Raw genomic sequence first — 115,556 nt, 5'->3', positions numbered from 1 at the left:
ACCCCCTTCTTTTAAATATGCATGCCGGTACTGAACTGTGGAAATTATCTGAGGAGGAAGTTATCTGGTTGTCTGAGATCAGATCAGGGCCAGCAGTGTTTGCCACATGAGGCACCACAGTGAAGAAGAATTCATTTCCACTGTTGCTTCACTCCCTGTGTGTGTGTGTGTGTGTGTGTGTGTGTGTGTGTGTGTGTGTGTGTGTGTGTGTGTGTGTGTGAATATGAAAGGATTATTGTTTAAATGGCAGGTTTCACCCCCCCTGATGTGGTTATTCCCCCACCTACAGTGTACACGTGTGCCATGTCATATCTAATAACAAAAATCTTGGGCTTCCTTAGGATAAAATATTATTAAATGGGGGTTGGTTGCATTATGTGTATCAATTTTGGGGTGCCCCTTATGTGGAAATGTTTAGGAGCCCTGAGTTAAAAGCCTGTTGTTTTGTGTTCCTGGTGCCCCCAGCTTCCAACAACAGGCCGGCTCCCTTGTTCCAACCTGTCTGAGAATACCTTGATTCACGTCAGTCACAGACACACCCCGAGGTGAATGCGTTTTTTTGCTCTTGTTCATTTACTCCCTCCCTATTTGTTGAGAGCTTCCGGAGGTGCAACAGCACTGGTGCTTGGCAACGTCTTGTTTTGGGACAGTGGGGTGGGGTAAGGTGACAGGATAAAGTGAGGTGGGCGGTGGAAAAGAGGTGGGGGACTCAGGTGGGGCAGAGGGCGAAGCAATGTCTACATCACAGAGGGAATTCATATCAATTTCAATGCCTTTTTTTCCAACTCTAAACTCTTGGTCATGTTACCAGCCCTCCTTTTTATGTACTTTATTGACTCTTGTTTAACTTTGTTTTGTGCTACACTGGCAAAATGGCAACAGGAAACAATAGATTAGGTGTATCATATTTCCCTCATCGTGTACAGACCTGCATTCTACTGTTACTGTCCATGAACTCCCTAAACACATGTTGGATTACAAACTGTGTTGTCTCCCCTGTCTCACAAGCATCCACCCACTTTTACAACCAAACCTTTTTAATTGATATTATTGTTTTATACCTATAAATAATAATTAAAATTGCACTACTACGTCTGCATTTCAGTTCTGTATTCAGAATCGTTGCTGCTGGGAAAAAAGCAGATTATTATAGTCACTGAATGGTGTTTTTGGTTCAGAAAGAAACATCAAATATGAGGTTGTGAAATGTGCCAGCCGTGCCACAACTTGCCAGTTCTTTTACACAGATGCCAGCTTTCAGCGCTATTGACTGCTGCACTCACGCATTACAAAAGGATGAAAGGAAATGTACCACTCATCATATCCTTCCAAAATCATTATTTACTCATATGTATCTGTACCTTCAGGGATGTCATCAGTGACCTGCTGAGAGAACGTTTCATAAGCACAGGACACCAAAAGAAGAGGGCAACTTTTCTTACACTTTCATTTTTAATATTTTCACAATGATTATAATTATATATGCAAGTGTTCAGTGCAGTATGTTACACACTGGATGTAATGGAATACACTAAAATTATTCACTGATTACCCTCATGCACTGATTATAAATAAATAAAGCATAAATAAATTCAGCTGAATCAATCTGCTAAATGAAACAAACGACTTTGGCCTGAGTTGATATGAAATGCTTTCAACTGCTGTCTGATTTTTCTCATTTCAAGAAGAAAATGGCTAATCTTATGTTACTGCATGTATTTATTTTGGCCACTTTTGATAGGGGCCCTTGACTTTTTATCAAATTGCACATAGATTTCTCTGCGCAGAAATGATTGAAAACTTTGTAATAGGCTCTAATTTGATTAATAATAAAACTGAAAACAGCATGACCGATAAAGAGGTTGTATCATCAGTGGTTGCACTTTTCAGGACAGGTGAGGGTTAAGAACATGTAAACATCTGCCTCGGCAGCACTGGGAGTCCAACTGTGGAGGAGGAGGAGGAGGGATGGAAACTTCCTTGTTGGCGTCCGATGAACTGGTCCAGGCAGTCTGTGGGGCTCACCTGCTGGAATGCACCCCATGACTCAACCTCTGTCAGCCACACGTCTCAACAAGCAGGCGCAACACAACAGGAAAAACACAGCTCACTCTCCAGTGTTGGTGCTGTTAGACTGAACACAGGGACATGTACCAACACAGAGGGAGCTGGTACAGGAATAAAACAATAGCCCCAGAGGGCTGGGAGGGTTTGGTAATGAGATTTCTAGTTTGTGCATTCACAGAACAACCCAGACAGGCTCAAATGAGAAAAAGGTGTACAAATAACCTCTTAACTACTCAGGACCCGTGGACACTGAGGTGCACAGGCACTTTGAGGACTGCAGAACCTGTTTTGCCACCACCACTTTTGCAGTGGCAACTGAAACTGCAATGATCTCCTCTGTAAAATAAAACTTTTATCTAAAATCTCATTTCTGTTTTCACCTTAACCACAAATGTCTTCTTTCTTATCACACTTTGCCATGTAAACACAGGAGTCACCCATTCAGGTGCTGTGGTGACTGACAGGTTAAATTCCTCCACTGGGTGCGTCTTCTCGTCAGCACTGACTAAATCAGAGTGGAGAGTGGAAGCCTTGACGCTGCCTTTATCAAAGTACCAATCACACCAAGAATGAAGACTTGAATATCCCGTTACTTTGTTGGTATTTTACAGTAGAAGTACTAGAGAGACAAGTATGTATGTGCATGTGTGTTTACTCAGAGTAAAAGTTACTGATTGCTATTTTAGAAAAAGAATAATGTTAGCTGTTAGCTCATTTACTTGGAACATTTGGAAATTACAAAATAAAGTGCACATGTAAATGTGTAGTAAAACCAGCCTGCTCCTTTGTTGTTAAAATGCACTGGCTGTGAGTAATGGATGTGATTTAAAATGTAGTCAAGCACAAAGCCTAAGTAAAATGGTGTCAAAGTAAAATTCTTGACACTTAACAAAGCAGACAAAACAAGCTGCTCAAGTGCAGTGACATGAGAAAATGTAATTAGTTACATCTTTGCTAAACTGGGATCTTGGAAAAATTGTGTGATCTTTCTTAAACAAGGGATGTCTGCTATTGGGTAATGCTAAAAGAATGAGAAAATCTTTGTTCACACAGAGGTGTCTGGACATGAACCTTCAATGTGATAAAGTTCAAGATGTTTCCTGTGCACAGACACTGATAAATACTGTCTGTAAATTATGATTGCAGGTACCTCTTTGAAATAATGCTGTATACACTATACAGCATCAAACTGTTTTTTTTTTTTTTTAAAACCTGGTCTTATGTAACAAAAACACCTTTTGAAAACACTGGAAATAAAGCTCTTTAATGAAAAATAATTCTATGAGCTATGCAGCTATACTGCATCACACTATTTACATCTAGAAAATATACACATATAGTGTTTACAAAACGACATCATAATCCCCTCTTGTGTCTTTGTAAGATTTTACCACTAAAAACATGAGGCAACAATGCAATATGAACAGCACAATCTTTCAAGCCTTAATAGTGGATAAATTCTGTAGAAGATGGTGTGTCAACTTCAAATAGGAAAATCAGAACGATACAAAGAGCTTAAGTGCAGTTTCAACTTGTGGACAAACTTAAAACCTTTTACAAAACACAAGAACAGGAACATTTTGAGGTGGAGCGATAAACAAAGAGGAGAAATACTACACTGAAAGACACTTGTTTGCTAAACCACTACAAATGATGGATGTTTGATGTAAAACTGACTCATGCGTTCAGTTCCATGGTACTCGAACCGAGGCATCTCTCATGGTGCCTCACACCAACTTGCTTTTTTGGTAAGGTTACAGAACTTCAACTGTAAACATAAAACTCTGGCCCAAACCAACACATTCCACCTTCATGATATAAGGTAGGCACGTTGAATGCTTATTTTAGTGGTCCTTTTCAGATGCTCTGACAGTGGATGTTATGATACAGCAATAGAAACATGGCAAGCTGCATTACAGTTCAGTCTCTGAGGACAAAATGTCTGTGAGGAAGTCTCTAGGGAAATGTCCTTGGATGGGACAGAGGAATCATCATCCGCATAAATAAATCCTTTCCTTTGCCTTCCTTGGTTTCTCATGAAGTCTTTGCCCTGCATCAGTATCAAGATATGGCCATGCTGTATGAAGGGGCAGGGGTTTGAGGGGTGTTTTTGCCTGCCAGCCTTAAAGTGCTCGCCTCCACCAGATTGCCAGTTGAGGTTGCCATGACCCGGTGTGAGTGATGGATAGTGGTGAAGCACTCGCGGCAACGCTTGCCCACCAGATAGAGGATCTCGAAAATGGACAGCAGGATGCAAATCAGGCTGGTGACCACCATGAAGATGGTGAAGATCCGTTTCTCTGTGGGCCGAGCAATGAAGCAGTCCACCGTGTTGGGACAGGGTTTCTGCTGGCACTTGATGAGGGTAGGGAAGTCATAGCCTTCATAGATGCGGAAGAGAAGGTAGACGAAGGTGGCATCCACAGCAATTTTGAAGACCAGGGTCAGGACGTAGGTCCACCACAGGCCTCCACGCTTTTTGCCCGTGTTCTTATAGAGACGCCGGCAGTTCTCACCGTATTTGAGGCGGTTTTTGCGTTCCCTGTCCTCCCTGTAGGCCACATGCATCACCACCAGGAAAGAGGGGCAAGTGACGAAGATGAGCTGCAGGGCCCACAGCCGGACGTGGGACACTGGGAAGAAGTGGTCGTAGCAGACGTTGTGGCATCCCGGCTGAGCTGTGTTGCACTTGAAGTCCTTCTGTTCATCACCCCATACTTTCTCAGCAGCCACCACAAACACCATCACCCTGAAGAGGAAAACAATGGAGAGCCACACACGGCCGAAGGCTGTCGAGTACTTGTTAACCCCACTGAGGAGGCCCTGGAGGAATGCCCAATTCATAGTGAGGGCGGCTCACAGTCTGTCTTCTCTTCTGGCTGACTGAACGCAGAGGAAGCTTGTTCCAGTTGAAATGACACAGAAAAACTTCAGGTATCGAACAGGCAGAGACAGGGAAGAAGCACAGCCAGACCTCAGGTATGGAAGAAGCACAAGACAAGAAAAAACAAATTACAGTTAGACCCTTAAGACCATGAAATCAGACATGTCTTTTCAAGAATCTTTAAAGGCGAAATAAATACATCAAAAACGGCATTACTGTGCCCAACACTTGTTAATCAAAGCATTATATTGTATTATTGATTAATTAATCAGTTTTATCGGTTACTATACGAAGATACAGTCGGACATTTCTAAACCGGGTCAGGCACTTCACTCTCTTCAACAATACAAAGCTCGTAGATTTGAATGCGTAATTACGCGTAGCCAAAAACACAGAAAGTTGGCGAAAAAAAAGTGTGTTCGAAAACAACGAGAAGTACACGTTGTAAAACATATTCACACCATATGTACAATTTAACTTCGATACTTACAATAAACGTTGTTGTTGCGGTTCCGTGTTGAAGCGGAGGAACGTGCTTTGGATGAACCCCACCGATGGGAATCTGGATAGATTACTCAAGAAGGCGGAGAGGAGGGGTGGAGCTGCCTCCTTGTTAAGTCTTCTCACACCGCAGTCAACCTGTTCAGGTGTGGCAGCACGACGTTGCAGTTACACAGCAACAAGTTGCTTCTCCGAAGTGCGTGGAGACCGTGAATGTCTGGGCGCACAAGCAGGGAGCAATAGAGAAAGGGGGTCTCACTCTCTGCGCCAAGGAGAGCCCTGAGCACATTTTCATTGGTTTAAGTGAATTGAAAAAAAAAAAAAAAAAAAAACCAACAAAAAACTTCACATTTGAGTTCATCAATACAGAGGATGGAATGGGAAAAAAGACCTGTATCAGTGCTCCCCCTTTTGGTTCAATTTAATTTTTCTATTTTATGGTGAAATATTATACCGTTTGGTTTGCAGTGTGTAGCCTGATCCTCAGTTAATCAATCTGAGATCTATGTGAATCTAGTTTTCTATATAATGTACATAGTAATAGAATATATTCTCTATGGATGTTTTGCATAAACATGAGGAAATTAAAAAGTGTTGCAAGTCAGCACCAACTTTTCTTTCCCAGTCTCTTAGGAAATTTATACATGCAGACAAAACACTTGCATCCAGTTATTCGCCCAAGCCACCTGTGCTTGCTACTAGTTATGAATTAATCAAAAAATTAATCAACAATCAACAAATTAATATTTTCCAAAACAATAAAGACTATGTATACTTTTAAATGGAGGGGGTATGCTACTTGCAGGCAATCATATCAGATCAATTTGACATTTAACTTAAAATACAACATTGAAGTACAGGACATAATACAAAATAACATGCAAAGAGGTTGTTCTGTATAAAAGTATTTATTGAAATATTTACATGGCAGAGGCTTGAATTAGAAAAGACCATGATGTGATAATCATCATTCTCACAGACATACAATGTATACAAAAACACACACAAGCACGCACACACAGAGACACACTTGATTTTCCATTCACACATATTCTCCACAGTCTGAGATGATCACTTTCTGTTTCGGCTTGCCGTCTTTTGTTCCCTGAGCCTGTAGAAACAAGACAGATTGAAAGAGAAGAAATATGTGGACTTTCCAAAAAAAACTGCTTAAATATTTTGACACAATTTGGTAATATAATACAAATTGGCCAGAGAATCAACTAAAATTCTACGATCTCTTCTCTCACCCCATTCTATATCTACCATCTGAGATATAGACCCTGGAATGCCACAGGATTATTCCTAAAATTATAATCCAGACAAGTTTCCTATATATTGCAATATTGCTTTTTATTGCACTGTTGAGAGGAGCACTGATCCCATTGTACTCTTTGCATCTTAAAATCACTACTGGCTACTTGCCAACTTTTTATTTTGACCATAAAAATCAGTGTAGCATTTACTTCTCACAGTTATCACTGATCAAGTTGAAAACAGTAGGGATATCTGATATTGTTCTCACATGGTCCACTTGAAGCGAAGAGCCGCAGATAAGATACAGTTTGTTCTCTAAATCATTATGATTGGCTACACAACTCAAAGTGAAACAGCAGAGAGCGCTTGATACGATCAGCAGGTGTTATAAATGGTATTTGCTTGTAAATAAAGACAATATTGCTAAATTAATTAATTATTCCAGCCGTTGTGCATCATGTAAGCCCTTACCTCCATAGCACGGACAACATCCATCCCTTCTATCAGCTCTCCAAACACCACATGTTTGCCGTCCAGCCAGTCTGTTTTGTCAGTTGTGATGAAGAACTGAGAGCCATTAGTGTTTGGCCCGGAGTTGGCCATGGACAGCTGCCCTGTGTGCGTGAGAGAGGTTTGGCCCGTCACCCACAGGATACACTTATCAACACAAACCATGAACCACACAACCCCCCCTTCACAGAACACACACTGTCGGACAGCCTCTCAGAAACGTCTCACCTGCAGCCGTGTGTTTGAGCACAAAGTTCTCGTCGTCAAACTTGCGGCCGTAGATCGACTTGCCACCGGTGCCGTTGTGGTTGGTGAAGTCACCTCCCTGGCACATGAACTGAGGGATGATGCGGTGGAAGCTGCTGCCCTTGAAGCCAAAGCCTTTTTCGTGTGTACACAAGCAGCGAAAGTTCTCTATAACAACATGTAAGAAAAAAAAAAAAAAACATTTGTGTCACTGAATGTCATCTGTTTTTATTTTCTGGGCATTTCTGCTTTGTTAGACAGACACAGTGGAGAGAGAGGGGATGACATGCAGCAAAGAGTCTGGCCAGATTCGCATCCAGGCCACTGTGTTTTTTCCTATTTTTAAAGTGAAGCACTACTATTTGTTCTCTCTGGTGCAATTTATTGCTGCCTCTATTTTTACCAGTTGGCTGAGCATAAATAATACTTTTTCCCCCAGCTATCTGCACAGACGGTATGTAGTGTTCTAATGATGCTTAAACCAATACGGGAAACAGCATATAGACCTGCTGTCATGGGAACGATGTCTGCCCGCAGGAGGAAGCGTAGCCGCCCAGCTGGCTTGTTGCCGATCTTGATATCCATGTAGACCTGGGGGTTAACTCGGCCCTTCTTGGCAGGGGGCTCGGCCTGAAAAAAATAGATTAATCATTCCTCATGGACCATCCTAAGGGAGTCTAAACAGGTTTTACTCTAAAATCAAACAAACAGCAAACACTGGAATGAGTCTCACCTCCTGTGCTGCTGTGTTGGGTGTTTCTCCAGCCGTCTCCATCGCCTCACTCTCCTCTGCGGTCTTCCCTGAGAACTTCTTCAGCCAGTCGTCATCCGACCATACTAAAGCAAAGACAGACTTACGGTCACTACCATGTTAATGAAACCAACAAAGACAAAACCATCTCTGCACAGGATTTTCTCAATCACCTGGTCGAGAAGAGCCCTCTTTGATTCTCATGGGTTTGGCAATGTTGACACGAATAGTTCGCCCAAAAAGCTCCGACTCATTCTGGTGGAGAAAAAGAGAAAACATGTAAAAATAATGTTAACAGTGCATTTTCTGTGAGCTCACTGCCACTGGGTCTTGGACACTGATATGAAAGTGCAGTAACAAGCATCCAGGCTGTGGCGAGCGACGTGACTGACTCACCATGTTATCAATAGCAGCAGCAGCATCCTGAGGAGCATAAAGCACAAAACAAAACAAAACAAAAAAAAAAACAATTTGAGTGAACTGAGAAACTCATCATAAAGGTCCCCAGAGGAACAATCAGTGTTTCAGTACCATAGCCAGGACTTACCTCTGCCAGCTCAAACTCAATGAAGGCAAACCCTCTGTGCTTTTCTGAGAAATTATAAATGAGACACATGAATGCAACTTTTAACATCTGGCTCCCTGATAGTGTGTCACATCACAGATACACAGACAAACAAACAAAAAAACACTTTGCCACAAAACCACTCACTGTACCTGTTTCATAGTCTAAGGGGATCTGGATGTCTGTGATGTCTCCAAAAGGAATAAAAGCCGCATGCAACACCTTCTCATCCACCTCCTCTGCCAGCCCACCTGTCAGAGACACAACATGGCAGCGATGGAGAATGAACCGACAAACACAAAGTCACTCTGACAGACAGAATTGATTATATCCACCGTGTTTCCAGTGAGAAATGACGACCAGAAACATTTTGATGCAAAGTAACCGAGGTGAGAGAGCTGCGTTTACGGATCACAATGTTGTCTGAAACCCACCTCCGGATTTTTACCTTATTTCCCACCAGGTGTCATTAAGGATTGGTGCCATTTTACCGTTATATAACAGCATAAAGCATCATATATCCTACTTCCACTTGCTAACATTCATTAAACAACTTGAAATATAGACATTGAGTTGACATTGAATTGAGTAAAATATACTATATTTTATAGTTTTCACTTAGGAGTTTACATTAATTCCGATCTGTTAAGCTAGCTAACTCGTTATCGCTTACCGGCTAACTTTCCCAGTTTCTTTATTTCCCCCTAACTTTTGTATTCTCCACTAGCCGTGGCGCAAACTTAGATTTAGCATTGGCTACTTTGGTTTAATCAAAGTGCTACTCTCCGTATATTTAAGAAGGCTAAAAGGAAAAACATTGCGTTTTAACACCGATTTCTGAACAATATTGGTAACTCACCAACATACAGCACTCGTTTGGTCGCCGCCATGTTGGATCTAACCCTTCAACTCTGACCCCGGCGGCTCGTCATTGGCGCGCTGCGAGCAGAGCCCGCCTCTCCACGGCACAGGGAGCTCTAGCGCCACCTGCCTTCGGGACGCCGCTCTGCAGTCACAGGCTCGGATCATTTTCACATTTTGTCCGCTCTTCTCTAGTGTGTTACAGTGACTGAGCATCTGCACCTACAGTCTTGCTCAATGACACCTCGGCGTTTTATTAGAAAACTGAGAAAACACATAGTGCATGAGAATCCTCTGCCCATTAAGTTGAGCTCATTACCTACATCTTAAATATGATACACAACACATTTTGTATATTGTTGTGTAAATGTAGCCTATGCAAATTTCTGACCCATATTCTTGAATTTCAACATTTCTTCTTTCTTTTTTTTTTTTTGTTAAATGAACTAATATGACAGAATCAGACTCAGAGTCAATTGCAGTTGCTCAAATTGTCAAGAGATTATAAGCAGTAGTCGAGTTGTAAAAAAAAAAAAAAAAAATCAGGGAGGATGGTCAATTTTTTTCACTTGATGAAAAGTGAGGATGGCAGTTTTACAAGGGGGATGATTATGAACGTTTTTATTTCAGTGGGGATGCCATCCACCCTCATCCCCCCTAAACTCGAGTACTGATTATAAGCATAAGTGAAATGATAAGAAATAGAAAAGAAATAAGTACAAAAATATGTGCATTAGAAATTTGTATTGAAAAAGTATGTGCATTATGTAGAAATATGTCAATAAATCCTACTTGTGCATTAATCCTAGTTGTAAAAAGTATGTGCATTATGTGTTTGTGCATCATTATAACTTTAAAAGTGATTTCCCTCCTACAACAGAAATGAAAACTGATAATGACATACAGTTGGTTAGCACATTATTTTTAAGATCAACACATACACACACACACACAGGGGAAACAATAATAATAATAATAATAATAATAATAATAATAAAAACATATAATCACAACTTTGATGTATCATCCCTTTATTGAGAATACCACACACCCATGATAACATAATGGGATGGAGGAATCCATCAGCTCAAAGCAAATCAAACAAAACTTTCAAACAAAGAAACAGAGCAATGCTCATTTTCCTTATAGAAAAAAAGGGTTCTGTCCTTAGCCACAAAATGAAGGGCCTTGACTCAAGAGAACACCCTCATTTGTATTTATTGCTTTTGGTATGCAGTTTAAAACTATTACAGAACTAGGAAAATTAAGTACTGTAATATATTATTTATTATTTTTTTTCAAATGTTCAAGTATGTTTTTAAAATTATATTTTCTCTTTTTTTGAGTTTTTGTTTTGTTCAGAGGACTCTGGTGGTTGGAGTCAGTATAGTGTCTCTCTCCCCGTTGCTGCTCAGTTGTCTGTGCTCTGAAATAACAAAAAAACATTTCATTAGTGCCGCTAGCCTCAGCGCAAGTAGTATAAACACATGATGCAATAACCACTACTATCTGTACATGAAGCAAGAACTCAGGGTCAGTACCGCTAGTGCAAGAGATTTAGGAGACATTGGAAAAACAGCACTGCAGTGATGTTAATAGACGGTCATACCAGTGTCATAAAGCACACCGTCTTCAGGATGTGGCAGCAGCAGCAGTAGTAGCAATGCCGCCCACTTTCTGGGTAGCATCTTTCTTTGCCTGATGGGCCTGTAGCACCGCAACAGCTTCCTCCACCTGTACAAAGAAAACATCAAACCTGAGTAAGTATATTGTAGCCTACAGTGTAATTAATTACAACAGACTGGCCATTTGCCTGTCTGTTGCCCAGCAGCAAACATGGCAAATCCATGCTGCATGTGACATCTGACAAATAAGCAGTAAAACACCATTATGATGACTCAGGAAGAGTAAGGCACCTTTGAGCGTAGAGACTCATGGGACTCCAGCATATGTAGCAGTTCAGAGTTGTCAATCTCCAGCAGCATGCCGGTGATTTTCCCTGCTAGGTTGGCATGCATGGCCTGAATCAGAGGGAAGAGTCGCTCCCCTATTTGTGTGTGGGAGAAGAATACAGAGAAAGACAGCACAAATGAATCAATCTAAGATAAACAGTCCAGACAGTCCACATTGCACAGTGAGCGTGGATCAAACCCACATCATAGCTGCAACATGTATGATTAAATACTTTTTTCGGAGTAGTGACATGTGTTGCTTACCTAGCATCTGCTTCTGCTCTTGAGGGGGAGCTGCAGCCAGCATGGAGGCTGTGAGAGGCTCCTGGCCCTGAACGTGCACGGCTGGTTGAGCCTGGAGCAGATGGATGCAGGAAACAGTTAGAAAGCTGAATAACAGGTTGAGTGCAGAAATTGCAGCCTGTCAGCTATACAGCTATACAAACAGCTACAAATGATAGTCTCATGGTTTTATTCATACCTGCTGTAAGGCAATAGGTTGCACCACCTGCGGGTTGGGGTTACGAACACCGGTGGCATATTTGTAAGGCGGCATGGCCCGGGGCGCAGGGACTCCCATGGAGGGACGGGGACCCATGGCCTGGCCAGCACCTAGCAACAGGGATTCGTGAAGAGTGAACCAAACAGGCATGGAATTAGAATCTATCTTGGCTCAAATGGGAGCCGAATGAAAACTGCCCAGACAATCTTGTGATTAGTGCATATCTACAATTATTATTAAGTGTGATCAGTGTTGGCTTCTTAGGCCTCCTTATCTTTAACTTTAGAAGTGTCAGTGTTTATATTTCTACGTATATGCCTGCATGTGCACATGGTAATAAAGCATCAGTGAGTTTTGAAATGACAAATAGAAGGGTTTATGAGAGGAAGTTGATGTCAGTGTTTCAGTATTAAGAGTCCACAGTTTGTTTTCTGAAGTGGTTCTCCAAGTGTAATGCCACCAAAATGTCGAAGCTGTCAGTAGGTCAATGATCCCTTTTGGTCAAGCGATATTAATAGTGGGTATACCTCGTGGGCCTTGGGAACTGGTGTTGGGAGTCATGTGTCTCAGGTTGGCCCGTGGACCTGGCTGACGTAACGAGTTGGGCATCCCTTGGAAGCCACCTTGGAAGTGGGAGAAGTGGTGATGACCACAGGGCATTTAACATATTTTCAATACTCTAACTGTGGCATTTACTGAGCAGCTTATATGAAAGTCAGTTGTACAATCATGTGCTCACCTTGACCTCTGCCGCCTTGCTGCTGCCAGCGGGGGTTAGGTCGCATCTGGGCCAGCTGATTGGGTGCATAGTAAGTAGTCCTATTCTGGGCCTGGTGGGAACCAACAAGTTCAAGGCATTATGCTGTGACACTACGATCATGCTCCAATATGCTCCTGAAGTGAATGCTCCAAATTTAGCTACTCATACAATACAATAGCAATTCAACCTATAGCCAATTGACATGAAAGCTTTTACATTTACTGTTTCAAACACTCTTTCATAGGGAAAATCATCTGACATAGAGAAGGGGATGTATTTAATATTACTAAAAACACTAACAATGATTTGTTTGGCACCAACAGAAAATCTAAGGAAAAAGACACCACAGTTCTGACTAAGCTGCTGGATTGACAACCAGTGCGGGAAGTGCAGCACAAAAACATCACCACTTGGCAGCAAAGGTATCACGATGGATTACCACTTTAGCACACAGAAACTTGGAAACTGTCATGGAAATAATATATCCGTGAGCTTTTGTGGCATTCCAAATTGAGGCAAAATACATTAACATACAGTGTCATGCCAAACTTTAGAGTCTCACACCTGTGGCACAGCTGGCATGAAGTAGCCGCTGGGGGGCTGGAACTGATTAATGATGGCGTTGGCTGGCATGGCCCTCATGCCTGCAATGCGCTGCATGTACTGATTGGTGAGGTGGGCCTTGCGCTCCTCTTTGCGCTGGGCAAGGGCCACGTACAGAGGTTTGGAGCCAACGATACGTCCGTTCATCTCAGTCACGGCCTTGGTGGCCTCCTCGGGGGAGGAGAAGCAGACAAAACCAAAGCCCTTGGAGCGACCCTCCTCCAGCATCACCTAAAATATAGACACCACATGAAATCTGGATGACTTCGGTCTCACAACAACACTATAGTGCATTGATGTCACGGCAGTGGGTATCATGCAATGCAGCCATCTGTCTGACTTCTCTAACCTTAGCACTTGTAATGGACCCAAATGGAGAGAACTCCTTTCGCAGCTTCTCATCATCTATAGTGTCATCCAGGTTCTTGATGTAAAGGTTAACACCCTGAAAGCAAAGCCAAAAGTATGATCCACACCATAAACAAGCACACTTTTCCAACTGTCTTGCATTCATTTTTTTTTCAGATAATTATACATTTAAATGTCAAAACTGAATGTGATTAATTGAATGTTTAACAACTGAATGAATGACCAATTGACAAATGTACTTCGTATATGTCTGACCCCCTGTATGCACTATGCTGGATTTACTGGGAGTGCTGGTACCACGTCTTTAATTTTGACCCTGAGACTCTGTAGATCATGTTTAGGTGTGTCCTCTTCTTCCTGTTCACCAAACAAACAAACAAATGACCAATGACTCATTAGTTTCCGCTGACCTGATAACGGCTGATCCTTTCCTGTTTCAGCAGCTCAAACTTCCTCTTCAGCTCTGCCTGGCGCTCCATCTTCTTCTGAGCGCGGCCCACAAACACAGTCTTGCCGTTGAGTTCAGTGCCATTCATGTCCTCTACTGCCTTTGAATGCAGTCATAATTATCAACAAGGACCCATGACAGAAACACACACTTGACAAATCCACGATACAATGACAGACCCTGCAAAGTACCTTATTGGCGTCCTCGTGTTTTTCATAACTAACGAATCCGAAGCCTCTAGATTTGCCGGTGGGGTCTGTCATCACTTTCACACTGAGTGTTTTACCTGTAGAGGGCAAAGGTCAAACAAGAGGACATACAATGAGTTGCAGCTTCTACAATCAGATATACATACACCAAGTTGATCTGACACATGAATCCAGTCACAGTTTACCATATTTGTCAAAGAGCTCCTTCAGGCGGTCGTCGTCCATATCATCCCCAAAGTTCTTGATGTAGACATTGGTGAACTCTTTGGCTTTGGCCCCCAGTTCAGCCTCCCGCTCCTTGCGAGACTTGAAACGACCCACAAATCTGGAGAAGGAGGGAGAGAGCAGCGAAACACACTCTTGTAAAACAGTCCTGACTGAGCCGGGGAAACAAACCAGGATCAATCTCTCTCTCGACTTCCTCTTTCAATCTAAAATAGTGGTTTTCCCAGCTTCCAGGTGCAGAAGGCTCCCATCGCAATGGCAAGAGGGAGACCTGGCCCACGCAAGAGCAGTAAGTAGGAGAGAGGAGGTCCCATTGCAAAAAAAAAAAAAAAGACAACATTCACCAGACACAATTCACAGCCACATCTCGTCATGTGACTTATACTGGGTTAAACAACAAAAAAAACTTAGAGGTGCTGTTGAAATCACCAGAAGCAGGCAAATAAGTGCACATGCTAGACACAGAACACAGCGACAACCATCATAATTCTTGGTCCAAGACTTGGTGAGGAGGTGGATGGAGAGGGATGGAGGGACAGAGGCTCGCAGAACAAAGGAAATCTGAGGAGGACCAAATGATCTTATATACCTTGCTATGAAGACCTCTCCCAATCCGCCATCCAGCATTGCATTCCTGCATTCGATCCATCACTAAAACACACAAGCGTGGTCATACACACGCATACACACACACAAACACACCAACACTGAGTCGAGAGGACTAGCAAGTGGACAAACGGACAAACAGAAAACGCATCTGGTAGGAAAGATAGGACGAGTTAGGAGGTGTGTTTAGTTTGTTATATCAGTTTAGAAGTTATCTTGATACTGGCCAAGGTGAGAAATCTGCTCGTTAGTTGTATTATTTACAGAAGAACTCACAAACCTACCACGCCACAACAATGTGAAAAAAAGACAACATAAAAATTCAGATCACTCAACACTTGTGTAGAACAGACAAACAAGAGGATATATCACTCTTTGTAGCAATCTGATCATACACAGACCATGCACTGTTACAGTCATTACCATCTTTCATTCTCCTTGGGTTACAGTTAAAATATTAGACTATAAAGTCAACTTTTAGAGAAACTAAAAAACTGGTGCCACTGGTGCCATAAAACCCTGTAAAAGTCATTTTAATCTCTAGCTTCAAAAGTCGCTCTGAAACTTGAGTCATTCCCTAAAAACGTCTGAGACAGTAACAACAACAAACTGAGACCCTGTTCTTCCCCACAGTCCTTGCTCTCCAAGAAGATCAGACACTCACACCTTGCGGTCATTGAGAAGCATGCCGTTCATCTTCTCAATGGCACGGTCAGCAGCATCCTGGGTCTCAAAGTGAACAAAGGCGTAGCCCTTGGAGCCATTTTCATCACACACCACCTAGACCAGAGGAGACATGTATGGCTCAACACATACTGGATTTAATAAAGGCAGTTCCTTCCTTTAATTTGTTAATTTAAACTATGTATGCACTGAGGACTGCAACTCCCCAAACATTTTGTAATACACCAAACTCGTGTCAAACCAGACATCAAACAATAAACACGGATGTCCTGAAAATAAAGATGATGTGAAGTTGATTGCTTCTTGCTTTTAACTCTTGGAAACCTTTGAGCCTATGTGTGGTCTTTTATTTTGAAAGGCTTTATCTAATCCTCTCAACACAAATCACTTAATTTCTTTTTATTTGTCATTTTTGGGGCATTTTTTAAAAGAAATATTTTACCAATTTCCACGTGTCTTTTTTTTTTTTTTTTAATTTTCCATTCTCCAATTTTCTAGTATTTGTTTTACTAATTTTGTTAAATCTTTTGGCAAATTGTCTTCTTACTGCTTACTGTCTGCTTACTAATGTGTTACTCATTTTTGGGTAATTTCTTGCTAATTTGCTCATTAAATTTTTTTGTCTTTGTCAAATCAAGTGACTTTGCCCAGGTCCTCAAAGGGTTAAAAAGTGCACTATGCAAAACAGAGGACTGGTTGACTCCTGAACGATCAACTGACAGAAACATGGACTAAGCACTTTATTTATCAGTGAGCCTGGCCAACGATGAGAACCATGCAGATGTAGCCAACATATTTCATGCCTCCTCCAGAGTTTTTATCAGTTGAACCCCAAGAGTCCTCACTGTAATGTAATTTGACGTAGTGTGTCTTTAATAAGCACTCCCAGCAGTGGTTCTAGTTCTTTCATGAGAACAATATAATGTCTCAGGACTTTAGGAGCAATGACTTTAGGAAGATAAGTGCTGTATATTATTCCCACCTGTTAAGAGATTTACAGTTTTTCATTGTATAATAAATCAAAAATGTGAGTAGCATCCAATAGCATATGAACACACCCCTGTGTGATGTTTAACACTTTTATACCTTGCAGGAGAGGATGTTGCCGAAGGCGGAGAAGGTGTCGTACAGGGCCTTGTTGTCGATGGACTTGTCCAGGTTCTTGATGAACACATTGCCCACTCCAGACTTTCTGAGGGAGGGGTCTCTTTGGGACCACATGATTCTGATTGGCTTCCCTTTCACCACATCAAAGTTCATGGTGTCCAGGGCTCTCTCCGCTGGTGGGGGAGGGAAAGAGAGGCCAGACGAAAGGGTAAGGGTGCTTGTTTACATGGAGTCAGGAGTGTAAAAACATGTCAGTTAGTAGCATGCTAACTACATACTCCAGCTCCTCTGTAGCCCATACATTCACTCCATGACATCATTCTTAATTCTCCCATGCCACTGATGGATAAATTAATAACACCATAGTGCAACAACATATCTATCTACGTATATATTATATTCAACAACAAAACCAACTAAAACACACAATCTCCTTGTAACAACATAACATGAGGCAACAATAAAGTGTCCCAAAAACAGTTTGTCCCATGCATGGAGAGCCCTGCTCCCAGGCCGTTATCAAGGCACGTGTAACACGGTGAATTACTGCAGCAGACCATGTGGCTGAGGAGCTACAGAGCAGCAGCTGGGACAGTCACTGTGGGGGCGGTTGCTTTGGACAAGCCGGGAGCACATGGCCCTCTCACTCAGACAGATAGGAGGAGCACTGCACTGCTGGGCCACATGCTGCCGGGACAGGTCCCACCTCAACAAGTCGAAGAATAGGCTGTGTGTGACAGAATGTAAATATAGACTAGCAAACGTTCAAATAAACAGGCCAAATCAACTGACAATGAGGCTCAGTTTGTACTCTCTCTCTCTATACTTTATATCTCTCATGTCGCCTCTGTCATGTCCATGTGGGCACACATGCCAGCTAGTGATTGTCCCTTTGTTCAGTCACTCCCACAGTACACACACACACACACACACACGCACACACACACACACACACACACACACACACACACACACACACATACACACACGCACACACTCACCCCGGGCTTTCCAGCTAAAAATGTCTGGTAAACAAAACGGAGCTGCCTTGCGTCTGCTGGCATCAGCAGTTTGGCCTGCAATTGTACTTCACAACCCGTGTGCTCAGAGAAGGTGTGTGATCATAGTCAAACATGTGGGCCTAATTCTGGAAGGTTCCCAGTGGGTTTCTTGATTTAAAAAAAGAACAAGTCCAGAGTCAGCTATGCAATAAAAAAGATAATGATTCACAAATTAAATGTCATACAAAACTCTTGCCTAATTTGAAAGGATACATACATACAACAAAATTTCACCGGTCAGTGAAGCAAAATGTAACTGATGGGCCAAAACTCGATTGATTGGAACTTGACAAGCCATGTTGCCTCTCCAGTTAACCGTTTGGGGGATTTAAAGTCTTAAAATGTTAAAAGTATTATGGTCAGGCAGAATTTGGACTGCCTACAAGAGGATCTAAATTTAGAGAGGGGTCCTGAGAGGTATGTGTTGGCATGGAGTGTGAGTTGAGCATTCTCTACCATTGATGGGGAGGAGACACATTCAACAAGAATGTTCATTTGAGTAACACCAGGTCTTGTGAATGTTTACACATGCAGCTGTGACATGATGAAATCTTACAGGGATAGTAACCAGTTTTAACTAATGGCATTCCCTGAATAAACTCCTCATATTGACCAGCTACAAGTCTGCTCCGTCACCTCGGTGAAAAATATACCTGAATGGCGTGATCAAGTATTTCACTACTGTATTTTGTGTTGTGGACGTGCTGTGTGTCTTAGTGGGCTGTTGCCCCACAGGCACGTGCTCGGGCTCCATTTAAACACCCACCAGCTACCATCCCCCATTATCTACACCTCCAAACTGCCAACAAATGGCGTCTCTTTAGTTTCCCACTTGTGGCTCCTCTTACATTCACTCAAGTGAACGATACCACCTTTCTGGACGCAAGCCAGTTGTAGCCTTGTCATTGCTACAGCTTTTGCAGCTTTTTCTAACTGGCTAGAGCACAGATAAGCTGTGACAGGTGTTTAACGTTGATACAGCGAGCCAAAAAGCCCACACTATGTCAACAGTTTCGAGGGCGTCCTCAGACAAGGCACCCGCAACACCCGCCATTATCGCTCAATGTTTTGATGCCATGGTCTCTAACTGGAAAGAGTTACAACAGTGGCATGGAAATAATTTGTCTGGAAGACCTATATTGCAGTTTGAAAACTCTGTAAATGGCCTCTTGATAAGGGGATTGAATTATCTGCATAACATATGTTGCACCTTTTAATCAAAGCAGCAGGAAACCATTAAGTCAGGCTCTGTCAACAGAGAAGTGAACTTGAGAATATGTAGTTGAACAGCAGCACCCAAATAAGCAGCACATGAAAAGATTAACAATAAACAAGCAGACAAGTAGTTGGGATTTTGCAGATAAACCAGCTTGTGGTATGAAAGGCTTGTTCAGCTCATCCTAAACGAGTGCAAAAATAAAACCGGGGTTAAATGGAAATAGAAACACAATCATGTCTTTGACATTATTTCATTGTTAGACTACACAGATGTGTGACATGTCAAGAACACAAATGCAGGAGTTATTGTTCAGCCGTGCCTGTCCCTTTTCCTGCTTTCAGTGAGTGAAGCAGCGGAGGGCAATGGGAATTAATTTCACTACAGAACTGTCCCTCTGTGGCCCTTTAAATAGGAGCAGAAATGGGTCATTTTGGGTAAGGGATGGAAGACCTGCAAAAGGAAGCATGTTCCTTTTGCCGAGAGACTTCGTCATGAGTGATGTGCTCAAAATGACTTTTCAGGAAACTTTAAGCCTCAGACATAGGCTACACCAAACTCTAGGAAGGTGAGAGCTTATATTCTAGCAATGCCATACACCGCAGCATGCAAGAACTGGGCCATTGCACTTCGGCTATGTGGGTCAAATGATTACTCTAACCAGTGTGGAAACTGCCGGCATTGGATGGATATTTCAAAAGTGAGCAATATCAAAATTATGATTCACTGTAAACTCATTATTGGTCCATTCCCTATTGTTTGCCTCATTCTGACTTTTATTATATGTAGGTTGTAATTACCCACAATCGGATTCCATACAGCTGATGCTAAAAGCATGTGACACTCACCATTTGAAGGATGCATAGGCTATTGGCATTTATCAAAAAACAGCTCCCATATGTGTCGAAAAGGTTGTTGAATGGACAGTGCAATGCGGACATCATTTTGAAACACTGCAAAACCTTTTGCCATGCAAATAGCAGAATGACATCCATGCATTGATGCGTGCAGGTAACATTGTGCTGATGGGCAATCGTGATCAACTGCAGAGTGATGATGACCAAATGTTGGGATGAATGTTTGATTTCTTACCGTCAGCGGGCTGTGAGAAGTTCACATAAGCATAACCAAGAGACCGTCGGGTGATCATATCTCGACATACTCGAATAGACAGCACCGGTCCAGCGGGGCTAAATTTCTCATACAGCATAGCCTCCGTGATATCGGGGTGCAGGTCGCCAACATAGAGAGAAGCCATTGGATAACTCCCCGTGGTCGCTGTGTTCATATCGCGGACTTCGCAAAGTAAATGAATGCAAATCTTCCCTCAAAAGCCAGAGAAATGTCGCTATTAGTGGAACTCCGGGCTCGAATCAGCGCGTTATTTCTCACCTAATGAAGAGACGCTCTATAGACTGAATGGCTCTCCGGTGTAAAGAAGTTTCCCAGCTTGATGAGTTAAAAAATGAAGTGACAAGCTTGAAAGGCAGGATATTTCGGCGTCTCCCGAAGTATTTCAGCCTCTAGACGCCAACTTCGGGTTAAGCCCGAGGCCTCCTGTTCCTATTATTTTTAAATTAAGATTTTGCTATTTTTTTTTTTTAAATGTTTGTATTTTTACTTAAATATTACGGTACTTGTTTTTATTTAGATTTTTATACGTTTTATATTTTTTATATATTTTTTTCTTAAGTTTTTCAAGAACAGTGAGTTAGACACTCACGGTTGTTTTGTGGCCGGGGAAAGAGACTGCGTGAGGAAAGCATGGGCACTTTATAGTGAGTGCGGTGCGGAGGAAATAGTGGCCAGGGTCAAACTTAGGATAGGGGGAAAAAAAAAAAAGAAAAAACACACTGAGCATGCGGTGTAAAAGGGAGAGCGCACACTGCACTGTCACAACTACAGAGCAGAGCTCCCCACAGCGACATCTGGGTGGGAAATACAGTAGGCAAGGGAGGGAGGGAGGGGGCGGCTCACATTAGAATAAACATTTTGCTGTGAGACCACACATTACAAAAATGCAGCCATGTAGTTTAATGAGTGTTTTCATTCAATTCAAACGCCACACTAGCCGACTGGCATATCAGGGTTGTGAAATGACTGATTTTTGGTTGGAGTGAAACCCTGCAGATTCTTGGTTGTCCGTGGCACATTGTTGCCTTTTGCTGCAATCAGATCCTTAGAAATAAATGTAGAAAATGAGGAACAAAACATAATTCAGTTTCTTTATTTAATTATGAAAGCAAGGCATCCAGTTGCATTACTCTGCTTTGTCCAGCCTCCTGAGGAAAGGGGGAGTAGAAATGAATAAGGTGTCATTATTCAAGTAGCCTAATGATATTTGTTCTAAAATACTGCAAATCTGTAAGATGTCTGATATGTTACAAAAAATTATACAAAGGAATTTCATCAATATTGAATGAAGATTGGGTACCTCAACAGATCAAGGAAGGTTGAGAGTAGTCCCCTCTGTCCAGTCATCTGTCTCCTAGAAACTTTATTTGTCCCAAATCTTCTCATAGCTTTTCCCTCTCGTGGCCTCATCACTTCTTCCTCATAAGTCAGTGTCTGCAATCCATCCACGCCTTTGGAAAACTGCAGCTTTGAGCGGATTGCCGGTTGGAAGTCAGCAGTTGTCTCTTCCTTGTACATCAGTGTTTGTGCTTGCCTTTGAGCCAGCTCGTCTCTCTCATGGCCGAAATCATCACTCCCATGCCGCTTCAAGTCACTGGTGTTTTCAGCTGGCACGGGGCCGTAGCTCTCTTGTGGAGCATCTGCGTGCAGCATCCGAGATCCTCTGCCCAGCTGTTTTCTCTGTGCTGATTCTGCAGCAGCTGGTTTTTCCAGATGTGGAGGGATCATCCATCCATCAACCAAAGATGGAACATTCATGAGCTGCATCTTGGTATCATGTTCTCCCTCATTTAAACCATCACCACCAATCTTATTCGTTGCAGTGCTGAGAATGAAGTCCTGCTCTGTGGCTGCAGGGTGCATCTCTGGGATGTCATTTGATAGTGTGTCACTCAGCTGTGACTGGCCTCTCAAATCACTATCTGAAGGAGAACCAGTGCTGTCATTACATCCTGCATCAGTGACCTTCACCTGTCCGAGCAGCCCCAGGGTCAGTCTGACCACTGGGTCCTGGCTCATGATCACTACACCTTGTGGGGCAGTGTACCAGGGGGCTTTAGAGGGGTCGTTACCTTGGAAAGAAGAACCAGAAACTATCCAGTCCTTTGGGGCTGCAGAGTCAGACTGCGAGATTGACTGGTTTTCAGTCTCTGTAGGATCGGGAGTGTCAGACTGCATGGAGTTGGCTACAGGGGTGCTGGAGGGGTCGACAATGACCAAGGGACCAGTGCCGACTATAGCCCTTGTATCTGAAAGGACAAGTCTGAGTCACTGCTGAAGCCAGACAGCATAACAGTTTCATGCCTAATTACAGAAGCAGGAAGAGATCCTGTTTTTCACTATTGTGGCAGTATTTGTACGACAAAAACAAGCACTGACCAATACGATTGTGCTTGCGTGAAGGTCCTTGACACCTTGAGCTACAGCATCTGCACACCTCTACGTTTCCACTCAGCTCCTCCCACCTGAAACATCAAGACAACCTCAGTAACCTATGAAAAAAAAGCCAAATATTTTCACATGGATTACTACCTTGACTGAATCTTGTTGTAGTTGCAGGATTTTGAACCCGAGGTGATGCCCTGGTCTGAGATAAGCACACTACAGTGGATGTAAACCTTCAAAAAAAGAAGGAGGATTCAGACACTTAAACTACAATGCAGATCCAGGTCAATGCAACCAGATACTCACCTCAGAAATTAGATGAGAAGTGTCTAGAAGAAAATTAATCGCACCCTCTCTCTCAGAGGCAACAAATTGTGTGAAAGTCTGAGATCCCACTGTGGCTGTACACCTGGCAGAAAACAATAGTATCTCTGGTGATTACATTCTAGACCTAAAAAATGAACATGATGGATGCTCCCTGTCCTGGCAGCTTACCCTTTATTCAGTATGACTGCATGCCTAGATCTAGTCTGAGGGTCAGGGGATGCAGAGACAAAGCAGGATTGGATGAAAAGCTGCTGGTCAGGAGCGGGCTTGGCAGTCACCTGCAGATAGACAATCTGGCCTCTTTGGTAGATGTTGGAGTCTGCTGTATGAGTCCAGGTTGCTGCAGGAAGATGAATATTCGATAAATAAAAATCAGCCCAAACAATTCAACCCAGCAGCGGTGCTTTGCCTTTTGTTAATACTCACGATTCATCGTCTTTATTTCAAAGCCGTCATTCTCAGGAAGTGTTGTTGACACAGGAAAGGTATGAGGGTCACTGCCTGACCTGAAAGACATTAGTTTTGCTCGGTGTTCCTTCTTGCATAGCTATTTGCAACTATATACAGGTTTTATAATAAAATGAAATTAACTCACCTCTTTAGGGTGCAGGAAATGGGTACTTTGAAAGGAGTTAGCCACCAGGTAAAGAGAGATTTTCTGGGATTGAAGTGGAGAGAGTTGGAGAATACCTCGAAGCCATTCTGCAGCTGTGGAACCAAGCGTAGTTTCAGAAACCCTGAGATATTCAATTTGTGGAAAGATGAGAGCCAGTGAAACATTTGGTTTAGTTAACTCACTCCAGAATTTGTTCCACATTGAGCAAAGTGGTAAGTAAAGACGAGCTGGTTTTCTAGGTCCCCGTTGCTGTAGCAGTCGTCACCAAACTGCACGTCCTCTCTATTCAGTGTGACACCGCTGAGTCTCTTGTCGACCAGCAAAGTTACCTGAGATCTGTTGCAAAACACCTGAATTCTGGGAGCTCTCAAGCGGGGACGTAATTCAGCGAGCATGTGAAAAGCAGGGGTCCTACTTCGCCATGAACTGAAGATGGTGTCAAAATTTCTTTCAATTGGGAACGGCAAGAGATTCTTTACATAATCCCGGGAAAACTTAACCTGTTCCTCTATTGTTGATTGAACAGGAATAAAAATTCCAACAACCAAGTACAGAAATATCCCTAACTTCCCCATAGCAAAGCTCCAAGCTGGCCTCCTAAACTTTTTAAACCCCTTCCCACATGCAAGCTTGTATTTAACAAGGTGCAGTGTCAGGCAGGACAGGTGGTGCCAATGAGCTGATGAAGATGATGATGCATTCAGGTCATATGGGATTCCCAGACATTTTAGTCATACCACAAATGCAGCCAGAGATACATATGAGTTTATGGTATACAATAAAACATCAAACATAAATGGAAAACACAGTGAACCTAAATGTCTAGTTGTGTCTTGCCATAGCATTTTAGGACCTGTGATCACAAAAAGGCAGTGATATCTGATTAAGATTGCTCATTTTGTATATTGTGTATAATTTCGTACACTTGTATACATTTCCTTGTTATGCCAAAAAGCACTGATGAGTGCCCCAGTGGTACTGGCCTCCTCAAAGCTTTGTTAAACAGGATTTTTAAGAGGGAGTCTTGTGTCTACCATCTTTCTTGTGTGCCTGAATGCAACATTAAATGCACATTCACTGCTATCAGTGGGCTTTAACTGTAGTGAAGGCGCATTTATTGCATTTGATTGTGTGAAATTTGATACAGGCCTATATAGAAGTTTATCTGATTGATTTATCAAGATAAGGATAAGGATGCTATCGAGAAATATGAATAATACTCCCATTATAACCTTATAATGCGTATTCTGAAGTGAATTTATTCTATTTGGTACCACTATATTATAATCCTGGCGACTTTTGTTGTTATATTTGCTTAAGTAAATGAAATGTCTGTGAAGCCACGGAGCCGTGGGCGGAGCCTGCACACAGGTAGCTGCCACAGGTGAGCGGCAGTGGAGGAAGAGAAGTGAACAAAGGCGGGTTGACAGAAACCTGTGAGAAATGAAGTTATTACAACTTCAGCATTAGTATGATCTAAGAGGAAACAAAGGCGACCATGGTAACTCTAGGTAAGTTACTGTTTTTTTTTGTCTTCTTCAACAGAAAGCAAAGCCAGATGAGAGGATATTCTGTGTGAGTTTGTTGCGAGCATATCTCTTAGGCGTGGTCAGCTCCGTCATGTCAGCGAGCCTGCGGAATTTACAGCGTGTGGCATACCGTGTAATGTCTTGGTGTGTGTTTTGAAACGCAGTGATAATTACTGTATATAAGCGAGGTTAATTTTGTCACATGACTTGGACAGCAGTTTTTTTCCCCATGGGGTTGGGCTGCTTTTATTTTAGTTTCAGTTTATTTGAAGGCAAAGTGGAGGGCTCCCCTGTGTGGTGAAGGCTGATGAATGCCACTCCGTTCTCAAAAGAGTATTAACTCAGACATACCTCAGGAGTGAAACTGTTTTACCTCATCATCATCCAAAATACAAGAGTTGTTTATGTTTTTGTGTACATTTTTCACTCCAAAACATTAGATTCAACACATGCATTTCAAAGTCTTCCATTATTAACTGTATAGGTTATGAGTCTTTGCATGATCCTGAGCGGGTCATCCTCCCTCAGCCTCATCCTTAACATCAGTAAACAAAGTGGTGTGCCCTCCTATTTGAAACTGCATTTTCCACCTTCAAGTAGCATGTTTAGTGATCAATAAGTTATTTCCAATAAATGTTGCCATAAGCGACTGGTATGGACTTAAGGGGAGTAAGAACATCACGTCATCTAAGAATAAAAACAACCTCCCCTTACAAAAAAAAAAGTATAGTAACTAAGTTTGATTAGGTGCTGATTGGGTGCTAAAGATAAATTTTAAGTCTCTATAAATATTAAAATATTATGCTGCTTTTTTGTGTCCAAACAGTGGCATTACATTACAATGTGTATCTGGACTGGAAATACTGGCCATGTTATGACCAAAAACATGGTGTGTGTGTGTGTGTGTGTGTGTGTTTTGCACAGCACCCTAATGTAAGCATGAGACAGCCAGCCAGCAGTATAGGTATCTTTACCTGACCCCCCAGGCCTTCATCCTGGTGAATGTTTGAACACCCCACCCAAAGCTTTGTCTTTTTTTTTTTGTTCAGGGCCCCGCCGCCTTCATGGGTGCTTCTGTTTGCCTCAGGTGAAGGAACAAAATGGAGGAACCAAATACCCTCGGCATCAAGGGTATTTCATTCCACCATTTTGAACCCCTCCCCTCCTCAGCTTCATGCTGTTAATAAAACAGTTATAGCTGCAGATTTTTTTGTGGTGTTCTTGTCAGGTGATTGGCGACTTCACCCATCTCTGCAGGGTCGGTGATGTTTGAGATTGCTTAATTTTCACATGTTGTCATGGTGTGCTACCCTGGCCCACATGCCTCTTGCTGTGCTGAGACTCCAACACATGATGTCAACGCTCACACAACCTGATTCTCCACTCTGTCAACTCACACTTTGCCTACAAAATGTAGACAAAGCCACAGTTTACATTTTACCTCACATTGAATAATCTGCAGTGTGTATTCCCCTCATCTTGCATGTCATATTGATTTTATCAACACAGCACTAATGCTCTTAATATCACTCTGAGAATATAGAAGCTGCACACATATTAAAGAAAGCATATTATAATGAGCTTATCTCTGCCCAAGGTAATTCAGGTTGAGTTAAGGCTTAGAACATCAAAATATTGATTGATTGATTGAAACCTTTATTTATTCTCGGAAGACAGTTGAGGTTTCCCTCTTTTACAATGCCGCCGAGATACACTTTAAAATACATCAACAACAAATAGGATATACCTCATACATTATAATGACAGGAAATACACATAATAAACAGAAGAAAGGGAAATACACATAATACACGTTAATAAATAAAATAGATTTTACTTTTAAATATCATCTGTCCACCTCTAGGATTATGCTGTGCCAACCTGAAGGACAACAAAGTCTTAATGAAGATTGGCTTGGCGTTGGTGCTGGTGGGCCATGTCAACTTTCTTCTTGGAGCACTGGTGCACGGTGCTGTGCTCAGGCACATCAATGTGCATGCTCAGGCCCGGGCCATGGTGTATGCCATCGCCAATGTCATTGCAATGGTTGCAGGCCTGCTGGTGAGTGATACATACTGACTCCTGCAGGCCAGAGCGAGCTATGCACTGGAGAGCTACAGCCTTTTATCTTGAATTTATGGTGAAATGAAACATAATTTGAGCATCAGTCAAAATATAATTTTGGTTTAGTAAAAAAATAATAACTTGATAGTGTCATAAAATTGATTTAGTGTCACTGAACTAGAAGAGGATAAATCAGGTTATTGAAGGCTCCTTGATCTAATTAGAGTGGAATGTCAAATCTGTAATCATAAAATTGTACTGTTCTATTTTTGTTCTTTAAATAGGACCTTTTTGAGAATTAACTTTACAGTAGTAATCTTTTATCAATGGGTTCTGTCCTATTTACTGAACATGTTACTTCTTGTGTCCTACAGGGAATTATTGGTGGAATAACAGCCATTGTCTTGTCAAAAAACAAGAAAAACAGGATCCTGGTAAATACTGTTCCCCTTCTCCTTGGCACAGTTTCTCCCAGCTCTTCCCAGGTCACTAATTAGTCCTGTGCTGGATCATGTTAGAGCTCGCTGTTTTGTTTTTAAGTGTGGCTGCTGGGTGTGTGGAGATAGGCCAGCTGTAAATACATTTATCTCATGGTATTTACACTCATATGAAAATACAGGCACTAAACATCCACTCAGATATGAGATGCCTGGCCAAATCACGTCTGCTCAATGGCCCTTTTTGCTTCACTTGATATTAATCAGGCAAAGCGTGTTACCATTTAATGAGTAAAAATGATTTCATTTTGCATAGCTATAGTGACTGGATTTCACTCAAAAGCTCTTATGAAGGCCCCTACACAAACAAGGTTGATTGCTCATGCTGTCTCTGTCATGCCACTGCTCTCCTTGCAGAAATGGGTTCTGCTAGTCTTCAGCTTCATGGCAGGTCTGCTGGCAACTGCCTCTGCCTTGGGCCTGATTGTGTCTATGGTGCAGGCTATTATTCACAGGGGACGGATCCTGCTGATGCACTGCAAGTTTCCTGATGCCACTGGCTTCTCCAGTGTCACAAACGAATGTCCCTTTGATCCCACCCGCGTCTACGTAAGTCAAAGATGCATACGTTACCAAGATCAGAAGCTTTTAAATGACATGCTAAATGAGAACAACTACTCACCGCCGCCTGTTGTCTCTCCCAGGGAACCACAGTCATACTCTGGGTGCCTCTCATCGTGGTGTCTGTGTTGGAGCTGGTGTTTTCCTTCCGCTGCTTTGCTGCCTGCACCTCATTCCTTTACCTGTGTCCATGCAGGAGGAGGAGAAGGCCTATCCATGCTAGGAGGGTGAGTTACCAGTGTTGAACATCAGCATACCTGCATGATTTTGTCACCATTTGTGTGTTTGTATGCACCCTGCACAATTTTTTGTCATGTTGTGATAGATATCTTTAATGAATCACATGACAAACACTGTCAGTTCAGCTACCCGTAAATTATTTTAGTGTCAAGACTGTTTTAGTGCTGAAACAATTAGTCAGTTAATCAATTTGTTGATAAATATATCAATCCTTTTTTAGTTTATCAAGTTAATATGCCAAAAATATAGCTAGTTACAGTGTTACAAATGTTAAGATTTGCTTGTTTTTCTTCATTTCATATAATTATAAAAAAAAATCAGTACTTTGGGGTTGTTTTGGCTGCTGGTCAGACAAAGGTAGTTATCAAATATTGCAAATTATTTTTCATTTTTTTAAAAATATTTTATTAAAAAATGACTAGTCAGTTTGAAAAAAGATTTTAAAAGATTAATTGACAATGAAAAGAATTGCCAGTTGCAGCCCTGCTGTTTCATATTACTCCTTGAGAAATGGAATTTAAAGCCGGCCAGTCAATGCAGCTCCTGATGGAGAGCAGTGAAACAATATGAGGATACAGCTCAGAGGTGGATGCTGGGGTGGCGACGGTGGGATTTATGTGCAGCAGCACTAACAGTGTCAGTAGGGCATACAGCAGCAGCAAATCAGCAATTGAGTTTCACAGCTTAAATAGACTGCCCTGTTTTCGATAGCAACATATGAAGTCAACTGATGAATCAGCTGGTCTGATCTAGCTTCTCAGGCTTCACTTTATCAACTAACTTTACTGTTCCAGGTGCGTATCCAGAGGCCAGATGAAACTCCATCATCTCCTCCCCCAGCACCAGCACCAGTGCCAGAGCCAGAGTCTGAGGCTGAGCCTGCAGAGCAGCACGAGCTGCTGGACTGTGATTCCCGAGTGGAGCAGAGTGACTGGCTCTGAACCAGAAAACCTAGAGATAGGTTGGAACCTGCTGAGCCTGAGCTGCAGTCATCAAATGCAGTGTTTTTTGCACTTGGATCTGTCAACTGCAGAATGGTGTGTTAGGTGTTAAAGTGGTTCTCCATGTTACAGTTTTAGTGTCTAATAGACATATTGTGAGACTTTGACCAGGTAAGGCAATGCCATTTGATTTCCCCTCCATAAAGAGGAATACTTTAAGTGATAATGCATCGCTGTTGATTTTTACAAATTATCAGCAGACTGGGTATATTTCCATTGTCTTAGAAATATACAGAACTCATTAACCTAAGCATGTCTTTAACACTTAGGGTTTTCACCCAAATAAGCTTGGTCCATCTGAAAAAAAGACTGTTACCTCTTGAGACAATATTCTTGATATCGAGACAATATTTTACGACAAAAGATCACAATGTTTTATATGTTTTTATTGGTGTTGAAAAGTGTGAAATTTCCAAGTACTCTTTTGGAACAAGTTTCCTCATGTTTGCGGAATAAAAATATATACAACAATAAATGAGTTCTGGCACTTTTATCGGCCTCCCATTTTACAATGTATACTATACAGTACATTGGACATTGAAGTCCCAAATGCAGTGAAATCTGAACCTCTCCAACAGTATCTGACATTCACCTGATATGACTCAGGAACATTTTCATGTATCACTAAAAGGCTAGATTCACAAAAAAAGCCACTCAAGATGGCATCATTTAGCAAAGAATGCATACAAAATTAGGACCCAAAATACAAGAATGTAATTTACATATGCTGTGGAAGAAGTACTCAGTTTTATACAACTCTCTGAACCACTGTAGCTTTAGCAAGCAAAACCAGCAACAAATTTATCTGAGAAGTGGGTCTACGGTACAAACATGCTTCAACTACATCCAAAGGCACAGGACAGAAGAGGGACTGAGAGACAAGAAAGTAGCCAAAATATCCATGATTTAAATAAATTAAATCCAAAAGATGTATAAAAAGCATACATGTACTAGGCGCTTTTTTTTTAAAGACTAAAGGACTGCTTGTCAAGGGGAAAGCAGGTTTCATAGCATAAAAAGATCCAGGACAAAAAGAGACAAAACACTAACAAGGCATACAAAAACAATACTTATAAAAACATTTAACTTAAGTCCATCAACAGCAATATTTAAAAGGCGTCCTTGAAAGATAAATAGATCCCCATCTTTTCTGGGGATCTATTTGGAGAAGGGTCTGTTGTAAAGGTAAAGTTCTTCATTTCCATTGCAGCAGCCTGGAAAGACGACTGGTGTGAAAAACAAAGGTGTTCAGATCCTTTCTGAATGGTTGCATTGGCATCATGAAGAGATCCAGACTTCAAGGTGTCTTGGACTCCTCCTTTGGCCTAAAGAATCCAGAGCAAGAAAATGATTAACACTCCCAATCAGCAACTTCCTTGACAACATGGTCATTAAGTGTGTGCAATGTTTGCTCACTTTGATGTGTCCATTTTCTCCTCCTCTGGCACCTTTTCTTCTTCCTTTACTTCTGCTAAAAAAATAGGCAAATCAAAAGCCATATTCCTGGTATTACAGATTATCTGAATTATATGAAATAAGTCTAAAACAAACAATTCATTAATACTTCTAATGAGCATTTTTTTTTTATCTTAAAGACTAACATGAATAAGGTGGAATAAGAGAAAAATAGACACCTTTATTTTCTCCCTCACCTTTCTTCTCTTTCTCTTCTCCCTCTTTCTCTCCTTCTGTTTTAGTTCGCTTGGCTTTCTTGTAGCTGGCCGTGTTTCTGCGGCCTCCCTCGCCCTCGTCTTCAGAGTCAGAGAACTCCTCCTCACACGCTATCCTTTTGTCATGAGCACGAACTGAAAAAGGAGACAGGACACAGATAAATTAAACATGGTACACAATTGGCTTGGAAGATGAGACTACAAGATGGTACAGATTTGATGTCAATATGAAAGAAAATTATGAATGCAGTAAGCGAGAATGGGTCTTACTGGAGATGCGTTTGTTTGGGTCCTCTTCCTCCTCATCTCCACTGTCTTCCTGTACAGCATCCTCTGGGATGGCCTGCATCTGAACCCCCGGGGCGTGGGGCAACATTCGCAGGTTCTCAAACAGACGCTGCCTAGAGAACAGAGTACATGTTGCATATACCAACTCCAGGAAATATAAGATTACAAACATGACTACAAAACCTGTATCCACTATATGACCAAACATCCAACTATTCATTCACTGGTTCTCGGAAACCAGGGACGAGCAATTTCATTTTTTTCACAGAAACCAAAATAGGGACATGAAATAGTCAAAACTACTTAAAAAGTAATTATTCTTCATCCACACCACGCATTAACATAAGAATCACTTTTAAAAAGGCAATAAATACATACATAAAAACTAACAAATTTTGAGTGTGAAGGGACAATCACTGATCCAGTTGCAGATTTATGTGATTCTGTTTAACAAGATTTTCCACTTACAATTGCACATCATGTAAAAATGAAGCACAAATACAAACATAGCCCTGTGTTTAACACTGTTCTTACGGCTGCGGGACACAGCTGGTCCATCTAGTTGTAAATAATGCAAAGATTTTATTCAAACATGCATGTTAGTGTGTGTTTGATGACCAATGTGGTTCCTCCTCTATTCACAATGGCAGTACATGGAATTTTTTTTTTTACAATGGGTCTGCCATAATCATTATGCAGAGAGTACAGACCAAAAAACAAAACAAAACAACAAAAAAAGAAAAACTCACTTGATCTTCTCCAGGTAGTCATTGGTATTCTGGTTGGTCATGTTGGAAGGGCTGATGTGCAGCTTGAAGTCTGGCCCAAAGTACTCAAAGTAGTCATTGTATGGGAGCTCTGAGTGAGGAACATTTATATGCCATCAATACACATTATTACCACTGCTCAGCTAACATGAAGTAATTTTATTGGTTGCACCAAGCTGTTAGTAATACTTAGGTGAAACAGCATATTCTCTTTCTCCTATATTCAACTTGTGACACTGATTTTACTGCCTGCAACCAGTAGCTTCCAAGTATTATCAGAAGACTTACATGGTTTAGTAAAGTCTAATGTAGAATATCAACTTGTTGCAATATAAATAATACTTGGGTGCCACATGGGTATCAGGACTCACCATTGGGGATGGAGGTGTCAAGGGCTACAGCTGTCTCGTATGTCCAGCAGCGAGCCACGTTACGGATTGTGTAACCTCCTCCACCCAGCATCAGCAGTGGCAGGTTGAAGCTCTTCATGTACTCCACACACTTAGCATGGCCTGGGCACACAACATGGGTGAAATGATTACTACTTAATGCTGGCATCAAGAGGCTCAAACCTTACTGAGTGGGCAATTAACATAAAACTACAAAAACATGCCTAAAAATGCAACATGTTAAGAACTCTGATTTCACATGACAACTTTATTCAAGATATAAACACAGATGTTTTTGTTTCCACCTACCTTTGATGGTGAGGTTAAAGCAGCCAAGCCTGTCTCCTGATAAAGAATCAGCTCCACACTGCAGAACCACTGCACTGGGCTGGTACATCTCCATCACCTTGGCCATGATCTACAAAGGCAAATACAGGGCACTATAATTTCTGGAAGGTGGTTAAAAGAGTAAAAAAGAATCTATGTTTAAAAAAAACAAACAAACAAAAAAGCATTATAAATACAGAATCCCGTGGGACTGAGAATTTTTCTGAAGAAATATTGTATGTATCCTGATTTCGGAAGATACACTTGTTTTTTTTTCTTTACAAAGAATGATACAGGAAACACTTCATGCTGCTGGTATGTATATTATTGAAGTGAAAAATTAATTAAAATTAATAACACACAGTTTGGAAAAAGAATTAGCGGTACAAAATAAAGGTGTAAAAATTAAATTGGGAAAAAAATAAAACAGCTATCAAAAATGCTTCTACCAAATATGAGAGATATAAACTAAAGAAGCATAACAGAGAGCAAGAAAAAATTATGGTATTACTCACAGGTTTGAATATGGCCTCATACGACTCATCATCAATCCCATCCCTCAGTGGGTAGTTCACAGCATAGTATTTACCCTTCCCAGCACCAATGTCCTGCAGAGGACAAGTCAAAAGTGAGCTTGAGGACTTGACACATAATGACTGTAACAACATGAGCTGTAAGTCTTAAAATAATTAAGTCTTACCCTCAGGTCTCCGGTGCCAGGGAAATACTCTCCATACTTATGGAAAGAGACAGTCATGACACGGTCTGTGGTGTAGAAGGCCTCCTCCACTCCGTCTCCATGATGGATGTCAATATCTATGTACAGCACTCTCTGGTGGTACCTGGAGGGAGGAGACAGATATGTAAAGTCCTGCCACTTGTGACCTGTGAAGGACATCTTACAGCAGATATTTACATGGCTGCAATAGTGCTTTTATACTCACTTCAGTAACTCTAAAATAGCAAGTACAATGTCGTTGACGTAGCAGAACCCTGAGGCCTCAGACTTCTTGGCATGATGCAGCCCTCCGGCCCAGTTGATAGCAATGTCGGTCTGCTGTTTGTTCAACTTCACAGCACCAGCTAGAAAAAAGTGAGGAGGACAGAAGAACCAGACTGGTTAGGGGTTGCTGGGGAAAGATGAGCACAGTGGCATGATTAGTATCAAACACAGCATGTGTAGGCAGAACATGAGAGAAAACTTACCAACAGAGCCCCCTGTTGAGAGCTGGCAGAACTCAAATAAACCGTCAAACACTGGACAATCCTCTCCCACATTAACTGTAGAGCAAAAGCAGAAAAAAGCACTCATAACATTGTTATGGTCCATAGTAAGAGATACAGAACCAGCTCAGTGAATGCAAAAACAACACCTTATCTACATGGATCACCCCTGTGACCAGACTTACATCTCTGCATCTGTTTGCTGTACTCTGACATGTTGTCCGGCCGGATGGAGCGCAGAAATTTGATGTAGTCATCACTGTGATACTTGGTCATCTCCTCTCCATTAGCTTTATGGGGACGCTGAAACAAAAGAGGATTAATTAGCCCCTGATCCACTGATTTGACTCACTAAGCAGCTTCATTCTTGCATTTCACATACATATATCTCCATCTTTCTGTAGAGTCCATAGTTGAGCAACAGGTTGTGTGTCATGCGGATTCGGTGAGGCTTCATTGGGTGACCCTGGCCGTAGTAATAATTCCCAACATCACCTGGAATGAGAACAGAAAAAGTTGTTTTCCTTCAAGGCCTGAACAATGGCAAACATAACGACTGCGGATTAATCATCCTAATTAGTCAACGGTGTGTGTGCATAACTAGATCATCTTCTGCATCAGTGAGAATGTGAATTCATCAACACTATTATGAGTAACACACAGATATGAACCCTGCAGCAAGGATTTCTCTCTCCCCCAGACGGTCATTTGAGGTTAACAACGTCATTCCGCCTTTAACGAAGTATCAGAAAGAGCTACGCTTGCAAACTGGAGCTTTGAATTAGAAACCACTTGCATTGCCGATAAATCGTTTCTAGACGCTTAACTATATAGTATCTGAGGCAGAAACCCTAATTTAACTGGGTTAACGCAGGCGTTGACGTTAATTGCGGTGACAATGAAGTAACGTTACTCGTATCCCCATTGTTAGCTCGCTAGCTAGTAACAGTTAACTAACTGAATTAAAGTATATGTATGTCTGCAACTTCACAAGCTGGAACACCACTTTCGGGGAAAACTGTGTTTCAGAGAAAATTACCACATATTACTGGGACATTAACGTTGTTACCCGGTGTCTGGACTTGGCGACACCGCGCCAGACCGGGATGAGAGCCGCTTGCAAGTCAAGCTAGCTAGGTTAGCTTAGCTTGTGTTAGCCGTGCAGCTTGATAGCCGGGCTAGCGAGTGGTAAAATAAACCGGAACCTTTGTTTAACCGCCGCGGCCAAGTTAACGGATCCGTGTGTTCGCTGTCCAAATTATGAACACATGAGCACTCACCATCATAGTAGTAGCAAACTTTTTTCTTTGTTCCTTGGGAAGTAAGCGCCATTTTAGTCTCTTTCTTGGCAGACTTGCCACCGCACACCGCTGGAGAGAACAGAGGCGGATAGTTTGTATCACGTCGAATCAATGGGGCGTAATGCGGCCAACTTTCAACAGGGGGCGCTGCAGCTCCGTTTTGTTATCCCGCCACAACCAGCGCCTCGCTGTAATGTTGCTCTGTTGAGGAAATAACTGAATGCATTGGTCGGATAAGCCACATTGAAAAAAAAATGCTTCATATATTTAACACACTGTTTATGAGTTATCACATAAAATGAACAAAAACTCAGTTGCCTATAATTTTATGTAAATGATGACCAGTATTTGAAACAGATGAGTGACAAAAATGTTTGGGATTTACTGCACTCTGTTGTCAACAGTACACAATGTTCAAGTTTTTTTTTTTTTTTTTTTGTCCATTTTTGTGTATTTTGCTTTGTAATCTGTAAACATTTGAAGGTGTTTGAATTATATTTTATGCAGAATGTGTTTGCTGAGTAAAGGGTAGTCCCTCAAAAGAAACATGCATCACATAAAAAAAAAAATATTGTTTTTAAAAAAAATCTTTATTCAAATGAATTACAAAAGTAAAACACAGCTGAAGCAGTTGGAAAGTATTTACATCTTAGTACTGAGTGCCAGGACAGCAACCAATCACACAGATAAAACAAATATAAATTTTCTGAGTACTGATTGAAACAATTGTCATTATCATGATGCAGCTTAGTATTCACTCTTTGGCCTACAGCGATCCAAATTCATGCTTCACATGTAAATGTTGAGATATGCCATTAGTCTGTGCTCTGTGGGGATCAAAAGACATGAGACTGGATCATATTTAAGAAGCCACACCAGAAAACCCGATGCTGAAGCAAAATACTATTATTTGGACAAAGTCACTCTGTACCCTGTTAGTTTGAATGCATTTACACTATGATGAATAACACAAAACCCAATGTCCACCATCACAGGCTGTCCCTTCTCTTGATATATGCATTTCTGCCTCAGCAGAGCTGCTCCTGGTACTGTGTCTCTGTGGACGTGATGAAATCCTCCAGGACATTTTTCAGATACTCAAAGGTCGGCCTGTCATCTGGGCCTTCCCTCCAGCAGTGATTCATAATACCGTAGAGCCCATCAGGGCAGTTTTCTGGTTTGGGCATCCTGTAGCCACGCTCCAGGTTCTGGATGACCTCTGGGTTGGACATACCTACATAACACAAGGGAAGAGAAATCTGACTTTTTTGTGTGTGTGAAACTGTGGACTAGTGGCTGATACAGTCTCACATTTTGGATAAGATGTTTTCAACAGAAGAAGAGCTGTTATTGATATTTGGAAGCAAAAAAAACAAAACAAAACAAAACAAAACAAAACTTTGGATAATGATATATTGGCTGATGTCTTATTACATAAAATGCACATTTGGAGATAAGAATCCTCAAATTTGGAAATCAACTAACTGTAATAAAATATGTAGGCTACTGGTGGCTTGGTATGTTATATTTGGATTCTAAATAATATTTTATTATAACAATGTTTTAAAATTATCTTAAGTACTTTTTACTGCAATATATACTGTCTTTTTTGCATATTGGTCAATATATACCAACACCGATATGCAATAAGCTCATTTCAGCTGATAATATATGACAGTTAATATATCAGTCTGCCTTTGTTATGTATTGTAGTAGAACTCAGGGTGTATAATACATTTGTTGACTGATGAGTATGTGAAAATGTGATGCTCAGTAAATAAAGTACATACCAGGATAAGGTATGCGGCCATATGTCACTATCTCTGTCAGGAGGATTCCAAAAGACCACACGTCAGACTTTATGGAGAAGGTGCCATAGTTGATGGCCTCAGGGGCGGTCCACTTGATGGGGAATTTCGCACCTATGAACAAAAGAGGACATTCCATTAAACGCCCCTAAATTTCCTAAAAAGGACATGAACACTTGGTGGAGCTACTGCAGTGAAAGGTCATCTCATGTTTGGGAGCATATACACCTGATTAGCATTTAGGAACAAGATTAAATCTTCTTTTGTAATTGTTTAAAAATGTATTTTTCATTTTTTTCCACTTATTTTTTTTCCACTTTTTTTTTTTTTTTTTTTTTTTTGCAGCTCCACCTAAAATATTCTATAGTAATACACAATAATAAAGATTAACTTGGCTTACATCCATACAACACATGGTTTTAAATTTCTTGTCACCAAATCATAGTAGACATTAGTCTCTGTTAAAGCATGAAAGCAGCTCTAAGTAAGTGACCATAGTTCTCTGCAAGCTCTTGTTACCCTCTCTGGCTGTGTATTCGTTGTCTTCAATGAGTCTTGCCAGTCCAAAGTCGGCAACCTTACAGACGAGCTCATGAGACACCAGGATGTTGGCAGCTCGCAGGTCCCGATGAATGTAATTTCTCTGTTCAATGAAGGCCATGCCATCGGCCACCTACAGGGGGCAGCACATCGTCATCAGAGTGGGCCATCCCTGTCCAGCCTTTGGGGTGTGTGTGTGTGTGTGTGTGTGTGTGTTGAAGAATGAGTGTGTGTCTTTCTGTCTGTGTGTGTCAGTGCTGAATGCCAACAGACGGAGGTAGAGAGATTCCCAAAACAGGGCGGCTCCCACTTCCCCAGGTCAGTTCCTTGCCCCTCACCTCTGTTCTCCACCCAGGTTACACAGCCCAGCCTCCTGACAGACAGCTTCTGTTTCCTGTCTCTAATATCTGTAGTCTCGTCATTTTACCCAGCAGCATATGCACGAAAATGAGTCCAGTGGAGGTGGATGTAACCAAATCACTATATGAGTAATTTCCTCATGAACATATATATGAACATATTTCCTCATAAAAAAAAAAAAAAAAAAATGAAATGATTGAGCTACAAAAATGATATTGCACCTCTCAGTTTCGGGGAAATCAAGGTGTTAGGTAACTCATGTACAGTAGCTGAAATGGGTACTATTTTACAATAAGATGACCTTTATCAAGTGTTTATGAATGATTATTAATTACATTGTAAGCACATTTTAAATGATCAATAAACAGGCAGGCTCACTATTTGGCAATCACTGGTGCAGTGCATCTTTTCTGTTAAATCTCATATCTTGCTCGGCTTAATTTACTTGACCTTGCCAAATAGCGAGCCTGCATCAATATATGAAAATCATGTTATAAATTGTTTATGATTGTTTATAAATTATTTATAAAGTGTTTACAGACTGATTAATAACCTAATTATAAACCATTAAACCCTTTATAAGGGTAGTGTTGTTATAAAGGGGTACCACATGTTAATGATTTCTGTGAAATTCCCCACATATCATGTAAAAATATAACTCCAAATATTTTAATGAGACTTTTGATGAGTTTGTCCCTAATACAGTTCGTCCAGAACATCTGACATAATGGCAAAGATGCATTGTCTTTGAGCTAAAAAACGGCTGGTCTTTTTTTTTTTTTTTTTTTTTTTTTTAATCAGTGAAATGTATGTACTTTGGAGATACAAGGCTTTCACCTGACAGCGATGACATGTAATTCATGTCACTATGTGTATCTGTCTGTCTGTATATGTATGTTGCCAGGTCAGTGGTGCATATTTCAGACTGAAGAAACCTGTCACATAGGTGTCATAGGCCTTGGGGCCACTGGCAGGAAGCTGAGATGTGGGGATGAACTTCAGGTCTTGTCTTTACCCTCTAGGCAGAGACGTCATTGTTTCTATTCTCTAAATTCCATCTGCTTGCTCTAGGGAGCATGGTAGGTGTCAAATGAAAACTTGGATACAGCTTTTTTGCCGGTAAAGATATCTAGTTTGTTTCCTTTAAGCAGCAAGTAAAATTTCAGATTTGTCTGATGTCATATGTACATGCAGCTCATGGCAGAGGACACAGGCACAAGGACGTCAACAGATTCTCCAGTGTTGTGGCATGAGTCATCACTCGGTTAAATGCTGCTGCAAATCACATGATGGTTAGACGTACGTGCTTACAGCCATTACCTTGAATGCAATCAGTGTACTGATCGTTGCTTGGAAACAGTCTCCAAAATTTGCACAGCGCAGCTCTGTGTAAGCTCTACGTCTTACGTGACAAGCTGTAGGACATCTTTGAGAATTTGTCCACCCTGACTTTTCCAAGTATGTTTGCCCTCACTGCACTTATTTCTTTAACAAAATTAGGTGTGGGCATAATGAAATAGTTATAATGATGCTATTAGATAAGTGAACTAAACCTGAACTTTCAATCTGTGTCAAACCTCATGTCAGCTTTGAAAACTGAATTATTTGTCATGAGTTAAATTGCAGATTTTGCAACATCACAAACTTTATTAGGCTGACATTACATTTTTGTCATGCTTCTCTACAAAGCACCTTACAGTGATGAAAAGATAAATGCAGAAGGATAAAGGGGAAATTCTTAATGTTACATTGTGTTCAGTGAAATCAAGAAATTTGTAGTGAGCTCAGGAATCTCATGGTGTTTGTCCACTCTTATGTATGGTGACACGGTTTTATTTGTGTCAATGTGTCTAGACCACTAAACCACACACACACACACACACACACACAGGCCTGTTCTTATTGCGAGATTAGTGCTGAGTGTAAGCCTCATTACAACGGTGGCTTGTTTTGTGGCTATAAGGATAATACAGAAAGAATGGAAAATCAAAGTGTAAATGAGAAAGGATTTGATCAAGAGTGAAAAGTGAAAAGTGAAAAGAGCAGAGAGAAAAGAGCACAGGCACAGCACTGAAAGAAAAAAAAAACAAACAGATGGCTTACCTGAGAGGACATTTCTATCAGGATGTTCATGGACAAACTGGCTCCCTCATTTGTCTTGAGAAAATCCACCAGGCTACCTGCAAGACATTACAGTGAAACGATTAGGAATATGATCAGCGATGATGATGTGAATACAAATATGGGTTAATGGCTAATGATCACTATAAGGCATCGGGACCAGCTATATGAACAAATCAATCATCTTTGTAGGAGAAAAAAAAATAAACATTAAAACAGCAGTGATCAAAAATGCTCAGGGTTGGTGTAAATGTTTTGACGCAACTGGCAAAAAATCATGGAATAAACAGGTAATTTGAGTGCTGAGTCCACATGGTTCTCACTGTGGCCTGCCTCAGAGGAATGCTTGCATTGTATTTGGTTTGCATGCACTGCAAGGTTATGCAACAAGATATGACTTTAAAAAATGCATCTTATCTAAGAAACATGCTTTGTCCAGAAGACTAATGACATTTTCCTTTGACAAAAACACCAAGATAGCCCTTGGACACAAATAGTGGAGCTGGACCAGAATAGCTGGACAAATCAGGGAACATAACATTGTGAGGAAGTGCAGGGAGCATCAGTCAAGTTGATGCACGCTCTCTGATGGCAGGCCACGGATCCTGAGTTTGTGTTGAGTTCGATCAGGACAGAACAATACCTCCATACTCCAGCCAGCCAAGTCAAACCAAAGGAAATACTTAAAGAGGAATGACTGTGCCAGGAAAGAGGAGGCATGTGCTCCTCTGCTTAAGTCCGGAAGGCCTCTTTTGAAGTCCGAGAGCCAAGGGAACAAGCTTTGTCAAGGTCACAAGAGGGAAACTGGGAAGACACGCCTGTTATTTTCTTCAATAATAAAAAAGGTCGACAAATTGAGAGGATGGGAACTCCAAGCCATCCTTTCTCCTGTCAACAGAGGCAACAATTGTGTCCTGTCCACACGTGGATCCCAGACAAAGGCACAGCCTCATGTAGAGCCACTGTTGGTGCTTTAAAGGCGTCTCATAGAGGACCATACAAAGGCACTCCATTCAGTTCAATAGTAAGGCTGTTGTTGCACCAGTGACTGCATCTTTCTATGTACTTTGTTGTTGCTTCTAGTGAAAAAGAATTACAAGACCACTACCTTTGTATGTTAAGGTGAAATAGCTATCAGTTCCTTTTTATACAAGTGGCATTTGGGTGTGATTAACACTTTTATGGGGCATAGATATTGAAATATGGGAATTGAAATTGTTTTCTGTTTTTCTGTCTCACTTCTCTGTTTGTGCCTGTGTACCATGCTCCCAATTTATTGCTCTGGCTAGTGATTTGCAAGCCTTTCACAAGCACTTTGTGTCCTTTGTTATGTGAAAATGGGAGGCAAAAGAGGAAGATCCAATGGCAACTGGCTGAGAAACCTGGCGTTGTTGAAGCTAGGTTTGGTGCTCCTCTATGTATTTGTGTGTATGTTTGCATATGTGTGTGCGAAACAGAGAAAAGAGGAGGGAGCCAGAGAGCATGCAAAAGAGTGTCTTTAATAGTATACATGAGTGTGTGGACTTGTGTGTGTGCTTGTGTGTGTCTTTGTCTGTGTGTGCAGACAAAGTGCAGACTCTGGAATGAAGCCATGCGTCATTAGGGGTCTAAGTGAACAATAAAGGGGTGAATCAGCCTCTCCTATTTTAACACCCTCTTCTCTAACCCACCAGAGGAGACTTCCCCTTGTTGAGTCAACATCAGAGACCTGTCTGGAGGGGAAAAAACAAGTGAAAGTTCACGCATGCTTGGAAAAAAAATCTAGTACTGAGCAGCGAATGCAGCAGGGAATGCAGGGGAGAAGCTGAAAATAGCCTATCAGACGGCAGGCCACTTCAGCGGAGCGACATGTTTTGAGAGGCTGGACTCCGGTGACTTGCTCCCAATTTTGGTTGGTTCACACGCTTGAGTTCATTTACACAATACAAAATAATCACAGGTAATGACATATAGTCCCATTCATGTTAAACAAATATCATATATCAGACATGCAAAAGGAAAGCAGATCTGGGTGTCAGATCAAAGGTTGTTGGGATAATATAGTGGATTGGAGAACTCATGTGAGGAGACAATGAGTCATGAAAGGGGTGGAACGTGAGGCAGGTAAACGGTCTAATCTTTTGTTTGGGCATGTGCTCCAGCTCCCAAACTCCGATAACAGGTCAACATGTTTGATCCTGAAAGATTATGACAATACACTGACTCTTAAAACAGTTTCTTCCTCTTTGCTTCGGGCACAGAAGTAACTTTGATGACGCTATCGTTGCTGTTCAGTCTAACAGGGCAGGAGATTAAGCAAGTCATGGATGCAGGCAGGCTCAGACATATTTTTACTGAATAAGCCGAACTGAAAGGAACAGCTATGGCTACAAATGGATTTCTTGATCATTTGTCTTCCCCTGTGCAAACATGAGTGAGCTTTCATTTCATGGAAACTCCCACGGGCCAGGTTTTCCTTTGTTCAGTCACACTCATGCTTTTGATGACATCTTTGATTGCTACTTAATGTGGGTTTATGGGCTGTAATGAATAATAAGTAAACTCAGTTCACTGGCCACACATTAATAACCGAAATACTGTAACATGCCAACCAGGGGCTGTGATTCATTTTTTTTTTTACCCACCATTCTCCATGTACTCGGTGACAATATAGATGGGCTCCTGGGTGACCACAGCGAAGAGGCGGACGAGGCGAGGATGCTGCAGGTTCTTCATCATGTTAGCCTCAGCCAGAAAAGCTTCTACTGACATCGTGCCCATTTTCAGATTCTTGATTGCCACCTTCCTGTCATTATTGTAGACACCTGGAAATATACATTTTTTACATCAGCATGGGCCAACAAGGGTCTGGTAATTTAAAGAAACAGTTCATCTAAAATGAAAAAAAAAAAAAAAAAAAAAAAAAAAAAAAGATTCTCCCACTTAGAAGTAATTCAGTCTATCCAGATAGTTTCTGTGTGATTTGGCAAGGTTTCCAGTCTGTCTCCCTCACCCCAGTACAATAGAGTTGGATGGGCATTATTTTGTGAAGCTCAAATTATCAAAAATTTCCATGTGGAGAAAACTCAACAGCAACAGCTCTTTCCAAAAACAATGACATGGATACCCGACATGAGCCGCAGCCTTTGGGGTTTTGTTAGGAACCATTTCCTGCCAAGGAGAGCCAGCAAACTGTGCGGGGTCAGGTGGTTTCAAGTAAACATCATCTTTTCTGAAGCACAAGCATTGTGCTACTCATAGGTGATGAGTAATGATCAAACACTGACTCGACTCTGAGTGTCATGCAAACAGGATCTCATTCCTGCTCTGGTACATGACCAGCCAGGTTTTTTGTTGCCCATGAAGCAGTGAGCATCTTACACCGTGCATGAACTACAGTAATGGTGGAAACCAACTTGATGTACCATTCAGAAACATTCCTCTTTTATCTACAGTGGAAATCATGCTCAAAGCAATGGTTATGACTTCTTTTCTATTCTAACACACATGAATAAACATTTCATGGCAAATGACAGTCACTCCCATCATGCGGGTGCATTCATGAGCCAATGTTTGAACGAGGACAGGGAAACAAACACAGTGCCAAGATCACATGCAAGAAGAAGTTGTAAATAGAAAGTGGCTGTGAAATGAAGACAAGTTCCTTGGCTGGCTATTCTTGGCTCTGATACAATGGTTTGTTTTCAGTGTTACATTGTGCTGCCAAATAGGGATGGAAAATAGAGGGGGAAATACCCCTCCGATTGAAAAATAAGGACACGCAGCATAGATTATTCCAGCTGATACTCTTGTGATCAAATCATTTGGGTTCTTGTTTAACATGTGAGTGCACAATCACAAGAGAGAGAACAGTGAGCATTGTTAAAGAGAACATTTAGAGACCCACCAAAAACGACAAAGTTATTTGAACGGTGCACTTTAAGTAGTCTGAGTGTTCTTGCGCAACAGGGCTGATACCTGACATCAAGCTCTTGCTAACCAGCTCAAACAAACCTATAATTAAGGCTGAACAGGGGGAAATCACGAACCGTGCCAAACTCTGGCCACAGCTTCAAACCCTGTAGGATCCATTTATAGGGAACTACTGACCTGAATATATACAGTCTTAGGCGGTAGATGTACATTTGATTATTATTATCTAATTATATTGATTGAGCATTGGCCAATTGTATTTTTGTGCAGCCCTGTTTAGATTTACTAGGAAGGCTTCTAATTGTTTATTGATGAATGTTTGGGATACATTTATGATTGGAACTTTAAGCGTTGCTTTTAGTTGTTTAGCTCTATATATGTTATTGGGGACTGTCTTGCAGTAAATTGATGTTTGGTATTTATATTGCATGTGGGGAAGTGATTGGTTGCAGATTTGCAATGCTCCCTACTTAGTATGGCTTTCTTTTGACACTTACTATTCACCTGATGAAGGTGAAATACTGAAATATCGCATAAAATGTATCACTGCAAGACAGTGACAATGTGCATGAGATTATTTGCAACTTGATCTACGTGTCCTTAACTAACGCGCCTGTCTCATGAAATAGATGGGTGGAGTGTTTTCCTGTTCAAACTCAATCAGGTGGTTATATATAGAGTATATGATATCTATCTATGCAAACTTGCATTTCTGACTATTACCTGGAAATAGCGCATTAAAGTGACGTCTTTAGTGACAGTAACCAAACAGTCTGCCCCTCTAATTCAAACTAAAATTCAAATTAAAAATCTGCGCTCTCTCTGTTTCCTCTCACCCATCCAGACTTCTCCAAACTGGCCGGCTCCAAGCCTGCGCTCCAGTTTTAGGGACTCGCGGGGAATCTCCCACTCATCCTGCCACCAGGGCTTCTGGGGCGCCCTCGACTGGCACGGCTTCACCAGCTTTGTGCACAGCCCGTCTGCATCACCTGGATGAGAGACGGACAAGGTAAAAAGGTCACTAAATCCAGTGGATGTTATCTATAGTCATCACTGATGCACTTTATTCATCTTGATTGTGAAACCCTCATGAGGCTGCACATACGTGAGTGATGCTGGACAAGCTCCTTGAGGGAGTTGAAGGAAATCTTAGCTGTGATGTAAAACCCTCCGTTGTCCATGTTGCGGATCCTGTAGTGCTTGATTGTTTCACCGGAGTTGTGGTCTAACTCTCTGACTGATAAGGAGTATGAGCCTGGGACACAGAGAAACAAGAAATGAGAGTGAGATTATGTGTAGCATTTTCACATCATCTTGGAGAACCACTGTAAACAGTGCCACTGGCCACCGACATCAGTCTCATGTGATTACAGCAGAGACGGGGCGGGCTCGAGTCACATGAATTGAATCGAGTTGGGCTGGAGTCAAGAGTTTGACAACTTGTGACTGTGATCGATAAATGTGGTCTCGACATGACCCTGACTTCATAACCTGAGACTTGACTTCTGAAACTTAACTTGAAAGGACTTGATGGTTTTATTAGATGATTGAATTCTCCTTTCAGATCAAAATTTCATTTCATATCTCTCAATCTCATATGAAAAGGTGGCTGCAGTCAGATTAGGTGCCTTTTTTGTGGGACTGACACATCCTGGCAACATATGGCTGTCTAGCAATGACTCAGTGTGCCCCAGGAAGTGGAAACGCTCAGCTACTACGTGTGTGAACATACTGTGAGCATACTGTTCACACACAGGGGTCACACTGCAAGAGATATCATGGAGGGAGCGATTCCAAATATAATAAGATAAGGACACAAAAAAGGGATACAACCACAACATCCAACCTTATTCACCAATACCAAAACGAGACAGAAAGGTAACTAACTTTACATTATAGTGAACTTATATATAGCCTCTGAATAATGCAAGCCTAAAATTTACTCCACCAATTTTTTAATATTACTGTAGCTGTGTCCTTTTTGGCATAATGCCTGTACATGGTGCCCGGAGGCTAATGTTGAACTGTTTATGTTATCTTTAATAAGTTAGCTCTGGGTTGGCCTGATTAAAGCACATCCTAAGTATTAAACGTTGTTACAAATCATTGTGAATCCACTGTGAATCCAACTGTATTAAATTTGAGGGCCATCCAGACATCTGCTGTTTGTTGTAATATTGATCTTAGCTATATGTCATATCAATCATTAAATAAATAAACTTTCCATAACAAACATAAATAAATTAGATGTAAATTAGAATTTAAATGGAGTCTGGCAACTAGACTTGCCCATAGCAATAACTCGACTTGCCTTGCTTGATGCCCAACACTGCACCTTGAGACTTTACTTGAGACTTAGACACTTAAGACCTAACCTGGGACATCCACATGCGTGTCTTGCTCCCATCTTTAGTTCTTGAATAAAAGAAAATGTAAAACCCACTTCTCTTCAGATTATACCAAAGCCTATCCCTGCCTAGTGCCAGTGAAAAGCAATGACAGTTTTTTTTTTCTCTCTCTGTAAAGTATTCAGTGGTGAGAAGTGGTGAATGAATCATTGCAAAAGACACACTCGTGTGACATCTCGTGTGATGCCCACAGTGATAACTGTTAAATTAGTTAACTTAGGTGCTGTAATATTCATACACAAAGATAATAGCATACGATTAGATAAAAATAAGAGCCAAGAGGTGATTTACTTATACCAGAGATAACAGGAGCAGGTGTACAGAGCAGAGATGGCCATATGAAGTAAACTTTAGAGAGAAATGTTAGATGCATTGTCAGAGGAGACCTATAAAGGCTGAAACCTCGGTATTTCTGAAGGAAAAAAAACAAAAATCTGAGAAATTTCAGAAAAAATGGACATGATAGCAAATTTGAGCAGTGAAAATACATTTCTTCCTGTCCCATCAACTAACTCACAACCCCTCAAAATTCTCTCACAACCCCCTGGTCCTGACCCTCAGTTTGAGAAACACTGTAATGGTAAAAAGATAATGAGTGGGGCAATAGGAATTGGTTATTAATTTTGGTATACTTCAGAGACTTTTTTGGCATAGAATTAGATTATTATTGTACATTATCCTCCTTATTTATGCTCCAGCCACCAACTATCTGTTCTCCAACCATGATACTTAAGCCTCCCTGAAATCAGTTTTTCTTGGGTGGGATGTCTGTCAAAGTATCTCAGTAAAAGTGATATTGATGTGTAAAAATGCCACACTTTACACCTCACAGCAGATGCAACATCAGTGCTAACGCTGACAGGTGCTGCTCCACATCCTGATGCAGTAGTCGTGCTGAGGGACGCAAAGCTCCTCATTAAATAGGAACCCTGACTGCGTGAAAGCAAGAGTAAAAGCACCGCAAAATTCACCTGGAGTTGTCTCGCTCTCTCGGATCAGGAAGGAGCCTTGCGTATTCCCAGGAGCCAGGAGGAGCCTTATGGCGTCATTTCTAGAAAGGTTCTTGAAGAACCACCTGCAGCTCAAACACATAAGATGCATCACACGCTAGCAAACCACATCCTTTCCATCAGGTACTTAGTATACATTATATGAGATGGTGTGGTTGCATGAAATGGTGTTCAGCGCAGGATCATTATGTTTCCGGTATGACATACGGCTCAGTCTCCATTGTGTTCATGGTGGCAACAAAGTTGTATGGGATGTATCCTCTCTGGCCCGTGATGAGAGACTCTGCCAGATACCACTCAGCGTCATCCCTAGTAGCCACAACAGACCATGAATGAGTTCATATATCCGGCCATTTCACTGAGTGACAAATGAGCACGCTTTTCATAAGCAGCCAGAATAAGCCATCACATTTGAGTGTCTCTTTGCAAATAAAATGCTTGGTGCCGGAAAAGAACCGCATTACGTTATAGCTGGGGTGTATTTGCATACCAGCCATCAAAAAACGAAAGCGACTAGGGAGAAAACTCGCACACTCACTAACGTTTACTCTCGTAATTTCATCGCATTACACAAGGCTTATCAAGCAAATGAAGCTTGTTAAATGATAGAATAATTCAGATCTTGCTTATTTAGCCCCATGCTAGTCAAGACACAGCTGAAGTTTGTATGGCCAACAAAATGAGTCAACCCCTGTTGCTCCATCTCACCACTTATGTGGGTACAAAACGCTTGAATTATAGCGTACAAGCTGTTTGGAGATATTTGTCATTTTATGCATTTTTGGAGGCTGTAATAAAGTGGCTGCATTTACGGTAATACTTCAAGTGAAATCTGAGATGGATCTTTAGGGGCTGACTAGCGGCGTATTTGATACTCCCGCCAACCTCAACAGAGTTTGGTCTAACGTGACGGTGAGTAAATAATCACTGAATAATCGATTTTGGGGTGAACTGTTCCTTTAATAATGAGCACCATATGCTCAGTGCCAGCTCTTACTTGTTGATTATCTTAAGCTTGTCTCCCTTCTCAAAGCCCAGGTCATCCTTGTGGGTGGGTTCATAGCTGTATATGGCCAACACAAGGTTGTCTGCAAGAGAGACATTGGGGGTGTTACAAAGAATAGCATTGAATAGAATAGAATAGAATAGAATAGAATAGAATAGAATAGAATCTACAACAAGATTGAACTTCATTTCAACAAAGCTATGGGGTTGAAATGCATTTAGTATCGTTTTGTTTTGTTTTGGCTTTTTTTTTTTTTTTTCTTTTGTTTTTTTTTTTTTTTTACACCCAGATATAACTTGGCTTTTTGAATTTATTTATTCATTTATTTATTTACATATTTATTTATCGGCAGGAGAGTGACAGTAGACATAGAAAGGAAATGCCATGCAGCAAGGGGCCCGAGCCGAAATCGAATCCGGGCTGCTGCAGTAACAGTTATGCGGTACGTGCTCTACAAAATGAGCAGAAAAAAAGGTTTTAAAACAGACTTTCGTGTGCCTCGAATCAATTTTTTAGCCTGATTTTTTACCCCAAAGATCACTCAATCCTACAGTCTTCAAAATAAGGTGAAAACACACATGCACCTACACCCACAGAGGAAAAAATAACTTGAGAATAACTCACCTGGTAATGGAGATGTAGGAGGTGAATGTTGTGATGGGTATGGGATCAGCTGATCTGTGTACTGGTGAGAAAGAGAGCCAAGATTTGATTAGATTCCTGTTTTGACTTTAGCCTTTTAATATCTGTGAGAAAGGAAGGAGGCAAAGGTTATAACGGTTCATTTGCAAACGCTAGCTGGTAGATCATCGGCGGTTTTCGTTTTTTGCCTGTAGACAAAGTGTCTGGGAGCGCTGTGGCACCCACATGTTATTCTCCTCTAACTCTGATCTAACGGGATATCTAAGTCACACGGAGGAAACAAACAACATTGGGGGAATGACTACTGTCCCAAATAATTATACTACACACAAAAGACAGCTTCCCTTGCAATTATATAAGTTCAAAATTCCTGGATCCAAACATAGCAACTCACACAATGCCAAGTAGGTACAGCAGGTACTGCACTCTAGCCTATATTACATAATTTACACAGGATGTAAATATAACCCCCTCCAGTTTGTGTTGTACTCATACTGTTGTGGGTACAAATGTCCTCTGTGTGGTCATTCACATTCAGACACACTAACAATGACACCCATTCATGCTCACACTTACGTGGCCACACACTGCCACAAGCAATGTCTCCACATAGAGGAGACCTGGACGATGTGTTATCAACACATGTGGTACATGCACACATAGCACTGTGAACTAACACATAGATACACACACACATGTGCAGGTGTGTGCACAGACACACTTACTGGGTTGCTTGACGGGGGCGGTAAAGGGCAGTTACAGTGTTCGCAGATTTCATCCAAGTTCTCTATCCATTCGCCGTCTGAATAGTCTGAACTGCAGTTACATCCCATCTTTCCTGAAATATGAAGGTTAATGTTAATATTGAGGATAAGTATATCCACACTATATGCATACAAACTATATTTTAATCTATTTTTAATTGAACCATGGGCGTCAAAATATGGTTAATTTACCTGCGAACAAGAATTTGACCACAGTCATATGTTGTCGTAAAATAAATGTTAACAACTTTAATTTTACCATAACAAGTCATATATATGTGATATATGGAGATATGATATGATGTGATATGATATTCAGTTTAAAGGTGATAGGTTACACTTTGTCAACACAGGATGTTTCGGAGGTTGTTGAAACCTTCAGTCAGATGTCACAGCAGGTCTTGTCTCAAAATGGCAGCATCAGGCCTGAAACTGATCCTGTTTCCAGTAAACGCTAGAATCACTGAACCGGAAACATGGTGTAAACTAAAACATGATATTACTGCGCACAAATAAGACAATACAAACTGGTTCAAAACCAAGACCTAAAACTTTATTGGCCACTTTCAACACCGTAAATCAGTGGCCGTTCCATGTTACAGCTCTAATTACATCTTAGATCATAGTTTAAAAAACGTCACACTAAAGATCATGCTAATCCTGTGTAATCCAAGGTGTGCACGTGCTCAGTCTCGTTCCTTACACTGCTGTACTGTACAAACCGGCTTTCTCAAGCTCGCATTGCTCCCTTTGGACCACTCATGTAACAGGGTCAGTGGGCTAATCGCAGCGGCCGCCTGTCCCAAAGGCTCGAAGCCGTGAGAAAAATCTGGAGAAGCCTGACCTGGCAACAACAGCCCACTGCTGTGGTGGGACCCCAAGGACTGAATCAAGGGAGGACCAGTGGGGGAAGAAAGGGTTTTATTTGAATATCAGCCCTCCACAACGCCCACTGGACAACTATCAGGGAGTCACATAAACAAAGTCAGCATTTTCCACTGAGGGGTTGCCCTCCTTCTATTATATATAACCTGCGGCTGAAGGGCCTTCCAAAAACATACTGTTGATTGTTATTGTTTACACAGTATCACCAGTATGGTAGTGACTTTTCTGAGAACAGCCTATATTTTTACTGCTGGACAAAGCACTCACTGGCCTTGACAGTGAGGCTGGTGGACTGATAAAACACTTTTCTCTTCAATGATGTTGTTGGCTTTTTTTGTGATTTTTTTTTTCTTGGTGATATAAATATATTACAGTTAACTCTTTCATCTACGGTTAAATGTTCCTTTGTACTTCACGCCCCACATCTATTATCCTCATCATCTCTCATAAGTATGAATTTGTCAACACACAAGCGGCTGAACCTTAGATTTTAAGTTGGTAATAAAGTATGGAAGCAGGTTAACACTGGTTTCTCATCACCGTATATGAATATGGATTGTCACTGGCTTACATGTTAAACCTACCATGTATAAAGGAAGAGAATAAAGAAGACTAACTTTGCCCACTGGATCTTACAGTGAAGTTTGTTAGTATTTATCATCCGATGACTGATTTTCAAAATACCATAAATTAGATTTACTAATGTAAAACAAAATCATGTATCAATTTGTATAATTCGTCATCGAATCATGTAACGATCCTAAATGATCCTTTTCATATAAAACAACTATATCTGTTACTGCAAATATAATAATGGCATCTGAATTGATTTTTTGGGCTATCTGTTATAATCATAGTCATTTCTTTCCATATATTTTATACTTACAACGTGCTGTTAGAATTGTGTAGTCACTCACCTCTTGAAATTAGAAATGTCTTCTCTTTGAAGGTCCAACAATTTCAGATTTCTGTAGCCACCATAAAGCTATCCATGGCAATAACACGTTAAAACAATAGCAATTTTCTTCTTCTTCCTCTTCTTCTTTGAAAAGTTTTTTTTTTTTTTTTTTTTTTAAAATAAGTACTTAACAATTAGGGAGTTTTTCACCGCAGGAGTTTGAGTGCAGAGATGTCATCATCAGTTTCTCATATCATAACTAACCCATATCATAGCCAGGAGTGATGATGTCTGCCTGTATACCCCCACACACATGCACACACACACACACACACACACACACACACACAAACACACACACACTTTGGTGAGCGTTAGCAACCCAGAGTGTTTCCTGTCGTTGAAAGGTTGAGGCTTGCTCTGCAGGCTTCTAACAGGTGCTTGCCATGCAGCTGTGTGTTAGCACAGGGAACGTTAGGCTCCACGGTAAAGGGGTCAGGACAGCACCTTTTCCAAAATGGGAACCGAAATGTGATTGTTCCACTGGTTAAAGTGGATGTTATGTGAGAGGCTGTATTTTGTGGAACTTCTATGCATAACAGCTGTGTGTTGGTTGCTGGTGAGATGAGGAACTTTATGAGGTTTGAGGCTGAAGAGGGGGGCTGGGGCTGTTCAAAAAAGCTGATCGATGCACATGCAGAAAAGTAGCACCTTTTGCACAATCAGAAAGTCCCTCAGGTTACAGTGGTTAATATCAATATCATCACCTTAATATTGTAATTTTTTTTTATTGTTATTCAAATTTACAATATAATTAATGAATTTTATTATATATGATATGATAAGTGAGCAAACTATTTTTGGAAGTTTATTTTGTTCTTGAAAATTATATCACAAGTGAGACCATTTTGGCCATCTGATGCCTGAAAAAAACCCCTGAACATTTCCTGTTCAGCGGTTGTAGGTCTAAGGTCATCAAAAACATGAGGCTATTTTTTGTTATTGATGTGGTTTATCGCTTTCGCTTTGCCCAGTGGCTATTTTTATCAAAAGGGTCACAAATATTTCATTGTCACACCTGTATGCAAATATAAACCATTTGATAACCCCCTTGTTTTTTAAAATAAGGCTCTTTGCTGGTGGGAAGGTAGGAAGTAGTGGGCTGCGCCTTGTTCATATTTAACTCTGAGAAAAAGCATGAATTAAGAAGTCTTTTGGCTGGTTTCAGCCTCTTCTCTCGTGTTTGCTCCCTACCAGACAGTTCTGCTGCGGACCACAGCTCTTCTCTTGTGGTGACAGGCTGCAGCAGCACAGTACATATTGGCAGGAAGTCAGTCCAAACATTGCAGGAAGTGCACAGAAATAGGCGCTGAGTTGACTGCCACAGCATAGATTAAGTCTCACATGCTACGTAACCAAATAAAAGAAGTCTTTTTCCATTAAATGAGTGTGTGTCTGAGGGAGTGCACATAGAGAGTGTAACTCAAAATGTGCTAAAAAGATATTGTGATGTTGATGTTTAAACATTTTGACAATAATATGTTGGATGTACTCATTGACAACAAAGACGGTTCCAAAAAAAAAAAAAAAAGACACAGATTTGCACTACAAAATGATGAGAAGCATGAGTGCATTCACATTATCATATCTTTTCCATGGCAGTAATAACAGTTAAGGAGGAAACTAATCAGATTCCAATTTCACTTTTGTGTAATGAGATCAAATTGCACATGTTTCAAAGAACAGCACTATCTCTATGAGATCAGCCGTCAGCAGAATAAACGCCTCAGGCTCTCAGGCTATTCCGATTTCCCCTCTGCTACAGTTCTCACTAATTCCAAATGTGGTTGGAAATCACATTCTGACACGCAATGTGACTGAGATACTATCAATATGCAGAAAGTTTTCCACCACCACCACCACACACACTGCCTCCTTCATGATGATGCAGGTGCTGGCTGGTTTCAGGTGAGTGAGCGAGTGCTTATTCATGTACACAGAAAACAGCAGCGAGAAATATTTCAGCCAAACAAGATGAAAATAAAAATATGCCACACAACGTGCAGCAAGAACGCAGGGGACATGGTGGAGACTGCTCTTCAAATTCTGACCATGCACTCTCTGTATACGTTTCAATTTAAAGAGGTGGATTTATTTTGATATTATATTATGTTTTTTTATTCACGCTCAGCAATATTACCTAGTGCTGACTTGGAGATATGGTATGATGTGGGGAAAAGGCTCATGGAAACTCTTTGTCTGCAGGGTATGAATTGATTGGCAGGAGAAACATAAGTCATTCTGTGGCGCATTATTGTGAAAGCATGCACCGAAGGAAAAGACCTGAAGGGGCAAGATCACTCTCTATTGCGTCTGCCATGAAATATCATCCATTTAAAGGGAGTCAGTTCTCACTATTTAGGTCTAACGTCATGCATGAGGTCATGCAGTTGCTAAAAGTATGTCAGATTACGCTCATTTCAGCGGTCCTAGTTATGTTCTCATTTCATACCACAAGGGCCGCACTCTGCCAAGGCATATTTGGTTTCATGTTAGGCTAATTGTAAACAATGTCTGTGGTCCTGTGCATCGCTCTAGGGCCCCACTCACATGTTTGTACATTGCACTCAGGTGATGAATGTTTCATGGGGAGAAAGACAAAACTAGCGTGCAGGGTGACACCAGGATCCAGGGTGTTAAAAGGCACACCTCTGAAGGAGCGGTAAGTGTCTGAGGTCATTTAACCCAGATAGGAGGAACATGAGATTGACAAGCAGACAGACACACAGAAGTGAACCTTTCTTTTTTGGCAACCGTTTAATTTTTAATAAACAGCAACTTAAACTTCTTCATATGTACAGACTAATAAAAATAGAAGTGACATGACATGGAAATCTCTTTAAACTGGCATTTGTTTGCGCAAAAGAATATAACAGTCTAACAACATTTTTGTTGTACAGTTTGATCAATAAGTACATCCATATTACAGTAGAATCATTTAACCAATTGATTTTTGTCATAAAACTCAACAACCATTACCATCTCTCACCAAGTATACATGCTGCCCACTGAGCAATACAATGCAGCGGCTAATCTATACAGTCTATATTCAGTACTTGACAGCATCTGGACATTGTAATGGAAAGCAAAAACATGTGGGATGCTCTCCTGCCAGGTCCTGTCATTCCAGCAGTGACCCTATGAAGATCTCTGTTATTTTTGGTTTGTGAAGAAGAGGTGTGAGAATGTTGGAGTGAGACCTCCCACACTTCCTGTAAGGCTGCTGTTTGGGACCGTACCAGACCAAACTAAACAGAATCCGAACAGGATCGCTTTCCTCAGGCCTGTCAGTCAACTCCTGAAAAAAACTTTCAGATATTGTGTTTTCCCCAGTAACATCTGATCTCATGTTATCTAGCTACATGAAAAAATATCTCCCTCTGTGATGGCACCATGGAGACTGTCCTGCATCCTGAAGCCTGCAAACATTTTCCTACTTCTCCGCCTGTCTGTCAGCAAGAGAGTAATACTTTCTTCACAATTGTTTTGCACTTTCTGAGCACATATCCTTTTTTAATTTTAGTTGTGCAACAGCAAATGCCAAGTGTGTAATGAAAAAAACCAAGATGATCTATCCTCCGGGCTCTATCTAACTCTGAATCTGACTGCAGTGGGCTAAAGAAAGATAACGGCGGAGCAGCTGAAGCTCAGGAGGTTCAGCAGAAAGGTGCTTCCGTGTTGTGGGTGTGTGCCCCTACAGGGCTGAACGCAGAGGCTTCCTCATGCACGGTAAGCCAAGGTACACATCAAAGGAGCCATCTTCTTTTCTCACCATTGCACCAATTGCTGGCAGCCATTCTTCCCTCTGTCGCTGAACCACATCCTGAAGTGAGAGCAAGCCTTATTAGTGCACCTAGGCACACTCAGAGACAGAATTGTCCTCGGGGAGATAAATAAGGATGGTGGTTTTAACACAGTGAGAATCGTCTGGAGTTGATGTTCATCTTGGTGAGGCCCAGATGCTTGAGAGGGGTGGACAGAGCGAAAGCGGCCTTCATGGGGATGTCGCAGAGTAGATCTGACTCCTCGCCGCACTCTTCCAGCTCATATGTGGCGTCGTCAAGCATCTCCTTGTGGCGGTGGCACACCTGCTCCACTTTCAGCCGGTGGATCTCCCCCCGCAGACGGATCAGCTGGCGGGCCAGACGGTTGTCTTGAACCTGCATCTCTCTCTGGGGAGCAAGGGAGGGAGGGATGGTGAGAACAAGGGAGGTTAGAGAGAGTGGGCGTCATTGAGAGTCCAAAAGGTCTGGGACCGGCTCTTGGACTGACTTGATATCTTATACTCTTTAATCTGCCTTCTCTGATAATGCTTGCAAGTCTGAGAGTGTGAGAACACAGCACTCCTATTGTCTCGCAAACTGTTTGTTTGAATGTGAGGACTGCATGAAGTCAGTCATGCCATTCTCTGTAAGCCAGGCGTTCATGCAAAGCACATCACCAACTATAGGTGAGTGACTCACCTATAGTTGGTAGGATAGCTGGTGCATGAGTGTGCATACAAGACTCCTAGTCATCTTAGTTTAAAACAGTTGTAATGGCTAAAAAAGAGCCTCTGTGATTCTCAAAAGTTTTGCAACTGGGAGGAACACAAGTTGGACACTATATGAATGATCTTTGAGAAAGATAAAGTGCTGAGAAGTCACTTACAAGCTCTTTCCTGAGAAACTCCAAAGCATCATCGATGGTATCAAAACCACAGATGTTGCGCACGACGAGCTCGGAATTGTCATCTCTCAAAATGACGGGCGTGTTTACGACCGGTCCCTCCGAGTCTGGATTTAGTGTGGAGCTGTCCGCTGAGCCCTCCTTCCACGGTCCGCTCTGGAGCCGCTCCTGCCACTCAAAATAGGACGGTCTGCGCGTCTGTAACTTCAGCTTCTCTGTGAGTGCTTTCACGCTGTCCAGATCCTCAGTGTCTGCCTCGGTCAGGTCATCTCCTCCAAACTCTTTAAAATCCATTGGTGCCGCGAGGAAAGTTTGAAATGAACGAGGCTGCACTGAAAAGACCTGGCACATTAAAGTGCGCCTGTTGGATTGGAAACTTGGCGTTTGGAGCGCTGCAGATCCTTGCCTCATTTATAGGGAGATAAGCAGCAGTGACCGCCCATATCCCTGCACAGCGGAGAGCTGCTAATTCATACAGCCTTCATGTGGTTTATCCCCCAGCGTTCCTGGAAACAACAACAACAATATTATTATTGTTGCTATTATTATTATTATTATTATTATTATTATTATTATTAGTAGTAGTAGTAGTAGTAGTAGTAGTAGTAGTAGTAGTAAGCACTTTACATTGCAGAAATTACAAAGTCCCTGTCATAATATCTAATAAACAGTTGCAAGACAGCAGCAAAAATAAAATTTCTCATTGTTACTTGCTTACAAAAGTTGATATAATACAAGACCAGTGAGACATAAAAGATAAAAAATGATACAAAAGAGACACTGAAGGAAAACAAGATAAAAACGATGACGATGAATAGTAAAGGGACGATAATTTGATTATATTTCTCAGAGAGGGGCTTGCCGAGATTATTATTTTGACTAAATAAAAATAAGCTTTATAATTGTGGCTTTTTGTGTGGTCTATCAGAGTAATTATTTAAAGTAAATGTCAAGGTGTTAGATTTCTTAAATCAGGTGTGATTAGAACTGTTGCCGTTACTCTGTTTGCATATTTTCTTACATTTTCTCCAAAAAAGCAGATCATTAGATTGTCAGAGTTTATTTACCGAACTTGCTCGTCTAAATCTGACAGCATGCTGCCATCTAGTGGCCGCCGGTCATATTGCAAGTATCTCCAACTGTATCTCTCTCTCTCTCTCTCTCTCTCACACACACACACACACACACACACACACACACACACACACACACACACACACACACACACCCTACCGAGTATACCACTTGTTTAATTCCAGTGAAATCGCTGACCAGGTGACCAGGAGACCGTCACACTTCAGTTTCTTTGTCAGGAAACTGTCACTTCCGTCTTTTGTGCCACAAGACATTTTCACATTAACCACATAACTTTAAAAAAAAACGACAACCTAGGGGTCTGAGCAGGGCTGGGAGAAAATGAAAGTCTATTTATAGGTTTCTTATCACCAAACAAACAGATAACAGCCACCCTTACCAGACTGCTACCAAGGGGGAGGGAGCTGATCTGGTGCAAGAATCACGTTTTCATTTTCAGGCTTGAGTAAGCGAGGGGCGAGGAAGTGAGTTGCAGTTGAGGGGCCGGGACATTTGTTGCTCAGAGGCGGAAGACTTTGCCTCAGCACAGAGTTGATGGAGTTTTCCGAGCACATCAAAACCGCCAATGTCGAGGATGTGGTACTCCGGCAGCCGTTTCACCCACCGGCCAGAGGCACCCTGTGCATCACCGGGCATCACCTCCTGTTCTCGGACAGGGAGGAGGGCAGCTTCGGCCAGGTCCTCCTGCTCCTCAGGAACATCGATGCCATTGAGAAAAGGTGAGGCGCAGTGTGACAGCTGAGTCACCAATAAACTCAACAATAAACTTAACAAGGCATTTAGTTAAGGATTCAATTAAAAACATTTCTACAGGTAAGGAAAAAGTCATTAGCAGGTGAGTGAGAGCTCATTTTTTGTAATGCAAGTAATTTCAAACAATTTCTTGAAATAAGGCACTTCAACCAGTTTCATGTGATACTTTACCCAAGAGAATACATTAACTTGATCTCATTGGAAACAAATGAATTATCACACCATATTGGCAGGGTTTTCCTCACTTCAACACAAATTCAGGGCTGCTCATATGGACAGCATCAAACTTGATAATAATGTTGCTTCAATACCATTATATTGATATTGTGATTATATTTTATATTTATATTTACATACAAGATGTTTTTTTTTTTTTTTTTTTTTTTTTTTTTGATAAATCATCATTAGTAATGTGGATACGATGAACAGATGAACAGTTAAAAATTATCCAGAAAATTGCATCTCTTAAAACAAAAACAACACAATGCCATATCGTGATATAACAATATCCAAAAGGCCAGATGATATCGGGTCTCATATCATGATATTGATATAAAATCAATATATCGCCTAGCCCTAAAGTCTCCTAAGAAGCATAAATGTCCCCTAAAGTCATTAAATGACTGTTAAAATTGATCTTTTTTTTTTCACTGAAATGTACTGTGGTTGGAAAAAATAAATACAAATATCCACACTAATCAACATGAACTAATCAATATTGCAGCTGGCTGGTTGGTGCTGGTGGTTGCATGACTGTCTAATTCATGTCTAATTACCTTTATCCTTCAAATCTTTCTAACCAGTGTGGAAAACCTTTTGGGCTATTCGGGCCTCTTCTCTAATGCACGCCAGAGTGAAAGGTTGGACATCATTTGTGTTGCTGTGCGTATTTCTCTGCCAGGCGCTCTTCTCCTGCCCACAGTGCTGAGGTTGGGGAAATGTGCCAATTCTTCACAAGTTGACAGCAGTTCCCCTTTCACGTCAGCCTCCAGACATGCTTTCACTACTGTGCTGTACTGCATATTGCCTGCCACAAACACTCTTTTCTTTGCATTGCTTAACCACTTGATAAATGGACTGTTAAACGAGGGAAAACAAAGCTAGGCTGCACGCCTTTTTGTCAGCAAGAGAGACTCCCCTCCCACACACAGCCCGGCTGGCTGGGTTTGCCCTGCTGTCCTTTCCTGCTGCCAGTAAAACTTTCCTGCTAAAGCCAAAACATGGGGTGCTGAGGGGGGAGGACGTGAGGGTATTGTTTTCATTGTCTTGCATAGGATTCATAATGTGTGTATGTGTGCAGGATATCTGGATCCTCAGGGACCATCACCATCAAGTGTAAGGACCTGTGTGTGCTCCAGCTCGATATCCCAGGCATGGAGCAGTGCCTCAACATCGCCCACTCTATTGAGGTACAATATAATCCCACCGCCCGTAACCTTAACAGACTATCTTTGGTGTAATATCTACAAAAGTTATACATTTCATGTTTCTGCTGATTTTTTGTCTAAAGCAAGCCATCATATTTCAGAACTGTGATATCATTTTTCCTGCTATCCAGTCATTGATTTCTATTCATGCAACTGCGATATTAAAATGAACTTCCAGAGACCTCAAACTTTCTTCACACCAGTACTGCATCATCGTAATAATGTCGTCCACATTAGTTTCCCCAAAAGCAGCATCACTGTTGTGTTTTGATGAATTGAAACTGGGCAGAGTGAAACGGTCTATCCAACAGAAAATAGTCCCCAGGGAAACCTTAGTTTTACACAACTAATTATCAGTTCCGTGATTTATGAATAGCAAAGACTTTGTTAACCACAAAAGCAGAACATTATAATGTGGGAGTAAATTGTTGTAAATGGGCCAAACATTCAAAATCACTGGTGTGGTCCTCTTATCATGTAAACAGAGAACACAACAGTAAGGGATTCAGCAGCTGTTTTTCTCTTTCTTCCTTTCCTTTAATATTGCTGAGCATTTCCTCTTTGCATCCTTTCCTCCTCCTCTCTGTCTCCAGCATTATGGTCCGCAAACAATTTTTTATAGCCTCTCTGTCTGTCTCTCTCCCTCTCTCTCTAGATTCTGTCCTCTCTGGACCATGTGTCGGAGATGTACCCCTTCTTTTACAGGCCTGCTCATCTCAGCCTAGAGGACCAGTGGGGTCTCTCAACCCCCGAGAGGCACTACGCTCAAATGGAAGAGCTGGTAAGAAACATGTACATCTATGTACGTGTGCCTGTACATACATGCTGCTATGCAAATATACACACGCGTACAGGAATGCGCTGTAACCAACCAGAGACACGTCCCGCATACACCCTTGTTAGTGTAATGCACACAGGAACGTACGTACACACACACACTCGGAGACAATCACTGCCAACAGTGATCCGAGCAGCCACGTGACTGGAAAATATCAGGCAAACAGAATGTGGGGGTCAAGATGCAGGACATCCTCTGGTGCTGAGAGTGCAGAACAATCTCCGCATAGCTTACATGTGTTTTCCCTTTACTTCAGAGTGGCTGGATCGTAGAGTTTATGCATTAGATGTGCTGCCAGCAGTTGGAATCCTTGCTTACACTTAACAGATCCTCCTGCGGGAATGCTGTTACGGTGCAGCAAGTGGTAGACGATCCTGAGGGCATTGCTACATGTGCCAACAAGCCACAGAGAACCTATAAAATGCATACAGTGTTTCACAGATACAGTATTCCCACAACATGTGGAATGCGCTTACAGTACATAGGGAGGCGGAGAGCATGTCCACTGATTCAGGGGTTTCTGAACTTCCTTAGTGCTCCCAAGTTGACTTCCATTAAGCCACAAACAATTATAAGAAGTGATTTAGCCCTGGAAACCCTGATATGAAAAGATAATTTGGTTTACTCCAAAACTTTCTACTAAAGAGCAGTGAGTTATCATTGTCTAAATAAAACTGGATATACCAACAAGTTTCTGCTTCCCTCATTCCTCTGGTCCATCCTTTGACATAAAGTGATCACAGACCACCCAGGTTTGTGAACATGAGTACTCTATAAGTATTGAAGTTCACATATTTTTTTTAAACAGTTATCCTTCACTGTGACTGCCAGTGATCACCTCTCTCCTGTTTGCAGCATGAGAAGTGGAGACTGAGCCATGTGAACAGAGACTACTCCGTTTGTCCCTCCTACCCTCCCGCTGTCATTGTCCCCAAGGCCATCGATGATGACCAGCTGGCGAGGGTGGCCAAGTTCAGACAGGGAGGACGCTTCCCCGTGCTCTGCTACTACCACAGGAAGAACGGCATGGTGAGGCGTTCACCCTGTGTGTATGAGACAGAGACAGAGAGACGTAAAAGAATACTACAACGTTTTGGGCAAAATGCCGTTTTTCCGACTTACCCAGGCAGAGACAAGATGTTCGATACCATTTTCACCTCTGTACGTCCAGTGGTTTGGTTCCAGTGGGTAGCATTTCATGTTAGCTTAGCATAATGACTTGAAGTCAATGGGAGTCATTACCCTAGCTCTGTCAAAGTGAAAAAAATAAACCTTACAAAAACACTGAAGCTGTCATATTTACACAGTGTGTTATGTGTATTTGAAATTCACGTCTTGGGGTAAAAAAAAAGCCATTTTAGGAGAAGTTAGATGGTGGAAGTTTAACTCCTGAACACATTTATCCTTCTGTCTATCACAGCAATCCATGCACCGCTGAAGGAAGACACAAATTAACTTAAAAAAAAAAAACACCTAAAACATCTCTCATTGTTTCTATGGGACCTATAGGATTCACCCATAGGTATTTTTGCTCATCAGGTTATCATGCGCAGCAGTCAGCCGCTGCAAGGAGCCAATAGGAAGCGCTGCAGGGAGGATGAGTTAGTCCTCCAGGCTGTGATGGACGGCTCCGACAAAGGTTACATCATCGACACCCGGTCCAGTCAACAGGCGCAGCAGGCCCGGATGACAGGCGGGGGGTTTGAGTCCAAATCCAGCTACAACTGCTGGAAGAGACTGCACAGACAGATGGAAAGGTGTGTGTGTGTGTGCACGTGTGTGTGTGTGTTGGATAGTGGATGCTGTCCCTCACCATTAAATGAAAAAGGTCTCTCCCATCAAGGTGATTCCCCACTGCATTTCCCTGCAAGTGTCCAAGTTTCTATCTGTCTCCATGTATACGTGTGTGTGTGTGTGTGTGTGTGTGTGTAGGGGTAAAGCCCTGCAGGAGAGTCTAATCAAATTGGTGGAGGCCTGTGGCGACCAGTCCCACAATATGGACCGCTGGCTCAGTAAGCTGGAGAACTCCAAGTGGCTGTCTCACGTCCAGACGGCGCTGTCGACTGCTGGCCTGCTGGCAGAGTGTGTGGAGAGGTGGGTACCACGTCTGCTCTGATGCCGGGGTCACGCTTAATATGAAACACATTTTTTATTCGCTGAAAGTGGTACACACAGTGCTATGCAAGGATGCCCTGGTTCAAATGTATTGAAGTGAAATTGACCGGTCATGGTCAGAGTGATCTCTGTGATCTTTGTTCCTTCCTAAATTAATTCATCTCATTCTTATTTTATTTTATTAACTTCATTTACCAGGCAAGTCATTGAAGAACACATTCTCATTTCTTGTAAGAGCCTTGCAAGCAGGAAAAGGCATTTTATCTCAGCACTGTGGGAAAAGAGAAAGAAAAGCCAACACCGAGACAAAAAGGCTTTCAGCTCTCAGAAAATAACATAATTAATTCAGTAATAATGAAAGAGAAAGTAAAGCAGAGGCACAAGGTAGCACATGGAAGGACTTGAGGACAGCAAACAGCATGGCAAATAGTACCATCAACAAGAACCAAAAGAAATTAAAATGTGACAAAGACAGACAGCAACAACAATAGAGACGTTTGTGTAGATATTTTGCTGAGAAACAGTTGCAGGTGGGCACGTGAATATCAGTGATAGAGTCTTGGAAGGCAGAGAGCGCAATGAAATTGTCCATTTTCACAGTTTTTTTTTTTGCAACCCATTCCAGTCAGTGGGAGAAGCAAAGTGGAATGTGGAGTGCCAGAGGGAGGTGTGAACTCTGGAAACTTTTTCTGCATTTATGGGAAACGATGTAGAGGCAGCTCATTAAGTTTGATCCAGGCTTTCTTTATATTCAAGGTTAAAGCTGAACTTGGCAAGATTTTTAAGTAAAACTACTAGAGCCTGACCAATATGTCGATCATCCAATAGTATCAGCTAATATTGGCCTATCAGATATATCACAGTCCCAGGCTTTTTTTTTTTTTTTTTTTTTTTTAGGGTAAATTTGGTTTGGGATTTTGGTAATTTAGAAAAGAATATCTTATCCTTTTTCTTAATTCAAGTTTAATTATTATTGGTCTAATTAATAATGGATATTACTGCTGCTTTTGCTGTTACTACTACTAATAGTAATGATATTAATACTACTACTATTACTACTACTACTACTAATGATGATAATGATGATAATAATAATAATAATAATAATAATAATAATAATAATAATTGTAGGGTTTTTTTTCTATTTATAGTTATTTATAATTATTAATTCCCATCAGTGCACTGATGTCATTTTGGACAATAAAGCTGATATGTCAATATTGGAATTGTTTTACTCCCTAATATTGGAATCAGTGTCAGCCCCAAAAATCCGGAGTGAAGCTACAGCAGAGAAGACTGCAGTGCTTCATCTCCTAATTATTTTACATACTCATTATTATTATGATAATGATTGTAATGATGATGATATTTGATTTGGGTATGGTCTTGGACAGGAAATCTTGCATGAGTACAGGAAGTGATAAATCATAACTGAAGAGCATGACACAATAACAGTTTCCAAACATCGAGGAAGTGCTGCACTCAGAAAGCTAGACTCACCAGCAGTGGGTGAACCTTCTTATCACCACCACTCAGAGGAAGTGTAGGTCTGCAGAGTGCACAGTTTACTGACATCACACTACATGATTTGGGGGTATTTTGCTTCTTAAAATTCAGCTACAAATCGTTTTGGTGGGTAAAAATGCCTAGAGAGCTTTAAGGAGAGGTATTAGATATCATGTATATCCCTATATATATAATATGTTTATCCCTGTTAGACATACACACCCATATAGCCCCTACATGTGCATTTCTTCAGAGAAGTCAGAGCGCAGAGCCCCAGTATGTGGTTCAGAGTTCAGCTGCAACATGTTGGAGACCTTCAGTGTGACTGTTGTTTTTGCTCAGGGACGGTCATTCGGTCCTGGTTCATGGCTCTGAGGGGACAGACTCCACTCTGCTGGTCAGCACTCTGGCTCAGCTCATCATGGACCCGTCCTGCCGCACACTAGAGGGCTTCCTCGCTCTGCTAGAGAGGGAGTGGGTGCAGGTGAGTGTGTGTGTTTTTTATGTGCATGCATGTGTGTAGGCAGGCATGTAGCTGCAAATGTCCTGAAAGGCGAAACGTTATGAGGATATTGAGAGGTCTAACTCTAGCAAATGCTGACTAGAATACATTTCTGGCATATGTCACAGGATGCAAAATTCATCAATATTACAAATTGTCACATAAGCTCTCCCATTGTCCTGGAGGAGATCACATTCTGTCTTTGAAATGAAAAAAAAAAAAAAAAAAAAAAAAAAAAAAACCTCTCCAGTATTCATATTAATAGTCAAATTAATCAAAAGGGCATTTTGCACACATAATGCAGCATGTCTTTTGGCCCTTAAAAAGCATTTAAAAGGCATAAATGTAATTTTAAATTTAAGTACACAAATATGAGGCATTAAAAGTCATTAGTCTTAAATTAGAATTCATGAGACCTCATTTCAACATGATTCTTATTTTTATTTTTATTTTTATACATATTTATTTTTCGTCAAAATTAGATGCCCACCACTGAAAATAATAATGCTTCCTTACCTGCCGTTTCCTGCTGCATTTACCTCGGAATTTGCCAATTATAGATTAAAAAGACTCATTTTATACCTACCTTTCAGAGGAATCCAAGAAAATTGTTGTACTTAGCTTATGTGAGAAAAACTAAAGGTTATATTCAATTCTTAGAATCATCTAGTTCTTAACCCAGCCTGTTCCTGCCTTATTCTTACTTCTGTAATTGACCAAATGTAGAGTACTTGCCTTTACACTTACCTCCTTGACACTTAACTGAATAAAAGAGGTATAATTGGTCCAAAGAAGAGTCTTCATTTTTGAAAAATTATTATTATTGTTATTTTGTCCTAACAACTTGTAAATTGAGTTTTCTGATGCCTCCTTTCAATAAAGCTGCTAATTTTTTAGACATCAACTCCCAGACATGTTGTGTAAGACTTGAAAGTTTTCAAGTGTGAACAAACCTTAGAAATGCAGAAGAAACATGAACAATCAAAAGAAAGTGTTCCAAATATCTGAATATCTAAATAACCTAAAGAACTGAAAAAAACAAACAAAAAAACCCCTCAGCAAAAATCTTTATAGGTGACTTGGTTGCACCTAAGAAGAGGACATATATTAGTATTACTGCCATTAACATTTTGTTTTTTATTCTGACTTCAGTATGACCAAGTCTTGTAATTTCCCCAGTTTCCTCTTAGCAGGGCACGTTTTGACAAAAAACGTAACCCAGTACAGTACAGTGCTACTTTCACTAAATGAATTGGCTGTGACGTTACAGCTGCTGGTTAAAACTGTAGCTTTCACTTCCACAGCCACTCAGTCTGCAGGCATCCTTGTGTAAAAAAATACATGCAGGTGATGTAGACCTTTGCGGTTTTAGGCAGGTTTTGTCTGACAACATGATAACAATAGCTGCATCGTAAGCTGTGACTGGATGTGGTAGAAGCATAAAAAAACATTGAGGGAACTATTTCCAGGTTTCTGCCAGTCATGTACTCACAGGCGTGAATCTTGTTCCATAAGACTGACTCTCTAACCTCTTGATCATTGTTTGTCTAAAATCATTTTTGATGTCATTTTCGATACTGATACTGACACCTGTATGCTTTGGACTGATGTTGTTAATATGCAATATTTTGTGCTCATATTCAGTGTCTTTTAATTGGAAGAATCCACAAAATCACAGGTTTTCAGTGTTGGACTGAAAAGCCTCTGAAACAGAATGTAGGTCATATTGCATCGAAACTGTACTACCTGAACCTCTACTACTGCAGCTTCTACTAATACTACCAATAAATAAACACAGTAGTAATAAAACATACTCATGCCGGCTTATGTGGAATTTAATTTTTTTTTTTTAAAAATGACAAATTGTATAATACATCCAAAGCTGATCAATATAATATCAAACACTGTATGTGAGATCCATCATATCGGAGTGAGGTAGATGACACTGATACCCAATATTTAAACAAAGGCCAGTGTAACAGCAAAATATCAATCTAAACATGCTATATTACTTAATTTAAGTAATTATATAATTCAGTTGCTCTAGTAAAATATTGCTTACATTTATTTGTCACTTATATTGCCCTTAAGGTAACTACACAGTCACATGTTTGTCATTACATAAAGTGTGGCCATCTGGAATAAATACAAATTTAGGTTATCACCAACCATAGGCCATTAATAACACTTTGGTCACATTAACACTACCACTTTGACTGCTCTGTTAACTTTTATGGCAGGTGTCCAGTAGTTTTCAGATGTTGGAACAAAACCTTTAACAGAGCCTTGTCGGGCTTGAAAGCCTCTCAGCTTAGCCATCTTTCTGTGTCCCACCACACAATGCACCGCCTTGTTAAAACAGATTTTAATGCCAAAACCTACCAATAACTAAAAAACAACAAAACATTACTGATATAATTTAAGACCTGCCTACCAAAGGTGTGACTATGATTTAATTAAAAATATTTCAGCACCATGTTATTGAAAATTATATGAATGGAAGCAGTAATTTAATTTAAGCCTTGAATCAAAGTGTAACATGTGACCTTTACACATTGCATCAGGAAAATTCCACTGATTCCCAGTCTTACGAAATAAAGTCACTTCAGTAAATTGGCTCACAAGTGCAAAAATATATCTAACTGCTGCAAGAGAATTATAAAAACAGAAGTAAATTAAATATCCACTGCTGAGATTACACAGAACATGAAGACAAAGCATTTCACATCAAAACAAACAAAAAAAATTAACAGTGATTGTGTTTCTCTAGCACTGTGTCTAGGACCCAAGCCAAAGCAAATGTTTGACAGAGATAAGTAGAAAAGGATTGTAGATACAAAATGTACGGAATAAGGTATGATTTAAAAATGGACCTGCCCAGGCAGCCTCCCTCCCTGTGAAATAGATAAAGATAGAGGAATTGAATGAAAAATGAATGAATACATTTTATAACATAGGAATCATATTTGCTTTATTTAGGTTTGCATTCCTAAGTTATTAAGATGTTATGTCTACTCACGTTTAGCATGAATCTGTTTACTGAGCACATTCACAACTGAGGAGCTTCAAAGAAAAGTCGTACAAGGAGCAATAGCATAGCAGTACAGAGAACAAAGGTGTCTGCTTATATCAAAAAGTGTTGTACTTTGTGTGTGTACAATACAGTGTGTGTGTGTGTGTGTGTGTGTTTGTGTTTGTGCGTGTTCATTCTTACTTTGAAAAGTGTGGATTCTCCCCAGGCGGGTCACCAGTTCCAGCTGCGATGTGCCCACTCGGCCTACTCCCACGCGCGTCTCCAGCAGGAGGCGCCGATGTTTCTGCTGCTGCTGGACTGTGTGTGGCAGCTCTGGCACCAGTTCCCCCTGGCGCTGGGCTTCAGTGAGGCGCTGCTGCTCAGGCTGGCCACAGAGGCCTACGCCTCCAACTACGGCACCTTCCTCTGTAACAGCGATCAGGAGAGGTCAGTGTTGTTTTTGACCCGACTGGATGTGTTTGGGTGTTGTACTCCCTCTGCCCAGTGCAACACCCAACCACCTCAGTCTTCATTGTGCTTCTCCTTCACTCTCAGGTGTGCTGAAGGGGTCAAGGAGAAGACTCACTGTTTGTTCCAGGCCCTGCTGAGACCCAGGGAGAGGGACCGCTACTCCAACCCACTATATGAGCCCACAGAGCTGGCCATCTGGCCCTCAGTCCACCCCCAGTCCCTGCAGCTCTGGAGAGGTGAGGCTCTGTTCACATTTGGTATTATCTGGATGATCTGCTCACAAGTGGAGAGATCACTTATCTTTTTTTAAAGGTTTTTTTTTTTTTTTTTTTTAGCATTATTTGCTTTGTTTGGTAGTTATATTAGCTAGAGAAAGGAAAGGCAGGAGATAGAGAGGGGACGACATGCAGCAAAGGGCCTGGGCCAGAGTCGAACCCAAGCCACTGCAGTAAGAACTCAGCCTTGACAGGTGTTATGCGCTCCAGGTGAGCCACTGGGGCATGCTGACTGATCATTTTTCACACGTGGCATTATTATGGGTCTCAAATCCATTTGGAGCAATCACCCTCAGACCTTTCAGAATGACTTCTTCACATTCTTTTCATTCTTTCACTCTTCTGTACCTTACCAACTCCCCTTTTCTTACTCCTCATTTCTATTTTCCATTCTTTCACTCTCTTCCCAGTATTCGTCACCCATTCTAATCCCTACCTCTAGCCCATTCGCAGCTGTACCCAACCTGTCATCTCATGCAAAAACAAGCACCATTCTTCTGCTCCTTCTTTCCTCAAAGCGACCAGGTGGTCCTCCCCTGCTGTCAGGGACACAACAGGATGCACTGGTGTTCATGTTACATTTGGTATGTGGCCCAGTGCATCGCTGACCCCCTTTGAAGGTGATTTGGCTGATCAGATCACAGTGTGCCTCCAACACACATTGCACTCCTGTCACACCTGTACTTAGCACTGTCCACTTGTCACAGGAGATGGATGTTAGAATGGATGGATGATGGGTTGTTAGTTAGGCTACACCTGACTTTTTTTGACCTGTTAGTTACTTTGTTCATTTCCCGCCTTCCTATCTGATCAGCATATGATGTCTCCATTGTCACGTTTTTTTTTTTATGTTTCTGGTGACTTTAATGCCAAACAAGAATTTTCTTGCTGACTCATGCCTAGCTCTGTTCCAGAATGTTAATTTCCATGGCTAGACTGTTTTTAGCCGAGCCTGACTGGTAAGAATAGACAAGAGAAACGAGCAATCTGTAACCAGTGGTGGAGCCATACAGTTTTCATTGGGGTGGCCAGGCTGGGACCAGTGTTTATTTGGCACCGAAAATCGATGTCTTGACCATATTTCACCATCTACCCAGGCTTTTTTCTGAGGTGGACGTCAGAGGCTCGTCACCTGGAGGAGGCCCAAGAGGAGATAAGGAACATGGTCATTGAGTGGAGCAAGCTGACATGCTGATAAGGACCTTTTGTGATACATGGATAAGTGAAGATACAATATTTTGGATCATCAGCCTGATGCATTTTGGACACATGAGGATCAACATATTTCCACTGGCATGAATGCAGTAATTGCAGGATACCATGAAGATAAAGGCTGTTTTTTAGCCTAAGTGAAATATAATTTAGAGCCTGGACCACTTATCGACATCGATAAATCAATAAACAGGTGGATTATTAATGAGTAAAACATATTGTTTTATCACTAATATTTTTATGGATGAATAAATCTGAACGATTGGTTTTCCAAACACCCCCTTCCTGTTTTTTTTCTCAAGGAACGTACATAAACATAAAGAAGGAAGCACATTACGGCAACAGCCACCGGTGCCAGACTGTGCTGCCACTAGTGAATGGGACGGCATGGAAAATCCAACTGTAAACCACTATAGCTCTGCCATTTGAACTGTGACAGGACAGAGAATCTGCTATACTACAAAACATACTTTACATAATGCAGCCTGTTGGTTTTTGTCCATGGGACTCAAAATATCAGGAATCTGTAAAGCAGCTACATAAAACCTAGAGTGAGGCCTGCCACCTCCATAACCCTAATTTGGTACAATGACTGAATGTACAGGCAAATGGGCCTATTCTGGAGTAATGTTGATCTTATTATGTTAAGGTGATGTCCATCATCAATAGATAAGAGTCTGAGTTGTCCTTAACGAAGATGCAGTGCTGCGGCTGGACTCCTGATGTTTTGAGTCCAACCACAAAGACACCAAATGCACTCACTGGACAAAAAACAACATTTTCCATGACCTTCTCATTAACTTAAATACCAGTGGCACCACAGTCTTGCACCAGTTGCTGTCGGTGTCACGTGTTGTCTTTTACTTCTGTATGACTTCCTGTGATTGGTTGCTGAATGAGCATCAGTTTCACAACACCTGTTCAAGACCGGTGCTCTGGCGCCTCCCCATGGCCAAAACATTAACTTGAACAAAGCTGACATTTTGACGACTTTACAGTACTGCACTGTAAGACCAATATTGATAACTTCCGACAACTGTGTCCCAATATATCGAGTCTTCAAAATCGCACATCCAGCGAGCCTTACAAATGTTACCGGTGTGCAAGCTTTTCTGCTGTGCAATTGTTCCTTCATAAGTCTTGAAAACATAATATGTCTTCCGATAGAGAACAGAGTGTCTCTTTTCACCCGGGTGAGAACAGTCACTCGGCAGCTATTCTGCTATTTAGGCCTACACCTGTCCTCATCACCAAACTTTTTCTCTAAATGCCAAATGGTTTTACTTCAGTTTTAGAATGTAGTGAATATAGTAAATTTGTCCGCTAGATTTGGATGGATATACATATAAGTATGGTTCAATCTGGTGTTTCAGATGAAAAAAAAAATGAAGAAAACAATACTGGCAACACCACCGGGGATATCACCAAAGCTGAGCCTGTAACATTACCAGGTTGGAGTAAGGGCTGTTTCTCTCTCTGAGCTCCACAGCTGCTTGTAGAATGTGTGACAGGCTTCTCTTTAAGACTGATTAAATTTCGGTAGCTATATGAATGTAGCAGGACCGATATGTCTTTCTGTAGTTTTGGCGAAGTGATGTGCATTTCCAAAGTTCTCTGCGCAATTACGCACAGGGTACCCAATATGGATACACCTTATGAAATCAGCACCAGTCTCTTACAGAAGTGCACAGGCGTTTTCTTTTGTAACCCACAAACTCGCTGACTATAAATCGAATTTTATACAGCGGAAAATGTAAGATGCCACCCTCGCGTTTCTGGTCCAAAAACGGAGGAACTGCTGGCGTCCTCTCCTTTCCATCGGCTCTCCAAAAAGTAGCACCGCGCGTATTGAGTTCCAAGGCCGATGACAGCGATCAGCACTTTTTTTTGGCCAAATCTGAACGTTTCGGTACTTGCATTTGTGTGTGTGTGTGTGTGTGTGTGTGTGTGTGTGTGTGTGTGTGTGTGTGTGTGCGTGCGTGCGTGTGCGTGTGTGTGTGCGCGCGCGTGTGCGTATGCGTGTGTGTGTGTGTGTGTGTGTGTGTGTGTGTGTGTGTGTGTGTGTGTGTGTGTGTAATTAAAATCAAAATTTTGAACTTTAAATTAAAATGCTTTTTGAGTTTAAATTTTATTTTTTTAATGCAAATTGTAACAGAGGGACACACACACACACACACACACACACACACACACACACACAGACAAAATATACCTGCTCTAATACTGTCATATACTAGTACACAAAGTAATTTTAAAAAAGGGAATAATAAGAAGGGGGCAGTTCACAAAGACAGTCCATAAAGATAGCATTGCGGAGGCTTTAATGACTTTCTTAAGTTGTGCAGATGGAAATATAACACGACAGAGCCTCCCATATCACTGAATCTCTGTAAATTAACCCAAACTAACTGAGATATTCAAAGGATAGGAAACTCGAGCTTCTAGTTATTTTGAGAGGAATAAGTGTGGAATTGATGATTGTAGGAATTCTGCTCATGAAACACTGAACTGTCCTTTCTGACATAATTTTGTAAATAAACAAACTAATCTACCATATCTTGTTTCCTTACCTTTTTTTCAGACTGGTGTGGCAAATGCATGCTTTCCTCTGAATGAACAGAATTTACATAAATATTTTCAGCGTTTCAAGGGTGAATTTTATGACCTGAACTTGACCGGTTCCTGTGACAGACATGAGTAAGTAATAATTTCATAGCTCAGCACAAATATGCATGTTATGTGCTTGCAGCCCAATGTCTAAGAGTAAATATAGTGCTCCTTTGCCACGTTTAAGCAAAAATGTCTCATAATAAATAGAACTATGGATATTATGGGTGTTTTGAGGCTGTAGTGATAAACCTAAAACTTGTGGGTGAATTAAGTCATTACCTTACTAACTCAGTCAAAGTGTTTTACCATGTAATAGTTAAAGTTAATGTAGATGGATGTAAATAGGATTGGGGTGATTAGTTTAAGTGCCTACATTCGGGTATGAATAGCATACAATAGTATACAACACACGTGTGTAAATAGCGACAGTGCTCACAGTGCGCCCGGGTGCAAACAGCATGGTTGGCTATGGACACATGGGTAAAAATAGGCTCTGTCATGCTGGAACCTATACACCAGGGTGGATGGTTTGTGTCCTTTCATATGTGTCTTTTAACGTCCATTCAGAAATAAGCCTTTTAGTCCTGTATATTTTCCAATTATGTTAAGTGTTTAAACCCACGGAATTCTCACTTTTCTCTGAATTTATTGATTTAGACTAATTGTAGAAGTCCCTAAACTACTTTCCTGTGCATTTTCCCTGATACATATTATCAATAGAAGAAAGGTATAACTGGCACACCTCCCAGACCTGTTAAGCTCAGCTAAACACTCTTCACAATATAAATCCCCGCGAGCAGCGAGTCAGCATGTTTGCGCACCATGGAGAGCTTTGCAAGCTGGAGACTGTAGTCCTGCTCAGTCAAGAGCCACAAGCACTGCGGTCAGACAAAGTGGGCGAGAACCACATACCCCAGCATGACTTTCTGCACCTGCTTATTTACCCAATGGTTGCTCGGTGCGCTCAAACAGTGACCAATCAGATGGTAATCTCTTAATTCTAACAGTTAAATGCCACGACTTTCGTTTTATCAGCTCATATTTCATAAATTTGTGGAATACTGAAGGATATTGCCGGGTTGTCGCTTGACTGCCACAGTCAGATAAACAAGTGATCGTCTGTTCATCTGGCAGAGACTCCAGATATTGTCAGCGCACAGGTAATATTGTTCCATATCCTATTTCAACTTGGTGTACAAGTCTGTCCTGTCATTTTAGCTCGGTCCTCTTTATTACTGGGATGATGAAGCTGCATTTGGTCAGTGTGGTGTTGACAGCCAGTTTTATTCAAGTCAACTTTTTTTAGGGACTGCTGCCGGACATGCAATCGGGTGTTCGGGTGTGTGCGCCCACCGCGGCTCTGCTGGGCCCGTTGTGCCGCGGCTGTCTTAGCAGGGCGCGGAGTCTGCCCGGCCGGAGCTTCAGCTGCTCTCCCCGGCAGAGCAGCAGGTGGAACAGCCAGGAGACCTGCAGCCCCCCGCCTCCTCGGGACAACCCCCGTGTCCTCATCACAGGTTGTATGTGTGATGCCTTCTAGCACACAACAGCTTCTTCTTTATTTTTTATCTATTAAGGGGAAAAAACCGAACGCGCACACTGATTTCCAACAAACACACTGGAGCTGCCCCTTCTCTGCTTCCCTTTTACTACATTTGCTACAGTAAATCCTGGGTTTAAAATAAAACTAAGTGTCAAGAATTTGTTTCTGAGTGAGGATGATTCATAACATCACGGCATCAATGGAGAGGATACTACAGACGCATGTGTCGTCATTTTTTTCTTTTCGAGTTGTTTTCACTGACCACTGGCAGCAGGACCCCCATTTTCACCCATCACAATAGGCCGCTTGCAGACAGTGCTGGTGCCATAAAAGAGTGTGTGAGTGACTGAACGGAGAATAATAGCCTGCAGTCACTTTTTGTCTCTGGATAAAGCTGTGGTGATAACAAAAAACGTTGCTGTCCAACAGAGTCATGGTGCATCGAAAACATTTATTTCATCTTCATACTAGTCCAAACATATTTCCTTTATGTTGACATTATGTAACATATGGGCTAATTATTAATTTTTGTTTCTTATGAAGGTGGCCTCGGACAGTTAGGAGTGGGACTTGCACAGATACTAAGGTGAGATATAGAAAATTTGATAGACTAGGTCAATAATCAAAGTACATACCTAATTTGAATGCCATTATTTGTACATTCATTCTTAGGAAACAGTATGGAACAGAGAATGTAATCCTGTCAGACATAAAGAAGCCTCCACCTCATGTGTTCAGCAGTGGTATGCAAAACAAGTCATTTTGTTCATTTGAAATGATCTTCTGACACAGTTCCTCTCCAGTTCACGGTTCACACAATCTACAGCTTCCCACCGTGTTTTTATTATGATCTCCTCACCTCCCGCTCTCTTCCCATCAGGCCCGTTTGTATATGCTGATGTGCTGGACTACAAGCACCTCAGAGAACTGATTGTAAATAACCGTATCACTTGGTTGGTGCACTACAGTGCTCTTCTCAGTGCTGTGGGGGAGGCTAATGTGGCCTTAGCACGCAAGATCAACATCACAGGTGTGCTTGAAAATTGCACACACACACACACACACACACAAATCACAAACTGCTCAACAAATTCTCTTTAAAGCACAGAAATCATTTTATTTAAACTGTTCTTGTACTTTTCTGCTGTCTCTCCAGGCCTTCATAACGTTCTGGATTTGGCCTTGGAGAACTGCCTGCGTCTCTTCGTCCCCAGCACCATCGGAGCCTTTGGGCCATCTTCTCCCCGTGACCCTGCTCCTGACCTCTGTGTTCAAAGGCCTCGAACCATCTATGGTGTATCCAAAGTCCACGGAGAACTGATGGGGGAGGTGTGTGTGTTTTTGTATGCTGTTACACACACACGGACACACCCACGTGTGTATACTTATGGACACAGAGACATCCATGGATTCTCAAAATCTATAAGGACATGATCATCATCCTGTTTGCCTGTTTGCTTCCTTTTCTTTTAGTATCTCCATCATAAATATGGCCTGGACTTCCGCTGCCTGCGATACCCTGGTGTGATCTCAGCCACTACACAGCCTGGGGGAGGCACAACAGGTACATCTTCACCATCTGAATATATACAGCAAGATCACAATTAACCAGAAATTATGGACTAAGCAGTCCTGATCTTTCTTTTCACAGACTACGCAGTTCAGATCTTCCACGATGCTCTCAGCACAGGCCACCATGAGTGCTACCTGCGCCCTGACACCCGTCTTCCCATGATGCATATCTCCGACTGCCACCGTGCCACAGTGGAGTTCATGCAGGCTCCAGAGTGCCAGCTGTCCCTGCGCACATATAATATCGCTGCCATGAGCTTCACCCCGGAGGAGGTGGCCCAGGAAATCCGCAAGCATCTGCCTCACCTCAAGGTCACATACAATCCAGACTCGGTCCGCCAGACTATTGGTACGTGTTGAATTTCTGTGGTATATGTGTGGTGATGTTGGGGCTCTGTGGATCCGCATCCATCCGTCTGTACGTCAAAAACACATCTTGAGAGAATGGGAGGGATGATGCATCTTGGCACTGCGTTCCAGTGTCATAATGCTGGCACTAATTAAAGATAAAAATCCCCAAATTATGCAGATTGGCCTAATGAGGTCAAAATTTGAATGTGTGAATTTGAATGTTATAAAGGATGGAAAAGAATTGAGCATTTTTTTTTTTTATTTATTTTATTTATCCTTTATTTAACCAGATAAAACTCAGTGAGATAAAATGCAATCTGTTTTGTTTTTCCATGTCTCGGAACTTGTTTGGTCATGTGTTCAGTGTGCTGCCCTCTTGGCCAGGTCACTCTTGAAAAAGAGATTGCATTTTATCTCAATGAGTTTTATCTGGTTAAATAAAGGATCAATAAAATAAATTTTAAAAAAAAATGCTCAGTTCTTTTCCATCCTTTATAACACATTCAAAATTTGAATGTGTGAATTTGAATGTGTTATAATTTATTAAATGTAAGCCCACTTCCATGTTTAATTGTGGTCATATTTAACATCTATTGTCATATTTAAAGAAATTCAGAGATAATAGATCTGAGTAGATTAATGATTTACTAAGTCAAGTAACATAAGGCTACCATTAGCTCACATACATAAATATATATCTATATCTATAAAGATAGATAGATAGATAGATATGAAGAGACACAGATGTTATGTAGGCCTGTGCTGGATCACTACGAAAGTGTGAGTCTGGCTGCACTTGTTTGTTCCTTTAATAAAAGTAAAAGAACAAACAAACAGATTGGAATTAATATGGGCATACACATGCAGCCTAAATTATGGCGACATTGTATTTTTGCTGTTCTATCATCAGCTGATTTCCTTTATATGGTAAATAAGGCTATTAAATAAGTCTAACTGAATCATTGTTTTGGCAACAACCAGCTGTAGAGTGATGATTACTCAGGTTTCCTGTTTGTCATTATGGATGTTTCTGTTATCATATTAAGAGGAAAAGAGATTCATGTTTCAACATGTTTTGTATTTAATATAATATATTAGTAATGACATAATACTGTTATATCAAAAGGTCTATATATGATTACTGACCGACTTTATTTATATAACAGTTTTCACACAAATACATTCAACCCAAAGTGCTTTGCACCGTAAAACAATAAAACAATACCTCCCACCCTAAAAAAGACAATAAAAACAGGATCTGAGGAAACACTGTCATCAGTCTCATCAATATGCACTGAGGAAACACCAGATACAGGATTAAGACCAATAAGAAATAGATAAAAGTCAAAAGTGTGAAATGAGAGTAGTAACAAAATAAATAAGAAGCAGAAATAATAATTAATAATAATAAAGCAGAAAATAAATGTACAAATAAATTTATAATGGTCTCAAGAAATCAAAATTTGTGAAGTTTTCAGGATTCACAGTACAGTTATATATTATATTTTTCATGTAAAAAAAATGTATAACATATAATATAATATTTTACACATTTTATTATATTATAATCTTTGAATATATATTTCTATTCGAAAATGTTATTTTATCATTTTAATTTATTTTTCAAATTTTAATTATTTGAAAAATCATTGGTCGTTTTGCAGCGGACAGCTGGCCGGTCAGGTTTGATGACTCCAACGCCAGAAGAGACTGGGGCTGGTCACCAGCCTTTGGCCTGGAGGAGCTGGTCGCAGACATGCTCAGCGCCATCCGAAACAAGAGGACCAACGAGGGACTGCCAATCAGCTAGCAAAGCCTGCTTCACAGAGACTGACCGAACCCCCTACCCACAAGTTTTCTTCAACCAGCGTTTACACACAATACACTGAAACTTCCTTTGACTTGAGTTGACTACCAGAATCTCCTGTTACTCTGGAAAGTTATAGCACTCAGCTGGAGACTGTTTACAAAATAGGAATCCTCAGCCAGAGCCTCTCAACTAACAGTGGATACTGAGAAGTTGACTGCCAAAGCATCTCACACACACACACACACACACACACACACACACACACACACACACACACACACACACACACACACACACACACACACACACACACAGAAACACACACACACACACACACACACACACACACACACACACTGCCGCCTTGTTCTTTTTCAGGGAACCATATTGTCAATCATTATCTTCTGTTGTTACTATCTTCATTCTCTGTTGTTTTAATTGTTACAATGGTTTAAACAGTATTTTACACACGGGGGATCTTACCTCAGATGAAACAGCAAATCATTTTTACTTTTTACTTTTCTTTAAGCATCATATACTTTTAAAATGTTATGGAAGTGCATCCATGAAAATAGTTTGTCACAATGTATAATTCAAGATGTGCCAGTTCCACGTTAAGAGTAGCTAATCTGGAGTAGGTTTTAATCTGGACTTCTTAGCATGATCATCTGGAGTGGCTGCCACAAATGTTTTGAGTTTGGTGTAGTTCATTCTGACCTATAATGACTCATTGGAACTGAATGACTCAACATGAAGACATATAAAATAAGAAAAGAAAAAAAAAACTATATTCAGGTTATCTTAAATTCTGTGGCAATGTGTGTTCATACATCCTGGTCTCCATTGCTGCCATAGTGTAACCATTACACATCCATTATGCATAGTACTACTCCTGTACTGCCATTATTCTATATAATCTACCTAATGTTAGATGTATCTCTTTGCAAGTTTAATTTTAAGCCTTGTTCAGTCCTTGATAATAATATAATATTTATTTGTATATAGCACTTATCAAAATCAACCTTACAAAGTGCTTTACAAAGAGTGATATAGTGGTTAAACAGCTTCTCAACAGAAGAAAATATTTTATTAAATGCTTACAATGCCAAACCCACAGGGGGTTATTTTGATAAAATCTGAAAGGCAATTTAAATGAACCCTGAATTAAAGTGCAGTTTTAATCAAGGACTTGCCACTTGGCACAGTCTGTGTTAGTCCATCTGGCACTATCACTTCACAATAGCTCTGAAAACTGTATGTGTTCTGAGTGTTTTATAAGAAAGACATATCATATAATATTCTGTCAAAGGACAATCACGTATAGCATTCAACTCCATTACCTGTGCCTTATCACAAAACAGGAAGCCTATTTAAAATTTCTTTCCTTGTCAGCAGTGTGATTTTGGGTATGAATGAGTACCAATAAAAAGATGAAGCCTTATTTTCAATTGTAGTTTAATTTGAAACCAGATGTTTCTGTGTATCAATCAGCAGCGACAATGTATAAGAAGCATTGCAGTGTTTTGAATTGGAACTCCAATAATAAATTGCTGATTAATAGTCTAATTATTCTAATTTCAAGAAATGATTGCTTACAATAATAGGCAAATGTTTGAAAGATTTCATGGTTTGTGTCAGTTACACCAATTTTTACTTCATTAGGCGATTCAGGCATTTCCTGTTGGCATTTTCATGATGATGATGACTATGATGATGATGATGGTGATGAGACTGGTGACTGTTCTACACATTTAAAATGAGTCGGTGCAACATTATTTAATCAACTGTGTTTTACTGGTGCTGGTGACATTATAATAATTACAGTGTGATATTATGATAAGTACAATGTGGACAAAATTGCCGATAGAGCCAGGGTACAGTTTTTATTTTTCTACTTTATCCTAAGCGGGACAGCTTGTACTGGTCCAGCCTTTCCCCACCGCTGTCACCACAGTGGCTGCAGTACGATCTGCTTCCTGTAGAGGCGCACTTCCTCCACGCAGGTCTCCACTCGATTTTTTACCGGAGGCACGTCTTTCTTCAACAGCGCTGCTAATATCCCTCTCCAACGAAAATGGACGCGGGATTCTTCCGCGTAAGCTCTTTAAAATGTTTCCGACTTTAAATTGTGTTGTTACAATTTCACAGGCAATTTGTTCCGTGTTCAGTACACGAATGTGGCAAATGTAGCAAGGTCGTGCGCCATTCAGATGGAAACGGTGTGGTTAGGGCTCGGGCTATTAACTGATGAGAAATATTCTTGGACTTTTGGTTATTGTTCAGCTGCATTAGCCATGGAGAACAGATCTCATGACTATATCAATAACATTTTCTACCGAATAGGTCGTGGGTGTTTCTTGGATACCATCGCATTTGCCTGAAATACGAGCTAGAATCACACACTGGCAGCAAATAGACTGGCCAAGCTAGCTAGCTAATGCTAACTGGCTAGTCTTTGCTAAAGATGGCGCCCGTGTTTGAGAAACGAAGGCGATGCAGCACCTCCGTCCCTCCTAGCTAACCACGGAAGCTAATATGTTAGTCAGTATAACAAGATGAAAATAAATTAGACATTTTAACCAACGAGCACCAATTGTTAGTAATTACACGTGCCCCCTTTGCTGCCATGTCCATGTCAGTGATATTGTCGGTTCTAGTTAGCAGGTTAGCTGTGGCTAACGTTAGCCAGATTAGGTTTCCCATAGAGGATTACGAGTACGTTAGCAAGCTAACAGTTATGCTAGGCTAGATCATGAGCATCATAACTGTGAATGTCACCTGCCTTCCAGTGTTGTAGCCTCAACATCAACTAGTCCCGTTGTTGCTCCAGCGCCAACTTTAAGTTTGAGCTAACGTAAATTCATAACTTACTTAGCTCAGTAAACCGCAAGTAAAGCAACCGATATCAAACCACTCGCATTTGATGTGGTTTCCAAGTTTCAAAGGCGAACATGCGTCTGTGGGCCAAATGTAATGGAGATTGTAGGAAAACTTTCTAGATAATGTGACTAGTAAGGCTTTCAATAGTCTAATGTTGGCCAGAAATTGAAGTCTTGCACTGTAGTCTACATTAGAGTGGTGTGTGTAATCCAAGTTGGATGATAATGTTAACTTCAAAGCCAACTGAGATGTGTTGATTTACCTTCCAGGGCACAAGTGCGGAACAGGACAATCGCTTCAGTAACAAGCAGAAGAAACTGCTGAAGCAGCTGAAATTCGCAGAATGCCTGGACAAAAAGGTATAGTTCTTCACACTTCAAAGGGTTTAGGTTTCCTGTCCTGTAGCCTACAAAATTCCTAGTGAGAAAAGTTATCTTCAGGTCAATGTACAGCCCTTGAAACTCTTACACTGACTGTTGCTTGGTTATCTGTAGGTGGACATGACCAAAGTGAACCTGGAAGTCATCAAACCTTGGATTACTCAGCGGGTGACAGAGATTCTGGGGTTCGAGGATGATGTCGTCGTAGAGTTCATATTTAACCAGCTTGAGGAGAAGGTAATGTCAGTTATTGTGTGTGTGCGTGTGTGGGTTTTTTGTTGTTTTGACAAAACAAATTGTTTTAAATGGCAGGGTATTGATTAGTCAGTAAGAAGAGAATCAGAGGTTGTAAGACAATAATTGACTTTCTGGTATAATAAAGAGTTTAAATTGAATGGGGAAAGTAGCAATTGGTATAAAATGGATTTATAATGACATAACCTTGTTGTTGCTGTGATGTGACAAAGTGCCTTTTATTCAGCAGTCTTCTAATAATGATGTGATTTATGATTTAAAAGGCCTGAACCAATATGGATGTTATACCTTGCATCAGACGTATAGCACCAACACCTAATTAGCTCTCTCCTGAGCCCAAAGTCACTGAGCCCAACTCTCCCTTCATGATGCAGTGTGTGTTTTGAGGTGAGTTATGTGCAGGGATCAACAATATCATATCAGTGATGGACACACCTGAACAATGCCATGATCATGTTCTCCGTAGATAATTGCAGTGCATCATTAGACAGCTCTAAATCCCCCTAGATGTAACTGGAATCAGGGGTTTTAACACAGAGCAACTTAACTGTATGCTATAGCCACTGGTAAGATATATGTCTTTCCTTCTTTACATTGTTGAAAATGCACATGTTCAAAGGACGTCTGTGGCAGTGAAATATTGTACTTCCAAAAAGCAAAAACCTTCCTGTCAGTAGAGCTGTAATGCTAACCCCCACTGATGATATGCACCATATATTTGAAAACTGAAGTGCATGCTTCTCATTCTGTAGGCACTGACCACATTATTTGTGCAGGTTAAATTAGTACACTTTATTTATATAAGTTGGATTAGCACAATTTCACATGAGTTAGAGTATTTCCTCTGTTTGTCATGTTCTATATCCCACCGCTATTTCATACAATTTGCAGTCTCATAGATAAGGAATAATTCCAATCACACAGGCTTTATTTTTATAAATTGAAAAAACATCTGGAAAGTAGCCAAAATCATTTATAATAAGCATCCTTCATGATGTTAACTAGGATCCCATTAATAGTTGACTACAAGTCTTAGTCTATGATGTATAACCTTGTGAGGTTTTTCATTCTTCTTAAGGTACCAAGGCCAGAAAGGTATTTATATAAGGGTGTACAGGAAAAACATTTGGGTTACATTGTTTTGATTTTATTTTGTTTATGTCATTTTGGGAGGTGGGGAGGGACGTTTAAGCTAAGTCAGAGGGACAATTCCAGCGTGATTGGAGTTACATCCATTCAGTATTAATTCTTACTGTATCACTGTTAAAGGTTATTTTTAACTAGTTTTCCATATGTTTGGCAAACGACATAGTAAACAACTTTGGAGGCTTCTAGTTTGTTTGGTAAAGGTTATCCCATCACTGCATAGGAAGCCAGTAATCATGCTTTTTCATCACAGAGCTAATACCAGGCTAGAAACTCTTTGTAAAAGAAGTTCTGTTAATCCTTTGATATTATGCAAATTTAAGAAATTTGTTAGGGTTTAGGCAGCACATGAGGGGATGTCTCATCTTTTTTTTCTGCTTGTAAACAGTAAACACATTGACTACTTTCAGGTCTTAATGTGTCAAATTTCTATATTTTGCTTTACAAAACCAAGAGCTAATGTGTTAATGAACATGTCCTAAGACAGTGAGTGGTTCCATTAGGATCCACTGTCTGTCACATTCCAGTGAAGTCAATATGCAAACCAAAGACAGGTGCTTTTGCTAGTTGTAGGCCGTAAAACAAAAGTAAAATTAAGGCTAGATTTTATACTGATATTTTACTGATTGCGCCCCTCTTCTTGACTAACTCATAATGTGTAAACAATAAGGAAATAATTACATGAGCAAAAACCCAATCATGGTGGAATTGTTCTTTTAAAGGGTACTGTAGCACATTGGAAAGGAGGGCATTTGACCTGTGAAGACAGACGATTACGGTATCTCACAATCATTCTTGTATCAGTTGTTGAAATAAAATCCCTTTGTGTACTGTGTACTCATTATTGCTTGTTCGTTTCTTGCAATTTAGATAAATGATATAACATTAAGCTCAAGGTGGTTGAGTCTCAAGCAGTAGGGAGGCGGAAGCAAGCCAAGGGAGCTCCGTGCCCACTGATCCCACGGGACTCACTGAAGACACCGGAACTGTACTTGCAGTGTTGGGTTTTAATGCACTCTGTATTGTGGCTATCTGTTTATCTCCTGAAGAGTAGACTGTGGGGAGATGGAAAACGAGGTGGGCAGGGGTGTAGAGTTGTACGATAATGGGGGAGGGGGCTCAAGAAGGCAATTATAAAAATTTTGTTTTGTTAAAAAGTAAGGGGCTTACAAATTCTAGAAATAATGGCTATTAAATGAGGGGCATAACAGCACTATTGCATGCAGTTGGATAACTCTTTGCTAGAGTTGCTAGATATGTCTCCCCTCAGCTAGCTCACATTCTCAGTTTCAGGAGTTTGTGAGTATTGATTAAAATCAGTCACTCCCTTATTTTGATAGGTTGTTACTGAGCCCACTATTGGACTCCAGACATTTGAGTATTTTAGTCATTTTCTCACTTGTTTTGAGTATGGTTAACTGTACATAGCCAACAGGTATAGTTTAGTCAGGACTTTGGGGTAGGCAGTCCCTTTAGTGGGATCCTACCCTCTTCTGATCGTTTCCCTGCCAAGTTTCAATGGCCATATGGTCTTTTCTCTCCCCCCTTCGTGTGTGTGTTGCAGCATCCGGATAGCAAGATGATGCAGATAAACCTGACAGGCTTCCTAAATGGAAAGAATGCCCGGGAGTTCATGAAGGACCTGTGGCCCCTGCTGCTCAGTGCTCAAGAAAACATCGCTGGCATCCCTTCTGCTTTCCTGGAGCAGAAGAAAGAGGAAATCAAACAAAGACAGGTGAGATTCTGTCTGAACTACAAGTTTTGTAAAACTCATAACTAGTAACAGGTAAATGCACCCTAACATTTAGTACATCATATTATAACTGTTAAATTCGGGTATTAATAATGGAACATAGACTAAGATATTACATTGTTTTTGATAGTAAAGTCTTCCTGATTTTTTTCTGTCCCTGGCAGATTGAACAGGAGAAGCTTGCTTCTCTTAAGAAGGTAGATGAGGACAAGAAGGAGAAGGACAGCAAAGACATCAGAGAGAGGGCTCAGTCCAAGAGCCCAAGGAGGTAATGGAAATCATCGACACTACTGTGCTTTGGTGAATTGGAATTAGATGTTAATATTGATTAGAAAACATGAAAACGTAATCTCTGTGGTTGCTCCTTTCCTGCTCAGGCGGAAGACAAGGTCGCCATCACCGCGTCGAAGGTCACCTGTTAAGCGGGAAAGAAAGCACAGTCCCTCCCGCTCTCCGCGCCGCAAACCCAGCCCAGTTGGTGGCAGTTCACCCCCTCCAGCCCTTATGCAACTTCCCCTGAAACCCGTGGAGCAGCACCTGGAGCCGGATATGTCAGAGAGAGCCCTGCCACAGCCAGTCATCCTAGAAGCCTCTTCCACCAGGTAGGCAAAAGATGTCCTTTGGCATACTTCTACAGTCATACTGTGACTATACCGTTATTGTTTAACTTGTGGTTTCAAATCTGCTCTTGAAATCAGTTTAATTTATAGTTTTATTTTAGTGAGTGTCGTATTTTGGTTTTTATATTGCATATGTTTCAGCTCCGTTTAAGCTTTTACATTACATTTATTTTCATTTTTATTCTGTTTTTACAGTACACCTGTCAAATGCTTCTCAGTTTACAAATTAAATGACTGTGCAGTTCAAGTATAATTCCTTAGATTATGTAAAATACACTGTAAAACTCCCAAAAGTCTCTGGAGTTTAGCTTTTTCTTGATCTCTTCTATGTACGCTATTTCACTTTATTACACACATCAGACCCATGCTGTACATGCACGTCACCCTGCCTGCCTGCTGTCTGCAGCACAGAGTGCGATGCATCATGCCTGTTGGAATAATTGCATAATCAGAGCCTGATGGGATTCATATTGAGAATAATGCATTTAAATGATCATTTTCTTTTTTAAATTCTAAAATTCATGGCTGCAAAATATAAAGTCCCCATGTTGCATAGCTGTTCAACAGCCTAAGTTGCAGGTGTAACCATAGGTAACAGATAATAGATAATAGATTTGTCACACCACAGTACTGTGCACTACCTCACCTCCATGCTTGAGCCATGCTCATGTGTTTCTGCTCGTGCTTGAAAATCATGTGAGAAATGTTTTTGCTGTTGCGCGGTGACCCACTGTTGTCAGTAGTGTCACCAGTTGTGGAGATGTTTGGGACAGATTTCCAGGATATTGCCTTTGTTTTGTCACACACACACACACACACACACACACACACACACACACGCACACACACACACACACTTGTTTGAGTTAAATTTTTACAATCAAACTTTATTTGTCAGATTTAGCTAAATCTGCATTTTCCCCTGGCTTTTAGTGATGTGGTTGTCGAAGTGGTGAAAGCCGACTCTGTGACTGAAGTGAAAGAGCCCACCCCAGAGAAGACTGTCAAGAAGGAGGAGAGGCCCAAGTCCCGGGAGCGGGAGAAAGACAGTAGGAGGGAAAGACCTCGCCACCGCTCACGTTCTCATTCTCGTCCCCGCAGACGACGCTCTCGTTCTAGGTAATTTACACTATTCATGCATTAAACTTCTCAGATTGTTCCCAAGACCTTGGAAAGTCTGTAATTCTTAATAATGCAAGGCCTTTATACTAGAATAGCATCTTAAGTATTACATTAAGGTTTTGAGTCCCTAAAAGTGTTACCATTTTTTAAAGCTCTGTTTTAACTTTTATTTTGTTGTGTATGGTACCTACATAAGTAAGTTAGTAAGTGAAGTTTATTTATAGAGTACCTTTTAAATACAGCTAAAGCTGACCAAAGTGCTGTACAAAGGTCATTAAATTGAAAGTTAAGAGAGAAATAACTCACACTACTCCATAGACATAGATACCACTTTTGCTCTTGCAGTCTCTTAATTTTTGTTCTTTTGGTTTAATTTGGTTGGAGACTCACTCACTTCCCAATGAATCCTAATGACAAACTTGTTGACTTAAAATGTGTAGAATGTACATACATACACATGGCTACTGTTCAGCCAAGAATTTGGCCACCTCAAGCCATTCTGGCTGTTCTGAAATGGTAAGGGTAAATCTAAGCCACTGCCAAAACTCCCACCGGTATATTATCTCTACTGTTACACCACCCATGTCATCTTCAGGCACTGGAGTCTTTATTTAAGTTGATGTACCCTTCAGAAACACCGTGTCGGCGGCTTACTGTTATGTTTTTTCTAAAACTTTCTAAAAATGTCCCTCTCTATCCTGTTCAGGTCTTACTCCCCCCGTAGAAGGCCGAGCCCCAGGAGGAGAGTATCCCCCCGCCGCAGGAGCCCCCCTAGACGTGGCACCACCAGCTCCAGACACAGACACAGACGCTCCCCTGTCCGCAGGTCAGTGTGTTCAGTGTATTGCCAAGCTCGTGACAGAGAAGCAAAAGGTTGCAGGATGGTCTAGTAGTTAAGAGAAACTGTCCTCAAACCAAGTTTTCACCCTGCGGAGGGTGCTTTTTGCGTGTGTGTGTGTGTGTGTGTGTGTGTGTGTGTGTGTAATGTGACATTCTTTGCATTTTTGACAAAATGCTTGATCCTATCTGAATGCAACCTTACTTACCTGGAGGGGGGGTTGAAGTGGAAAGCACATTACTTTTCTTATGTGCTAAAATGTACAGTTGATAATATTATCTGTGGCCTGCAGGAGGCGCTCTCGCTCTGTTTCATCCTCGGGCAGCAACTCCTCCACCTCTCGCTCACCTAAGAAGGCTATGAAAAGAACATCTAACACACCACCCCGCAAACAAGCCCGCCATCCTGACACTTCTATGAGCCCATCAGGAAAGGACAGACGATCTCCATCTCCACGGGCCAGAAAGGGCCGGGCCTCTGCTTCTCCATCCAGATCATCTGGTATCAACACTTTACTCTTCTTGCCTTGAACTCTATGATTATCACCTCCTTGTCCCATGCTGTGTAACTGTGTAAAAAAGAAAATTTCATTTGGCTGTTTTAGGTTTAAAGCGAAAACAAGGAGGGAGGAGAGATTCACCATCTGACAGTGCCAAACCCAGACCATCTGAAGGGTCTGAGTCAGGTGAGCTTTTGTTTGTTTTTGAAGAGCAATAATGTTAATGGTCTTCAGGGTGTCTCAGCCCACAAATCAAGTGCAGCCACTTCTCCACCTGTCAGAAGTGGAAGCCCTTTTTTGCATGTCACTTGGCCAATCCGTCATGATAGGATAAACAAACATAAACCAGAAATCCAAATTCCTGGTTCATTTATTATTTCATCAGTCTTTTCATGTCATAGATTGAAAAGAAGCCATAAATTAATCTTTCTCCTTGTCCAAAGATCCTCAGCACAGTGCTCTCATTTGTTTACCAGCTTTAAGTTTGTGTAGTGTAGTTGATGGATCCCAGTTATCACTGCAAACAGAATAAGTAGTAAGATGGAGAAGTACACACAAATTCATAGTGCAGAGGCAGCACACAGTTTGGTTTCACTTTGGCATAAAGAAACCAAACAAAATGGGAAAAAATACATGCTACATGGATATGTCATTGTTGTGTTGTCTGTAAATTTGGCATGTCTGTCTCTTTGTCACTGGTTTTCTTAACGCTGATGGAACGCTCACTGCTTTGCATTTCAGAGGAGGATAAAAATGAGAAAGGGGCAACAGCAGATTCTGTGCAGCAGCGACGTCAGTATCGCAGGCAGAATCGGCAGTCGTCTTCAGGTTATAAGCGTTTTTATCCATGTTCTGTCCCCTCTCATCCCGCCCCCTCCTCTCTCTTCCTAATCTAGTTGTTGTCCGTGTCATCTTGCACTCATCGTCTCTTGGACCTTTGAAGCCGTGTCCTAACCCTAACCTTGGTGTTTTTCCCTTTATACATATTCGCTTGATGACATAATGGAGTGACTGTTGGGATCCTTTCTCTGTTCGGTTGCAGATACAGGATCTTCCTCCTCTTCAGAGGATGAGGGACCAAAGAGGCCAGCAGGGGGGCCATCAGCTAGGAATGGTGAAGTCAGGAGGAGGCGCAGTCATACTCCTTCCCCACGGAGACGACATCGGGACTCCTCTCCAAGGTCAGACGCTTAACATGTCATTTGCAAATGGAATTCCTCTGAACCCTCATAGAAATCAAGGATCACCAGTCTTTGCTTCCTTAATGGTCAGTGTTTTATTGTGTATTTGCACTTTTCTTTTTAGGAAAAGACGTTCTCCATCTCCTGCAGGACGCAGACGTCGCTCCCCCTCTCCCCCACGCCGCCGCAGATCTCCCTCTCCTGCCAGGCGCAGGTACAGGAATGCATATTGAGTAGGCTCATAATTTGAATGTTAACACTTGAAATAGAAAAATATTTTATGAGTGATTGTCTTTGGTTTTCGACAGGTCTCCCTCCCCACCTGCCCGTCGGCGCTCTCCTTCCCCCAGACGGTATTCTCCACCTATCCAGCGCCGCTACAGCCCCTCACCCCTGCCCCCTCAAAAGAGAAAGATGTCCAGCTCTCCCACAAAGCGCCCCTCTCCAGCAGTCAAACGACGCCCCTCCAGGTCCCCCAAGCGCAGGAGTTCTCCTGCTCAAAAGAGACGCACACCTCCCTCCTCCACATCTCCCCCCAGACACAGGAGGAGCCCCATGTTGCCTTCTAGCCGGCCAAGCAGGGACACACGATCCCCTGTCGCAGCAACTAACCGCCTCTCCCCATCCCCGGCTACTAACCGCGGTCGCACAGTGAGGGGCTCCACCAGCCCTCAGGGGCATTTTGAGGCCTCTAGCACATCTCCATCTCACCAGAGGAGGCAGCAGTCCCCTGCACATGCTGGCAGACCCATCCGTAGGGTGTCCCGCACCCCTGAGCCACGCAAGAACCAGAGGTAAGTAAGGCAGCAAGCACACATCTCATATTTGATCTGAGTTGCAATTTTGCATTTTTTTTTATACACTAGAACTTATGTTTTTTATGGGACAATGCTATACTCCTGATGGTGTTTTCTCCTCCTACTCCTCCTCTTACACAGAGCCTCTCAGAGCCCTCAACCTATGAGGAGAGCATCCTCCAGATCCAGATCCATTTCCCCTCAACCAGCAGCTCAGAAACGTCCGGCCCCTGCATCCGCCTCCCCCTCACCTTCCCGCTCTGTTAGTGGGTCTCCACCTCCAGTCAAAAAGGCCAGCAGTGGTTCTGGCAGTCGATCCCCAAGCAAGGTTAGATACATCTACTCATTGAGCTACACAGTAGTGTAAGATGTTCATTATGCATTTGTGTGTACAACATGAGCATTTTTTGACTTGCTGTTGGCATAGCCCCACCTCGTAGTACTCTTGATGACATGCATGAATTCTGTTTGACTGCAGAATTCAGACACTGATGCTGGAGGGAAGAAGAAGAAGAAGAAGAAGGAAAAGAAACACAAGAAAGAGAAGAAACATAAGAAGCACAAGAAGCATAAGAAGGAGAAGAGTAATAATGCTGGGGCCGGAGATGGACAAGAGAACCAGGGCATAGATGAGGATGGAGATTCAAAAAAGGTGAAGTCTTTTTTTTTCTCTGATCTGAACCGCCACAGCCAGCACACATCTAAATAATGGATATTCTTATTTTCATCACCTTTCTTGTGTCAGCATTCTGCATCTGTATCCAGCAGTCAAAGTTGAGTGAGATATAATCAATGCTGCCTTTCTTTAAGGAATCAGACAGTGAAGTAGAAGACAGCCTGGATGACCTGGAGAAGCACCTACGAGAGAAGGCCCTGCGCTCCATGAGGAAGGCACAGATGTCTCCGTCACAGATGTCCTGAAAAATGAACCACCTCTCACTTATACTTTCCCCCAAATCTTCCACTCACTCTTTTGAAGTCTATCAACAACCCGGTTCAGCTTTAGAATGTACAAATTGTTTATTCTTTTAGTCTTTTGTTTTCTTTTTACAGTTTGGGTATGTTCTGAAGCGTGGGTTTCATTAAGAGCTTGATTTGTCATAGGAAGATTCTGTTTGATTTTTTTTGACCTATAGTGTACTATCTGAACTGTAAAGATTCTTGTGTTGTCCCTTCTTTAAATTATCCACAAGGGAAATGTTTTAACACTGAAGTTTGTTTTTGGCAAGTTTCAAATCTTTCTCACACACGCGCACACACCATACAGTAGATTCCCTGGGGAATTGATTGCATGTGCAGTGATTGTCTGATGTGCATGAACCACTGACCGTATGGAGTGTAGACAAAAGCTAACATACTGTTACATACTGTTACTGCTGCCTTTTATAAGTGGATACAGTGTGTCACTGCTGTGTGCACTGGTAAAGAGGTTGTAACAGAATGTCATGTCCCATATTGTAACTTAATAGAAGTGTCTGGCATTGTTTAACCTTGCTGTTATTTCTGGCTCTGAAGCAGTCTTGTTTTAAGACTAAAATGGTGTGATCTAATCCGGAGAGTACAGTTCAGTTTTTCCAGATTGACTGATATGCAGTTTTATGTTAGTGCTCTTGCATCAAGCCAATCAGTTGTGTGGGAGTGCTATATCATTTGTATTTAGTACTCCTGGCTCTTGTCATCCTTTCAAAATTAAAAGATTTTTTTTATAGGATTTGTGTGTTGTTTTTTTTTTTCTTTTTTTTACAAGAATGTTTTGATCTACTAAAGGAATGAGAAATATGAACAGCTCTATCAAAAACCTCAATTAAATTTTATCTTAGAAATGCAGATTAATAGTATTTCGTTTGCATAGAAATACAATATCTCTACAAGCTAAATTGAAGCGGTGGCAAAATCATGATGCCTTCAAGTGCTGTCGTAATTATGTAAATCAGGAACAGACACGTAAATTCCAGTGGCACTTAGAGAGTGAGCCCTGTCGACACTTAATTAGAAAAGAACGGTGGTGTGAAGTTTGGTTTCTAGAAAAAAAAAAAGCCAGTATGGTCTTTGATTTTTTAAACCATGCAGCTCTGTGATAGCTGACCTCTGAAATTAAAGTCACAAAAAATGAAAGAGTCTACGCCAAAAGTTGTCCTCTTATTTACGAGGAGCACGTGAAGGCAGCATTAAGTTCCTTGCAGCAGAGAGCGACAGTCAGCGGGCATCCTCCTCCCTACGAGACTCCTCTCAAACCCTGCCCACATTTTTCGTATGTTTGCTCTGCAGATGACATCACGGCTTTAAATATTCCCGTTGCTTTTTCCCTCCCGTCCTCATCACAACTCAGCAGCAAATAAGAGCCTCACGGTTCAACAATGGTTTTGTAGCTTGTACGAAAACGAGCAAAACGTCCGTGGATTGAACCAGCTGCCGCCTTGTCCTCTTATTACATAAACTACACTTTCTGTTGCCAGCACCGCTCCTGGAAAAAAAAAAAAAACCTTATCGGGCTTCAGTGCGGAAAAGGGGGTGGTGGAGAAGAGTATCGAGCTAAGTCGGGCGTGGTAGCAAAAAATACTCATTTCTGCGAGCAAAACTTTAAAAAGTAGTATCCACAATGTCTCTGTCGGTACCGCAGAACGGAGTAAAGCCGGACAGCGAACCCGTTATCGAGCTATTTGTGAAGGTAAGACCACACTTCTTCATAGACACATGGGAGAAGTTTTTTTTTTCTTTCTTTTTATTGTTTATGAGTACTTATCACCCATCTCTGCTTATACAGAGAACTGCAAAGAGTGCTTTATGTTTCCTCGATTGAAAGAAAACTTAATTGCTTGCGTTACGCGTGAGATTTATGAAAAAAATATGGCATTTCACTCCCATGGCTCATCTCTTTGAGATCCAAGATCTAGTTTCTTGCTCCAGATTGATTTTTTTTTCTCCTCCTAGCCTCAGCTCCATAACCTCTGCCTCCATGGCCATGTGGAGCCTGCAGTGTCACAAGCAGGGCGGATGCGTTTTTTCTCAGCAGGGAGAGACAAGTCTTCCCTGCTCATTTGGTGCGATTGTGACAAAAGCTGATTAGTTACACATACCAGTTCAACATTACAGCACTTTGCTCTGTTTCTGGATGTTGAGACCCTGTTTAAAGCTTTACGGTCGGTGATAATGTAGCGGCTCCAGGTCCTGGATTCACACGGAGGGTTTCTGCCCGGTCAAAAATGGACACTAGAGCAGAGCTCAAACTGCTTATCGCAGCTCCAGTTCTGTCTCAGGATAACCTTGTCCTAACACTGTGTGTGCTCATCAAATTTGATAGTGCATCGATGTAATACATCCCTCATATTGGACGTTCACTCGTGCTTTATTTACACATTTTAAAGGAACTGTTCATTATTTTGCAGGCTGTTGTGAGGCATTTGTGGTTCGCCATTCCCGCCAAGCCGGTATTTGATATTTAATGGGGAATTATCTGTCGGTCGTTGTGTTCTTTAGTAGGCAGCAAAAATCATCGTGTTTAATTGAGATGTGGTGATGAACTGGCCATTTGGTGCTGATCTGCATGTGTATTGTATGTATGCGAACTTCCCAGTGTAACAGAGGAACTAACACCTGCCATCAAACTGGAAAAATGCATGCAGTGCAGATTCTCTCACCACAGCAGTGATGATGATGATGATGATGATGATGATGATGGAGGTAGGGACGCTGTTATTCTTCCCTCAGCCTTTTGCTTTGCAGGGCGGGAAAATGGTAGAGGGGAGAAAAGAGAGGGTGGGTGGGGGACCCCATGAAAAGGGGGAATCGGAGGGAATTATGGAGTCCTGCATTCAGTTGGGCGAGTGTTTGTATGGTGGGTGGGTGGGTGGGTGGTTGCGTGTGTGTGTGTGTGTGTGTGTGTGTGTGTGTGTGTGTGTGTGTGTGTGTGTGTGTGTGTGTGTGTGTGTGTGTGTGTGTGTGTGGTGGCAGTGGGGGTGGTTGTCACTAACCGGCACTGTGCAACTTAAACAGTGATGGTGCAACACATGCAGGTTTGCAAAAATGGTTGTAAATGGTGATCATGAGCATACATGGGAAATGCACACTCCACCGTTATGTATAGTAGTTCTGCAGATCCGTGTCATATTTAGAAAAAAATAAGTTTCATCATGCATCCTTGTTTACCAACCCGTTTTGCCATGGAGTTTCTCATATTGTCAAAATGGAGATGATGAAAGACTAGTGCAAAGCCTGTAATTTGTTAATTTGGTTTGTAATTTGGTTTGTCTTTTTTTTTATGTGTGCTTTAACTTCGTAATCAGTCTCTTCCAGCTAATTTATGTGTGCTCACTCTTTTTTTTATGGGTCCTATTGACACTATAAAGATAATCTTTTGTTGGGGATGAGAGTGAAGCAATGATGAGGCTGGATAGCAGGCCTCTAGCCAATGGCTCCTTCACCTCTTAGAGGAAGAGCAGATTAGGGAGAAGTGGCCAGTGCCATTTCTCTGACTCTTACTGCCTCTGGGAGAGGTTACATCATCCCCAGGCCTGGAGGCTTTACACATGTGGCCTAGTCTTTTCCTCCAGCCCCTCCCTCCTTGGCCTACGCAGCATGTTGTGAACAGAAGTTTGTCCCATTATGTGTGTCTCTCTGTCAGTGTGTGTGAGATGACCTGTCCTCCCTATCTCCCTTGTGTGGCTAGGCTATGTTTTGTGTACAAGTGGCTGACATGTCCACATCCATTATTGATGTCCCAGGTTGCTTGTCATTGTTCTCACTGTGCTGCGTTAAACATGGCCATGAGAGACAATGGCTGGCGTACAGGTTGCCATAGGCACACTGCTGCTAGCATGGCCTCTGGGAACAGCTGATAACACGCTGTGTGTGCTCTCAACATAGAGCGGTGTCAGATACGTCGGAGCAATGCCACATATTGCGGCTGCGTCAGTGTAACTCTAAAGCCTGAGTTGCCACTATGTCTGCATGGATTGAGGAGCCACCAGGAGGCTGTTGACCCACTAAAAGTGGCTGACTGTCCTAGATTATAGAGGTATTTAGATGTCACCTCCAGGGTTAAATCCACCTGCACTGTTTATAGCAACAGTTGCCACATTGCTATGGGAACACTTGAGATTGCTCTCATCTTTGAGGCTGTGCCAGGTCATTGTTAGAGTGTTTATTACCCGTAGTTGAAAATAAGCCTGATATGCCTTTCTGGGATTCAAAAATTGACCTTTGACCTGCATGACAGCACAGCAGATTAGATATTTTTCTTGACACATGAACGCTAGTCTGGTTCTGGTTCATTTCAAAGCACCCACCCTTGTTAGTCCCAGCTGGCTCCTCGTCGCATCACATGGCAACTTAAGTGGTACTTTGGAACCCCAAATGTTATGTATTTATGTGCTGAGGTAAATGGAAGGCATATTTTTTGCATTATGAAGCCAAAAGACATGAAAAAGTAAAACGGTGTATGACTAAGTGGAATGAATGTTTTTTTTTTGTTTGTTTGTTTGTGTGTTTGTTTTGTTTTTTTGAGATCTTGTAAAGTTTCCGCTGCATGGTGAGCGAGCTGAGTGGGTGAGCTCATGGTGATAGTCCCAGCCACTATTGCTAGTAAGTTCACTGGGTTGATTACAGCCTCTGCTCTTTAAAGTGAGATCCATCTATCCATCTCTCTCTCTCTGTTATTGATTTCAGTGCTCCCTGATTGAATCAGGCTGAGTGGTTGTGCCGAAGGCTGTGCGGATTCCACGAATCTGGCTGGTCTGGCTTTAGCTTTCTAACAAGGTGATGGAGCTGCACTGCTGTAGATGCTGTTGCCTTGGGATGACTAAATAGTTCAGGTTAAATGTATGCTCATTTTAGAAGGCGGCATCTTTTATCAACTGCACTGACAATGGGAATACCGTTATCTATCAATGCCATTTTTTTTCTTTTAGATTTTCTTATTCATTCCTCATATCTTGAATTACATATTCAGGTCCCCATGGCTCCATTGTCACATCTTAAAAAATCTGCCCCTGATTAATTCAGGCCTGACAGGAGGAATAAATCCCCAACAGAATGTGACTAACTGTATGAAGGTGGACAGAATTTAGATCAGTCTAGAGAAAAGGACACGCTTTATCTCTCTTTTTCTGCAAGTAACTCTTGGTTGCAAGTGTGCCAAGGTCACGTTATTCAGCTCTAAAAGCCGCTGCCTTCGCTGCCTCCCTGTCAGCGGTGAGAGAGCAGAGCCAGTAAACATGTTAGAGAGCTGCTCTTAGGTCTGGCTGGCATGAGGGCCTGTGTGTTTGTGTACTTCCTTCAGGACAATGCGATGGAAACCATGGCGATGGAAAGCTGCAACATACCAGTGAGACGTCTCAACAAAGCAGTGCGCCTGCAGGAGTGACCTAGGTTTGCATCTTGAAGGTCACAGACTTCCTATTCACTCGTAGAAGGAAAGGAGTCATTAAGCCTAGTCATAATCTGGACTATGACAAGTGAGAATTTAGTTTTTTCTTGAAAGCAGACAAGTACTCATGCATGCATCACATCCTTAATTCTTAATCTTAGTAGATGTGTTGACACTTATTGTTACTTTTTGCTTCCCCTAAGTCTATATTAGGCCTTGGGAGTCTGGAAGAGCTGTCCTTGACACATACAGAGCTGTCGGTGACATGTGACAGTCAGACTTAGGTCCTGTGATGTACAACGGTCTGTCTTTGTAATCATTTAACTTCTGCCTGTGCAGTTCTGTAAAATTACATACAGGGCTCAAGTTTGACCTCTTGCACTGTTGAACTGATTTAATTTTTTTTTTTTTTTTAAACCAGTTCACAGTAAACCCTAGGGTAACCTTTTGATAATAATAATTACACAATACCAAGCTTCGCTGTTAACTTATTTCTTAAACAGTCATGGGTGAGCTCTCTAGCCGACCCGCCAGAATTTGCCTCTTGTTTGCATGTTGGCTTACATCTTTGAATAAAACATGTTTCCCCCTTGGGTGACATTCTAGGCAATTGAATGCAGCTTGTTTCTTTTTTTTTCATTGCATTTTTTTTTTTTTTTTTATAGGAAAATCAATATTGCAGTTTATTTTTTCCCAGGCACTAGGCTATAGCATGCTGCAGTCAGCATTGTGTGCTAGGGGACAAAGATTAATGGCTTGTTACTGTTGTAGAGTGCTGTGCTGTAGCTGCGGGCTGTTGTTCTGTGCTGTTGATTTGCCTTTGCAGCACCTTGCCTGTCACTACTTCTTCATTATAATTGGCCGCTGGACTGGGCCCCTGGACGCTGGCCCAAGTCATCTGGCAGTGTCTCGCCACAGCAAACGCGGAGAATTTCTCGTAAAAGTAAACATTTGCATATTGAGAAGTCATTTTAACATTCACGTCAGAAGATTGCAGTCTTGACCACTGCAGCACAACAGACCACAATGCCCACTTTTGTTTGTGCAAATGTAGGTTATTGTTTTAGCTCTGTAATAAAATCAAATATTATGCCTACGTGCTGCTACCACCCTATTTGGAGGAAAAGCTGGGTACAACCTGTTAGGAGGAGGAAGAGCTTGTCTGACTGCTAATGAGGCATTTCTCCTACGCGCTCAATGACAGGAAATGAGAGCAGTTTAGAACAACATGGATCAAGATGGGTAGGGTAGGCGCTGAGACTTGGGGAGGTGTACTACATCAGCGAATGGCATGTTTTGCTCTGTAACTAATTTGGCCTTTTAAAGAACGCACTCTACAGAAACCACCAGATCAGGATACAGCAGAAAAACGAGCCACTTACTTCTACCGTTGTGTTACATCATCTTCACTGGGAGAAGGTGTGTGTGTATGTGTGTGTGTGACCGCAGGAATAAGGGAAATCTACGCTGCTGGACACATGTAACCCAATCAACCACAACGCCGCTTGCTCTGCTTATGTTTCACGTGCTGCGCTCGTCGAAGAGGCAACATAGGGAAACAGAGAGCCTGCTAACGTATATATAACCCAGAGTGTACTACCTGATCATGGAGGATAGGATGGCACGGCCTACGTGACCCATCATGACCTCATCAAACACTCAGCATGCAGTGATCCAGCTATCCATGCAGGCTCTCTGTCATTTTAAAGCCTTGCAGTAGACGTAGGGTTTGTATGATGTTGGGTGAGTCACACTCCTCAGAGCTGCCCAATATGGCTAAACTGCTGATAGTATCATAATCTGATTATGGGATAAATTGATCTTAATCTCGACCTGAGGAAGAATTATTCCTCTGCATTTGTTGCCTCTTGAATCTTCATATCTTCACTGTTTATCTTCAGTCGACCCTTGGTGCCCTGTGAGTTTTCTTTTGTTATAAACTGGGGAAATCATGATAAACAATTGTACGCAATTGATCACACAACCCTGACTCAGACTATATTTGGTGGCGTGTGCATGAGCTGTTCCTCAAGTGTTTTGCATGTCTGCTTTTTATGCTGCGTAAAGCGAGGCCCATTTGCATGCACCACACCGAGTCCCAGACTGACACCGAAAGGCAACGCAGCCGCAGGTCAAAGGGGACATGTGTGTGGCACGCATGGTGGCCAGTGTCCAGAGGGACAAACTGTCTGCTCCGAGCGAACAATGAGAGCAGCGTTTGCGTGGCCACAGTGTAGGCTTTGCTGCCATGTGGATCTGGCAAGTGTGGTCATAGCATGCTGGCGCTGTGCTGGTGCCAGTGGCTGGTTCACGGCTGTCTAGACAGCAGATTTCTACTAAAAGGATCACTCAAGGGTTCAGTTCAGTTCAAATCAAACTTTCCACTGTCCTGTAAAGAGAAATTTGGTTTAAGGTGCTTTTTTTTTTTCCTCAAGGAGATTTCAAGAGAAGTTGTTAAGCTGGGAGTAATTAGGGGTAGGAATCACTGGATAACTGGCGATATTACTATCACAATATTTTACCCACGACAGTGATGGTATCACGATACCCACAATTTTGCAATATGCGATAGGCTGTATTGTAAGATCATCAGCTATCATACATCACAATATCTGTTACTGAAGAAGGAAAAAATACTTAAAGAAAAAGATGAAATAATTTTCAATCAGGCTAAATAGGAATCCAGGGTTGTAATTGATCGTGGTGCACCGCCACGGCAAAGTAAAAGCCGCCACGCCTTCGGAATGATGATTTATTTATTTTTTTATTTTTTTTTCAGATGTTAAAACAATTTAAAGTATATTGTATGAATGGATATATACACACATATATATAGCCTATATTTGCGCACATATACTTACTATAATCAGAGTTTGAAATGAAAATTTAAATATCATGAAATGTTACACTACACTCCAATTAACACCGGAGTCATCACCCGCCTGTTTGATTCTGCTGCTGCGCACTCACAGAGGGAGAGAAAAGGGCAAGAGAAAGGTACCTAGGCAAGATTAAATTTAATCTTTTTTTTTGTTCAAGCCTGTGAAAACGACCCTAATGTTATCGTTAATGTTAACATTGTAGGGCCCTATAATTTCTGCGATCACAGAATCGCGGAATTAGCCAAATAAAATGTAATCTATTTTTAACACGGAATATCGCGGAATTTGACATAATTTGAACGAAATGCTGTTTTTGTAAAAAAAAAAAAAAAAAAAAAAAGTTTCAAAAAATCCTGGAGGAAACCCTGCCGGAATCAATCGTGTTTTAATCTGCACAGTGACTGCAGCATGAACATGACAGAACAGGTCCAGTTAAAACGCCTAAAGGCAGGGAACAAATATACTTCATAGGAACTAAAATGTGCATCTGTGGAAATTAAGTTGAAAAGTCAAATATCGGTACTTGGCACAAGTATATCAATCCACTATAATGCTATACTTTCTCTTGTGATATATTATCGATTTATGTTCAATTTTTTTTTTTTTTTTTTTTTTTTTTTAAGTGTGCCTGAAGAAAAACAGGGATGGCGGTTGAAAATAGGTGTGGGTGTGTGCTGCTTGTGTGCGTGCAGTCGTGAAAATGCGTCTGCCCTAGTCATCACTGTGTGAATGTGTAAGGGGGTGTAGCGCCGGTGCAGACCTCAGCGTGCGGCTTGTTGTTTGTCTTGGAACACTTGAAACAACAGTCGGGGCGAGGGCAGCTGTTGGCTTGTGCTTATCTTTCGCAAGACTGTTTCTGTTTCCATCATCCGCGCTGCATCTGTATCGCTCATCACCAACGATGTCTGTGGAAAGTGACACTCACTGTCTGTTGTATCTCCTCCACACTGAGGCTGAATTCCTTGGTTCTAACATTATTGACCTAGGTTACATCATTGCTGTAGCATGTTTATCCAGTAACCCTCTATAGTGTTTGGTCTCCAAGTTTCCACAGTAGCCGGCAGTTCTTAGACAGAGCTCAAGTGCTCCAGCACAGTGGGCCTGTGTGTGTGTGTGTGTGTGTGTGTGTGTGTGTGTGTGTCTGGAAGGCTTGAGGTTTCCACTGAGTGATGTCAGCCTGAGTCAGGGCCACACCAAGGATGTGATGCGTTTCCATGTTCCAGCAAGTTCTGACTCGTCCACACACTCATCTTTGTGACTGTGGTCAAAGTAACGGACTCGGCCCTCATCACCCACCCAGCTAGTCCAGTCCAAGTCTCTCAGTCTTAGCTCTCAAGCCCAGCGGCACGCAGCACAGCCTGTAGGTTTTTTTGAGAATTATGCAGGGGACTTTTGCTGATAATGGACTTAAAATAAAAGCCAGACACCAGCCAGCCACCCGGTGTTACCTTTTTTAAGATGTGATTTTACTGAGCAGCGTCGGTGGCAGTGTGAAAAACATGTCATGAAATGGGCCTCACTGTGCCTTTTTAATTAGCTGCCAACCCATCTAAAAGGGTTTCATTAGTCTGGAGACTTTTTTTAATGTCCCATGATGGTTTAAGTGCTGTTTCAGGCGTTTCTCCACCATGACAAGGAAAGAATTCTAAAGGGAACAATGAAGACAATGAAGAATCTGTGGGGTTTATTTGGCGTGAAAATGGTACAAAAAATTTCTGGCGCAGAATACTTGGCTTTTTGGCAGAGTCAGTCCAAGTGAAAAAGTGAATTTCTCCGTGTGGATCATTAAGTTGTTTTACTAGTCCTGTTATTCCACTCAGCCGAACGCAGCCCAGCGCAGGCATCTAGCTTGCTCCGTCCAAAAACCGCCAGGTGTGGGTCTAACAGCTCAGTCTGGGTGCAGCGCCTGCCCAGTCTGCACACTCGCGCCGGCCAACAGGGAGAGGCGTTACCATGACGTTTCCCTTCCCGGAGGACATTCCTGCTGTGTCGTGGAGCAGGAGGAAGAAAGCAGTGGTGCTTGTTAGATCGTCGGTTCCTTATTCGGTCAAAGTGTGGCCTGAACTCGCTGAGCAGCCCACCCAATTTAGAATATGAAGTGTGCTGGGGAGGGGAAGGCATGTTTCTAAAATTAGGCCCAGAGCAGAGCCTGGGAGGACTGTGGCCAGCCCAAACAGTATTCATTGTCCTCGCTACTGTAACTCTGGTTTCTGATCGCCATTCTAGTAAAGTGGTCTGTTTTAGATTTCATCATGTGGGCCATCAAATTGTAAAGCCATTAGCTTGGTAGCACAAGGAGCTGTGCTTAGAGATAAAGTGAGAGTAGTAAAAGAGAGGAGGTCCGGTTGGATAACTCTTGAATTTTATGTGCCCACGTGGTCGTAAAATGTTACAGCACTTGTGAAGATGACACATAGCCACATAGCCGCTTGCAAGTACATGGCAATATCACCTTCAAGACAACTGGTTATGGCCTAGCAATGTCCTCATCCCTGCTAAAGATGTGTTAGGTAAGTCATGACGTCATGGCACATGGACGGAGTCAGGGAATGACCTCACCGTGTCTGTGTGTGTGTAAGTGAGATTCACTGTTTGCCTCAAAACGCTGAATGTCTCTTTGACCGACTGAGCTGCCATTGTCCTTGTGTGGGACCATGCTGTCCTGGACACCGACTCCTAGATAACATCCCCTGACTTCAGCATGACTCACACTCTCCGCCATGCAGCTGTGTGTGTGTGTGTGTGTGTGTGTGTATGTGTGTGCGGCTGGCATGAAATACGCACACATCTATTGAGTCAGTCCATCCACCGAGCCTAAATAAAGCTTACAAGTTTGTTCGCAATAGTCAGCTGTTGCCTCATGCGTGTCTTGCCATTATAGCTATTTCACATCACAGTGCAATCTCTGTGGAAGCTGGTTCAACCTCCTGCAAGATCCGAGTAATTTAACAGAGAGGGCAGTGCTGAGTGTTCCCGAGAGTGTGGCTTCCATGTGAAATACGTTAAGTTATATAGTGCAACTGCTGAACTTTGGGTTTATTTCTTGGAAAATGTGCATAAACATCTTGCTTAACTGATGTTCCTTGCCATATAAGGGGCTGCCCTGAAATAATTTCTTACCTCACTTCTGTGTTTTATTGGGATGCCCCCCCCTCCCTCTCAGAAAAACCCCTCCCTGACTGTGCCTACAACGCTGCACAAACAAAAAGAGCTCTGTGTTCTTCCTGTGTGGAGGGCTCTCCAGAAGCGGCACTTTCTGAATGTGGTACTGTAGTAATAATGGCACAGTGGAAGGCATGAGGTGGGACACAGGACAGTGAGGGACTTAGTAAGTTAAAGGTGTACTCCAACCATTTTGGGTAAAATCACCTTTTTCTGATTTACCCAGACTGAGACAAGATGTTCCATACCGTTTTCTCCTTCTCCTCCTTCTGGACATACAGAGGTAAAAATGCTATCAAACATTTTATCTCAGTCTGGGAAAAGGTATTTTGCCAAAAAAATATTGGGGTATTCCTATAAAGAATTACCAAGATAGTGTGTGTGCAAATGCCCAACACTCTGCAAGTGGCAGATCACTTGTACAGCAAAATATTCTTTAGGAAAATCGGCCGGTTCAAGGGAAGTTCATATTCAACCTGCTGAGTCCATATGGCAGAACGTGGGATGCGGTTCAGATGTCACAGACAGCGGAAATGCAGCTCCACAAGCATCATCACTTAAACTAAACAAAGCCCCCCTCTTGGCGGGAGGAACAGGACATTTCTGGAATAGTTTTCTCCCCTCCTCCCCAAATGCCCTCCTTTTCTCCTCCTTCCCCCTCTAGCTGCACTGAGGGGCCCAGGATGAGGGGAGAGGAGGGAGACGAGAGGGAGAGGTGTCGAGCAGCACTCTGCCTCTGGAACCAGCTAATAATCCTGATGCAGGGTGTGGCTTTTTCCTCTGCTTTCTCTCTCTTTTTTTTTATGTCCCTCACATTCAGTTTTTTCTTGCCCCCACACTTTAAGCCCATGTTTTTTTACTGTTGGTTCTGTACCATGTCTGCCACCACTACCTATAATCTCCTATTTCCTGCTGTCTTCCTATCATTTTCTCATCTCTCTCGCCCTCTTTCTCTGTGGGTCTTGGATGTGAAGCAGCAGCTGAGTTCAGGGCTTGGCTCTGCCTCGCTCTCTCCCTCCCTCTGCAGCAGATCCTTGCTATCAGTGTCTTTGGCAGAGGGCTGCGGTCTGCTCCGCTGCAGACTCCAGAGGGTAGGAGCGCTGCCACAGCTCTGAGGACAGACTGGGAGAAAAAGAAAGAAAGAATGAATGTCTTTCTCAGCTGCTGTGGCCTTCTTTTTGACCGCTCGCGGCCCAGAACTCAGATGAGCTCAGCTTAGAAGCTGCTCACCGAGTTGAAATATAATAAACATCACAGTTCCCCTTTGATTTACAAATGACATTGTGTCATGCGGTTAGCATTTTTCTCCTTACAAAGAGAGGTTGCTACAGATGGTAATCCCCTCCACTCTCTGCGCTCCGCTCTCCATGTCATATGTGTCTGGCCATTGCCATGGGAACAGTTGCCCTGCTGCATTGCCACTCTTGGTCCATAACTAACATGAATGGATCTCTGTAGGTGTGGCGCTGTGGTGAAAATGGAGTAATCATCCCACTTATGTCTTTTCGATCCCCTAAGGATCAGCTAATGCTAGCTCATCGCTGCTGTGAGCCCTGACGTCCTGATGATTTCATGGCCAAGCCTTTCTCCTGACGCAGGAATTGAATCATATAAGGTGAAAAGGGGGCATTCATTTGTTGAACAAAGGTAGTGATCTAATCCAAGCTTTTCAGATATTGAATTCAGAGGGGGGAGGAGGGAGAGGACAGCCACAGTACAATGAGAGCTAGCAGGCAGATCAAACAGAGCCATCCCACTGGGTGTCACACAGAGGACAACAGCGGCAAGCCTGTCCTCACCAGCAGGGAGCTGCTGGAGACACTGAACATTTGGAAACAGACTCCTCTATTGAGGGCATCTCAGACCATGTGTCTCTGTCTCGTGATACTGAAAGAATATTCTTGTAAAATAGGTGCAGGGTCACACTGATTTTAGTCCTGTGTTACATTTATCCAGGGAGCAGTGGTGGACTAAGTATGCAACCCTGTTCCTTGACTCAAAATCTAGATACTTCTTGTCAAACTGCAATACAAGTGAAAGTTGCTCAGTCAAATTTTAGTTAAAGTATTCATTTAAAGTAGTGGAGTTTTTAGAAGTACTTCATTATTCCAAGGTGCATTTTCTTTGTAATATCAACACATTGCTGTGTTTTTTCGCAGTGCATTCACAGAACCTGGCAACTGATGTGTGTTTTGGAAGCGAATGCCTTGCCTTGCGCTTGTTTCACAGAGCTGGGTGACGTATTTCTGCTTGTACATCAAACTCCATTAAGAGTGGCTCCTGTGATTGGCTTTTCTCCTGTGAGGAACACAGCACGAGGCCAACCACAAGGAAAACTGAACAGCTGACTTCAAAGCTCTGCTTAAAAGTAACGACTAATGAAGGAAGCACTCAACATTGCTAGAACTATGATATGAGCTGCTTCTGTTTTTGGTTTGATTTGTTTTGCTTTGTCTGTCTTTTGGAGTCGTTTTGCTCACTATGTAATTGAACACACTGAAATATCCTATTTGTAAAATATAATGAAATTTAGAGAATGATCTCTGGTGATGGGTTGGGTTGGGTTAAAAAGCAAAAACATGAAAAGTTGTGTGAAAGTGCAGGTATTTTTTTCTGTCTGTGATAATCATGGATACTTTGTTATAACTGTAATAATTGTTGTGGCCCAACCTTAGTTAGATTTTTATTATTTTGTTGTTGAGCAAATGTCCCTGCTATTGACTGTATAGAGGCTGCTTTCTAATTTACACCTGCTTTCTATGTTGAATTTAAAAAAAAAAAAAAAACGACTAATAACCTCTGTAGAAATGTAGTGGAGTCAGAAGTCCTAAGTTTCCAAAAAAAAATAAATAAATAAATAAAATAAAATAAAATAAAACTACTCAATTAAATGTACTTCCTTCCTGTCCACCACATCCAGTGACTAAGTTGTATTTGGAAAACTGATGAGCGTTGTGATCATGTAGATTTCCATGCTAAACTCTTGGCAGTCAGCATAGGTTTATCCGTGCTGATTGCCATTAGCATGTGTTTCCCATTACAATATGCAACACATGCAAGCTTACTTTGCATATCACCTCTGCAGTGGCCAAGAAAAAGTGTGAAAAGAGGGACCGAGACACTGCAACGAATCAGGAAACTGACAGGAGAGACGGACAAAAAGAAAAGAGATTCAGCCATTTTACAGAGGCCTTGCTACAGTGACGGGCTCAATGAAGAGGTGCATTCCATTCCTGCGATTCTTGAATGACCTCCATGCTTGTCCTTGTGAATAGATGAATACTGGGCATTCTTTATTGGGCCGGCCTCGGGAACGGCATACCTCCACAGTGCCGGCTCCTCAACCTGCACCGCATCTACGACAGAAAACTCTGGCGAGCTGCAGTGGACGTCTAAAAGGAGTTAGAAGGCAAACGGAGTGTACATTTTGGTCACCGCAGCATGAATGACCTGGAGAGCTGGAATGTTCTTGTGGTTTCAGTCAGTGGCTCTCGGTTTGGCTCTAATTGGAGTGAGATTGGTTCTTTTTTGGAAGGGACTGGACCATGCATGATTCATCACTGAAGATTTCATTAAGATACTGCGCAAAGCTCAGTCAATCAAATAAAATGCTTTCTCTGCCGTCTGATGTAGGATCCAAGCCGTCATTTGTCTTTTTCTAGGCCCTGCACACACCCTGCACCTGCTCTGTAACTCCAACTGTTCAAACAACACTTAATGTCCTCATATTGAACTTTTGTGGATTTATGCAAATTCATAACATTTGCATATTGAATGAGTTATTTCAGATTTAAATTTGAAGAGCTCATTTGCAAAAATAGATATCTCCATTTGAATTTATTAAACCTTTTTAAACTTTTTTGAATTTTATTAAAATTTACTTTATATTTATTTCTATTTTTTATATGTTTATTTAGCCTGGCATAATGTTTATTATCCTAAATCATGCTTTGTGTGTGTGTGTGTGTGTGTGTGTACTCCAAGCAGTATCAGTGAAAAAGGTGTATTCATTTTAAGAATGGCTTGTATCTGTTTTTGCAAATGAACTCTTCATTTTTTTTTGACTGTCACCTATATTCTCCTTCATTTTTTTATGCTACAGTCATTCTATCTGTCTACCTACTTTTTTCCAGTTTCCACATGCTCAGTACAACGTGGTGATCAAACCTGCATATGCTCATAATAACAAGCTATACAGTTTATAAAAAATACAAGGAAGCCAAAGCGGTCCCATTGCAATATTGACTCTTAATGATTTTCTGTAAGTGATGTGAGCCTCTTTCCCGCCTCTGCCTTGTTTACAGTCGTACCTTCATCAACATTTACTTCAACATGCAAATGAGCTGTCGATTACATAATTCTAGAAATTATATTTGAGTTTATGAGGTGGATTACAGGCAACTGCTGCATTCAAATGCAAATATAATATATAATATTTATAGTATATAATTGATAATATATAAAATATAGAATGCAAATATATATGGTTATATGGCAGTGACCACTTGGAATGCATCTAATAGCAAATTACTGCAAAATACATCCGTGCAAAACCAGACTAATCATCTCGTCAACTGACAGCAATCACACATTTTCCTCAGTAAATGCTCCTTTTCGAAGTTTTATCATTTACACTAGTTCTTTCACGGGGTGGTCAGTTTTGTACTGCAGCCAGGCATTTGTTTGGTTTCTAAAACCCCACATTTTTAATTTAACGTTTCCTAGCCCATCCCAATGTTCCCTGTGGTCTCTTGCAGACAGACGAGCATTCTCCAGTCATTTGGAAGACATGTCCTAGCACTCGCCTGTATCCTATTCCCACCGCCACTTCTCAGTTTTTTTTTTTTTTGTTTTTTTTTCTGTACAGTTAGTCCAGCAAACAGGGAAGCAAGAAGCTGGCCCATTAATCACGTCGGAAGGTTCCTCTTACACTTAAGACGTTAGTGCTGCAGATTAATGGAGGGGAAGTGTGCTGAAGCATTTGAGACAAGAGGGTCGGCTCTCTCTCCCTCCGTCCCTCTGTGAGGCTGTAATCTGCCTGAAAGAGTCATTGTCTGAAGTGGGTGAGAGCAGTAAAATGCCCCGGGACATGAAGGTCGTGCAACAGAGATGTGATCCGTATTAAAAGTATCAGGACCTTTTTTTTTTCCCCATTTAGTGTTCAATTGCAGCATGATTGCTATCAGCGTTTTAACATTCGTTTCAGATGCTTTATGAATCGAGCTCTGTCTGCTGACTTGTATTTTTTTTTGCGCACAAGTTTCCGACCTGAGCTTTGTCTTTATGGGCCTGACCAGAGATGAAAAGACACGACAACCTTTTGTGCACGGAAGTCCGTCTGCGATAAGGCGTAGCGCCTGTATGGCATTACAGATGTTTAATCACATTTCCTCTCTCTCTCTGTCTGTGTCCTCTTGAAGGCGGGGAGTGATGGCGAGAGCATCGGGAACTGCCCCTTCTCTCAGAGGCTCTTCATGATCCTGTGGCTGAAGGGAGTGGTCTTCAACGTCACCACAGTGGACCTCAAGAGGTGAGTCAGCAGTCCATGCGAGTGGGCTTCCCTCGTTCCCTCCCCCTCAGGCCGCTTCTCGCACTCCTCGTCCTCTTCTTCCTCCTATCCTGCTTCTACCACTATAGAACCAGGATTTTTTTTTTTTAAATCCCTGTCTCTCTCCTCCTTTCATTGCCTCCCACAGCTTTTCTGGGCGTTTCCACAAAGACCTTAGCGGCCCTGCAAGCGCTTTGATCCAGCCCCACCTCTAACACGCTCACTGCCTCCCGACTGCTTATTTGGTTTTCCCATGACCCTTTCCCAGACCGGAGAAAATCAGGGAAAAATAAACACGCAGACTTTCGGAGAGGCTATTTAAGGTTCTTCCCTGTGCTCACTTCCTGCCTAGATTTTGGTAGGGAACATGTTATTTTTCACCACCAAGTTCACCATGACTCAAAAACAGGATCAAAAACAAAGATCCTCTGCAATTTTGACTCATTTTTTTTTTCTCTCTCCCCCTCCCAGATGTAGAGAACGTGCTCGCTCATGTGCACTGCCAGGCTCGCTGTGTGTTTCTGTCTGTGTGATTCATCTAAATGCTCCCTGATTGTTTTTCCGCTTGCCAAGCCAAGACAGGCAAGCGGCTGATTATTTTCAGACGTGGTCAGATGGACTCCTTTCCATGGGCCTTTTTCATCATGTGTGTTTGACTCAGACTGGAACACTGTTAAGGATCTCAGATGGTTTGGTTCATCCACATGGAGACTGAGTTCCCTCATCAGGCATCTCTCCTCCCCTGAGACATGCCAACCGCTGCTAGCTAACAAAACACAAAGAGAGATGTGTTGGATACACACTGCACTGTTTTGTTGCAGAGCTGGAAAAAGTGTGTCTCTGCGTGTGGCTGTCCTTTTGGTATCCACGCATTTAAAGTGTTTGTGCATAGATTTGGGTTTGTTTGCATACATTTGCCCTTGCATGCTGCCGTGGAGGCCATGCAGTGCAAAGCAGAATTTGTCGACGTCCCGTAAAAGGCACTGGAGGATGTCAGCCCACTTGGCAGTGTCTGTTTACCCCTCACTCCTCAAACAAGCCTTTGTTCAGCTGGTGGGACCACTTAATGCTCTGTTTTAATTTTTTTTTTTTTTTTTTTTAAAGGGGACCACTGATACAGGCCTCACTTTTACCATCTTGTATAGCGCATGTGATCTTGAGTCAACAAAAAAGAACATGTTGCATAAGGAGGAGTGTGTTTGCCCTATCTTTTATTACAGCAATGGCATTTGAATTTCACCAGCAGTGCACGTTCTTTTACAACCTACAGAGGCACATAAATGTCACATGTCAAAGGCCTCTCCAAGGGACAAGATTTTTCTCCTCTTGTCCCCAAAATTTCCATCTTCTCTCGGCTCAGCTCAGTATTTATATTTATTTATTTATTTATTGCTATGATGAAAGCCTGTTGATCTCAAGGGAACTTTCTACCGACTACTTAGCACTGCCATGGAGTGAGGGTGCCACTTCCTGTTCCCGTGCCAAAGAGTTGAGATCATTTCCTGTTGTTTCAGCGACCTTGGACACCTTGTCCCAAAATCCACTAAACGACACAGATCATGTTTAAGAGCTTCTGTGGATGGCTCTGTGACACCGCTGTGGCTCGCTGCACCAGATCAAAGATCCATCCCAGACCGCTGGCGAGCATCAGCCTCTGAGGGGCTCACAATGCTTAAAACAGCGCTGTGTGGTTTGCTGATTTATATGTGAAGGATGGAGTGTCAAATGTAGGTGGATTTTACAACTCTGTTGTGTTCATATTAATCGTTCAACACATGCTCATTTGTTTGTGTGTGTGTGTGTGTGTGTGTGTGTGTGTATAATATGTCTGCCTTCCAGAGACATCTGGTACAGAATGTGCTGATGGAGAGCTGCAGAGCGATAGGAACACACACACACAGACGCACACATATACACACGGTGAAAGACAGTCCAACACTGGTTGTTAGAGGGGGAAGGGCTGCATGCTCTCAGAAAAGCAGGGTATGGAGCAGCAGGCTGTCGTAGTCCTCTCCTCTGACCTAGGAAAGCTCGTTTACATAACCTCTGCACTATAAGACCTGTGCTGAACCAAGACAAAGACCCCTTGTGAATCCTGTCTTCCACTTATTTTGCCTTGAGTTTTGTTTGATCTCACTCTTGGGCTGAACAAGTAATCAAAATATTATCAAAACTGTGGTGTGTCCAAATGCAGTAATCCAAATCACAGGAGCTGCAGTTGTTTTTGATAAAGGTAGAATGTATGAGACAGTGCAATATAAATGAAGTGTTGCGGTGCTACAGAGACACCCTGGCCTACAAATTGTTTTCTCCAGATGTGAGGAAACGAACCAGAGCAAAAATCACCATCATTGCCATTTTAATAGTTTATAATTGTCAAGAGCTGCCAAAATAATTGCGGAGGACAATTTTTTTCAACCAAAACATGTTTAATTTTCGAATGCATCGACTAACATGCGTTTTGAAATGGTTTTGTGAGTGTCTGTGCTTTACATCCCTGAAGCTGACCGTCTGTTTCTCTGTCGTGCAGGAAGCCAGCGGACCTCCAGAACCTGGCGCCCGGAACACACCCGCCCTTCATCACCTTCAACGGCGAGGTCAAGACCGACGTCAACAAGATCGAGGAGTTCCTTGAGGACGTCCTCTGCCCACCCAAGTGAGTGCCCCCCCCCGCCCCCGGCGGTAAGGAGCTCGCCACACCCGTGCATCTGCACTCCGAGCACACACACACACCGCTCGGCTGCTGTGAGCGCGGTGTGACCGAGCGGTGCAGCGAGGGGTGTACAGCCCTCTGCTGCATTTGTATTTAGACAGGTGTCTTAACCTCTTGGTGTTTGTGTGTGTGTGTGTGTGTGTGTGTGTGTGTGTGTGTGTGTGGTTGTGTGCAGGTTTGCTAAGCTCGGCGCCAGGCACCCTGAGTCCAACACAGCTGGTATGGACATCTTTGCCAAGTTCTCAGCCTTCATTAAGAACTCAAAACCAGACGCCAATGAAGGTAGGTTGTCTTTCCCTTTCTGTCTCTCTCTGCCTCTCTCACACACACACACACACACACACAGCAGTAGGTAGGCACGCTGGTTCAGAGCAGAGACCCAGAAGTCCTCCAATTGTGTCAGAACGGCGCAGGGAGAGTTCTCCGGTTGCTAGGCAACATTGGTAGCCCCGCTGTGATTGGAGGGCTGAGGCGGAGTGAGGCCTGACTCACAGGGAACACAGGGCTTTTGTTCTGCTGCCTCCCTCCACTCCTCAGCTCCTTCCCGACACCGGCACCCCGGCCTCTCCATCCCCGTCTCACCTGGCAGAGCGTTAAACCATCCTGAAACCGAACCAGCCCTCCCGCCGCGGATTTATCTAACCCTGACCCGGCTCGCACAAAAAAACAGCCGTATCACACAGCCTCGCTGATAAGATTGTTGGAACAGTATGAGAAATATGTTATATATGAGACAGCAGTAAATGTAGCGTATTGTCTGAGAGGTTATACATATTAACTACTTCAGATATGAGGAGTTGCATCTTAGATTAAGCTCTGTGTGTGTGTGGAATTCATGTGCCAAAAAAGATTGACAAAATGCCGAGATTTTGGGTCATAGTTTAGTCGGCTGCTTTCCACCCTGGGAAAATATTGACCCACTGTGACTTGGCTCTGAATGCCAGCAGGACTTTGTCAACAGTGTCAGGTCTGAATCTCATGTTTTGATGATAACAGCAACCAACAGCCAGTAACAGATCAAGCCTTCTTACTGTTATCCCGCTGAATGTACAATTAATAATATTTTCCAACAATAGAATTCTTTTCTATCAATTAATTTCAACTACTGCCAACATTTGTCATCTGCCTTTCTTCTAAGTAAAGTTTAAATCATTGGTGTCAAACACATTGATATGCAGAGCAGTGGTTGTCTCTTGATGAAATGCTGCCCCCGTGTGGTGGATGAGTGTATTGCTGCAGCTGTGGTTACAGGTTTCAAGTATAAAAGGTACAAAATTGCAGACCCTCCTGTTAAGTGGGGATATTTAGACTCAGCTGACCAAAAATATTTAGTATTTGATGAATCTATATTATTTTCATCATTGGCTTGACTTTTGATAAAATTCAGCAAACCGACAGTGTTATTAAACACATAAAACCTTCACACCCAGTTTCTCTATAGAAACTAGGTGTGAAGAGAAGAGGTGTCAGTGTTTTGGGTCTCCGGTGACACTTTAGTTTTGTTTGTTTGTGGGCATTCCTTAATATTTTGCGCCATTTTCTTTTGCAGCTCTGGAGCGCGGGCTGCTGAAGACGTTGCAGAAGCTGGATGAATACCTGCGCTCGCCGCTGCCCGATGAGATCGACCACAACAGCATCGAGGACGTCAAGGTCTCCAGCCGCAAGTTCCTGGACGGAGACGAGATGACCCTGGCCGACTGCAACCTGCTGCCCAAGCTGCACATAGTGAAGGTGAGAGCAGGCATTCACCAGGCGAATCACACTCATGAATGCAAATTGTATTGTTTTTTAAGGAGCCACTTACATACAGAAAGGCTGTCTTCTTAAGCTGAATTTATTTTAATCAGATTTGTCCTGATCTAATGGAAGGAAATAACAAAGTGAATCAGGACAGCAGATAAAAATATTTGATGAACATAATTTCACTTCATTTGTGCACGAAGGCAAGGGTACAATCTGGTGAGTCCGTTTCTCACGATGCCCAAACTTATCCCGCCAGGTGGTGGCCAAGAAGTACAGAGGCTTCGACATTCCCAAAGAGATGACGGCCATCTGGAAGTATCTGAACAACGCCTACATGCGCGAGGAGTTCACCAACACGTGCCCCAGCGACAAGGAGATCGAGATCGCTTACGCGGACGTAGCCAAGAGGCTGGTCAAATAAGCTGCTCCGTCCCCGACGCGACTCCCTCCGTAACACAGCCAGCCCCACTCTGAACCCAACTCCCCCACCCCACCTCCACCTCCACCCCCCCCCCCCCCCAGCCCCGGGACTTGATCCGCTCATTCACGAGAAAGAAGAAAAAAAACAAACTCTGGACTCCTTTCCTTCTCTCCTCATCTAGAGCAGCAGCACCACGATGCATGAACCCTTCGTATTCGTTTTTCATCGAGTTTTATGAAGATCTCTTTCGTTGATTCGGCAAAGATCGCCGTCGCTCCATCTTTTCCATCGTTAATTGCCTTTTTTTTTTTTTTTTTTTTTTTCCCTCCCTCCCGTTTGCTGATGAATGTTTTGAGGCGTTGTGAGACGGCGAGCCAACGGTGAAGCAGCCACATACTAAAACCCCCGCGTGTCTGTCAGTGCTTATCGGTGTCGGGAGTCTCGCTGACGCACTCCCTGATAAGTGACCTTCGAGCTGACCTTCTCTCTCCATGCGGGTGAAAGGTCACGAGCTATTGTTTGGTTTCTGTTGTGTGTTTCATGTTGAATCACTCTTTCTAGCCTTTCTCTAAAAATGAACACTGAGAATCGTTTTTCTTTCTCTCTTTCTTTCTCTCGTTTTCTCTCTTTGGCTGAAGAAGCTGTGTCAAACAGTGTTGAAAGTCTCAGTGTTTTTTTTGGCTAGAGTATTTGAATGGTTTGTTAAGTAGACGCTAGTTCAAACCAGAAAAGCTGACATATCAAGTTGAGAGATGCTTTATTTTATTGTTGATTTGCTCAAATAAATCAGAATAACTGTAACAGCTGGTAGGGCTACCTGGTATCTATGCTCTGATTTTTTTTTTTTTTTTTTTTTTTTCATTGCCTCACACAAGGCAGAAAGTGTTCTAGTTCAGCTCAGTGCGACTGTAGGAAAACACCCGTACCAGCAGCAACAGCAACATGCTTTCAACTCAGGAAAAATGCAACCTGAGATCTAAAAAAAAAATACTTTATGTAGCTTACAAGATGATTTGAGGATGTATGGCAATGTCAGCAGGCCTTTTATTCATCACCACGTTGCCATATAAATGTCCACTAAGACACTGACACACTGAGCAGTCAGCCTCCATTTACCAGAAAAGCAAGCCGACTCTTTCTTCTCTTCTGAAGCGTGAAAGGGAAGTCTTCACTTGCGTCGCTCTGGCAGTAGCGGTAGCTTGGATTACACATCACTGACCAAAAAAGGGCACATTATTCTGGTCTCACTGTGGATAGGATGACTCCTGCTATGTAAATTGGTCAAGTAAAAAAAAAAAAAAAAAAGAGACTCACACACACTCGCTGTCTTTCTCCACAGTGCATGGAAGGAAGAACAGTAATGTGCGGTCAGGCACCGGGAAAGGTGACACTAAAGATATTTATGGGAAAATGAATAGAGGAAAGTAGTGATGAAATGAATATCCATTAGAACTTCATCTTTTCTTCAGTGTGTAGGTGGATCACTAAGGTAGTGAATGTATGTCATTATACAGTAGCTCCAAAAGTGCTTTAGTGCGGATAAAGCAAAACACGTTTTTGTTTTTTCCCCCCCGTTTGCCATGTTTTTTCCAAACATTTGTTATGAAACAAATTTGACTTAAAGGAGAAAAAAAACAACAGAATTGTAAATATTTGTTTTGATTGCTCAGAATTCAATGTGTAAATTTTATACATTTGTCTGTATGGATTTTGGAGATATAGGCCGTTTCTTGCCCGCTTGGATTTTAATTCTAGAGAACATCTCCTTTTGCCTTACTTATTTTTTTTTTTTCTTATTTTTTTTTCTTGTTGCTGTTTTTTTGCAAGAAGTTTTTTTTTTTTTTTCAGAGATCACTGCATTGCTATGTGCGTGTGACATTGTACAAAGAACATATCTGAGCTATGTCATGGCTTTTTTTAACAAGATTGACTGAATTGAAATAAACCTCTTATTGGCACTTTGATGTGCGGGTTTCTTCTGTGAAAACTGAGTGTTACTGTACGTATGTCACAGTTGGGAAGAAACAAGAATAAGCTGACGACAGTGGTTCCCAGAGGAGCTGAGGGTCCTCGAGGGGCTTCCACGGGGCCCCCAGCAAAATGAGGAATAATTGAATTTCACTTATTTCCTCACTAGTGATTAGCACAACAATATAATTGGACACCTGGGACACCAATCAAATGAATATCTGTTTGGAGATCCTTGACATGAAAACGTTTGCGAGTAAGACATGTTTCTTTGCAGCTACACCCCCCTTCCCTCCCCTCCTCCAACCACAATTTTCACCACCGAGGAATGTCTCGAGTGGGTGCCCACCCACCCTGCCGGCCCCTCCTCCCCCCCTGACGACGCCCTCTCGCCGCCGATCTGACGATGTTTTTCAGCCTGTTCCCAGTCCTCTACTGTTCTGAGGCACAAACAAGTCTATTCTGCAGGCCTGTTTACAGCCAATGTTTCGCAAGAGACAAGAAAGAAGGAAGAAGAAAAAAAGAAAAGAAAAAGGTGTGGAGGCGTACAAGATTTGGGTGCTCTCCAGATCATTAAAGTATCGTGTTTCAGTCGCAGACATTCTCGCTCACTTGGAGAACATTGCCACACGGACTCCACTTGTAGCTCATGGGGAGGAAATCCACCCAGACGCAAACAGACAGACAGTGTGTGCGTCTTTGTGTGTGTGTGTGTGAGTGTGAAGAGAGAATGAGGAAAAAAAAAAAAAAAGACACAACAAGGCTGGCTATCATTCAGACCACACACTCATTACAAGCAGGGTGAGTGTATTAGGGTAATTCGGTAATGAAGGTGGGACCAGGAGAGGCTGGGTTGTGGGTGTCTGACATGTTGACTATGTCGCACTGGGGCACTAGAGCACTACACACCAGCAGAGGGCGCCATCCAGTCGCTGTCAGCAGGCACTTTGCATGGTAGCACACAAGCTGTGAATACAAGCACAGTCACAGTGATCCTCTCAGATCTTTGTTTGTGAGGATGAAAGAATGTTGTCGTCTGCACAGTGCAGGGATGCATTCCCTTCAAAACACATTTTTCAACCCTGGCTTAGGTGTTTGGCTGAATGCTTTTGGCCTGTAGCGCACACTCAGTGGCGCTATTGTACTCTGTATAGCTAAGTTGTGAATAGTCTTCTCCAAAAGCTTTTTTGCTAATGGTTTTTATGTGTGTGTGTGTTTGGCATCATGCATTTCTGGGCAGTGCCAGGTAAGTGTGCAGGTTTTGCACAACACCCATTTATACAGCTGGATAAATATTTACACTTGTAAAGTAGCTCCCTCAAAGGTACATAGTGATATCCCAACTGGGTTTTGGATCTACAATATGTAGAGGGCATTTTTTTTACATATGGACTCCATGCACCTGACA

At 41.9% G+C, this 115,556-nt stretch overlaps 12 protein-coding genes across 24 annotated transcripts; 5 read left to right on the top strand and 7 right to left on the bottom strand.

Moving 5' to 3' along the window:
* Positions 1–3,399: 3,399 nt before the first annotated feature.
* Positions 3,400–5,542, bottom strand: gjb10 (gap junction protein beta 10). 2 transcript variants are annotated; one of them, XM_030045298.1, is made up of 2 exons: positions 5,442–5,542; positions 3,400–4,995 (listed from the first exon to the last, which is right to left on the bottom strand). In XM_030045298.1, exon 2 carries the CDS (start codon positions 4,909–4,911, stop codon positions 4,129–4,131), a length of 783 nt encoding a protein of 260 aa, XP_029901158.1. In that variant the 5' UTR covers positions 4,912–4,995; positions 5,442–5,542; the 3' UTR covers positions 3,400–4,128. The 2 variants fall into 2 exon arrangements, with proteins under 2 accessions (XP_029901158.1, XP_029901159.1); XM_030045299.1 differs by having other exon boundaries at positions 3,400–4,967.
* A 799-nt stretch (positions 5,543–6,341) lies between these two features.
* ppie (peptidylprolyl isomerase E (cyclophilin E)) lies at positions 6,342–9,772 on the bottom strand. 2 transcript variants are annotated; one of them, XM_030044518.1, is made up of 10 exons: positions 9,641–9,772; positions 8,934–9,032; positions 8,764–8,807; positions 8,613–8,639; positions 8,390–8,471; positions 8,199–8,302; positions 7,972–8,095; positions 7,448–7,633; positions 7,181–7,323; positions 6,342–6,563 (listed from the first exon to the last, which is right to left on the bottom strand). In XM_030044518.1, exons 1-10 carry the CDS (start codon positions 9,669–9,671, stop codon positions 6,495–6,497), a joined length of 909 nt encoding a protein of 302 aa, XP_029900378.1. In that variant the 5' UTR covers positions 9,672–9,772; the 3' UTR covers positions 6,342–6,494. The 2 variants fall into 2 exon arrangements, with proteins under 2 accessions (XP_029900378.1, XP_029900379.1); XM_030044519.1 differs by lacking the exon at positions 9,641–9,772 and adding an exon at positions 9,455–9,592.
* Positions 9,773–10,672: 900 nt separating this feature from the next.
* Positions 10,673–20,672, bottom strand: pabpc4 (poly(A) binding protein, cytoplasmic 4 (inducible form)). The gene is made up of 15 exons (XM_030044517.1): positions 20,477–20,672; positions 17,087–17,280; positions 15,981–16,096; positions 14,671–14,810; positions 14,468–14,562; positions 14,239–14,376; positions 13,809–13,904; positions 13,421–13,690; positions 12,836–12,926; positions 12,624–12,719; positions 12,076–12,206; positions 11,859–11,949; positions 11,559–11,689; positions 11,252–11,376; positions 10,673–11,068 (listed from the first exon to the last, which is right to left on the bottom strand). Exons 1-14 carry the CDS (start codon positions 20,670–20,672, stop codon positions 11,275–11,277), a joined length of 1,887 nt encoding a protein of 628 aa, XP_029900377.1. The 3' UTR covers positions 10,673–11,068; positions 11,252–11,274.
* A 923-nt stretch (positions 20,673–21,595) lies between these two features.
* On the bottom strand, positions 21,596–24,480 carry zpcx (zona pellucida protein C). 3 transcript variants are annotated; one of them, XM_030044515.1, is made up of 10 exons: positions 24,029–24,480; positions 23,826–23,938; positions 23,657–23,736; positions 23,399–23,570; positions 23,210–23,312; positions 23,051–23,136; positions 22,898–22,983; positions 22,591–22,767; positions 21,819–22,440; positions 21,596–21,666 (listed from the first exon to the last, which is right to left on the bottom strand). In XM_030044515.1, exons 1-10 carry the CDS (start codon positions 24,419–24,421, stop codon positions 21,645–21,647), a joined length of 1,854 nt encoding a protein of 617 aa, XP_029900375.1. In that variant the 5' UTR covers positions 24,422–24,480; the 3' UTR covers positions 21,596–21,644. The 3 variants fall into 3 exon arrangements, with proteins under 3 accessions (XP_029900375.1, XP_029900376.1, XP_029900374.1); XM_030044516.1 differs by having other exon boundaries at positions 21,819–22,218; XM_030044514.1 differs by having other exon boundaries at positions 21,819–22,767.
* Positions 24,481–25,204: 724 nt separating this feature from the next.
* On the top strand, positions 25,205–30,037 carry tmem54a (transmembrane protein 54a). Its single transcript, XM_030044748.1, has 6 exons — positions 25,205–25,357; positions 27,240–27,436; positions 27,814–27,873; positions 28,294–28,485; positions 28,581–28,724; positions 29,532–30,037. Exons 1-6 carry the CDS (start codon positions 25,345–25,347, stop codon positions 29,676–29,678), a joined length of 753 nt encoding a protein of 250 aa, XP_029900608.1. The 5' UTR covers positions 25,205–25,344; the 3' UTR covers positions 29,679–30,037.
* A 69-nt stretch (positions 30,038–30,106) lies between these two features.
* Positions 30,107–35,833, bottom strand: LOC115354375 (probable histone deacetylase 1-B). Of its 4 annotated transcripts, none has more exons than XM_030044743.1 (14): positions 35,684–35,833; positions 34,786–34,898; positions 34,589–34,706; positions 34,386–34,460; positions 34,124–34,262; positions 33,880–34,021; positions 33,695–33,787; positions 33,162–33,270; positions 32,835–32,975; positions 32,446–32,554; positions 31,679–31,809; positions 31,373–31,543; positions 31,155–31,209; positions 30,107–31,063 (listed from the first exon to the last, which is right to left on the bottom strand). In XM_030044743.1, the coding sequence occupies exons 1-14, from the start codon at positions 35,733–35,735 to the stop codon at positions 31,036–31,038; spliced, it is 1,476 nt and encodes a 491-aa protein (XP_029900603.1). In that variant the 5' UTR covers positions 35,736–35,833; the 3' UTR covers positions 30,107–31,035. The 4 variants fall into 4 exon arrangements, with proteins under 4 accessions (XP_029900603.1, XP_029900604.1, XP_029900605.1 ...); XM_030044744.1 differs by having other exon boundaries at positions 31,155–31,206; XM_030044745.1 differs by having other exon boundaries at positions 31,391–31,543.
* A 509-nt stretch (positions 35,834–36,342) lies between these two features.
* lck (LCK proto-oncogene, Src family tyrosine kinase) lies at positions 36,343–52,357 on the bottom strand. Its single transcript, XM_030045030.1, has 13 exons — positions 52,078–52,357; positions 50,237–50,349; positions 49,494–49,554; positions 48,861–48,951; positions 48,071–48,172; positions 47,825–47,928; positions 45,551–45,700; positions 45,282–45,434; positions 43,158–43,337; positions 40,516–40,592; positions 38,032–38,185; positions 37,495–37,626; positions 36,343–36,938 (listed from the first exon to the last, which is right to left on the bottom strand). The coding sequence occupies exons 2-13, from the start codon at positions 50,342–50,344 to the stop codon at positions 36,733–36,735; spliced, it is 1,518 nt and encodes a 505-aa protein (XP_029900890.1). The 5' UTR covers positions 50,345–50,349; positions 52,078–52,357; the 3' UTR covers positions 36,343–36,732.
* A 2,509-nt stretch (positions 52,358–54,866) lies between these two features.
* fam167b (family with sequence similarity 167 member B) lies at positions 54,867–57,187 on the bottom strand. Its single transcript, XM_030081749.1, has 2 exons — positions 56,769–57,187; positions 54,867–56,290 (listed from the first exon to the last, which is right to left on the bottom strand). The coding sequence occupies exons 1-2, from the start codon at positions 57,135–57,137 to the stop codon at positions 56,027–56,029; spliced, it is 633 nt and encodes a 210-aa protein (XP_029937609.1). The 5' UTR covers positions 57,138–57,187; the 3' UTR covers positions 54,867–56,026.
* A 1,090-nt stretch (positions 57,188–58,277) lies between these two features.
* LOC115354329 (myotubularin-related protein 9) lies at positions 58,278–70,262 on the top strand. Of its 2 annotated transcripts, XM_030044677.1 has the most exons (11): positions 58,278–58,600; positions 59,438–59,494; positions 59,935–60,043; positions 60,717–60,842; positions 61,755–61,928; positions 62,439–62,656; positions 62,832–62,993; positions 64,863–65,004; positions 68,262–68,482; positions 68,591–68,742; positions 69,879–70,262. In XM_030044677.1, the coding sequence occupies exons 1-11, from the start codon at positions 58,416–58,418 to the stop codon at positions 69,974–69,976; spliced, it is 1,644 nt and encodes a 547-aa protein (XP_029900537.1). In that variant the 5' UTR covers positions 58,278–58,415; the 3' UTR covers positions 69,977–70,262. The 2 variants fall into 2 exon arrangements, with proteins under 2 accessions (XP_029900537.1, XP_029900538.1); XM_030044678.1 differs by lacking the exon at positions 59,438–59,494.
* Positions 70,263–73,492: 3,230 nt separating this feature from the next.
* On the top strand, positions 73,493–79,317 carry tdh2 (L-threonine dehydrogenase 2). The gene is made up of 9 exons (XM_030045238.1): positions 73,493–73,763; positions 73,910–74,117; positions 74,687–74,729; positions 74,816–74,886; positions 75,024–75,173; positions 75,300–75,472; positions 75,617–75,707; positions 75,795–76,064; positions 77,731–79,317. The coding sequence occupies exons 2-9, from the start codon at positions 73,925–73,927 to the stop codon at positions 77,874–77,876; spliced, it is 1,137 nt and encodes a 378-aa protein (XP_029901098.1). The 5' UTR covers positions 73,493–73,763; positions 73,910–73,924; the 3' UTR covers positions 77,877–79,317.
* Positions 79,318–79,819: 502 nt separating this feature from the next.
* Positions 79,820–91,058, top strand: srrm1 (serine/arginine repetitive matrix 1). 5 transcript variants are annotated; one of them, XM_030082074.1, is made up of 17 exons: positions 79,820–79,971; positions 81,026–81,115; positions 81,251–81,373; positions 84,102–84,272; positions 84,455–84,558; positions 84,668–84,892; positions 85,844–86,029; positions 86,739–86,858; positions 87,163–87,371; positions 87,475–87,555; positions 88,111–88,197; positions 88,412–88,550; positions 88,675–88,764; positions 88,859–89,344; positions 89,489–89,675; positions 89,826–89,999; positions 90,165–91,058. In XM_030082074.1, the coding sequence occupies exons 1-17, from the start codon at positions 79,951–79,953 to the stop codon at positions 90,174–90,176; spliced, it is 2,505 nt and encodes an 834-aa protein (XP_029937934.1). In that variant the 5' UTR covers positions 79,820–79,950; the 3' UTR covers positions 90,177–91,058. The 5 variants fall into 5 exon arrangements, with proteins under 5 accessions (XP_029937934.1, XP_029937932.1, XP_029937933.1 ...); XM_030082072.1 differs by having other exon boundaries at positions 90,158–91,058; XM_030082073.1 differs by lacking the exon at positions 88,111–88,197 and having other exon boundaries at positions 90,158–91,058.
* A 547-nt stretch (positions 91,059–91,605) lies between these two features.
* On the top strand, positions 91,606–113,797 carry clic4 (chloride intracellular channel 4). Its single transcript, XM_030045226.1, has 6 exons — positions 91,606–92,015; positions 107,176–107,285; positions 109,834–109,959; positions 110,192–110,298; positions 111,566–111,747; positions 112,016–113,797. Exons 1-6 carry the CDS (start codon positions 91,947–91,949, stop codon positions 112,178–112,180), a joined length of 759 nt encoding a protein of 252 aa, XP_029901086.1. The 5' UTR covers positions 91,606–91,946; the 3' UTR covers positions 112,181–113,797.
* Positions 113,798–115,556: the final 1,759 nt, after the last annotated feature.

This window comes from Myripristis murdjan, chromosome 22 (genome assembly GCF_902150065.1).
Source record: "Myripristis murdjan chromosome 22, fMyrMur1.1, whole genome shotgun sequence".
Taxonomy (NCBI): domain Eukaryota; kingdom Metazoa; phylum Chordata; class Actinopteri; order Holocentriformes; family Holocentridae; genus Myripristis; species Myripristis murdjan.
The sequence above is the reverse complement of the archived record's forward strand: the minus strand, read 5'-3'. Positions and strand labels throughout refer to the sequence as shown.

What these genes read in the sequence shown, in the direction of transcription:
- gjb10 (XM_030045298.1), bottom strand. Translation starts at nt 4,911, where the DNA reads ATGAATTGGGCATTCCTCCAGGGCCTCCTCAGTGGGGTTAACAAGTAC.
- ppie (XM_030044518.1), bottom strand. Translation starts at nt 9,671, where the DNA reads ATGGCGGCGACCAAACGAGTGCTGTATGTTG. An exon ending in CCCCTTAGACTATGAAACAG is followed by an intron (nt 8,808 to 8,933) that starts GTACAGTGAGTG and finishes ATAATTTCTCAG; the next exon opens with AAAAGCACAGAGGGTTTGCC. An exon ending in CATCGTTCCCATGACAGCAG is followed by an intron (nt 7,634 to 7,971) that starts GTCTATATGCTG and finishes ATGTTGTTATAG; the next exon opens with AGAACTTTCGCTGCTTGTGT.
- pabpc4 (XM_030044517.1), bottom strand. Translation starts at nt 20,672, where the DNA reads ATGAACACAGCGACCACGGGGAGTTATCCAATGGCTTCTCTCTATGTT. An exon ending in GCAAGGCGGCAGAGGTCAAG is followed by an intron (nt 12,720 to 12,835) that starts GTGAGCACATGA and finishes CCCACTTCCAAG; the next exon opens with GTGGCTTCCAAGGGATGCCC. An exon ending in AGAGCAGAAGCAGATGCTAG is followed by an intron (nt 11,690 to 11,858) that starts GTAAGCAACACA and finishes ACACACAAATAG; the next exon opens with GGGAGCGACTCTTCCCTCTG.
- zpcx (XM_030044514.1), bottom strand. Translation starts at nt 24,421, where the DNA reads ATGGGGAAGTTAGGGATATTTCTGTACTTGGTTGTTGGAATTTTTATT. An exon ending in AATGTGGAACAAATTCTGGA is followed by an intron (nt 23,939 to 24,028) that starts GTGAGTTAACTA and finishes TTGGTTCCACAG; the next exon opens with CTGCAGAATGGCTTCGAGGT. An exon ending in ATTTCCTGCACCCTAAAGAG is followed by an intron (nt 23,737 to 23,825) that starts GTGAGTTAATTT and finishes AATGTCTTTCAG; the next exon opens with GTCAGGCAGTGACCCTCATA.
- tmem54a (XM_030044748.1), top strand. An exon ending in TTGATCCCACCCGCGTCTAC is followed by an intron (nt 28,486 to 28,580) that starts GTAAGTCAAAGA and finishes TGTCTCTCCCAG; the next exon opens with GGAACCACAGTCATACTCTG. An exon ending in GGCCTATCCATGCTAGGAGG is followed by an intron (nt 28,725 to 29,531) that starts GTGAGTTACCAG and finishes TTACTGTTCCAG; the next exon opens with GTGCGTATCCAGAGGCCAGA.
- LOC115354375 (XM_030044743.1), bottom strand. Translation starts at nt 35,735, where the DNA reads ATGGCGCTTACTTCCCAAGGAACAAAGAAAAAAGTTTGCTACTACTAT. An exon ending in GACTACCTGGAGAAGATCAA is followed by an intron (nt 31,810 to 32,445) that starts GTGAGTTTTTCT and finishes TCTGTTCTCTAG; the next exon opens with GCAGCGTCTGTTTGAGAACC. An exon ending in AGGTGAGGGAGAAAATAAAG is followed by an intron (nt 31,210 to 31,372) that starts GTGTCTATTTTT and finishes CTATTTTTTTAG; the next exon opens with CAGAAGTAAAGGAAGAAGAA.
- lck (XM_030045030.1), bottom strand. Translation starts at nt 50,344, where the DNA reads ATGGGATGTAACTGCAGTTCAGACTATTCAGACGGCGAATGGATAGAG. An exon ending in AAGCTTAAGATAATCAACAA is followed by an intron (nt 48,173 to 48,860) that starts GTAAGAGCTGGC and finishes TGTGGCTACTAG; the next exon opens with GGATGACGCTGAGTGGTATC. An exon ending in GCTTGTCCAGCATCACTCAC is followed by an intron (nt 45,435 to 45,550) that starts GTATGTGCAGCC and finishes TCTCTCATCCAG; the next exon opens with GTGATGCAGACGGGCTGTGC.
- fam167b (XM_030081749.1), bottom strand. Translation starts at nt 57,137, where the DNA reads ATGTGCCAGGTCTTTTCAGTGCAGCCTCGTTCATTTCAAACTTTCCTC. An exon ending in AGTTTCTCAGGAAAGAGCTT is followed by an intron (nt 56,291 to 56,768) that starts GTAAGTGACTTC and finishes CTTGCTCCCCAG; the next exon opens with AGAGAGATGCAGGTTCAAGA.
- LOC115354329 (XM_030044677.1), top strand. Translation starts at nt 58,416, where the DNA reads ATGGAGTTTTCCGAGCACATCAAAACCGCCAATGTCGAGGATGTGGTA. An exon ending in ACATCGCCCACTCTATTGAG is followed by an intron (nt 60,044 to 60,716) that starts GTACAATATAAT and finishes CTCTCTCTCTAG; the next exon opens with ATTCTGTCCTCTCTGGACCA. An exon ending in ACGCTCAAATGGAAGAGCTG is followed by an intron (nt 60,843 to 61,754) that starts GTAAGAAACATG and finishes TCCTGTTTGCAG; the next exon opens with CATGAGAAGTGGAGACTGAG.
- tdh2 (XM_030045238.1), top strand. Translation starts at nt 73,925, where the DNA reads ATGCAATCGGGTGTTCGGGTGTGTGCGCCCACCGCGGCTCTGCTGGGC. An exon ending in ACGCAAGATCAACATCACAG is followed by an intron (nt 75,174 to 75,299) that starts GTGTGCTTGAAA and finishes CTGTCTCTCCAG; the next exon opens with GCCTTCATAACGTTCTGGAT. An exon ending in ACGGAGAACTGATGGGGGAG is followed by an intron (nt 75,473 to 75,616) that starts GTGTGTGTGTTT and finishes CTTTTCTTTTAG; the next exon opens with TATCTCCATCATAAATATGG.
- srrm1 (XM_030082072.1), top strand. Translation starts at nt 79,951, where the DNA reads ATGGACGCGGGATTCTTCCGC. An exon ending in CAGTCCAAGAGCCCAAGGAG is followed by an intron (nt 84,559 to 84,667) that starts GTAATGGAAATC and finishes TTTCCTGCTCAG; the next exon opens with GCGGAAGACAAGGTCGCCAT. An exon ending in AGACGACGCTCTCGTTCTAG is followed by an intron (nt 86,030 to 86,738) that starts GTAATTTACACT and finishes TATCCTGTTCAG; the next exon opens with GTCTTACTCCCCCCGTAGAA.
- clic4 (XM_030045226.1), top strand. Translation starts at nt 91,947, where the DNA reads ATGTCTCTGTCGGTACCGCAGAACGGAGTAAAGCCGGACAGCGAACCC. An exon ending in GACGTCCTCTGCCCACCCAA is followed by an intron (nt 109,960 to 110,191) that starts GTGAGTGCCCCC and finishes GGTTGTGTGCAG; the next exon opens with GTTTGCTAAGCTCGGCGCCA. An exon ending in AAAACCAGACGCCAATGAAG is followed by an intron (nt 110,299 to 111,565) that starts GTAGGTTGTCTT and finishes TTTCTTTTGCAG; the next exon opens with CTCTGGAGCGCGGGCTGCTG.